The sequence below is a fragment of the Brassica napus genome, chromosome A5 (genome assembly GCF_020379485.1).
Source record: "Brassica napus cultivar Da-Ae chromosome A5, Da-Ae, whole genome shotgun sequence".
In the NCBI taxonomy this organism is placed as follows: domain Eukaryota; kingdom Viridiplantae; phylum Streptophyta; class Magnoliopsida; order Brassicales; family Brassicaceae; genus Brassica; species Brassica napus.
In genome coordinates this window covers 24,841,494-24,970,102 of record NC_063438.1, presented here as the reverse complement: position 1 = coordinate 24,970,102, position 128,609 = coordinate 24,841,494, and the positions used below count along the sequence as shown (strand labels likewise).

At 37.1% G+C, this 128,609-nt stretch overlaps 35 protein-coding genes, 1 long non-coding RNA gene and 1 other non-coding gene across 51 annotated transcripts in view; 15 read left to right on the top strand and 22 right to left on the bottom strand.

The window, feature by feature from the left end:
* Nucleotides 1–955, bottom strand: part of LOC106452394 (retinoblastoma-related protein 1) — a 5,532-nt gene extending 4,577 nt beyond the window's left edge. For all 3 annotated transcript variants that reach the window (XM_013894498.3, XM_013894496.3, XM_022712661.2), the window contains exons 1-3: nt 755–955; nt 224–323; nt 10–114 (exon numbers count right to left, since the gene is read on the bottom strand). In XM_013894498.3, the coding sequence (XP_013749952.1) occupies nt 10–114; nt 224–307 (189 nt within the window). In that variant the 5' untranslated portion in view covers nt 308–323; nt 755–955. The remainder of the gene's footprint in view (nt 1–9; nt 115–223; nt 324–754) is intronic.
* Nucleotides 956–1,522: 567 nt separating this feature from the next.
* On the top strand, nt 1,523–3,382 carry LOC106452393 (bifunctional protein FolD 2). The gene is made up of 5 exons (XM_013894495.3): nt 1,523–1,766; nt 2,226–2,409; nt 2,489–2,646; nt 2,734–2,946; nt 3,044–3,382. Exons 1-5 carry the CDS (start codon nt 1,656–1,658, stop codon nt 3,272–3,274), a joined length of 897 nt encoding a protein of 298 aa, XP_013749949.1. The 5' UTR covers nt 1,523–1,655; the 3' UTR covers nt 3,275–3,382.
* Nucleotides 3,383–4,511: 1,129 nt separating this feature from the next.
* On the top strand, nt 4,512–6,271 carry LOC106452392 (protein LNK3). 3 transcript variants are annotated; one of them, XM_013894492.3, is made up of 6 exons: nt 4,512–4,723; nt 4,817–5,123; nt 5,241–5,376; nt 5,514–5,633; nt 5,715–5,857; nt 5,966–6,271. In XM_013894492.3, exons 2-6 carry the CDS (start codon nt 4,828–4,830, stop codon nt 6,087–6,089), a joined length of 819 nt encoding a protein of 272 aa, XP_013749946.1. In that variant the 5' UTR covers nt 4,512–4,723; nt 4,817–4,827; the 3' UTR covers nt 6,090–6,271. The 3 variants fall into 3 exon arrangements, with proteins under 3 accessions (XP_013749946.1, XP_013749945.1, XP_013749947.1); XM_013894491.3 differs by having other exon boundaries at nt 4,513–4,723; nt 5,238–5,376; XM_013894493.3 differs by having other exon boundaries at nt 4,513–4,723; nt 5,238–5,376; nt 5,952–6,271.
* A 757-nt stretch (nt 6,272–7,028) lies between these two features.
* On the bottom strand, nt 7,029–8,070 carry LOC106452391. Its single transcript, XM_013894490.3, has one exon. It carries the CDS (start codon nt 7,728–7,730, stop codon nt 7,176–7,178), a length of 555 nt encoding a protein of 184 aa, XP_013749944.1. The 5' UTR covers nt 7,731–8,070; the 3' UTR covers nt 7,029–7,175.
* A 440-nt stretch (nt 8,071–8,510) lies between these two features.
* Nucleotides 8,511–11,782, top strand: LOC106452389 (ankyrin repeat-containing protein ITN1). The gene is made up of 4 exons (XM_013894489.3): nt 8,511–8,755; nt 9,146–9,637; nt 9,986–10,395; nt 10,779–11,782. The coding sequence occupies exons 1-4, from the start codon at nt 8,731–8,733 to the stop codon at nt 11,607–11,609; spliced, it is 1,758 nt and encodes a 585-aa protein (XP_013749943.1). The 5' UTR covers nt 8,511–8,730; the 3' UTR covers nt 11,610–11,782.
* Nucleotides 11,783–12,386: 604 nt separating this feature from the next.
* LOC106452388 (50S ribosomal protein L10, chloroplastic) lies at nt 12,387–13,160 on the bottom strand. The gene has a single exon (XM_013894488.2). It carries the CDS (start codon nt 13,118–13,120, stop codon nt 12,608–12,610), a length of 513 nt encoding a protein of 170 aa, XP_013749942.1. The 5' UTR covers nt 13,121–13,160; the 3' UTR covers nt 12,387–12,607.
* A 353-nt stretch (nt 13,161–13,513) lies between these two features.
* On the bottom strand, nt 13,514–16,995 carry LOC106452387 (actin-related protein 5). The gene is made up of 11 exons (XM_013894487.3): nt 16,792–16,995; nt 16,639–16,709; nt 16,347–16,471; nt 16,058–16,102; nt 15,862–15,964; nt 15,677–15,786; nt 15,483–15,592; nt 15,292–15,382; nt 14,785–15,222; nt 14,588–14,715; nt 13,514–14,506 (listed from the first exon to the last, which is right to left on the bottom strand). The coding sequence occupies exons 1-11, from the start codon at nt 16,890–16,892 to the stop codon at nt 13,654–13,656; spliced, it is 2,175 nt and encodes a 724-aa protein (XP_013749941.2). The 5' UTR covers nt 16,893–16,995; the 3' UTR covers nt 13,514–13,653.
* A 115-nt stretch (nt 16,996–17,110) lies between these two features.
* LOC106452386 (nascent polypeptide-associated complex subunit alpha-like protein 1) lies at nt 17,111–18,433 on the top strand. Its single transcript, XM_013894486.2, has 4 exons — nt 17,111–17,268; nt 17,436–17,517; nt 17,715–17,842; nt 17,928–18,433. The coding sequence occupies exons 1-4, from the start codon at nt 17,212–17,214 to the stop codon at nt 18,273–18,275; spliced, it is 615 nt and encodes a 204-aa protein (XP_013749940.1). The 5' UTR covers nt 17,111–17,211; the 3' UTR covers nt 18,276–18,433.
* Nucleotides 18,434–23,767: 5,334 nt separating this feature from the next.
* Nucleotides 23,768–24,988, bottom strand: LOC106452385 (cysteine proteinase inhibitor 6). Its single transcript, XM_013894485.3, has 4 exons — nt 24,727–24,988; nt 24,382–24,604; nt 24,151–24,296; nt 23,768–24,040 (listed from the first exon to the last, which is right to left on the bottom strand). The coding sequence occupies exons 1-4, from the start codon at nt 24,922–24,924 to the stop codon at nt 23,903–23,905; spliced, it is 705 nt and encodes a 234-aa protein (XP_013749939.1). The 5' UTR covers nt 24,925–24,988; the 3' UTR covers nt 23,768–23,902.
* Nucleotides 24,989–26,276: 1,288 nt separating this feature from the next.
* LOC125609081 lies at nt 26,277–30,137 on the bottom strand. Its single transcript, XR_007339582.1, has 3 exons — nt 30,081–30,137; nt 27,938–28,135; nt 26,277–26,682 (listed from the first exon to the last, which is right to left on the bottom strand). It is a non-coding gene; the product is annotated as an uncharacterized LOC125609081 (long non-coding RNA).
* Nucleotides 30,138–32,737: 2,600 nt separating this feature from the next.
* LOC106452384 (endochitinase CH25-like) lies at nt 32,738–35,090 on the bottom strand. The gene is made up of 2 exons (XM_013894484.3): nt 34,661–35,090; nt 32,738–33,371 (listed from the first exon to the last, which is right to left on the bottom strand). Exons 1-2 carry the CDS (start codon nt 35,073–35,075, stop codon nt 32,818–32,820), a joined length of 969 nt encoding a protein of 322 aa, XP_013749938.1. The 5' UTR covers nt 35,076–35,090; the 3' UTR covers nt 32,738–32,817.
* Nucleotides 35,091–37,550: 2,460 nt separating this feature from the next.
* On the top strand, nt 37,551–38,748 carry LOC106454120. The gene is made up of 2 exons (XM_013896296.3): nt 37,551–37,850; nt 37,933–38,748. The coding sequence occupies exons 1-2, from the start codon at nt 37,551–37,553 to the stop codon at nt 38,746–38,748; spliced, it is 1,116 nt and encodes a 371-aa protein (XP_013751750.2).
* Nucleotides 38,749–42,115: 3,367 nt separating this feature from the next.
* Nucleotides 42,116–45,462, top strand: LOC106452382 (factor of DNA methylation 3). Its single transcript, XM_013894478.3, has 9 exons — nt 42,116–42,294; nt 42,627–43,028; nt 43,103–43,651; nt 43,733–43,914; nt 44,006–44,095; nt 44,186–44,473; nt 44,552–44,761; nt 44,836–45,076; nt 45,172–45,462. Exons 2-8 carry the CDS (start codon nt 42,665–42,667, stop codon nt 45,064–45,066), a joined length of 1,914 nt encoding a protein of 637 aa, XP_013749932.1. The 5' UTR covers nt 42,116–42,294; nt 42,627–42,664; the 3' UTR covers nt 45,067–45,076; nt 45,172–45,462.
* Nucleotides 45,463–45,480: 18 nt separating this feature from the next.
* Nucleotides 45,481–49,029, bottom strand: LOC106452383 (telomere repeat-binding protein 3). 2 transcript variants are annotated; one of them, XM_013894483.3, is made up of 10 exons: nt 48,780–49,029; nt 48,110–48,209; nt 47,462–48,023; nt 47,321–47,389; nt 47,074–47,247; nt 46,911–46,990; nt 46,578–46,819; nt 46,165–46,476; nt 46,012–46,075; nt 45,481–45,935 (listed from the first exon to the last, which is right to left on the bottom strand). In XM_013894483.3, exons 2-10 carry the CDS (start codon nt 48,188–48,190, stop codon nt 45,732–45,734), a joined length of 1,788 nt encoding a protein of 595 aa, XP_013749937.1. In that variant the 5' UTR covers nt 48,191–48,209; nt 48,780–49,029; the 3' UTR covers nt 45,481–45,731. The 2 variants fall into 2 exon arrangements, with proteins under 2 accessions (XP_013749937.1, XP_048635893.1); XM_048779936.1 differs by having other exon boundaries at nt 47,321–48,023.
* A 3,633-nt stretch (nt 49,030–52,662) lies between these two features.
* LOC106345434 (dolichyl-diphosphooligosaccharide--protein glycosyltransferase subunit 4A-like) lies at nt 52,663–53,355 on the bottom strand. The gene has a single exon (XM_013784632.2). It carries the CDS (start codon nt 52,774–52,776, stop codon nt 52,663–52,665), a length of 114 nt encoding a protein of 37 aa, XP_013640086.2. The 5' UTR covers nt 52,777–53,355.
* Nucleotides 53,122–53,193, bottom strand: TRNAR-CCG. The gene has a single exon. It is a non-coding gene; the product is annotated as a tRNA-Arg (tRNA).
* Nucleotides 53,356–53,620: 265 nt separating the features above from the next.
* Nucleotides 53,621–55,051, top strand: LOC106452379 (nudix hydrolase 16, mitochondrial). Its single transcript, XM_013894476.3, has 4 exons — nt 53,621–53,984; nt 54,279–54,384; nt 54,473–54,556; nt 54,638–55,051. The coding sequence occupies exons 1-4, from the start codon at nt 53,914–53,916 to the stop codon at nt 54,896–54,898; spliced, it is 522 nt and encodes a 173-aa protein (XP_013749930.1). The 5' UTR covers nt 53,621–53,913; the 3' UTR covers nt 54,899–55,051.
* An 858-nt stretch (nt 55,052–55,909) lies between these two features.
* LOC106452378 (probable protein phosphatase 2C 38) lies at nt 55,910–58,145 on the bottom strand. Of its 2 annotated transcripts, none has more exons than XM_013894474.3 (5): nt 57,896–58,145; nt 57,430–57,815; nt 56,993–57,360; nt 56,428–56,664; nt 55,910–56,357 (listed from the first exon to the last, which is right to left on the bottom strand). In XM_013894474.3, the coding sequence occupies exons 2-5, from the start codon at nt 57,752–57,754 to the stop codon at nt 56,124–56,126; spliced, it is 1,164 nt and encodes a 387-aa protein (XP_013749928.1). In that variant the 5' UTR covers nt 57,755–57,815; nt 57,896–58,145; the 3' UTR covers nt 55,910–56,123. The 2 variants fall into 2 exon arrangements, with proteins under 2 accessions (XP_013749928.1, XP_013749929.1); XM_013894475.3 differs by having other exon boundaries at nt 57,430–57,810; nt 57,896–58,144.
* A 571-nt stretch (nt 58,146–58,716) lies between these two features.
* LOC106452377 (zinc finger A20 and AN1 domain-containing stress-associated protein 5-like) lies at nt 58,717–59,523 on the top strand. Its single transcript, XM_013894473.2, has one exon. The coding sequence runs from the start codon at nt 58,862–58,864 to the stop codon at nt 59,339–59,341; it is 480 nt and encodes a 159-aa protein (XP_013749927.2). The 5' UTR covers nt 58,717–58,861; the 3' UTR covers nt 59,342–59,523.
* Nucleotides 59,524–61,977: 2,454 nt separating this feature from the next.
* BNAA05G26540D lies at nt 61,978–63,126 on the bottom strand. The gene has a single exon (XM_013784630.3). The coding sequence runs from the start codon at nt 62,800–62,802 to the stop codon at nt 62,095–62,097; it is 708 nt and encodes a 235-aa protein (XP_013640084.2). The 5' UTR covers nt 62,803–63,126; the 3' UTR covers nt 61,978–62,094.
* Nucleotides 63,127–63,482: 356 nt separating this feature from the next.
* Nucleotides 63,483–64,624, top strand: LOC106345431 (fasciclin-like arabinogalactan protein 14). The gene has a single exon (XM_048779938.1). It carries the CDS (start codon nt 63,496–63,498, stop codon nt 64,306–64,308), a length of 813 nt encoding a protein of 270 aa, XP_048635895.1. The 5' UTR covers nt 63,483–63,495; the 3' UTR covers nt 64,309–64,624.
* Nucleotides 64,625–65,025: 401 nt separating this feature from the next.
* On the bottom strand, nt 65,026–69,495 carry LOC106452376 (CTP synthase). Of its 2 annotated transcripts, XM_048779937.1 has the most exons (23): nt 69,442–69,495; nt 69,241–69,334; nt 68,961–69,118; nt 68,684–68,763; nt 68,522–68,608; nt 68,391–68,441; nt 68,178–68,295; nt 68,055–68,111; nt 67,891–67,955; nt 67,722–67,805; nt 67,568–67,618; nt 67,407–67,469; nt 67,243–67,289; nt 66,936–67,005; nt 66,783–66,845; nt 66,580–66,669; nt 66,462–66,500; nt 66,158–66,385; nt 65,980–66,065; nt 65,847–65,895; nt 65,683–65,763; nt 65,495–65,588; nt 65,026–65,405 (listed from the first exon to the last, which is right to left on the bottom strand). In XM_048779937.1, exons 3-23 carry the CDS (start codon nt 69,076–69,078, stop codon nt 65,248–65,250), a joined length of 1,779 nt encoding a protein of 592 aa, XP_048635894.1. In that variant the 5' UTR covers nt 69,079–69,118; nt 69,241–69,334; nt 69,442–69,495; the 3' UTR covers nt 65,026–65,247. The 2 variants fall into 2 exon arrangements, with proteins under 2 accessions (XP_048635894.1, XP_022568310.1); XM_022712589.2 differs by lacking the exon at nt 69,442–69,495 and having other exon boundaries at nt 69,241–69,352.
* A 561-nt stretch (nt 69,496–70,056) lies between these two features.
* On the bottom strand, nt 70,057–73,901 carry LOC106452375 (zinc finger CCCH domain-containing protein 37-like). Of its 4 annotated transcripts, none has more exons than XM_013894468.3 (12): nt 73,370–73,901; nt 72,459–72,706; nt 71,996–72,052; nt 71,834–71,905; nt 71,658–71,714; nt 71,365–71,562; nt 71,170–71,207; nt 71,029–71,075; nt 70,768–70,907; nt 70,649–70,702; nt 70,426–70,566; nt 70,057–70,351 (listed from the first exon to the last, which is right to left on the bottom strand). In XM_013894468.3, the coding sequence occupies exons 1-12, from the start codon at nt 73,770–73,772 to the stop codon at nt 70,193–70,195; spliced, it is 1,614 nt and encodes a 537-aa protein (XP_013749922.2). In that variant the 5' UTR covers nt 73,773–73,901; the 3' UTR covers nt 70,057–70,192. The 4 variants fall into 4 exon arrangements, with proteins under 4 accessions (XP_013749922.2, XP_013749924.2, XP_022568316.2 ...); XM_013894470.3 differs by having other exon boundaries at nt 70,649–70,714; nt 70,789–70,907; nt 73,370–73,891; XM_022712595.2 differs by having other exon boundaries at nt 70,649–70,714; nt 73,370–73,887.
* Nucleotides 73,902–74,050: 149 nt separating this feature from the next.
* LOC106345430 (serine/threonine-protein kinase AGC1-5) lies at nt 74,051–79,224 on the bottom strand. The gene is made up of 4 exons (XM_013784628.3): nt 77,286–79,224; nt 77,126–77,172; nt 76,163–77,045; nt 74,051–75,637 (listed from the first exon to the last, which is right to left on the bottom strand). Exons 3-4 carry the CDS (start codon nt 76,996–76,998, stop codon nt 74,758–74,760), a joined length of 1,716 nt encoding a protein of 571 aa, XP_013640082.2. The 5' UTR covers nt 76,999–77,045; nt 77,126–77,172; nt 77,286–79,224; the 3' UTR covers nt 74,051–74,757.
* A 4,388-nt stretch (nt 79,225–83,612) lies between these two features.
* On the top strand, nt 83,613–85,714 carry LOC106454117 (aspartic proteinase NANA, chloroplast). The gene is made up of 2 exons (XM_013896295.3): nt 83,613–84,186; nt 84,792–85,714. The coding sequence occupies exons 1-2, from the start codon at nt 83,681–83,683 to the stop codon at nt 85,612–85,614; spliced, it is 1,329 nt and encodes a 442-aa protein (XP_013751749.2). The 5' UTR covers nt 83,613–83,680; the 3' UTR covers nt 85,615–85,714.
* Nucleotides 85,715–86,990: 1,276 nt separating this feature from the next.
* On the top strand, nt 86,991–90,316 carry LOC106345428 (aspartic proteinase NANA, chloroplast). Its single transcript, XM_013784625.3, has 2 exons — nt 86,991–87,610; nt 88,321–90,316. The coding sequence occupies exons 1-2, from the start codon at nt 87,087–87,089 to the stop codon at nt 89,144–89,146; spliced, it is 1,350 nt and encodes a 449-aa protein (XP_013640079.1). The 5' UTR covers nt 86,991–87,086; the 3' UTR covers nt 89,147–90,316.
* Nucleotides 90,155–91,836, bottom strand: LOC106452373 (DNA-3-methyladenine glycosylase 1-like). Its single transcript, XM_013894467.3, has 3 exons — nt 91,301–91,836; nt 91,185–91,242; nt 90,155–90,907 (listed from the first exon to the last, which is right to left on the bottom strand). The coding sequence occupies exons 1-3, from the start codon at nt 91,698–91,700 to the stop codon at nt 90,421–90,423; spliced, it is 945 nt and encodes a 314-aa protein (XP_013749921.2). The 5' UTR covers nt 91,701–91,836; the 3' UTR covers nt 90,155–90,420.
* Nucleotides 91,837–93,368: 1,532 nt separating this feature from the next.
* LOC106345427 (transcription repressor MYB6) lies at nt 93,369–96,178 on the bottom strand. Its single transcript, XM_013784624.3, has 2 exons — nt 94,372–96,178; nt 93,369–94,199 (listed from the first exon to the last, which is right to left on the bottom strand). The coding sequence occupies exons 1-2, from the start codon at nt 94,532–94,534 to the stop codon at nt 93,478–93,480; spliced, it is 885 nt and encodes a 294-aa protein (XP_013640078.1). The 5' UTR covers nt 94,535–96,178; the 3' UTR covers nt 93,369–93,477.
* Nucleotides 96,179–97,269: 1,091 nt separating this feature from the next.
* On the bottom strand, nt 97,270–98,968 carry LOC106345426 (myb family transcription factor PHL12-like). Of its 2 annotated transcripts, none has more exons than XM_048779934.1 (5): nt 98,578–98,968; nt 98,357–98,433; nt 98,133–98,208; nt 97,947–98,049; nt 97,270–97,826 (listed from the first exon to the last, which is right to left on the bottom strand). In XM_048779934.1, exons 1-5 carry the CDS (start codon nt 98,717–98,719, stop codon nt 97,505–97,507), a joined length of 720 nt encoding a protein of 239 aa, XP_048635891.1. In that variant the 5' UTR covers nt 98,720–98,968; the 3' UTR covers nt 97,270–97,504. The 2 variants fall into 2 exon arrangements, with proteins under 2 accessions (XP_048635891.1, XP_048635892.1); XM_048779935.1 differs by having other exon boundaries at nt 97,947–98,016; nt 98,578–98,958.
* A 991-nt stretch (nt 98,969–99,959) lies between these two features.
* On the top strand, nt 99,960–102,013 carry LOC106452372 (ALA-interacting subunit 1). The gene is made up of 8 exons (XM_013894466.3): nt 99,960–100,260; nt 100,386–100,444; nt 100,522–100,596; nt 100,682–100,795; nt 100,875–100,945; nt 101,030–101,327; nt 101,410–101,699; nt 101,788–102,013. Exons 1-8 carry the CDS (start codon nt 100,194–100,196, stop codon nt 101,843–101,845), a joined length of 1,032 nt encoding a protein of 343 aa, XP_013749920.1. The 5' UTR covers nt 99,960–100,193; the 3' UTR covers nt 101,846–102,013.
* Nucleotides 102,014–102,118: 105 nt separating this feature from the next.
* LOC106452371 (zinc transporter 1) lies at nt 102,119–103,426 on the bottom strand. The gene is made up of 2 exons (XM_013894465.3): nt 102,611–103,426; nt 102,119–102,539 (listed from the first exon to the last, which is right to left on the bottom strand). The coding sequence occupies exons 1-2, from the start codon at nt 103,358–103,360 to the stop codon at nt 102,228–102,230; spliced, it is 1,062 nt and encodes a 353-aa protein (XP_013749919.2). The 5' UTR covers nt 103,361–103,426; the 3' UTR covers nt 102,119–102,227.
* A 2,146-nt stretch (nt 103,427–105,572) lies between these two features.
* LOC106452370 (DCN1-like protein 2) lies at nt 105,573–107,970 on the top strand. The gene is made up of 11 exons (XM_013894464.3): nt 105,573–105,780; nt 105,969–106,030; nt 106,200–106,336; nt 106,439–106,497; nt 106,586–106,609; nt 106,858–106,940; nt 107,036–107,100; nt 107,209–107,258; nt 107,345–107,446; nt 107,530–107,589; nt 107,701–107,970. The coding sequence occupies exons 1-11, from the start codon at nt 105,778–105,780 to the stop codon at nt 107,803–107,805; spliced, it is 750 nt and encodes a 249-aa protein (XP_013749918.2). The 5' UTR covers nt 105,573–105,777; the 3' UTR covers nt 107,806–107,970.
* LOC106452369 (pentatricopeptide repeat-containing protein At3g12770) lies at nt 107,881–110,235 on the bottom strand. The gene is made up of 2 exons (XM_013894463.3): nt 110,107–110,235; nt 107,881–110,012 (listed from the first exon to the last, which is right to left on the bottom strand). Exons 1-2 carry the CDS (start codon nt 110,144–110,146, stop codon nt 107,968–107,970), a joined length of 2,085 nt encoding a protein of 694 aa, XP_013749917.2. The 5' UTR covers nt 110,147–110,235; the 3' UTR covers nt 107,881–107,967.
* An 81-nt stretch (nt 110,236–110,316) lies between these two features.
* On the top strand, nt 110,317–112,219 carry LOC106454114 (probable ubiquitin-conjugating enzyme E2 23). Its single transcript, XM_013896292.3, has one exon. It carries the CDS (start codon nt 110,867–110,869, stop codon nt 112,016–112,018), a length of 1,152 nt encoding a protein of 383 aa, XP_013751746.2. The 5' UTR covers nt 110,317–110,866; the 3' UTR covers nt 112,019–112,219.
* A 176-nt stretch (nt 112,220–112,395) lies between these two features.
* On the bottom strand, nt 112,396–115,158 carry LOC106452363 (phosphoglycerate kinase 1, chloroplastic). Its single transcript, XM_048779933.1, has 5 exons — nt 114,596–115,158; nt 113,806–113,883; nt 113,155–113,733; nt 112,852–113,010; nt 112,396–112,777 (listed from the first exon to the last, which is right to left on the bottom strand). Exons 1-5 carry the CDS (start codon nt 115,016–115,018, stop codon nt 112,583–112,585), a joined length of 1,434 nt encoding a protein of 477 aa, XP_048635890.1. The 5' UTR covers nt 115,019–115,158; the 3' UTR covers nt 112,396–112,582.
* A 761-nt stretch (nt 115,159–115,919) lies between these two features.
* LOC106452364 (peroxisomal 2,4-dienoyl-CoA reductase [(3E)-enoyl-CoA-producing]-like) lies at nt 115,920–117,451 on the bottom strand. Its single transcript, XM_013894458.2, has 5 exons — nt 117,134–117,451; nt 116,884–117,043; nt 116,626–116,798; nt 116,325–116,547; nt 115,920–116,234 (listed from the first exon to the last, which is right to left on the bottom strand). The coding sequence occupies exons 1-5, from the start codon at nt 117,317–117,319 to the stop codon at nt 116,092–116,094; spliced, it is 885 nt and encodes a 294-aa protein (XP_013749912.2). The 5' UTR covers nt 117,320–117,451; the 3' UTR covers nt 115,920–116,091.
* Nucleotides 117,452–118,513: 1,062 nt separating this feature from the next.
* Nucleotides 118,514–127,249, top strand: LOC106452362 (protein PHOTOPERIOD-INDEPENDENT EARLY FLOWERING 1). Of its 4 annotated transcripts, none has more exons than XM_048779930.1 (20): nt 118,514–118,977; nt 119,063–119,143; nt 119,211–119,318; nt 119,411–119,491; nt 119,589–119,677; nt 119,760–119,896; nt 119,984–120,045; nt 120,338–120,473; nt 120,590–120,664; nt 120,742–120,803; nt 120,890–121,012; nt 121,119–121,157; nt 121,299–121,367; nt 121,462–121,524; nt 121,604–124,640; nt 124,759–124,823; nt 124,896–124,966; nt 125,098–125,872; nt 126,069–126,577; nt 126,663–127,249. In XM_048779930.1, exons 1-20 carry the CDS (start codon nt 118,879–118,881, stop codon nt 127,039–127,041), a joined length of 6,060 nt encoding a protein of 2,019 aa, XP_048635887.1. In that variant the 5' UTR covers nt 118,514–118,878; the 3' UTR covers nt 127,042–127,249. The 4 variants fall into 4 exon arrangements, with proteins under 4 accessions (XP_048635887.1, XP_048635886.1, XP_048635888.1 ...); XM_048779929.1 differs by having other exon boundaries at nt 119,978–120,045; XM_048779931.1 differs by having other exon boundaries at nt 119,978–120,045; nt 120,742–120,810; nt 120,915–121,012.
* The last annotated feature ends 1,360 nt before the right edge of the window (nt 127,250–128,609 follow it).

The window sequence follows — 128,609 nt, the reverse complement described above, 5'->3', positions numbered from 1 at the left end:
AAATTTCACCGTTCCACTTCCAATGTTAGCCATGTTTGCCGACAAAATCGGTTTGGTTTCAGTAAACAACTTCAAAGCTTCATCGCAAATGCTCCCTTCAAGAGACAGAACTTTCTGCAAATAAGAAAATCAATTCTAGGGATTAGAGCTCATCTAATCTTCAAATCATCCTCAGTGGTATGTATCTACGTATAATGTATATAAACAAAGATAAGAGCAAAACCTCGCATAACTCCAAGAGAACTGCTTCACTTCTTTTACCATTGGGGTCAATGGGTGGGGTCACTGGTGGCTGAACTTCTTCCATGGTCGTCTCAACTCACCTGAAAAACATTTAAAAAAAATTAACCTAATAAAAGACAGTACTTTTCCAAGGCAATAGGATGCGTAAACTGAAAACCACATCAAACCCATTGAAACAAAGGCTCCGAATGGTAACTGCGGTTTGAACGATACGGAACAAACGATTTAACTGCGGTGCGGCTTTAACAGTTATAAAAACGTATAGATATATGATATATGTAGAGATTTTTGTTACTGTTAACTGCGAGGCGGGCCGGTTGGTAACATTCGAGCCAAAGACATAGAACAATGATTCTAACACTATGAGAGGAAATAAATTCCCCAATAAAATTTCGATTTTTTTTTCTCAGGAGAAAAAGTTTTGAAAGTTGCAATTGAAGAACGAAATTAACAAAATTCAGAGCCTAAATTCAAATCGAAGGATACACACGAAAGGGGGGAAAGATCTTACCTTTGTTTCTGTATCACAGATCCCAAAGACGAAACAAAGGATCCAACTTTTAAGAAACTCTTCTTCACTTGAAATCGACGAATTAAACAGTGAGGAAATGAGAGATCTCCGTCAATTTTCCCTCTCTTCTGACTCTCTCTCTAGACTGTGGGGTATGATTTGTGCGGCAAACCCTAGAAAATAATACATCTTGCGCGGGAAAAAAACAATACCAACAAGTCATACATACATACACATGCGTATACATTTTACATACGCGCACTCTCAGGCAATGATATCTCGACACGTACCCTCCTTTGACCCCGTTTTACCGCCAAAACTTTACTTTACTGTTGCGTGAAAGTCTGGGAGGGAAAAAAAAAAAAGATTCTCCGTATAGTACTAACGCCGTCTGGGGTTTCGTGACTGCGACAAAGCCTCGTGAATGTTACGACGGGACCAGGGCCGTCTCAAATTAATTTTAGGCCCTGTTCAAAAAAAATATTAATCGTTCATTTTATCACGTAAGTTTAAAATTTAATAATTTTGTCTGATTTTTCTAATTATAAGTTCTAAATTTAGCATTATATCTAAAATTTTTTTAAAAAAATTACCATAATTTATCTATATATTTTGAAAAATCTTTAAATTTTTTATTTTTATATTTCGGGACCCTGTTCGACCGCTCCACTTGCGCGTGCTGTTAGACGGCCCTGGACGGGACCCACCTTATACGACGCCGTTTTTATCGACTGTCGTTTAGTTGGAAAATTTTGCTTTGTTTGGTTGCAGGAGTACGAGTGTCTTCCTATTCGTGGATGGATTTAGATTCAATAAAGTCTGCTTCGTTATCATTTGACTGTGGATAGTGGATGATAACACTGTCACACCTAACCAGAGACTCAGATTTTATTTTTCCCTCATGGCTTCATCTGATCAAACTGCGAAGATAATCGATGGAAAGGCGATTGCTCATACCATCCGATTAGAGATCGCCGAGGAAGTTCGCGATCTATCTGAGAAACACGGCAAGGTAGACTCCCTTTATAGCACTTATAGTCACTTTCATTGGTTTTAGCACTGTTTGGGACCTAAAGAAACGATTTTTACTGCTCTAGAGAATCAGTGTCTGAATATTGAGATGTGTCTCAATATTAACCGAACCGTGATTGATCATAAGATTATTGAAATATCAAAACTTTACTTTTATGTTAGTTTTTTAGTGTTCTATGTAGCGTTTTAGGCAGCTATAATCACATCTCTCAAACGTTAGCTCCAGTTCAGTTGAATCATTTGAAACTGCGTCTGCGTTAGTCACTTCTAGATATTTTGCGTTTGGTTAATGAAAGCATTTATCTTTTGTGTCTACTTTAGCCCCAATACAGATGGTTTGTTTAGTTTATATGGTTTGTTATTGTAACAAATCAGCAAAAGGTTTGAATTTTTTTTGTTTCTCTGCTTCAACTGAGTCTGATAGTTTACCTTGGAGCAGGTCCCAGGACTAGCGGTGGTTATAGTTGGTGCACGGAAAGATTCGCAGACTTATGTGAATATGAAGAGGAAAGCGTGTGCTGAGGTTGGGATCAAATCAGTTGACGTGGACCTACCAGAGGATGTTTCTGAAGCTGATCTTATCAGCAAAGTTCATCAACTCAATTCAGATCCTGATGTCCACGGTTAGCTTTATTTTAAATAAATGCTTCATTTTTGTATATGATCATGTAATCTAAACTATGAAGGTGCTTGATTTTGCAGGTATATTAGTTCAACTCCCATTGCCGAAACATATCAATGAGGAGAATGTTTTAAGTGCAATCAGCATTGATAAAGATGTAGATGGCTTCCATCCTCTGAATATTGGTAAGCTGGCCATGAAAGGCAGAGAGCCCCTTTTCCTTCCCTGCACCCCAAAGGTACTGTCTCCTTTCTTCTTTGCATACAGACTCTTAACAAGTGCCAAGAAAATTTGCTAGTAGTGAGGTGATTTTTTTTATGTGTAGGGATGTTTGGAACTCTTAAAGAGAAGTGGCGTAAAGATAAAAGGGCAACGAGCAGTTGTAGTAGGTCGGAGTAACATCGTTGGATTACCTGTTTCGCTTCTATTGCTCAAGGCTGATGCTACTGTTACAACTGTACATTCTCACACCAAAGATCCTGAGGCTATCATACGGGAAGCTGACATCGTTATAGCTGCAGCCGGACAAGCCTGCATGGTGAGTTTTTTTTTTCAGACGTTTTCACTTGTTCTTTAGAAGATAATACAGTCTAGTTCTTGTAGATATACACTCACTCTTGGTCTTGCATTTTCAGATTAAGAGCGACTGGATTAAACCAGGGGCTGCGGTGATCGATGTTGGAACCAATGCAGTGAGTGACCCGAGCAGGAAGTCAGGATACCGGTTGGTTGGAGATGTGGATTACGCAGAAGCTTGTAAAGTTGCAGGTTGCATAACTCCTGTCCCTGGTGGTGTAGGTCCAATGACAGTGGCGATGCTGCTGAGGAACACCTTAGACGGTGCCAAGCGGGTCATTGGCCAGTAAAATAATATCCTACTGTATTTTTATAAATGAATCTGAAGTTTATCCATTTTATAACGGTTTGATGACATTGTTCCTCGCAAATAAAGTGAAGCCTGCATGTCCTTTGAATGTTTGTTTCCCGCAAATTTGTACACAACATGAGGTTTAGCATCATTATGGTCAAAACCGGGCTTTGATACCATTTACATTGGTAATTTAAACGATTGTAATGTTGTTATTTATGAACTTTGAAAACGAAATTGTAAAAATGTATAATTAAAAATGTAAAAACTTCAAAAACTTAAAATCTGAAAGCTTGGAAAGTTTTTTTAAAAAATATCAAAAGTTCTTTCTTCGTATACAAATAAACTTTGTATCTTATTTATGTATTACTTTTAAATTTCAACTAATTATCAAATAATTTACCAATTATAAATAATTTACAAGTAACAAGTAATAAAACAAGACAAGTAACTATCAAGTCCATCAAATTTTTCGCAAGTACTTAAAATTATAAGTACTCATTTTTAACGAACTAAATATAAATCCAAAATTTTAATACTCGTACAAGCCAAGTCGAGTACTAAGTATACCGAAAATACCAAGTACGGATTGTGCCCATCCCTAGTATTACTATGGTATATTACTGTTTGTATCTAGCCCTTCTACATATATTACATGTCCCGCTGATCTATTACAGACAGGTGAGAGTTACAGGATGGCTTGTACCATCCATAATATCTGGAAGTTTGCATGCACACGTACATGATGGGATGCTTGATCCAACCACTTCAAGCACATTGGATTGTATGTCATCATCCTTGTAAGGCTTATGTCATTATTCTTGTAAGGCTTGGGCCTTGACCCATTAAGAATTGTCCTATTCTTTGAGTTGAAAGACAGCTAGATAGTTGATACCATTTCTTTCCAGCATATGCCCTTCGCCTGGATAATACCGACGTGCCATTCTACCGCTTATCACATGCCACGTGCTCGTCTCTCCACAAACAATTCGCCACGTGTAAGCTCAACATAAGCCAATCAAAGACACGTTTCTTTATACGCAAATGACTAGTTTATCCTCTAACTACCGCATTATTCGTTCACCACTTGAGAGGGCTATTTTCGGAATGCTGAAAAAAGCATGAAAGATATGAACTACACGTGGACCAATGAGAAGCGAGCTTTAGATGGAGGAGAGATCTGAGCCACAAATCTCGTCTATGTATTCTCAGCCACGAAAACAAGATCTACCACACGCGCTCTCTACACCACGCGCTTGCTTGATTGCTGCTCTTACCTCCTCGGAAGTTGAAACAATACACAGAACACACTAGTCTCCTCTCTCTCTCTTTGGTCTTTTCTAACTTACAGGTGAAGACAACCGAATCTAAAACTTTCTCTCTTCTCTCTTAATCTCAGTTTCTGGTTTGTGTCTGATCAAAAAAACCTCTCATCGGTTCACTGAAAGTGAGTTCCTTTCTCTGTTTTTACTCGATAAGTTGAGGTTTATTCTCTAATGGGTTTCTGAAATTAGCTATCTTTGTGTTGTTATCATGACAGATCTATCGATCATGGATTGTTATTCCGGAATGAAGTTTGAAGAGCTTGCTGTGCCTAATTATCAAGAGTCATCGTCTTCAGAGACATACCGTTCTGATGGTATGTGGGGTGGGTGGAGCATGAACTCCCCTGAAGCTGCAGAGACATGTTTTAATTACGATGCTTTTAGTGGAGAAGGATCGTTGTATAGTCAGATGGGTATGAGGACGAGTGAAGAAGAGGAAGAGACAAAGAGATCAAAGGCTTTCTACGGTGCTTCTTCGCTTCATGATTTTGAAGGAATCGAACAGATGGATGATATATTCTTGTAAAGCCTCTTTCTTTCTTTGATCATCATCATCACTAAACAAATGTCTTTATCATTTTTAATTTGCATATGCTTATGTTCTGTGTCTCTGTGTGTTTCCGGTTTTTACTGAAGAAGTTCAATTTTGGAGGATGTTCCAGGGAATGATGGAGATGTACATCGTGCTTCCAGCAGCTATAACAGTGTCGGATCTTCCTCTTTGTATGGTGGAAATGAAGTTCACATGTTTCATTGTCATGAAATGCCTATGAAGGTAAGAGATTCGTCTCCAAAGTTGACTTTTCTTACATGTTATTAAACTGAAGCTGATGATCTATGCTGGTTTCTTGTTACCTTTAGAGATTCTGATGTTAAAGCCTAAAGATTGCTTCATTTTTTTCTGGTTAACAGGAGGAGGCTCCATTTACAATCTCAGATCTGTCTGAAGAGAACATGTTAGATTCACAGTATGGTGATGAACTGTCTTCTGAAGAACTTGTGTTGCAGGATCTGCAGAGAGCTTCAGGAAAGGTGAGTTCCTGTTTACAGTGGACGAAACTTGGACTTGGTCTTTAGAAAATTTAACTAAGTGTTTATTTTCTCTCTTTCTAGTTAACTGATGAGACAAGAAAGTGTTTCCGGGATACGTTTTACCGGCTTGCAAGAAACTCACAGGAGAAGTTTGATTCAGTCAGCACCAACACAGAAGAGTTCTATATGCCAGCATCCAGATATGCTTATGGTGATAGTACCAGGTATAGCATCATGTCTTCTTCTTCTTTTTCTAATCCACAGATGGAATGAGATAATATCTGTGTTCATAGGATAGAGAACTGATCAGAGTGGCAGTTATTTGATTGCAGGATGAGTAGAGAGGAAGAGATTGAATCAGGAACAAACTCAATCGATAGAGCCGTCGCAAACCTCACATACAACAAGATGGATTCCAACATAAGCAACTTTCCTCTATCAGAAAGAGTACAGTAGCTTCTGTTTGTTGGATCAAGATCAACCATTCTCGTCTCTACATCTTCTTATATGGAATCTTTTGTTACTGCATGTGTATATTTGTGTGTATATATAGCTGACTTATCTGTTTGCAAACTTCAGTTTTGATCTGTCTCTAAAGAATCTGGTTCTTTTAACTTCCTGCAGTGAGTTTTTTTTTACTTTAGTAGTGTGTGACAACAATGCTTTAATGGCTTAAAACTTGATATGAGAAAGAGTACATGTTTTAATAATTCAGAAGCATTTATTCAAACTATAACCAGCATGAACTCCAAAAAAAATACATAAACTTCTTGCAATGAATGTTTCCACGCTGAAACTTACGCCTCTACTAAAAGGTTTTAAAAAGCAATGCCATCGTCTGATTTTTACTGCTTCCACTCATTCTTGGGCACGGTTATTTTCAATCCTTGTTCTGTGTGTTATCATCATCATCACGTCAAGTGCAAGAAAAACAAAGACAACTCAGTAAAGGCCTCATATAGCCCAATTTCAAAAGAAAGAGGGAGCGCTTAACAGTTATCAAAATTTTAACATAAGAAGCAAATGAGTCATGAACTTGCGCTGACCATTCGTAGTTTGGGAGAGATGTTTTGTGGCGGTTTCAAAGCCGTCGATGTGTTAACATCAAAGTACTGAAGAAAGTCTTTAAAATTTTGTAATGTTCGCTTGGAAGAGTAGCCAACTAAAACACACCTAACGAAATGTTTAGGATTACTACATTTCGCAGTTGACCTTGACTCTTTTTAGCGGCACAACTAAACTTGAGGACTACCAACTTTGAATATGGATCACATCCATCTCCTCTCATCTCAAGTTCAATCGAATCCGAAGCAAGAGAACAAACAAACACCACTTCGATTCAACTCGTCTTTCAAAGTCCAACGTCCTTATGCTCACCATCATAATCCATAAAAAAATTTTAAAAAAACTTGCATTTGCATTTACTTAGAACAACAACAAACTCACTCCAGATTGAGATCCTTTAAATTGTTCAATTCTATAAGAGTATACATTACATACATTACAAAAGCACACAAAGCAACATTTTTCACATAGACCATTTTAATCCTTAGGCCAGACACTAACCTTCTCCTTCTCAATCTTAACAAACATAGCCGAAACAGCCGCCATGAAATAGATCTGAAGCCACACAACTGAAGGCGTGTGGTAACTCAACAAGCTCTTCCCCGTCGCCAGCTCCACCAGAAGCAAAGCCACGAGCCCCAACCCCGCCATCCTCCCGTTGAGCCGCTCCGTGTAAGGCGTAAACCCCAACTCCACCTTCAACCCGCCCGAAACCGGCTCCTTTAGACTCACCGGCGGCAAGTAAAGCCCCGAGCTTTTCGACGATTGCCCGCCGGCTGCTGATGACCCTTTCTTAGACTTTCTAACCTCTGCTTTCTTCCCAGTTCCGCTTCGGTATCTGAGACGGATGTTCGAGAGACGTGACTCGAAGTCTTCGGAGTTTTCGGTGTCTGAGTCGGGTTGAGGAGTCTCTTCCGTTGATTCGACGTCGGTGGCGCGGACCGTGAAGAGCTTTGAAGCGTGTGGCTTTGCGGCTGGGAGAAAGGGTTGAGATGGGAAAGGGGTCGTGATTCGTAGAGGTGTTATCGCCATTTTTGTGTGTTTTTTTTTCAGAGAGCTTCGTGTCTCCTTCCCTCTCTCTCTCTCTCTCTCTCTCACACTCACTCTCCTCCTTTGCCTTTTGGATAAGGAATTTTTTATTTTTATTTATATGTATTTACATTTTTAGTGAGTGGTACTCAATTTCCTGGAAAGTTTAATAGGTTACTACTTGGTGATTGGTGAATCACATCCACTTACATCAAAAGACAAAAGCTTAGGAAAGTATATTTATTTTTATTTTTATCCAGCGTTAAAAAAAAAAGGAAAGTATATTATATTTCAATCGTTACAGTCTGTAACTTACTAAAAAAATTTGTATGTCATCAAAAGATTCAAAAGCCAAGTTTAAACTAATCATCTATACTGTAAGAGCGACTTTATCAGTGGGCTACTAGCAAGAGCATTTTCAACTTCCAACCTTTATTTTTTAATTCTAAAGAAACCAATAGCATTTTTATTTTCAAAAACGTTATATTATTTATAATTATTAGAGTAAATATATTATTTAGTAAATAAATTATTTTCTAAATAAAAAGAGTAAATATATTATTTGGTATTATTGCCTATTGGCTATTGGATTCTTTTATTTTAGAAAAATATAGGAATACAATGGAGCTTATTGGAGTGATATGACAATTATTACAAGACACAAGTTGGAGTTGCACAAAAAAAAAAGAATGTACAAGTTGACAGAACAACTTTGTAAGTCCTACACTAAAGTACGTGGAAAGTTTGCGAACACTTAACTTAATAAAGGGCAAAATCATAAAACATAAAAAGCTTGAGATTAGTTTTTAATTAAATAAAAGGAGAAAAGAAGCAAATATTCTAATGGATTTGACCACATGGCTATGAGTCTTCCTTTTCCATAACTTCTCACTTTCCCATCTCCTTCATTCTCTCTCTTTCTATCTTTCCCCAATTACATCTCAAAAACAAACACACCAAACATCTTTCTTTCTTCTATCTTTCGTTGCTTCGAGCTTCACTCATGGCCGCCTCGTCCGTTCTAGATGGTAACACAAACACGCATCTCTCTAGAATTTTCAGCAGTCTTTTTTCACACGATCTTGAATCTTAATTTATTGTAAAATATCTCTACTTTATTTTGTTTTGAGCTGGAAAACTTAGTTTTAAGGCAGTCTCGAAATATTATTCTCTTCGAAGTTTGGCAGTTTGATTGATTATTTGCGTGATTGTCGGAAAAGAATAATTCAACCGTTTTCAGACATGCTGATCTTCATGGTCCCGAGTCTTGTCTGTTAATCACCGAACCACCCACATGCTTCTTCACTTATGAACTCTTGTCTTAAATTTATTTAAATCCAAAATGATTAATCATTTATGTTACATAGATGTGTATATATTCCAGATCTATTGAAGTTTTCTTTTATTGAATTGTTCAGGAGACATAGATATGGAGAAAGGTGGAATGATTTTACAGTCAAGTGAGAATCAAGATCCTTCACCAACACCTTCACCGTCCGCAACAGCAACTGCACCAGCTTTGGTTCTGTCTAACTCAGGCAAAAGAATGGATCAAGCTGGCAAAAAGAAGTATGTCAAGCAAGTCACGGGCCGTCACAACGACACTGAGCTTCACTTAGCTGCTCAGCGCGGCGATTTAGCAGCTGTGCAGCAGATTCTCAAGGATATTAACTCTCAGATGGAAGGGACTCTGAGTGGGGAAGAGTTTGACGCTGAAGTTGCTGAGATTAGGGCTTCGATTGTGAATGAAGTGAATGAGTTAGGTGAGACTGCGCTCTTCACTGCTGCTGATAAAGGTCATCTTGATGTTGTTAAAGAGCTGTTGAAGTATTCGAGTAGAGAGAGTATTGCTAAGAAGAATCGTTCTGGTTATGATCCTCTTCATATTGCTGCCATTCAAGGCCATCATGGTATTGCTGCCTTCCTTACCTCTTCGATCTGCTATTTGTTCTGAATATGTGAATAATAAAAATTAGGCCTAGGATTTTTAACCGAACTAACCAAATTCTGAACAAGTAACCGAAGTTAACCAAATTTATCCAAAATTTTAACAAAATTAAACCAAAATCTAACCAAAAATCAAAATTTGGTAGAATTTTCAAAAACCGAACTAACCAAATACTGAATCTAACTTTATTTCGGGTTAGTTCTATAAAATTTATGTTGAACCGAACTAACCGAAAACTGAACTACTAGAACCGAATAACCTGAACTAACCGACCCGGCAAGCCTAATAAAAATATGGTTGTTTCTTGCAGCTATTGTTGAGGTCTTGCTAGATCATGATGCGACGCTTAGCCATACATTTGGGCCATCGAATGCAACTCCGCTTGTGTCGGCAGCTATGAGAGGCCATACAGAAGTTGTGAACCAGCTCTTATCCAAAGCTGGGAATCTGCTAGATATTTCTCGGTCTAACCATAAAAATGCACTGCATTTAGCTGCAAGACAAGGACATGTGGAGGTCATCAAAGCTCTGCTCGCCAAGGATGCTCACCTAGCGAGACGTGTTGATAAGAAAGGACAAACTGCTCTTCACATGGCTGTAAAAGGACAGAGCTCTGAAGTGGTGAAACTCCTGCTTGATGCAGATCCTGCCATTGTTATGCTCCCTGACAAGTCTTGTAACACGGCGTTGCATGTTGCCACCAGGAAGAAACGAGCAGAGGTATGTATGAAATAATTTTAAAGTATTATTTATAAGCCTGAAATACCAAAATAAATGAATCAACTTAATACTTTTTATCCAAAATATTTAAAAAATATCCAAATTATCCATATTTTTATCTGAAAACTAAAAAGTTCTGATATTAATCCGGAAAGCCTGAATTTTAAATAACTGAACCGGAACCGATATCACCTCCGATATTAGTTGTTTCCTAACTTTGTTGTCCGCACCGAAAACAAAAATAACTGAACCGAAACCGAAACCGAATAACCAAAAGAACCGAACCGAGAACCAAATGCCTTAAGGCTAATGTATCCCCTCGAGGGTTTGATTCATCTCGATGTCTTTAATTTGGGTGTTCACATATTGGTATGTTCTTGCAGATTGTAGAACTGTTGTTGTCACTGCCTGACACCAACGCCAATGCTTTAACACGAGAACGCAAGACAGCGCTTGACATTGCAGAGGGGCTTCCACTCTCAGAAGAATCTTCATACATAAAAGAGTGTCTTGCTCGCCGTGGAGCTCTCAGAGCGAACGAGCTTAACCAGCCACGAGACGAGCTGAGAAGCACCGTCACCCAAATCAAGAACGATGTTCATATCCAGCTCGAACAGACCAAAAGAACGAACAAGAACGTGCACAACATTTCCAAAGAGCTAAGGAAACTCCACAGAGAAGGGATCAACAACGCAACCAACTCGGTAACAGTCGTGGCTGTGCTGTTCGCAACCGTAGCTTTTGCCGCTATATTCACAGTGCCTGGAGGAGACAACAACGATGGATCAGCGGTGGTGGTGGGGAGAGCATCGTTCAAGATCTTCTTCATCTTCAACGCAATAGCCTTGTTCACTTCTCTGGCCGTCGTGGTGGTCCAGATCACGTTGGTGAGAGGAGAGACGAAAGCTGAGAAGAGGGTGGTGGAAGTGATCAACAAACTGATGTGGTTGGCATCGATGTGTACGTCTGTGGCGTTTCTTGCATCGTCGTACATTGTGGTTGGGAGAAAGAACCAGTGGGCGGCCGAGCTTGTGACAGTTGTTGGCGGTGTGATAATGGCTGGTGTTCTTGGGACCATGACTTATTACGTGGTGAAGTCGAAGAGGACTAGGTCTATGAGGAAGAAGGTTAAGAGTGCGCGTAGGAGCGGTTCCAACTCGTGGCATCATTCGGATTACTCCAACTCCGAAGTTGATCCTATTTTTGCAATATAAGATGATGATGCATGAAGGTATAATAATCATGTAAATATATTTGGTGAAGAGAGCTTTAGACTAGACGGTTTTGTGTGTAAAAGCCTGAACATCAATAGGCAAACACAATTTGTCACACAACGTTGTAAACACAGCTCAGCTCATTATATTCCAAATTTCAGTTAACAACTGTATTCAGAAAGAGAATAGCCTCAGGGTGGATGTATATATAAGTAAGAGTTCGTTCTCTGGTTGGAAAATCATTTATATTCTTGATGATTCCAATCATAAATAATCTCTTGTGCCTGATGCTATATTTGAACCAAGGTTAGGAGCTGCGTACGTTCTCTACATAGCCACAACTATCTATCTAACTTAGATTGAAAGAGGAGCAGTCGCAGGGCAAGTCACCGAGAAAGAATGTATAACAGTGTACTGCTTCCTCGTATGATCCACAAAAACCAAAAGAAAATGAAGCAAGTCTTTGTTTAGAAGGGCAGTTCTCATTCGAACAAGTCACTACTGTTCCGAAGTAGTGGCAGAACAACCATCGAATAATAAGATTGTGTCTACATGAAGTATAAAACCTTAAGAACTTGCAGACAAAGACATGGAAGCGAAATCACTGTAAAAGTAGCTAGTAGCTTCAAGGTATCCAAAAACACTATTCAAAACAACACTAGTTTGCAAGGAAGTCAAGTTAGTGATGCAATGGTTCTAGATTGTTTACCTGAAACCTGTTGGTTTCTGCAGTATCATTTATTCAACCGGCCATAGAAGAGGATCTCTCAAGTCTACTACAGCAAATTAACTATTATTTAACCGTTGGATCAGCCAATTCACTTCAAACAAACAACAGTATAAGACAATAAATCTCAATCCAATTGCAACAAATCCAGAAACACTGGTCTGAAACTCAAGTTCAAATTTTTATTTTGACAATTATACCATCTTTAATCCAAAAGAACAAACACAAAAGATGATTCTTTTTCAGCTCACTGATAAATTTGTGAACTCATCTACGCAGCAGCACTCTCATTTTCAGACGCAGCCGGTGCCTCCAACGTATTGACGAGATCCAACCCGGGCCAATGCAAACCCCCAAACATCATCCCATACACATCTTCCCGAGACGGCATCGTTTCAATAACCTTATAATCCTGAGGAGCGTACAGCTTCTCCTCGAACACGGCCCCTCCCAAGTTATTATCGAAGAGCTTCTTCTCCTTCTGGAAACTGACGAACGTCTTCAGAGCCGCGGGGATATCTTCGGTCTGCACGAAGATCCACGCGTTCATGCCTTTCATACACGGCTTCAGTGACTCCCATTTGGTTCCTTCCAGGGCCTTGAAGACCAGAGTGTTCTTGGCCACGAGGAGCTTCGTGTTGCTGTTTTCGCGGAGGATCCCGCGGAGCTCTTGGAGCTGCTTCACGGTGAGGCCGTTGTAGTTGATCCCGGTGATGAAGTGGCAGTTCTGGAGGTTGAGCTTCGTTTTGCCGGCGACGAGGAGGGCTCTTCTGAGGCTGGACATCTCGCTGGAAGGTGCGAAATGAGAGGAGGGCTAGGGTTCGGATTCGGAGAGGTTTTACACTTGGTTTCGGTTCAGATTCATCGGTTCGATTCGATTCTTCTTTAAAAACCGGTTATCAATTCGGTTCAGTAGTCTAATCAAATTCTAAATCCAATTAACTGAATTAACAATTATTTAGAACTATGATAACCAAATAAGAAGGATGTCCATAAGCCAAAATCTAACAAAAACAAAAAAAAATTTAATTAAATTCGATAGGATTTTCATAAACCAAACTAACCGAATACTAAATCTAAATTTTTAGTTCAATTAATAACCAAACTAACCACAAACCAAAACTACCAGAACCGAGTCAAGCTAACAACCGAACCTAAACTACCGAAAAAAGAAAAAAACAACCGAACCTAAACCATACTCATATCGAACCTAAAAAGAAAATATTTGGTAAATTGTCCTTCACTGAGTTATGCAAATAACAATACATAGAACTAAAAAGCTAATCAATAGATAAGTCCACAATAGGAGAGGGTGAATCACAAAGTGTTGTATTGAATCTGGTAACTTCGAAGCCACTCTTCACCTTTCTCGTAGTAATCCTTCTTGGTAAACGCATTCCCCAAGAAGTTCAAATCAGCAGCAAACGCAGATGCTCCACGCCACGCGTCCAACACTGGATCCTTAGCTTGAACCACATTTATGGTTGAGCCACACGGTCTTATCATCCTTATCCCGCATTCCAACCGTTTTTTCATCCCCGGGACAAGGCTGCACCCACCGGTCATCAGTATCGAGCTTGTTAGCTTCTCCTCTAACTCTTTATCATCATCGTGTGGTAGCCTTCTGATAGATGCACCGACCATCTCGTCTAACCCCACTTGGTCAATCCCAACGAGGTTAGGATGGAACAAGATCTCAGGACACCTGAATCTTTCCACACCGATCACTATCTTGTAGTCTTCCTCAGTTAGTGGACGAACACGTGGCGCCTCCCCTGATGTCTGTCCCGGCTCTCCTTCTGCTTTCAGCTCAAACGTTGGGTCTATCTCCTGGAGCCTGGACGATAAACGAGCCAGCTCAGCTTCGTCTGAGTCAGGTCTTTCGTCGTCTTCCTCGTGATCCTTGCTCATAAGCTTGTAGAGCTGCCAATCTTCGTCTTTAGCACCAAACGTATCCTCTCCTTTGCCTCTATCGAAGGCTGCTGTCGTTAGCAGACGCATTCTTTCTCTCTTTGCAGCGCTTAGTCGTTCCCCTCGTCCAACGTTTCCAGATTTTTGATTCCCGTTTGTGTTTGATCCGTTTGTTTTCAGCCGTTTCTTTTGCTCGACTCTCTCCAACACTTCCTTGTACTGAGCTCGCATCTCCTCTAAATAGAACTCTGGATTCTCACTACAACAACAAGAAGAAGCTGACAACATGATAAAGTGATGTCTCATTTTTTAAACGATTGAGTTGGATTGGATACATTACCGACGTCTCTCCTCCTCTAATTGATTTCTTCTCTCTTTCTCCAGTTCCTCCTCATTCCGCTTTTGTCTAGCTCGTAGCCTTCCCTCTGTTGTTGTTTTAAGAAACAGCTGTTTCTTCTTGTCTTTAATCTGCAATCAACAAATGATTAAAACCAGATAATATCATATGCGTTAATTCACATTATTATGGAGACAAACCTGCTCAGGTGTAAGCATATTGTCCGGGACGTTTATAAGAGGATACTTTTCGTTAGAATCAGTGTTCTCTTCGAACTCATCAGTTTCATCCTTCGGCTCACCCCTTGCTTTTCGAAGCGCCTGCGTCACCTTCGAAACAGTAGACTCCAGCTCTTGCCTGGACGCATAACCCGTGTCTGACAAAAAAGATGGAATGTCATCCTCTTCAACCTGGTCAAGCTGCTTAACGAGGAAATGCAAGCTGTGCAGTTCGTTTTCCATTTCGTTTATCTTGGAAGATCTCTTGGCTTCGGCCATTTCTCGCAGCCTTTGTCCTTGTTTCTCTCTTATAGCTGCCTTCCTAGCAATCTCTTCTTCTGATGGAGGGACTTCGACGGGAGGAGGTATCCATGGAAGCTGCCAATACCTTGTTTTCTCCTCAGCTTCCTTTGTTCCTTCCTGATCAATGAAGATCATGTGGTTTTAGCTTACAAGTAGTGCCAGAAGCTACCTAATAATCAAAATTACCTGGAATTTCCGAGCTTCAGAAACGTAATCAGGAGCGATGAAACAGTGTTCCAGTTTCAACTCTTCTGCCTTCTCCCATGTAAATATAGACCTTTAGTGAAATTGAAGATGGAGACAACAAAAATATCAAAAATCTTGAAACGTGGGGAACTACATAGAGATTAGATAGAGATCCAGTGGAAGCAACTCACGAATGAAAAGGGTACTTGAGTGACAGAAGCTGCTTTAAATAATCAGTGACATGATATCCACCAATGTTAGTTCTGCAGGATCCTTTATAAACAGGTTCTCCGTCCACAAACTGTAACCATTGAAACCATGTAGCATATCAATATGTACTTATAAGCATTATCATACCAAAGGCTGAGTAGTCACAGATACATACTGGAATGGTGTGTGTTGTAGTGAAGCCAGGGCAGATAACAATTCCATCTTTTTTACATTTCCCATGTCGTTGATTGTACTTGTAGCTGAAAGCAGCATCCACTCCAAATGCTGCGTTAACAGGAGAGTTATATCAAACATTTGTTTCAATAAGACAATCAAATTCAGAGGAAAATGGGGTCATACCAACTGCAGGCACTCCATAAGTTTCAAATAGAAGTTCTGCCATTTTGCTACGAGAATAAACTGGGTTGCAAACGCATTCTGTAATTAGGATTGGATGATCGATCTGCCCTGCCATCAAATGGCGTTAAATCAAAAGCTAACAAGGAGTATAATGAAACGCTAAATCAAGATGACAGAAAAAAGATCTTGGACTTACCGCTGATCCACTAACCCCCAAACGATCAAAGGCGAAGTCAAGAATCTAAAAACATAGGAAAATGAAATAGATAAGTGCCACAGGTTCGTTAGTGATTGCATTAACTAACGAGCACAAATGCAGGAGAAAATATCTCAAGAGTCATAGTTTGAAAGATCAGAGAACTTGAAGAATAAGAGAGAACACTTTAACCAGCCAAACCAAATACAGAAGTGGTATAAAGAGCAGAAGCTCACTTAAAATAGAATTTGTTGCAAAACAAAACAAAAAAAGGGCTAAGAAACCATACATATTCCATGATCTCGAATTGATAAACAACATTGCTGTCAAAAGCCGAACGAGGTCCCGAGCGAGTGCAATCAAAGAACTTCATCATCGCAGGATCCTGGTCGCCAACAATCGTAACAGTTTCTCCTATACCACAAAATAAGACACAACCATTAACAAACATACAAGAATATGGAAACAATGCAGCAAGGACACAATCATATAATCTCTAAGTCGCATCAAGAGTTTCAATCAACTTAAGAGAGAGAGAGACCCAAACACTTGTAATCTAAGAAGCATAATATAATCTGGACCTGTAGCTTTGTGGCGTGGTCTTTGGACGATATTGCGGAAAACAACACGAGGCTCAGTTTCGCCTGCCCACCTGAGAAAGTTTCAAACTTTTAACAGAATCTGAAGTAAAACTGAGATGGAATGAAAGCTAGGGTTTATGGGGATAAGGTTACCCGATCCGGAAGTAGGATGCGCCATTATCGATAACAATGGGAACCGAAGGTGGAAAGAGGTTGTAATCAGTCTGCCTACGTGTCTTCGAGACGATCGGCATGCCTATCGCCGTCGCCGTCGTCTGCTTCCGTATAAGTAATTATACCGGCTGGTGCTCCGGTGAGGAAAGAAGAAGATACAATATGAACACAGACAAGTCGAAAGTATTAAATTAAGCCCAAAGCCCAGATATCGAACTACGTATTGGGCCTTTTAGTTGGGCCCGAAGCCCATATATCGAACTACGTGTTGGGCCTTTGTAATTTCCCTTGCAATAAAAATGAACGCTTTAGCTCTCAGTCAGCTTTCACTTCCACTGTATCTTTTCTAGGGTTTTTAAGGTTTCCGCACGAATCTTCAACACACGTATCAATATCATCATGACTACCGAAGAGAAAGAGATCCTCGCCGCCAAATTGGAAGAGCAGAAAATCGATGTAATTTTGATTATCTTTTAACTCTCTTTACTTGGAACATAACTAGACTGCAATTAGTTTATTGATTCCCGCTCAGATCTTAGTGTTTTGTAGCTATGCAACTTTAGATCTGATTTTTTTAGCTTAGCATATGTCTGAATTGATTTGGTTTTGTGGACTGATTGTAGCTTGATAAGCCTGAGGTTGAGGACGCTGATGACAACGATGAGGATGACTCCGATGATGATGATAAGGATGATGATGCAGAGGGTAAGTCCTTGTATTTTGTTAGTTTACATTGGTTTTATGCTTTTAGTATGTGTAAGATAGATAAAGGTGTTTGATAAATAAATAAAAATTCTTGAAATGAATTTATGTACTGTCTGAATCATATGTTTCTTGTCTGTGGAACTATATTTTATTCTAGTTTTGTGTCATTTTTGAATGAGCTCTGGTTTGTGAAACAGGACAAGATGGAGAGGGAGGCAAGTCAAAACAAAGCAGAAGTGAGAAGAAGAGTCGCAAAGCCATGTTGAAGCTTGGGATGAAGCCTATCACTGGTGTCAGCCGTGTCACCGTCAAAAAGAGCAAGAACGTTGGTGTTTTTCTTTCTTGTGCTCCTCTTTTTTTCATAGATTTACAGAGTCAGATATATTGACTTTATTTTGGGAACATTGCAGATCATGTTTGTCATCTCCAAACCTGATGTGTTCAAGAGCCCTGCATCAGACACTTATGTGATCTTCGGAGAGGCAAAGATTGAGGATTTGAGCTCTCAGATCCAGTCCCAGGCTGCAGAGCAGTTCAAGGCTCCGGATCTCAGCAACGTTGTCTCACAGGGTGAATCTTCGTCCAGCGCTTCTGCAGTGGTTCAAGACGATGATGAGGATATTGACGAGGAGGGTGTTGACGCAAAGGACGTTGAGTTGGTGATGACCCAAGCGGGAGTGACTAGGCCCAAGGCTGTGAAGGCTCTTAAGGCTGCTGATGGAGATATTGTCACTGCCATCATGGAACTTACCACCTAAATCCATAAATTAAAATCTTTTCAACTTTAAGTGTGGTGCCTGTCAAAAATGAGTTGGAATTTTGTTTTTTTTTCATGTTTCCTTTGAAGTGATTTTCAGTGTTGTACCAATATAAACCTCATAGATTATTGAATTTCAGTTTGATTTGATTTTGGATATTTGGAAGTGTTGGCGATTACAGTTCTGACTTTGTGAATAGATCCTTCTGTACCAGACCAAGAGGTCAAGCGTGAGGAGTTGCAAGGAAGTGACTAGTTTTGTACATGACAATGAAGGATTCAAAGGAGGAGCACACGTTGAAGATGTTTCTATTGTTGCACCTAGAGTGATGAAACCCAATGTTCAAGAATGTTGCAGTTGCTGATAACAAGACTTGACAAAGTTAATGCAGGAATTCAAGTGTTATGGCTTATTATGTCTGTGGTACGTTTCCTTCTGCATGATGAACTGAACTCAAGCACCAATTTTTCTCATGTTCCAATTTCCAATATCGACACATTGACATTCTCAAAATAAATGGCTCACTAGATAATGACATTCACCACAAAGACTCCCAAAATAAAAAAGAAATAGTCATAGATCACAGATTCACAAATGGAGATGATTCTCCCATCCAGGTCTGGCTCAACCTCATATTGGGCCCTTAGATAAATTTAATTTATATGCAATATAATTGATTATATATAATATTATAAGCCCTTATTACAAAAATAAAAATTTGAGTTTTTTTATCATTAAATTTATTTATTTTAAAAGTGGGCCATGGGCATTTGCCCCACTTGCCTACCCCTAGAGTCGCACTGCTCCCATCACACACTGAACAAAGAAGAAAAGGTGTGATATTGTGATCCATTTAAATGTGTATGTGCAGACAGCTGTGTAACTGTATGAATAGTCTATAGACATTTCAATTCAATCTGAAAGAGGAGGTCGTTTTAATTCTCCTTAAATTTGCTTCTCTAACTCTCTTCATCAAAATGTCAACCATCTTAGTGGTGGCTTCTTTCTTGTAAACCTCCGCCACGTCATCTGTATTTCGGGACCGCTCTGTATGAGAACGGAGGTGAGGAATTGCTGCATTTCGTACGACGGCGAAGGAACTATCAAGAACAGTACTCTTCTTTTTTTGAACAACGAACAGTACTCTTCTTAGTTTCTTAATCTATGGCTTGATCACGTACTGTATTTATAGTCATACTAGTATTACCTCCCGTGCATTAGCACGGGCACTATTATTAGTATGTAACAAATATATAATTTACAACGAAAATAGATGTTCTTCAGAGAGTTATTACTCGTATACTTCAAAAAAAATAATGTTTATATCTTATAAAGATCCAATATGGATCCAAAATGTATGTAACATATTGATCACTTAATCTCAATAAATATGAAAATTGAGGGAAAACATATATACAGAAGAAGTAAAATTTTAAATATTAACTTTTCTCTTTAGATAATTGACGTCTTTTCTCTCTTATATATTTATGTTTTTCATCTTGCTTTTTAGTTTCTGCTATGTTTATCTTAAGTTTTTATTTATGTAAGAGCTACAAAAATGTATGTTAATCCAAAAATAATATCATTAATACAAAAATAAGAAAGACCTACCTGAAGTTAGGTCTTGCTGTAAAAGTAGACATGAGTCCTTCTTGTTCTTCTACCACTCACCTCGGTCTTGTATGTGTGCATTAGGTGAACTTCTTACTTTATTTACTTGAATTACCACCACCACAAAAAAAAAAATCATGTTCAGCAAATTGAAAACCAAGTTAGTCCATTTTCGAAATATAATACCTTTTTTTAACACTCGAAACATAATACTTTTTGCTGCAGAAAAGTACATAACAGGTGCCTTGTGATGGTCTTTAGTGTTATTGTGATTGTGATAGGCATTGCAGGCATTGCGTAGTCTACCCTTTTCAAAACAACAAAGGAAGATAAATTGGTTTAAAGGAAACAAAGGAAAATAAAATATCTATAAAAGAAAAAAAATCAAAAATATCTTAAAACATTTGAGAATAGAAAAAGAGAACGAAGAAAACGTAGATACCTTGTATGGTTGTATCTCCTCATCATTGACCAAATAAACTTGCAATTTGGTCTTGACCTCTGATGCAATGAACCTTAATTCATAAGACACTGTAATTTTATGAGGACCATTGATTATAATTTTGAAAAGCATAGAAATACACACCTTTAATAGTTGACAACCGTTTATGTGGATGAACTTGAACGCATTTGAGGCCCTGAAAATATTTGGTAGAATTTTAAATGAGAGGAGAAGAGTTAGACATTTGAGTCATAAAGAGCGGAGTGTTTTGAGTCTTACTGACCAGAAATTTATTTTTCATTTGTCAACTTCGTAGGAAGCTTTGCTGCAGAAATTTCGTTTCTCTTTTTCTTCTTCAGTGAAAGAAAAGTCTCCCAGAGACTATTGTCATGCAACTGTTTACCAAGATATATAATTGTAGACTCGGGAGTGTTGATACGATCGTTAGAACTCAGAATTTATCAATCTATGTTAAAACTGAAATCTCATCAGATTTTCAGAAAGAGAGAATCAGTGGAACCATTTCAAATAATTTAGAAAAATGGAGTAGAGATGAATTTTATAGCGTCGTTGAGTCATCTGACTCATCTCTCTTGTATAAAAAATTAACTGTTTTAAGAACGTGAGGAGATCATGGTATCGTGTGAGAAATACCAAAAAGAAGAAAATAAAATTAGTGTTGCATTTAGGAGATGAAGAAAATATATCAGATATATAAACTAACGTAAATAATTCTAGTGTTGCATTAATTTAGGATCCGTTGAAAATTTTACGTTAAAATTAGGGATCTGCTGAAATCTCAACCAAAATTTTTTTACGTTAAATATGATTTAGGATCTGCTGAAGTTTCATCCTAAATTATTTTGAGAAAAATAAGGAAGTTTTGAGACATATTTTGACCGTAGAAGAAAAGGAGATGAAAGAAAAAATTCAATTTTTTTTTTTGCAAAATGATTGCCACGTGTTTGGTTTTGATTCGCCAGGCGACTTGGGCTTTATTATATAAGGGATCCCATTCCCATTTTTTTTTGTCTTTACCGCCATTAACAAAAAAAGGGAAACTAACTTTCAAAAAGAAAAAAGGAAACTAATTTTTTAGTTCAAAAAAAAATAAGGAAACTCACTTTGAGATGGGCCAGGAAGGATTGGGCCAACATTAACCTCTTGACATATAAGTCATCTAAGAATAGTACAACTACAAAAATAAAAATAGTGGATTCAACTACCTCAAAAAATAATCTTATGGTTACTACAAGTTTATAATATTCAAAACCCAACCCACTGATATTTAAAATAAAAACTCATAACACAAAAAAATAAATGCACGCAATATTATTATTCCTTACTCAATAACACAACGTTAGCAAGTAAGCGAATAAAAAGCAAATCATTCCTAAATCAAATTCCTATAATTATGCAATAATAAAACACTATGTCTTCGTTAGAATCAAATCATTCCTAAATCAAATCCCTATAATCAAACACGAGATCTTCGTTAGAACCATCCCAAAAAAATATATAAAACCTTACTCAGTGAAGCCAAAATACAAACTCATAATAACGCAAAGCCATGGCTTCCCCTCAAAATGACTTCATCGTGTCACTTGAAGAAACCAACAAAGCCCCTCAATCAATCCAACCTTTGGCTGTGGTCACCCAACATGACATTGCCGAAAACTCATCACTGTCCAACAATGCCGCTCCATGAGCAGAATCACCACATTTTTTCCAAAATCTTGACCTCGGCTACTTCTCAGACCATTCTCTCAGTACGGTCGAAAACAACACTGCCCTGATGGAGATCTGTTTGAAAAATAACAATACTCAAGCTGGTCCAATCCTTTGGAAGTGTTGTTAAAGTAGAAATACTCCTTCAATTTCTCAATCATCAGGCAGTGTGGTTTTCGACCGTACTGAGAGGATGGTCTGAGAAGTAGCCGAGGTCAAGGTTTTGGAAAGAAGGTGGTGATTCTGCTCCTGGAGCGGCATTGTTTGACAGGGATGAGTTTTCGGCAGTGTCATGTTGGGTGACCACAACCAAGAGTTGTTATTACTGCAGCAAAGTCTTTGGAATTGTTTGTTCTTCCAAGAACTTTGCGATCGTACGTATGAGATTACCCTCGAAAGAGGAGCCAAAACCGTGAGCTCATTGCACCTGTAAGCGTTAGATTTCGTTAGCCTTTTATCTTTTGACTTTCCTCAGCGTGTTACCATCGTCACTGCCTAAAGAGCAAGGAAAAGGGTTCACTTGAATGCATTTTTATATTCTCTAGGTTTCAGATGTTGTAAACTATTGATATTCTGGTTTTAAGAGGTAACGTGATGTTGTTAAGTGGAAGTGCTTCCTACTCATTGGCCCTTTTATCAAGTTGCGTCCAACACGGAAAGGATGTTGTTCCATGTTACAGAACTTTATACCACAAATTTGGTATCTAATTCATTTTTCTCGTTTATACTTCATACGGGTTTTGGTGATACTATTGCATCCACATTTATTAATGGTGTATTTTGTTGTTTACAGTAAACATTGTGTGGAAACATATGACGTGTTTGATTTTATGAGGGAAGTTGTGAGCAAGGTGCCTGACTATGGCCAAGCGCAAGGGCAGGGCCAGGGTAATGCTACCATGTATGATCGCAGCATCTCCAAGAAAAGATGCGAAATGGTTGATTAAATCAGGAAGCCGATCAGTGACGAAGTGAATGACAGCGACGAGGAATATAAGAAAAGCAAAACAGTGAGCTTATCATCTTCTTAGTTACTTCGTTATTTCATTTAGTGTCTGTATATTCATCCATTGAACTGTTTTTGGCATTGTGTTAACTATTGCAGCAAAAGGTGGGGAATGCTAAGCCCAGTGGCAGGGGTAGTAGAGGGAGATGACGAGAAAGAGGTCGTGGAGGACGAGTTGCTAGACCGCCATGGTGGAACAGCCACCTCCTCAAGACAGCATCCAGGTGGACGTGTCAGTGTCATCACCACAAGAGAACGAGAAGAAGGATGTCGACGGCTCCATTGCAGGACCAAACGAAGACACCAAGCAACAACTTCAGAGTCCAAAAGATGGCATTGCAGCGTCAAACGAAGACACCAAGCAACAACTTCAAAGTCCAAGAGAAGGATTCACATTGATCTCAATGCTGAATCTCACGACCTGAACGAGACCAAACTAGCACCAGCCACAGACACAGACACGGCCTCAGAGGAATATCCAGGGTGGCCTATAAATGGCCAAAATAGATCCAGCACACTTTGCAAGTTTAGGTAAAAGAATGGACGAGGACAAAGAAGATTATGACGAAGAAGGCTGATGTAAAGCAGCATCAGTAGGACATTAAATAGAGTAGCAGCAGTTACCCGTATGTCTAGAAAATGCTTCTTCTGTTACCAAAATCTTCGTCCTGTTTCTGTATATTGTATGAATCAACGATTGTACACTCTTCAGAAATACTTAATTTATTTCTCCTGATATGTTATTTAAGAGTTTATAGTCTGCACCAAAAGCTAAAATATCTTACACAGAGTAAGTAAACAACACTCAAAGATTACATATTACAGAGGAGAGGAGAGGGACTAGTCATGGTGTTGCTCCATGTGGTTGAGATGAAGAACACCTTCATGGTTCTTGTGAACCTCCACCTTGAACTTCTCCTCCTTGTCTCCTCTCTTCAACTTGAGAAGCATGTTGTACTTTGCAGCCTCACCAGTAACCTGAGAAACCATAGTTTTTTCCATTGATCACTAAATCTTGAAACCAATGATAGTTAAAGCTTTGCTAAGATGAGTCTTGCAAACACTGAGAGTGAAGTAAAACCATATACCTCAGCGTTAGCATGAACAACCTCCTGAAGTTCATAAGGGAACAAAGAGTTAGACCTCTGCTGAATAGTCTTAACAGCATGATCAGCAACATGCTGCACTTCTGGATCATCCCGTGGAACTTCCCTCCATCCAGATTCATGTTCACCTGTGACCTCACAAAAAAAATGTTAATAATAAAATATAATAAATCACCCTGAAGCTTTATTATGTCTATACTCTCAAACAGATACCTTTCTTACTCCCAAGATCGGAGGGAGTGATGGAAGGAGCACCATCAGAGGCAGGCTTGAACTCCTGCAACTCCTTGAAGTTCAACCACGGCTTCACCCACACTTTGGCTTCGTAAAGCTTCTTCTTCCCAGCCTCGACGATCTCCAGCGTCAGATGATGCATCGTCCCCGCCACGACTTGTTCCTTCGCCTTCACCACCCTCGCAAACTCTAGCAGTGCATTCTACAATCTTCACTCAATAATCAGATCACATACTAAGCGAGACTATGACAAATTACTCTAATCGCGATCTGGATTCACTAATCGAGAGAGAGAGAGAGAGAGAGAGAGAGAGAGAGATGAACCTCTTTCTTGTTATGTTCATCGACGGCGAAACGAGCGAGGCTCTCGACCTCGTCGCTGTTCTGATTAGCAGGTACATCGCGAACGCCGCCGAGTAAGGCCATGTCTTCGTCGTCGCAGAACCCTAAATCACTAGCGATCACAGAGGAGACGAAGATGGAGAGAGAGAAAACAACGATTGAGAAACGGCTTTTCATCATCTCACTTTATATTTGGTTCGGTGCTCTGATCTTTTTAGATATTTTCGGAATTAATCATCTACAGTTAGAGGTCGTTGGACTCTGTGTCCCGCAATAAATGTGTCCAGTACGGTTTTGGTTTACTTTCGGTTTAGTTTTAATTTCGGTTTACATCTCAATGTTGGTTTAATACAGTACTTTCTCTTTACTACTGTTCACACTTGGTTTAGTGTCAATTCATTGTTGTCTTGTAATGTTTAAGAAAGGGGTGGCTATTGAAGTTTTAGATTGGTTTAATTCGGTCTAAACCGGTTATTGTAGCCACAATTTTTATACTACTTGGAAATGATGCTTGGAGATAGCGACACGTTATGCAAAACATGTCGGCGCTTGAACTGTTTTGAAACTTGTAAATGTAATAGAACTAGGGATTAACCCGGGCTACGCCCGGGATTTTTATTTTTTTCTAATTTAAGTTGTTAAATTATTTATATTTAGGCTATGATTTATATTTATATAAATGTTAAAATGCATGTCATAATTAAAATTTATTTTTAAATTTTAACACGTTAAATTAACATATTTTTTACTATTTAAATATTTTTTTATAATTTTATTGGCTATTTAGTTATCATATTTAGCAAAACTATCTTTTGAGTGTTGGAATAAATGTTTTAGAGATTTTATTAAACTGCAGAGTATTTTTGGATCGACCACATGCTCAACATTCGATTGATCCGTAAAAAGATGGTCGATCTCCTTGGCCAGGTAAGTACAATTTTAGCAAAAATATCTTTTATTTTCAAATATTAAGTATATAACTATTCTTTTTAATATTTTTTTAATTGTATTTTTGATTAAATTATTGTATTATAATGGTTATGTAAATATTTTTTGTGATGTTTGAATTTTTGTTGTTCGTATACTTAACCTAGATGATATTGATGTTTAACAATTTATTGTTTTTGGGGAATAAAAAATAATGATATATCAAAACGTATCTAATACTTGTTAAATGATAGTATAATGTAAGTTACATCCATTATTTGAAAATAAACATTTGTTGTTTTTATTTTTATTTTAAATCAGAAATTATTTTTATTTAAAAACATTATTCATATATAATATAATAGTTTAAGTTTGGAAGATTAATCTATATATATAAATTATGTATATTTTTTAAAACATCATTTAAGATATTATATATTGAGTATCTGAATAAAAGCTGAATTTCTTATCTTGAAAATCAGATATTTATATTTTTGTCTTCATGTTATACTCACCAATCCATCATTGATATTTATAACTCAGTATGTTTTTTAAAAAACTTAGTTTTAAGTAATAAACGAATTTAATAAATTAAATTCATCACCTATAATGTTCTGTAAACTATATTTGAAAACTCTCTAAAATTATATTTAAAGCATAATATTATTATTATTTAATTTAAGTTATTTTAAACATAATATATGCTAAACCAACTTAAATTATATTTACAATAAGACCATCCTAAACCGGTTAGTAAACCAAAAACAATACTAAACCAACATGAACCAATACCTGATTCGGCGAGGAAGGAAGTGTTTCGAGATAAAAGCTTGAATGGTTATCAACTGAAATGGTTTGATCATGAAAGAGTTAGTATGAATATTAACAATAAAATTATAGATTAGATTAATTTAAATTTGTAAGAATACCTTTGAGTCTATGAAAAGCAATTCAATTCCCATGAATAAGTTTGGCTTTTGGAAGTTGCGGGTTTCCCAACAATGAATCCACCTAACAAAAAGTTTGTTGTTATAAAAAAATCTCATTCAATGTCATTAAAGGTTTCTGGGACGGCAAGAGTTGATAGTGAAACTATTTTTTTGCTCGAGTGCTTTGAAATTTTGCTTAATAGTGTGAGGTTGATGTGGATGGAATAATGAGTTTTATAGGGACTTTCTTGATGTAAAACTATACATTTTTTTTTGTTTAATGTGGTATTTCTATTTTTATATAATTTACTACCATTTAAAGATAGAAGTACATTTTAAGATAGATGCTTAAATCTTAATGTACTTTTTCCATTTTTTAAAATGTTTATTTCCATTTCTTATATTTTAATTTACGTAATATCTAAATTTTATATTTTTAAATAGATATTTAAATATTAATGAACTTTTTCCATTTTTTAAATTGTGTATTTACTTATATTATATATTTTACATTTTAAGATAGATGTTTAATGCTTGATGAACTTTTTCCATTTTTAAAAAAATAGTGTATTTACTTATTATTACATATATAATTCATATATTATATATTTACATTATTTACTTATTATTTATTTTCATGTATATGTATTTCCATTTCTTGTACTTTTAATTTACTTAATATCTATATTTTACATTTTTAGATAGATGTTTAAATCTTAATGTATGTTTTCCATTTTTTAAATTGTATATTTCTATTTGTTATACATTCTATTTACGTAATATCTATATTTTAAATTTTAATATATATTTTTAAATCTTAATGTAATTTCCCATTTTTTAAATTTGGTATTCACTTATATTATATATTACTTATTATTTATTTTTCTTTATATTGTGTATTTCTATTTCTTATACTTTCTATTTACTAATAATTTTATATTTTAAGATTGATTTACATTTTAAGATAGATGTTTAAATACTAATGTATTTTTTCCATTTTTTTAAATTGTGTATTTCCTTTTCTAATACTTTCTATTTACTTAATATCTATATTTTACATTTTAAGATAGATGTTTAATATTTAATATACTCTTTTCATTTTTTAATAATTGTGCATTTACTTATTATTGTACATATAATTCGTATATTTATATATTTATAATATTTACTTATTATTTATTTTTCTATATATTGAGTATTTCTCTTTCTTATACTTTATATTTAGTTAATGTATATATTTTATATTTTAAGATAGATGTTTAAATCTTTACGTATTTTTCTATTTTTAATGTAAAACGGCAATGTTTAATAAAAGAACTTGGACATCATCCATGTACCTGGAAGCTACCTGGAAGATATCAAGCTTTTACGAAGAAGTTTCCTCAACTCAGACATCATCCATGTACCCCGAACGGAGAACCAAAGGGCGGATAGCTTGGCACGTAGTGCTAGGAAACAACCGTCTTTCGTCGTTCATATGGATGCGGAGTTACCGATTTGGTTTACAGAGTCAACATGAGTCTGTGAATGTCTTGCTGTCAAAAAAAAAAAAAAAAAACTTGGACAAATAGTCAAATAGTTATATTTATGTTTTTTTTTCTTTTTTTAATAAAATTCTAATGTTACATTATGAAGATAACCCGTTTTTTTAGTGAACAATGATAATCTTACACATGTTTAATGTAGTTTTTCCATTTTTTTATGTTGTATGTTTACATATTATTGTTATTTTTAAATACTAATGGTAATTTTACATATGTTTAATGTAGTATTTCCATTTTTTATGTTGTATGTTTACATATTATTTATTATTTTCGAAATTATATATAATTTTTTTTTTACAAAATAGTAATGTTACATTATGGAGATAAGCCGTCTTTTTTTTAGTGAAAAATGGTAATCTTACATATGTTTAATGTAGTTTTTTCATTTTTTATGTTATATGTTTACATATTATTTTCTTAAAATAAAAATGTAAAATGGTAATCTTACATATGTTTAATGTAGTATTTCCATTTTTATGTTGTATGTTTTACATATATTTATTATTTTCAAAATTATATATAATGTTTTTTGTTTTTTTTTATAAAACGGTAATGTTACATTATGGAGATAAGCCGTCTTTTTTTAAGTGAAAAATAGTAATCTTACATATGTTTAATGTAGTTTTTACATTTTTTTAATGCTGTATGTTTACATATTTTTTACAATTTTTGAAAATAATTAATATTAAAATGTAAAACTATATTTTATGCCACGTGTCATTTTTCGGGATAATTTTTTTCCGCTGATGTGGACGCCCTATGGAGCCTCAAAAGCTCCCTTTTATTAGTAGAGACTAGGGATTAACCCGGGCTACGCCCGGGATTTTTATTATTTTTCTAATTTAAGTTGTTAAATTATTTATATTTAAGGTATGATATATATTTATATAAATGTTAAGATGCATGTCATAATTAAAATTTATTTTTAAATTTTAACACGTTAAATTAACATATTTTTTACTATTTAAATATCTTTTTTGTAATATTGTTGGCTATCTAGTTATCATATTTAGCAAAACTATCCGTTGAGTGTTGAAATAAATATTTTAGATATTTAATTAAACTGTAGAGTATTTTCGGATCGACCACATGCTCAACAATCGATCCATCCGTAAAAAGATGGTCGATCTCCTTGGCCAGGTAAGTACAATTTTAGCAAAAATATCTTTGATTTTCAAATATTAAGTATATAACTATTCTTTTGAATATTGTTTTTTTGAATTGTATTTTTTGATTAAATTATTGTATTATAATGTTTATGTAAATATTTTTTGATGTTTGAATTTGTGTTGTTCGTATACTTAACCTAGATGATATTGATGTTTAACAATTTATTGTTTTCTGGATATAGAAAATAATGATATATCAAAACATATCTAATACTTGTTAAATGATAGTATAATGTAAATTACTTCCATTGTTTGAAAATAACCATTTGTTGTTTTTATTTTTGTTTTTAATCAGAAATTATTTTTATTTAAAAACATCATTCATATATAATATAATAGTTTAAGTTTGGAAGATTAATCTATATATATATATATTTATGTATATTTAAAAAAAAAAATTAAGATATTATATATTGAGTAACTGAATAAAAGCTGAATTTCTTATCTTGAAAATCAAATATTTATAGTTTTGTCTTCATGTTATACTCACCAATCCATTATTGATATTTATAACTCAGTAAGTTTTTTAAAAAACTTAGTTTTAAGTAATAAATAAATTTAATAAATTAAATTCATCCCCTATAATGTGCTGTAAACTATATTTAAAAACTCTCTAAAATTATATTTTAAGCATAATATTACTATTATTTAATTTAATTTATTTTAAGCATAATATATGCTAAACCATCTTAAATTATATTTACAATAGGACCATCCTAAACCGGTTAATAAACCAAAAACAATACTAAACCAACATGAACCAATACCTGATTCGGCGAGGAAGGAAGTGTTTCGGGATAAACGCTTGAATGGTTATTAACTGTAATGGTTTGATCATGAAAGAGTTAGTATGAATATTAACAATAAAATTATGGATTAGATTAATTTAAATTTGTAAGAATATCTTTGAGTCTAAGAAAAGCAATTCAATTCCCATGAATAAGTTTGGCTTTTGGAAGTTGCGGGTTTTCCAACAATGAATCCACCTAACAAAAAGTTTGTTGTTATAAAAAATCTCCTTCAAGGTCATTAAAGGTTTTTGGGAAGGCAAGATTTGATGGTGGAACCATTTTTTTGCTCGAGTGCTATGAAGTTTTTTTGATAGTGTGAGGTTGATGTTGATAGAATAATGAGTTTTATAGAGACTTTCTTGATGTAAAACTATATTTTTTTTGTTTAATGTGGTATTTTCATTTTTACATAATTTACTACCATTTTAAGATAGATGTCCATTTTATTTAATGTACTCTTTCCATTTTTTTGAAAACTGTGCATTTACTTATTATTGTATATATAATTCATATATTTATATATTTATAATATTTACTTATTATTTATTTTTCTATATATTTTGTATTTCTCTTTCTTATATTTTATATTTTGTTAATATCTATATTTTATATTTTAAGATATATGTTTAAATTTTAATGTATTTTTCCATTTTAATGTAAAACGGCAATGTTTAATAGAAGAACTGGAAAAATTGTCAAATAGTTATATTTATGTTTTTTTCTTTTTTTATAAAATGGTAATGTTACATTATGGAGATAAACCGTTTTTTTTTGTGAAAAATGGTAATCTTACATATGTTTAATGTTGTTTTTCCATTTTTTATGTTGTATGTTTACATATTATTTTTAAAAATGTAAAATAGTAATCTTACATATGTTTAATGTAGTATTTCCATTTTTATGTTGTATGTTTACATATATTTATTATTTTCGAAATTATATATAATGTTTTTTGAATTTTTTTATAAAACGGTAATGTTACATTATGGAGATAAGCCGTCTTTTTTTCAAGTGAAAAATGGTAATCTTACATATGTTTAATGTAGTTTTTTTATTTTTTATGTTGTATGTTTAAATATTATTTATAATTTTCGAAATTAGTAATATTAAAATGTAAAACTATATTTTATACCACGTGTCATTTTTCGGAAGAAGTTTTTTTTGCTTATGTGGACGCTCTATGGAGTCTCAAGGTTATAGAGCAAATTACATGAGTTCATGGGTGTATCTACGCCAATTACTCTATATTTAATGTAGTATTTTCATTTTTTATGTTGTATGTTTACATATTATTTATTATTTTCGAAATTATATATAATGTTTTTTTTTACAAAATAGTAATGTTACATTATGGAGATAAACAGTCTTTTTTTAGTGAAAAATAGTAATCTTACATATGTTTAATGTTGTTTTTCCATTTTTTATGTTGTATGTTTACATATTATTTTTTAAAATAAAAATGTAAAATAGTAATCTTACATATGTTTAATGTAGTATTTCCATTTTTATGTTGTATGTTTACATATATTTATTATTTTCGAAATTATATATAATGTTTTTTGACTTTTTTTATAAAACGGTAATGTTACATTATGGAGATAAGCCGTCTTTTTTTCAAGTGAAAAATGGTAATCTTACATATGTTTAATGTAGTTTTTTCATTTTTTATACTGTATGTTTAAATATTATTTATAATTTTCGAAAATTAGTAATATTAAAATGTAAAACTATATTTTATGCCACGTGTCATCTTTCGGAAGAAGTTTTTTTTGCTTATGTGGACGCTCTATGGAGCCTCAAGGTTATATAGCAAATTACATGAGTTTATGGGTGTATCTACGCCAATTACTCTATATTTAATGTAGTATTTCTATTTTTTATGTTGTATGTTTACATATATTTATTATTTTCGAAATTATATATAATGTTTTTTGTTTTTTTTATAAAATGGTAGTATTACATTATGGAATTAAGCCGTCTTTTTTTTTTAAAGTGAAAAATGGTAATTTTACATATGTTCAATGTAGTTTTTCTATTTTTTATGTTGTATGTTTCATATTATTTATAATTTTTGAAAATTAGTAATATTAAAATGTAAAACTATATTTTATGCCACGTGTCATCTTTTTTTCGCTGATATGGACGCTCTATGGAGCCTCAAAAGGTCCATTTTATTGGTAATATTACATTATGGAATTAAACCGTTTTTTTTTTTAAGTGAAAAATGGTAATTTTACATATGTTCAATGTAGTTTTTCTATTTTTTATGTTGTATGTTTCATATTATTTATAACTTTTGAAAATTAGTAATATTAAAATGTAAAACTATATTTTATGCCACGTATCATCTTTCGGGAGAATTTTTTTCGCTGATGTGGACGCTCTATGGAGTTTCAAAAGGTCCCTTTTATTAGTAAGGATTATGTCTTGCTTTGTCAACCGAAGCCCGGTTAAAAGGTCCATTCCAACTCTCATAAACAAAATCCTAAAATGTAATTAGGAAGTTTAGTTTTGAGTTAGTTGAATGATCAAAACAAGATTTGTTAGTTTGGTTGTTTATCTCATTAGAGAAAGATTAGCTTTAGGTTATTTGGTACATGCTTCAAAAAATGAGGAGTGGGGAGCTATAAGAATAAGATACGATAAAGAGTTTTATTTAGATTGATATTAACCCCTTATTGTTTTTGAATACAAAGCTGCATAACACTCCTTATTAAATAGCAGCGTTAAGGAAGAAATTAACAGAAGCAAAGGACCTTTGGTTATAACAATCAAGGTTACCTCCAGGATTAACTCCAAGAATGTTACAGTACCTCTGGTAAAATCCAATTCTATCCGCGACTCTAGCGTCTTGGCCGCGTCCACACTCTAAACCACCGTTAATAATATTCGTAATCACACCGTAACCCGGTACTCTCCCGGCAGCCCTGTCAGCATCCGAAGGCTGCCATTGGCCGACGATCACGGCGTGGCACGACGGTTTTGGAGACTGAGGTGTCATCCAGAACCAAATCGCGGCTTTGAAAGCGATCACTGGATCGTTGGAGACAAGGTCAGGGTTGTTGAGTAAGTCAGATCCGATGGCTCTTCCACACTGTCCGTAGTTGTAGTTCCATGATAGCTGCATTGGTCCTCTTCCGTAGTAGCTTTTACCAGATGCGCATGGCCATTCGGCACTCGGTGAACAGTAGTTTGAAGAAGGGTTCTGCTCTTGTTTGAAACAGTATCCCCATGAATATGGTCCGTCTGGTGCTGTGGCCCACCCACCTTCAACATGCAATCGTCCATTTCATTAATTTATTTAGTCACAAGTCTAATAACGTAACAGATTAGACTTTTGTTAATTAAAAAAAGTCTAATCTATCACGTTATTTATTAAACTTCTTATTTTGTCTTCATTACGTGTTTAATTTTGAATTTGGGAAATGGTACGTTGAAAACTTATGTGGTACGTTTTGTATATACAGTTTTTGATAGATTTATATTTTAAGTCATGGTGGAAAATTCTTATATTTGTAACATTTTAGGCAAAAAAATGGTAATAACAAAGTAAAAATTACATTGTTTTATAATTATTTTGTTATATTTTAAAGGGTAATTGCACTGGATATACATAGATAAAACATTATTTAGGTGATCGGTTATGACTGTTCCAATTTTTAAATATTCCAAAAGTTACCCCTATAGCACCTCATCTCACTCTACGTTTACCAGCTCCCACCTTTTCCCTCTGCAAGAAGACCTTCCTCTCCGACACTTCTCCGATCAATCCCACCAACACCCTCAGCCTCACTTCTCCGAAACACCGTCGCTTCTCATCGCCAGCTTCGTCAACATCCCTCCCACCGCAGCCACGGCTGACTCCGATTTCGCGCCTCCGCATCGCGGCGGAGACAGCTCCGCCGCCGCTGCTACGAACCGACGGTGGCTCTCCTTCGACTCCACCGAAATCCAAAACACCGGGGAAGGCCGCCCTGAAGTCATCGACAGAGTCAACGCCGACGGAGGAGGCGAGGATTGGAAGAGCGCTAGCTGCAAGGCTGCGATTGTGAGGCATCCGATGTTCGAGCAGCTCCTGGCGGCTCACGTGGCTTGCCTTAGGGCCGCGACTCCCGTTGACCAGATTTCGAGGATCGATGCGCAGCTCAGCGAGTTGCACACCGTCGCCACGAAGTACTCCACTCTTGGTGTGGTTATGGATAACAAGGAGCTTGATCATTTTATGGTAATTTTGAAAATTCAATTTCTGAATTTTGCTGAACAAGGAACTCAAGTTTGATTCCATGGTTGTGTTTGTCTTTTTTCATGAGTAAAGTTTGCTTCTTTGGAAGTTTCAGATATTTTTAGAGTGTAGTCTTTTCCGGGTGAGTACGGTCATTTCGTTTCTGTTTCTCTCTCCACTTACGCAAATTATTTTTCAAATGCATGATATACTAATTAACTTCTGTTTCCTGTATTTCTAGCCAATTTGGCCTATTTTAAATTGTTATTTTGATTTTGTTTTTCATCTAAATAAAACAATAATTATGCTAAATACGAAAATAATCAATTATTACCGGTGGTCTCGTGGGAAGTCTGACCAAAGAAGGCAGCGATTTCTTTCTTCCTTGTGGCGGTGTCTCCGGTGGTGCCGAAGCCAGGGAAAGACTTAGCGGCATTGATAAAGGCATCATAAGTGTAGAAACCTCTAGCGGGACAAGCATTATCATTTCTATGTTTAAGCATGTCATCGAACTGAGATCTTGAAATGATGCCTGAAAGATCACCGGTGGGGCCAGGAGGAGTACCACCGCACTGGCTTTGGCAGCCAGGCTGCTTACAGTAAGGTTCGGTGTTACCGCACCATCCGAACTCACTGCAGCATAGACCGTTGGGGCAGAGAGCTCCTCCGGCTTGTCGACCACATTGCTCGGCTGAGGAAAATGATAGGAGAAGTGAGAAGATGAGAAAGAGAAGTAGACAAGTCTTCATTTTGCTTTATGGTATTTTTAGGCAAGTAGAGGTATTTATAGTCCATGCAGGAGACATGCAATCAATGAATGTTAAATTAAATTAAATTAAATCACATCAAATTTATATTTTCCCTAGTTAGATATATGACCGTGGAGTATGAATATGTGCAATAAACAGTACTGGTAGATTTGTGTGTTTATATTTTCCCCTTTCGTAAAAGTTGTTGCAAGAATAGTCAAGGATATATAGCGTACGTAAGTTTTTTAATTATGAATGTTTTAAAAAGTAATTATGGATATGAGGCCGCCGGTTCATGATCAACTTTTCTTTTTTAAAAATTGAAATTTCGAGAATGGATCATAAGGTAACGTATTGCTATTGCATTTCCCAATATAATGTTATAGTGACTCAAGACCAAACCATACAAATGTTTAATATTCATCCATAGCATTAGAAATATCCTCAACTACTCATCATGACTTTCTCTATTATAATGTTTTTCCAACGTACGTGTCGTGTTACAAATTATTGAAAACCAAAATGTCGACCAAACTTGCGTTGCACTGGTTATATATATGCAACTACTTTACATAATTAGTTTCAAAAAAAAAAACTACTTCACATATCTTTATATCTCTCTACATGTAATGTAATAGACAAAAAGCACTTTGACTAGGTCTCCTTTCCAATATTTATCTCTGTGGGCTGCTTGCAGTCTCTTTCAGGCAAGATAATAATAGCGTGTTTATTATAGACATTAATACTAGATCTTATTTGACTTTCTTGCCTAACTAGAGAAACACTCATGCATGATAAAACATAATCTAGGCTTTTACATCTGGTCACATGGGGCAATTGATTCTACAACATGAGACACCGTGTGTTTGGTTCAGTCTCTTCCAACATACGGTAACATTCCTCGCTCTTTGATTGATGCAGGCTCAATTTCAAAGCATTACGATAATCTACATCCTTTGCTTCTTGAATCAGTCTTGATAGAAATCAACTACCAGGTTCATCTAATTTGTCACATCTTCTAGTAATTTGATCCAATTTGTATTTCTCCTTTTGAAAAAGGCAGACTATTAAGGCATCAGTTTTTCTCATTAGAGAAAATTATCGTTTCGGGTAAACATATAACTAGTATTAAGAATGTATAAAACTTAGTCCTTCAGAAGACAGAACCATCATAAATGTCCCCTATGACTGATTCAAGTTCATCAGTAGTTCAATTTTGATATATACTTTTCATAATTAAATTATTACATCGCCCTAGGGTTGATAGGTTTTGAAAATAAATATGGTGCTGCTAAATATTGTTCTGACCTTGGTTTAGTCCACATTTGAAATGCAACATTATGGGAATTCATCTTCAATTCACAATAGGAGAATCAAGGCATATATTAAGACACAAAGATAGATGCTCTGGGTGTTCTTAGTTCTCAGAGAGCTCTATAAATATTGGCACAGAAGATACCTGACTTCTTCTCACTTAGGCAAGGACATATAAACTCCTTACTGTTACCTTAGAGGTCTCTGTAAAACACAGTTGAGGTTTGTGTTAGATTTCTTTTAAAACGAAAAGACAAGAAAATGCGTGGGCAATGTGAATGGCTTTACCCTTGGTTCATTATTGGCTTCACGAGGTTGTCTACTACTTCTACTGTCTCTGTATGCATTAGCCTCCGGCTTGTAATGCTTATAAAACGCTTTAAAGGCTCTTCTCACAAACGAGGCGGACTAGGTTTACTTCTATTGCCGATACATTAGGGATCTTGCATTTTTAATTTTTAATATGGCTGTTAGCATAATCACACTCTTGACTCTTGAGATGTTATGAAGGTAATGTCAAGAAGAAGCAAATACCTTTACTGCAGATGTACCTTGAAATGATCCCAAGTTAGTCTCAAGTTTGTGAAGCCGCACGTTTCTGATGTCCTCGACTAATATATTACCTATACAAAATCCAATACCATTCGAAGGATTCGATTCAAAGATATGGGTTTAAAATGGGTGACAAGATTTTGGTCCTAGTGGTTTCAAGATTGTATAATAGAAAGATTACAGTGATGATATTGAACGGGTCCATGAGATTACAGTAAAGCCTCACAAAAGAGGCAATATTTTTGAGTTATCAGTATAACTCATGACTCAAATAAAATATAACTCATGTCACCAATCAAAACTTTTATATTGAGTCAAACAAAATATAGTAAAGCCATGTTGTGCTTTCGTTTTTTATTTTAAATTAAAATCTTCCTTTTCTAAGCTGAATCAATCCTCTTTTTGTGTTAATGGCTTTCACGATCATGATGACTTTCTCCTAATCCTAAAAACAATACCAATGCATGAAACATCATATGACTTAATTGCTGGCACGACTGTTACTCATGATCTAATTAATATTCCCACATTGATCTCATTTATATAGCTTCACTAAACACATGGTTAGTTACTTACCATATTTTCTCAAGACTCCATAGAAACCACAAAATGAATCTTGAAGACTTACTTGAAGGTCAACAAAGTGTAGCGGATCTTCTTGATCATCATCGCCGTCTAAACCGCCTGGAATTGCAAAACCAAGTAAGTCAAAACTCATCAATAAAGAGCGAAGAAGAGAAGAGTGATGACTTGCTAAAGAAGAAACAAAAACTTCGTCTTCAAAGAGATGTGATGAAAATGCAAGGAGAGCTAGAGGAGGAGCAAGCACTCAACAAGGCCTTACGAGGTATACTTCGTGGACCAGTCATGTCTCAGCCTCGTCTCTCTTTACTGCTTCTTCCTCCTGAGGCAAGTCTACTTATAGATAAAACTCTGCGTTTTGAATGTTTGAACAAATAAATGAAACATGATTTTGAGGTTGTTTAATTAGGTTCAAGAGATAATAGAGGAGCTTGCTACGGTTGAGGCAGAGATAATCTGCCTCGAGAAACAAATCCAAGACCTGAAACATGATGTGTATAGTGAGAGGAAAGTGAATCAAGAACTTGAAGCCAATGAAAGAGAAGAGAGGACGATGATGATGACCACTCCTAAGAAACTACTACAAAGGCAGAATCAACTTCCTTGGGAACCTGACAGTGACATTCCAAAGATGAGATCTAAGGATCTAAAACAAAGATCCAAGTTACAGAGTTGTGAAGATCCTCATGGTTTCAAGGATATCCAAATGAGAAATCCCTTCTCACCAAGACACAGCAGTTCTTCGACTTTTTCAAGAATGCAAGATAGCAAGTACATTCAAATGAGCAATCCCTTCTCACCAAGACACCGTTCTTCGACTTTTTCAAGAATGCAAGATAGCAAGAAAGGGCAAGAGATGACGCCAAATGGAGTATCAGAAGATCTGTTGAAGTGCTTGATGGGAATCTATTTGGAACTCAACAAGTCATCGCGAGAGAGAGAAGGGTCAAGAACGGTTTCAAAGCTGAGCCTCTCACACCTGAAGAACGCTTCTTTCAAACGCAAATCAGTGTATGGGCAGAACGCATCAAATCTTGATCCTTATGGAGCTGTGATGGGGACTTGTATCAGAGACATTGGAGAGTACAAGAACTTCATCCACATCACTCGAACCTGCATTGATGTTAGCCGTCTATCTGATTGCTCAACTTCTCTTGTCAATCTAAGGTACTTCAGTGTCATCTTCCTTCTTAATTATCTGTTGAGACTATATTTCGATTGTTAATACGATATAGAAGGACCGCTACTACAAATAGTACTATACCATTGATCGTGAAATATCGATTGCTTGTTGAAGATTTCATTTAAAACACACACATGTGTAGGGTTTTGAAGGAGAAGTTGAGCAAAGTCGATTTGAGTTTCTTGAATCACAAGAAGAAGATGGCGTTCTGGATCAATACCTACAACGCATGCGTCATGAATGTAACTAGCTAGCTCCAAGAACTCATGACATACATCTTTAGTTGAAACCAAGTTCTGAAAACATGAATTTTTTTTTTTTGCAGGGATTTTTGGAACATGGACTACCTTCATCAAAGGAGAAACTACTGACAATTCTCAAAATGGTACTTAATAAAATACATAACAAGAAGAGTCATCTTGTTAAACTTCTCATAGTTAAATCACATTGACTTGTGTTGTAGGCAACTATTGACTTGGGAGGTACGCAACTCTCTGCCCTAGATATTGAAGGATCCATCTTGCATAGTCCATGCGAACACTTGGAAGCTCTAAGTACTGATGTACACAAACGGTACGGATTCAGATGCGATGAACCGAACCTAATGTTCGTGCTTTGTCGTGGAGATTGGTCTTCGCCTGCAGTAAGTTCACTCTCTTTTTTATGCACACGGTTTGATAAATATTGTTGCTTCAAAATTATTTAAGTAACAAATAATCTGTGTATGCATGATATAGTTGAGAGTCTATACAGCAGAAGATGTGGTGAACGAACTAATCAAAGCAAGAATGGAGTACTTGGAAGCCTCCATAGGTATCACCGGGAGGAAAAAGATTGTGATTCCGAGATTCTTGCACAAGCGTCTTCGAGATTTCGCAGATGATGAAGGGACATTAGTTGAGTGGATATGCAGGCAGCTACCACCAGGAGAACGTTGCTTGCAGCTCAAGGAAACAGCAATGGAGTGGCTGAAGAAGCAAAGTGAGTCGTCTTTGAACAAATTAATAGAAGTAAGGCCTCACGAATACGAGTTTCGCTATCTCTTACATTTGTAAATCTAATCCTTCACTTGGTACTTGGACCATATGTAACGAAAATTGTTATACATATGCTTGTGTGTCATAAAAAGTTATGGATTGATTATGAATAAAGTTGGTGTAGCTGGATGAAACATTCGTTTGGTCTCCAAATATTTTAATAAACTATTATACATAGCTTACATGAATCCCAAATTATCAAAGTCTTTTATTAAAATTAATCTAGAAATATGGTCCCACATATTTCATATCCGATGCTAAGTTGTGATGTTTCGAATACTGGCAAATAAAAAAAAATCATTTACAAACCAAAGGCCGATGATGGCGGAGTCCTCACATTTGGCAAAAGAAGAGTCCTCACATGCCAAAAAATAGATGAAGAAATCGTTTGTAGTCGGGAAAGGCTACAACTAGGGATGTCATGACATACGATATAACAAAAGAAACCTTGAATATATTAAAAACATGTTTAAATACAGATTATAACAACGACACTAGTACAACACAACTAGTCCACGAGCTCGGTCGAAACAATGTTGTTAATGTATTGTATATTAATCTCTTAGCACTTGGGAGTTGGAGCTTGACAATATTTGATAAGCCTCATAGCAGGTGCTTTAAGCGAAGGGTACTTAAATAACAAACACATACATTGTTGAGGGCCTGTCTTTCTCAGTCTGGGACAACAGTCTTTTTGCACGAGACTCCATTCATTTTTATTCATCGCGGTTATGCATTTATCGAGTTGAGTGTCGCAGCCAACGATACCTTGAGCTTTGATCGGATCCAGAAATGATATCAAGAGTATGAAGAAGACGATGGACATCAACGGCATGATCTTCATGTCTGATTAATTAGTAGTTGGTGAATTATGATCAGGAAAATCTAACACAATTCCTTTTATAGAGAAATTTTTTTCTTTTTTTTGTTATTTAAGATTTAGTGAATGAGTCAAACAAAATATGAGAATATAGACGGTGGGAATTGATTCCTATATCTAAGGGAGAATGCTGATTCTATTTTTAGTTTACAAACAATTTTTTAATATGAACAAAACAAGCAATTGACTTGTTCTAAAGAGCGATTCAATAGGAAGTGAGGAGGAAGTTATTGAATTGGTTTTTATTGTCCAATGCAAAATCCATGCGGTTTGATTTGTTACCAGAAACGTGATTGATAGCCATGCATTTATCTTATACTTATCTAGGCTCGTATCACTTAAATTTGTGCTGGCCAATTATAAACTAATAGAATTGAAGCATCGTATTTTGACGACTAGTTATTTTGTGATATTATATCATTTTCTATGTCTTGATTATGCTAATTGTACGATAACTTCGCAAATTATCATATATTTACGATAACTTAATCCATTTACTTGCTTTTTATCTAAAAAATTGTAACCTTAAAGTGTTGAACATAACAAAATAGTTTATGTCCAGTGTGAGCCTCATATCCGGATAGGCGTCTCTAAAACCGAATTTAACCGATTAGAAGAATGTTGTTATAACAAGGTTTCAACTAAAATATAGAAAAGGAAAAAACCTACGATTCCTCTTTAAACCTTTAGAAGAGTTGCATCTACCAACCGTCAGATTCTTTTCGCATTATAATCATGGAGAAACATTCTTGTGGTGATTACCAAAAAGAATAAATTCTTGTGGGTTGAGACAACATGAGTAAATACATTTTCACCGCTTTCAGAATTCACATGGTTTATCACATCTCACACCTCACAGCTCCCCGCCAGAAAATTGTTTACCCAAGCAGACATTCAAAGAAACGTCTGAATCATCCAAATGGAACCCTAAATCAAGAAAGCAAGTTTTAGACTTACAAAAATAAATAAATAGATTTTGCCACCACTCCAAATCAAACTAACCAATGAAAGTCTAACAAAAAAGGTCTTCAGTATCACGGGAACAATATTATACACTACAAATTTGAAAACTATCCTTAGAGAACTAAATTATCATTACTTTAGCTAGTTTGAGTCTAAGTTTCGACCCAAATTGTTTACATGGTGAACCATAACAGATGATTGGTCCACTTATGGCATTAGTCGGAAAGTATTACAAACTCAAATCAGACAATGTGATATGCTTTCGGGCTAGTCCACTCTGTAACACTAAATGCGTTTCTTCCGGAGCCGATCGGATCAGCCGAGTTTATAAAAAAAAGAACAAGTTACCACAATACCACTCGAAACAGATGTTTTAGCAACCTATTTTTTTTTTTTTTGAACGGCAAATTATTAGCAACCTAGTTAAAAAAAAAAGACTGTTTTAAAAAGATTCACTTTCCTGTCCCTGTAACAATATAGCACGCGCGACAACAGCGCGTGAAATAAAAACAGAGGTTTACTGCCTCAACCTCGAAATGAAACAAGAACTCATTTTGTCCAAAAAATAATTTGTCCAAAAAAAAAAAGAAAAAACAAGAACTCAGAAAAACCAAAAAAAAAGAAAGGTTGAAATGAATCAGAACAAAGTTCTTGTGATCTCCAGAATCTGCTGAAGTCTCTCGAGAGAGAGCAATCTCTCTTTATCAGGTAACGATCTTACGTCTTCATTGATTGATTTGACATTCATCTTTTCTTCCCCCAATTCTCTTCTGTGTTAATTGATTGATTGATTGATGCCGACGTTTTTCCTTTGACTTTTAGGGTTTCACAATTCGATGAACTCTAGATCCCAATGTTTCATCATTTCTCCAGAAAACCAAAACATGCATGCTGTTTTTCATAGAACTTAGAGAGACAATGAAACAATTAACTGTAGGACTGTGTTCTGTTGTAACGCTGTAACATTTTATCATGAAAAAGGTTTAAACTTGATCCAACTATGTAACTTTTTTTTTTAACAATGTGCTCCCTTTATGCAGTTCCTTTGATGCATAAACAATAATGCAACAACAACAAGATGGTGATGAAGAGCAACAATATGACAGATTATGAAAACAATCTGTACAAAAAGCTCAAGAGCGGAAAGCTCGAGGTCAGAGTCTCCTACCGCACTTTCCTCTGTCCTTACTGCCCCAAGCAGAAGGTTGGTCTCTACATCGACATCCTTCAGCACGCCTCTGGAGTCGGTAACAGCAGCTCCAAGAAACGAAGTCTCACGGAGAAGGCTTGCCACCGTGCTCTCGCCAAGTACCTTCGTAAAGATCTCGCGGATTACGCTACGGCTACAGTCTCTAGGCGCTCAAAGGCCTTGGCATCGTTAACTGGCGATATTCCTCTAGCTTATGATGATCAGTTCGAGAAACTTGTGTGGCCTTGGAAAGGTAAGGCCCTCATCTCTAAGGCATTCATGTTAGCATATTACTAATAGAAGTTGTATCTGTGTGTTGGGGTTAAGGTATTTTGGTTAATATACCAACAAAGATGGGACATGATGGTCTGTGTTGTACTGGGGAGAGTGGACCACAGCTTAAGGATGAACTGATCAGAAGAGGATTCAACCCTATTAGAGTACGTACCGTGTGGGACTGTTTCGGCCATTCAGGAACTGGGATAGTTGAGTTTAACAGAGACTGGAATGGACTTAACGATGCTTTGCTGTTCAAGAAGGCTTATCAAGAAGATGGCCATGGTAAAAAAGATTGGCTGAGTAGTGGTGGTGGTGCTGCTGACTCGAGTCTTTACGCATGGCTTGCCAATGCTGATGATTATTATAGGGCTAACTATGTAGGAGAGTACTTGCGGAAGATGGGTGACCTCAAAAGTATTTCTAGGTTTGCAGAAGAAGAGGCTAGGAAAGATCATAAGCTTGTGCAGCGTCTGAACTTAATCTCTGAGAACATACAGAGTCAGTTGAGGATGCTAGAGGAAAAATTCTCAAAGACTTCTATTGCACTTAAGTGTGAGACTGAAGAAAAAGATAAGATTCTCCATGGTTACAATCAAGGTGAGCTTTTACCATATAGCTTCAAGATCCACATCCTTATGTGTATTGCTTTTGTTTATGTCTTTTGTTTTGCATCTGAAGATCTCACGGGAAGACAACAAAGATCGACTGATCATTTCAATAGAATCTTTGCTGATCATGAAAAGCAAAAGGCGCAGCTGGAGTCTCAGATGAAGGAACTTCAAATTAGAGAATCTGTTTTGGCGAAACGTGACGCAGAGAATGAAACACAGAGGAAAAACGTGGCAAAAGAGCTTGAACAGGTATATAAATGCTAACTTCCTCATTTCTTAAACTAAGATCTGGTTTGAAATCTTTCTTCTGAAATTTTTTCCATTTGCCATATATAATCAGAGCGCAGCTAAGTATAGTTACGTTCAACTAGTAGCCGTGGAACAACAAAAGACCAGAGAGAAAGTTAAGAAAATGGCTGTTGATCACAAGGTCTGATCGAAAACACTTCCTTCAAAAAGAAAAAAAGTTTTCTCTTTAAACTTTATGTGACAGGGTCCTGCCTTGTTTTTTTAACCATAGATGCAAAAGGAAAAGCTTCGTGAGAGAATCACTGCACTGGAAAGAGAGCTTGGTCAGAAACAAGATCTTGAACTTGTGGTTGAACATCTGAAACGACAGTTGAGCGTGATGAGGCACATGGAGTTGGACGGTGGTACTGAAATTGTGAACAAGGTGGAGACCTACCTCAGAGACCTTAGTGAGAAGGAAGGAGAGCTTGCGCATGTAAACAAATTTAATCAAGATCTTGTCGTACGGGAGCGGAAGACCAATGATGAGCTTCAAGAAGCTAGAAGAGCACTCATCAGCGTATGTAGATCTATTTTATACCAACAACTTCATGATGTTTCCCCTAAATGTTTTTTCTTAATTTGATTGCATTTGTAGAATTTGAGAGACATGAGATCGCATATTGGTGTAAGGAGAATGGGGGAGCTTGACACGAAACCTTTCATGGAAGCAATGAGAAGAAAGTATTGTCAAGAAGATCTAGAGGATTGGGCAGTTGAAATTATCCAGCTCTGGGAAGAATATCTCAAGGATCCAGATTGGCATCCTTTCAAACGGATAAAGCTTGATGCTGCAGAAACTATAGTGGTACCTAAATAATATGCTTCATGTGCATGTTGGACTTGGTTTATGAATTGGTGCTTGATAATATTTTTTGTCAGGAAGTGATAGATGAGGAGGACGAGAAGTTGAGAACACTGAAGATTGAACTGGGGGATGATGCGTACCAAGCAGTGGCAAATGCATTGCAGGAGATAAACGAGTATAACCCGAGTGGAAGGTATGTTTCCTCAGAGCTGTGGAACTTTAGAGAAGAGAGGAAGGCTACGCTGGAGGAGGGTGTTACTTGTTTGCTGGAGCAATGGAATCAAGCAAAGCGTCATAAGCCTTAACACTGACCTGGTACACTAACTGCTCCATCAAAGTTCTGCCTCCTTGATTATAACTTGACTTCTTTCGAAATTTGCTAATCTGAGGCCGTTCTTTCGATGTTGCAGCAAACGGAGATTGAAAAAAAACTTGTGCGCATGGAGGATGTCAAGAACTGTGAGGCGTTCTTGCCAGAGATGACATGCTCAATAAATGTCTGTTTTTGATGCACTAAGGGTCTTAGAATAGGGATTAGTTGTTAGAATATAAGGAACTTGGTTGGCGAATCGTTAAAATATTGTAGAAAAATAAGTAACAGATTGTTAGAAGCTTCTAAGCCTTACAGAAGGTCATTCATTTGTGAAGAACTGCAAAATGTTTTCTTTGTAAGTATATCACTAATAAGTTAATAACCAACACTCACTGTGTTCTCTCACTTGTAGGAAAGGATAAACAATTATAAAAGAATGTCTAGAATTACATTCTGGACTGACCATATTACACAACATGATCAGTTCGAAGTAAAACAAGTACAGAAAAGCTAAACGTTGCTGAGTCATTTACAAAATGCCAAAGCAGAAAAAAAAATGTATTTAGGAGAAAGACGATTAGTCTATGCAGAAACTGAGTTTACAATTATTCTTGTTTTCATATGTACACCCACCACCCACCAATGCTTGCCTCCTTTTTACACTGAAACACCTGATTCAAGAGCTCTACCTCTGTTCATGTCTGGATCCTTAGGTGCTCCTCTCGCCTGATGTTTCCCTTGGTGCTGCGACCAATACCCGTATGCCTTCAACACTCTGTCTAGCAGTTCTTGTGGCACCGGCTCTCCTCTTCTTTGCTGCGGTGATATACTTGCTGTGTGAACCAGCGTCTTCCATTTGTCCTGTAAAGAAAATCACATTTTCTTGCAACGTTAAGCTACTTTGAGACTTGATATGTTTGTGATTAATGTTTTTTACCTTCAAGTCCACGTAGGTTCGGTGATCAGCATTCTCGAAAGCACGCAATTTCACATCACGCCATCTGTGTGTGATGAGATACATCGACCATTATTAGCTTTTTGAGTTTTGACATTAACTCACTAGTAAAACCACATGAAGCTAACTATATACCTTCCAGTCCCGAGTTCCTCAACTGCTTGTACGAGAGCTTCTACCTCTGTGACAGAGAAAGGCCTCCTGGCTCTGCGCTGGGCAAGCTCAGTACGCTTAGGTTTCTGGTTCAATGGAACTATGGCAAGCGCCTTAACTTCCTCCAAGGCTGGGAGTGGAACAAGCGCTCTTGAGTCTGATGAAGGTTCGTCAACAGATACCTCACTCTGATATGGAACTAACTCGAGGTTATTGTCCACAACATTCCCTGAGTTAAACACATCATCTGCATGGGGAACTCCAGAATCTAACGTCGGAGAAGCCGCCGCAGACCTGGGGAGATCATCAAGAAGTGCTTTTGCTTAGGAATCTTCTGCGGGATTAAAGAAAATCCCGCAGCAGAACAATGACAAGTTAGTGAGTTTCTTTAGTACCGTTCACACAAGCTTGCCAGCTCTGTTGTTGGCACCACAGGATCTTTGGAACATAAAGGTATCGGGACTTTGCTGGTACCACCAGGCTCCAAGGTGAACCCAAGGTTGTTTAGATTCTCTTCAGATGAGATCCCAGTCTGTGACAGAGTTCTCTTGTCATCTCTGACCTTCTTCCCATGTACCAATACCCCAACACGTATTCCACCGCTGAGTAACACACTGACTGCCTCCATCACTGTCCTCTGTAACCAAAACGGTCAAAGGTCACGACTCCGTTATATTAATACCTTAATGTCCACACACACGAAAACTAATCATACAGTTACCATGTACCTTAAGTGATCCTACTGTTGCAGTTTTTGGAACTTCAATAAAAAGCTCTGGAATCCTAAAGGACTTGATGCTTAGCTTTACTGCACCAGAGATTTAAAAAAATACATGAGAACCACAACAGCTAAATAAGATAACTGAAGAGTTGCAAACTTGCAATAACCACCTGAGTCTCGCTTTTGAGGTAACTTGGAAACACTTCCATTACAAAGTCCACCATCAGAAGTTACAACCGAGCTTCGGTCCGGTGATCTTCTCCTCTTATAAATGGTCTCATGTTTCCATGTGTTGTATCCATAACATGATTTTCTTTTGCGGTAAAGAGCCTTTATGCCAACATCTAGACACTCGTGAACCAAAAGTAAGTATAGGGCATAATAGAAAAAAATGAAGAAATGTATTTAGATACTTACCAGCTCTGTAGTGTCCAAAATCCTTGGAGACTTGTTTCCAGTATTTGGACTTTCTTATTCTTCTAATAGCTGGAGACTTATAAGACGTAAACTTATTGCTACATTTACGATAACTATATAATTTTTCATCATCATCTCTACCTAGGTTAGTACGATTCCCATGTCTAGCAAGGGAACCATTAGGGGTCATATTCACGAAGGATGGCGATTTCAGATCACCATCATCCACGCAGACTGGTTTAGGAAACTGCACATCTAATGCAGTTTTATCCTCTAAGTTGCAAGTGTTAGTGGTTAAGCCACCGGTTGCTTCTCCTTGTTCGAACCCAGGATTCACATGAACATCACCCGTCTCCCCATGAATCTTCTTGTGATCAGACATCGGAGTGCGCTCCAAAATGCCGTCGTTATCAGGAAATGAGAAGCTATTTACCGCACACTTGTCGCTAGTGTTTTCATATGTAGGCATTGAAACAGAGTTTCCTTGGTCAGACGACTCAGATTTAAGAGGCTTGTCATGATCTTCTCGTTCAGTTTTGATTTCTTTTCCGAAGTTCTCGTGAGTATTCCCTTCAAATGCATTGGAAGAGGCTGAGGAGCTCTGGCCTTCCTCTAGTATCTTTCCAGCCAGAGAAGCGAGCAAGTCCATTGCACACATCTTAGCGTCATCATCATCATCGGTTCTCTTGTTTTGAACCTTCCTCTGAAAAAAATCAACCGAGAGTCATTCATGACACAGAGAACTAACAAAGATGCAGAAGAGAATCAATGACATGAACGGTTTTTTACCCTGCAAGAACGAGGAGCCTTGGGAATATTGGGGTAATCAAAGGCAACAGATACGCAGTCTAACTTCCTCTTGAACACCATCTCTCACATATGCATAACACTAGCAACACACACAAAACAATGAGAATCAGCACAAAAACATTAAACCTTAAGAAGATCATCCCTAGCTAAAATGAAGTAAGCATAATGAGAGACCAAAGTAACTTGAGACTATAGATCCATTGTTATTCAGTTTATTGGTGTCTAATTATTTCAAAACCGAAAAGCGAAATTCAATTATTCCAAAACATCAAACTGGACACAAAGCAGGAAGATCAGACACGGAGAAACAAGAATCAGCCATAAGAATCAATCAGTAACCCAGTTTACAAATCAGATCAACACAACCAAACCCGAGCCCGTGATCTAAGAACACGAGAAATGGATCATGGGAATACAAAAGGATAAAACTGAACAAGAGCAAAATTTAAAGACACAAATGAGAGAATTTTCTTACAACTCCAATCAACAAAATCACATTCAAGCTGAAAAAACAAAACAAAGAGTAACCTGATCAGATCTCGATCAAATTGCCAATTTTTTGTCGACCCAATAAAAAAAATCGGAACTTGCAAGAAAAAATCACCAAAACCCACCTGAAAAACCTCAGAGTTAACAGATCGAAACTTACCTAATTAGACCTCACCAGCTCCTCGATCACGATCAGGGACCACTTCAATTACAGATCAGGCAAACAGATTTGATATTTTTGTATGTATATATAAATAATGTACAAAAGGAGAAACAAGAAGGGATCTATACAGAGAGAGTTGGAGATTCTGAGATTTAAGAAAAGGAAGGATTTTTCGAGTTTCGTTCGGTCTGTTTGTCCCTATAAAGGAAAAGAAGGAGGAAGACGAAAACAGAATAAAGAAAAAAAACCTTTTTTTATATATTCTCATTAATAAATAAATAAATAATAAAGAATTTTTATTTATTGACCACACAAATGACAATGGGTTTTGGGATCAGGCAGTTGGTGTAAACCGGTTAACCGGATATTGCAATTTGTAGTAAAACTCTAAACCCCGCTACCTACCGGTTAACCGGTTCTTGAGGGTGACCCCTCACTCTCGGACCATTTCTTAATGAAGATAGGTTTTGTCAGAGGAATCTTGATTTTAGGGATCGGATAAAAAAACAATAAAATAGTGTTTTGTGATTGGTGTGGGGTCTGTCTTTTTAATACAACAAAAGTAGTCTCTCTCTCTCTCTCACTCCACCATGTGGTTGAGAAAGTCCATTAGCTTTGGTAATAATGTCGTCACGAGGTTCAGTAATCTGAGTGAAATAACATGAACGAACTCCTCGGTGATTTGTTTATATGTTTAGATGTGTAGATGCATGTGCTGATGTGGCTGAAATTAACGTGCTCTGTGCTTTTTAAGGTTGCATAATTGAGTATTTGAGTGTGAATGAATGATCATGTTCTTGTCTTGGATGCCCGGCTATTTTAGAATTTTTTACCCTTTAAGACACATTTCCACTTTCTATTTACACAATCAGACACATGTTGATGGAGACACACTTTCTGTGTGTCGATTGTCTCTTATACCCTTAACTTTGTTTTTCCTCAATATCCTTTCTTTTGTATTTAACTTTTCCTAACGAAAACAACAATTTGTCTGATTGGACACACTTCTCAATTAAAAGTAAAATAAAATCCATCTTTTATCTCTCATATTTCGAGACAAAAATTGAAATCACTTTCATAATTTCTGACGATCCCCTTTCATCTTCTACCCCCAAACCTTGTTCAGCTTCAAAAAACCATAGCAAAATCAAAGTCGAAGAAGAAAGGGAAGCTCAATAGTCAACTTTATTCACCGCATATCGACATTGGAGGTTTGTATTTCAAATTCCTTAACTCTTTTTGACTTGTTGTAATTTCCCAATTGAATCAAATCTTTTAGATTTTGTGGATGGGAGAGAAGACGAACAGATCCGAGCTCCGGTGTGGAGAGGACGATGCGACGGCGAGCAGGTCCGAGATCCGTTGTGTAGAGGACGACGGGACGGCGAGCAGGTCCGAGCTCCGTTGTGGAGTGGACGCGACGACGAGCTCAATTTTGATATTTACATGTTCAAATATCAATTTCTTTCTTCGTATCAGAATGTCAATCGGGATGGTCCGTATATTTTGTTAAGGAAAGATATGAGAAGTTGGTAAAAGCTTCTGTTTTAAAATTAGTAATTGTTATGGTTTTGTTCACGAGGTTGTTGGAGAAACCTAATGATGAAACAGCACTCAATCTGATGAATTCATGTCCTGTTGCTGTTTTAGAAGAGTATCCTAATATCATCTTTGCATATGGATAGTCATTTTCACAGGTAATAGCTGTCCACAAAAAGAATTTTAGGAGATTATAACTTGTATATAAGAGTTTTTCAAGTTTTTCTCCATCCATCCATGTCCACATCTTTTCTATTAACATTAGTTAACAAGACTTTGGCATTTTTGATCTAGTATACTTGTTTGGCATTTTAATTGATTGTTTGTATGTCGTGTCAATACTCCTTTGTGTTTGGTTACTAGTGGCTCAATTCACAGTTTAGTTGTTTCAATGTCTTGCAGGAGCTCGATCATACGCAAGTGAAGGACCTAAAGACTACAATCTACTTGGTAACGTGAAACCACGTTTCTCAAATCAACATTAATCCTTGTGCACATTTTTTTATATACATTAATTGTGTCCATGTCTACACCTACTTCTCCTGAACTTGATGTGACGAAACCCCAAGACATGGTTCGTCTGGGAGTTTGAGTTTGTTAGCTGAAGCTTATGATCGATGCGTTCAAGTGTGTGCTGAATATGCTAAAACTTTTTTATCTTGGTTAGGATCTTCTTCTTGTTTTATTGCTGAGTTTTATGTTCACAACATATATGTCCACATTTTATTTGTCCTCATTTTTTGGTGTTAACAGAAATGCACACTGTTTCATTTCAGAGAAAGCACACTTACAAGATGAGGGCATCTTCCAGTACTCATATTTCTACACTCGGCAGCTTCTAGAGTTTATATACATTTGCTAAACCTCATTCACGTGTACACAACTTTCTCACCCGTGTTTTGTTCGACCGATAAAGCTTTTATCCATATGTTTTATGTCCACGTCCACGAAGACATATTCAATAACTTATACTTTGCAGTATTTAATAAAATATTAAAATATAAAGTATATGGATATCAAAATATATATATAAATCATTTTATACATATATTACATTTGAATTTACATATTAGAAAACAAATAATAAGGAACATAATATGATGGGATATAAAAGATGATCCAAATGTTAGCAAAATAAAATAAAGATAATCTCTAATATGAATTTATACACAACACTCTTATCAAACATTCCATAAGTCAACAAAATTCACATCCACATTTTTTATGTACATATGAAGCCATTAACTAGTAAAATAAAATTCGAAAATATAATAAAATATTAAAACTATATATATATGGATATCAAAATAAAAAGAAAAAAAATTAGACATTTATACAGTTATTGTATATTTATTTACATATTAGGAAATGAAATAATAATGAATTAAATATGATGGAGGTAAAAAATACTACAACAAATCTTGACGCTCAGATTAATTTGTATGCCCACCATCTAACGGTTGCAATTTGTCACTATTTCCTATATGTACTTTTTTTCTTCACTAGATTACAAACTGATTTTTCATCGCCTAACTAAACAAAAGAAAATCAATTACACTATTTTGTTTCATGTGTTTGGGCAAAGGGTATTTCTGTACAAAAGCTGTCTGGAAAACCGTGAAAGTGTGCCTCCAGCACAATGTGTCTTATAATGTCAAAAAAGATAAAAATGTGTCCTATAGAGAAATCAACTCGCTATTTTATGTAGACTAATTAATATATTTTTGCTGATGTGAGAGCGAAAATGTGTTGATTTCTAATGTATATATGGTTTAAGTGTTGCCGACAAAAAAATGGTTAAAGTGTTCTCTTGCATAGTTATGGCCAGGTGTTGAATCGAATATACTTTGTTTATACCTTCGTGAGTCGTGACCTACTAGATGTGTCTACTACGCCATGTGGATGGGTGGTCGACCCTTTTGTAACCTTGGTGATTATGGGCCGCAAGATAATAGGCTAATGGGCCAGATTGGACCATTCGTTAATCAAAACATTTTTAATCTCAACGGACTGTTACTATTTTCTTCTCAGTTTGTTTGAAAACAGTTTACAAAAAAGCCTTAGAACATCCACAATGGGAACTCTTAAGGGAATCCTTAGAAAAGGTAGAACCCACTTTCTTAGAGTTTGTGCAAAAAAGAATCCTTAAAATCCTTTGATAAGGATTGATCCTTACACTATTCACGGGTCTCATTGACTACGTGACGGCCCGTGAATGGTCATCTTTTTTTTTTTTTTTTAAATCCAAAATATCCAAGATTAGTCCGAAATGCCCTTGTGCTAAGGACTCCAATGAGTCTCACCATTGCGGATGGTCTTACATCATCTAAATTTTCATTACTCAAGTCGCCTCGTACTTGGGATCAGAAGCTACGTAATGATAAGCAATTACCAAGGCGAAGATGGAGACGCCGAGAAAATTGACTATAAACCCCAAGTCTTGATCGTCGATCATCTGCACACCGACACAAACAACATCTGAGCAAAACAATTATTGTTTCATCAATAAACAACAAAACAGAATAAACAACCCTTTTGTAACACTAAACTGAGTCAGTGTTCTTCTTTTATCTAAGGAACACCCAGATCGTTCCACTTACTTGACCATTTAACCAAACACAAACTTCACATAGAAAGAAAATGTATTAACTACACTAAATTGCATTGCAATTCATAACGGTAAACAACAACATACAGCTGAGCTCCATAAACACAACTAGAGCTAGACCTAAATTCAATTGATCATTGCTTAGAGAACAAGTTGATTGATAAAAAAGGCACAAAAAGCATGGAAAACAAATGATCCCAGTGGGATCGAACCCACGACCTTTAGATTCGGAGTCTAACGCGATATCCACTCCGCTATGGGATCACATTGCAGAGAAAAGTTGAGACTCAAATCATCTAAAACCCAAAACGTGACACAATCCGACAACAGCACTTGACATTCCTCTCGTCGATAGAAACGGGTTCAAAGGACCATCACACACAGATGTCGCCAAGAGAAACCATTCCATCGGGAGAAACACACAAACTCAGACTCATAATGACCAGATCAAAAACCAAACACACTTGTTGGAATCAGATCTCCTTAACAACACTTGCTGGAATCGGATCAAAAAACAAACACACTTGAGGGGGAGTTTCTTTACTTAACGTTTCACTAACCGGTTCAATTAAAAAAGATTAAACCGCTTCACATAATCCAAACACTCTGATAAAAGTGGGCCCATGGGCCCAATAAGCTGTCACATAACCCACGTAACTACCTGACGGTGCCGATCCGTTCTTCGCGCCCTCGGTTTGCTTCTTCCTTCCCCCACAGTGGCCCGATTAAATAAAATTATTCGACTTCTCTTCCAAACCCTAGATCTAACACCCCAGCCGTCAGATCAGATCAATGGGGAGATCTCTTCTCAACCGTTGGAGACAGCAATGGTGGAGGTAGAAGAAGCGCATTTGTTGGTATCCAAAAGATTATCGTCTCCTCGACTAGCCTCTGTGTTTTTTCTTTCTCCTCCTCATCTTGATGGCCAATAATTCGAATATCCTCTAGCTATATTTTTTTTTTGTTATTTCGGTGGTGGTGGTGATGTGTGATTTGGTCGCGCGTACGGGTCGGCTCCAGCAACGGTACAAGGATGGCTCACGTCTCATTGCCGGGTACTGTGTTCTTACACGTGCCTATGTATTGTCTCTTTCGAGTTCATGCTTTGGTTCTGTAATGTTATTCCAGATCGTGATTATACTGCGTCGTTATATTTAATTGTCTTTGTATCGGATTCATGCTTTTGGTTTTACGAGAGAGAGAGAGAGAGACAGATAAGAACAATATTATTAGTGAGTAAGATGTTGACATGCTTGGTTTTTATGACACGACATGCTGTCTTTAAATTTAGTTTTCGGTCGGAGATGGTGGAATCTTTCTAAACAAGTTCAATGGCACGCGTTTTGTAGGTGTATTCCGTTTAGGTATATAAAAGATGGTAATTCTGAATCTGGGAAAGTGGTTCAAGTGTTGATGATCAGCTCTTCTAGTGGACCTGGGCTTTTGTTTCCCAAGGTACATAGCAAATGCACTTTCTTCTCGCTTTTGATTCATTTTCCTTTGAGAACGAAGTGACGTATTTGATTCATGGATTCTTGTATAGGGAGGATGGGAGAATGATGAGACTGTCAAAGAAGCTGCGGTAAGAGAAGCTGTGGAAGAAGCAGGAGTCCGTGGCATTTTGATGGTAAGATCCTTTCACTCACTCACCAAATGTTAGCAGCCGCCTGGTGGTGCTGAATGTAAAAAAAAACATGTTTTTTTGCAGGATTTCTTGGGAGATTATGAGTTCAAGAGCAAGACACACCAAGATGAGTTTAGCCCTGAAGGCTTATGTAAAGCGGCAATGTACGCCTTGTATGTCAAGGAAGAGCTAGAGACTTGGCCGGAACAGAAGACGAGAACAAGGACATGGCTGACTATTGGAGAAGCTGTAGAGAGTTGCAGGCACGCTTGGATGAAGGATGCGTTGGTTGATGGGTTCTGTAAATGGCATAAGGAGAAGATGGGTAAAGGAGATGAAGATTGAAACTCTGAAGTTGGTTTCCTTTCGATTTTGTTTTTTTTTTAACTCTGAAGTTGGGTTTTATTTCCTTCTCGCTTTTAATTTTTTAACAATGTCAATGCTGTAACATTTTTTTAGAGTTCTGAACAAAAGATATATATATTTACCTTTATAACGTTTTTTTGACTATTAAAAAGAAGAAAAATCGGATATAACGAATTAGACCGGTTCAGTCAAACCGGGATCATATGCTTTTATTTTCTAAACATGTCTTCATCAAAGGCCCACCTTGCTGATAACTTCAAAACTTCACATCAATAAAGCATTATATGACTAATTGTGGTTGATAATGTACCGGTGATTAGAGACAACACTTAATAAAACAAATACTTCATAAATACTTTTACACGTGATTCATGCGGTCTTACGGAAGCATTTAAGCATCTCCCCTGTTGCAATTGATCTGATTAGCTCTTATGATAATAATAGAGAGAAATTCCATAGGGTAACATTTTAAATTTATTTTTACAAAAATAATATTTAAAAAGAAAAATGATTACAAAAAGTTTTATTTAAAAGTAAAACTATATTTTTATACCCTAAAAAAAAATTATGTTGGTTTTTAAAAACCGTTTTGTGACAAAAACTAAAATGGGTTATCTGAGAGAATTGTCCAAATATTTACGTGCAACTATTTGTTTATCAACTGCGTCACATATAACCAACTGCTTCACATATAACCTGGATGAGAGAATACTAAGCACTAAATTATCAGAGCTTTTCCAGCATTTATGACCTAAAACTCCTCATTCGCGTTGTCTTGGTTATGACATTATTCAACGGCCATCACATGCCAAGGTGACAAGATCCGTTTTCATGGAGTGTCTTTCTCTGTTTTTTTATATGTATGGTTTTACTCATTTTCAATAATATCCTTCATCAGTACTATAACAATTCGTAAACACACAGCATTTAACAATATATCAAAAAAAAATGGAAGATGATGCAGTCAGTAAATCAAATATTTCCAACAAATGATAAATCTCTTTATCGTAATAATTAATAAACTCAGTTTGCCAAGAGACCTATACATTTGTGTCTCAACTCATCATTTTGTTTGGAAATGAATTAAAATGAAATTTTGTTATATATAAAGAAAAAAGGAGCTTGAAGTGCTTCTCTGCAATGTGTTATATATATAAAGTGGATATGTAAATATAGAATATTTATAGGTTGTGGTGCGAGTGTGTCAAGTGGTAGAAGGTCCACCAGCCAAGTCACCACCGCCTGAGATAGAGATGAGTGGTCGTCGTGAGACACTTTTACTGACAAGATGTGAATCAAGAAACACGACGATGACTGTTATATCATCATGAAAATGTCTCCTCACTCCTCTATCAATCTTTTTTAGATCTGAATATCTCATCTCTCTCTTCTTTGCTGCTTCTCTTAGAGCTGTTTTTATCAGCTTCCTCGCAATTCCCTGCATCTATACGTTTCAGTCTACATTCATAGGAAAAGATAAGTGAGAGAAAGAGCGAGAAGTGTCTTACATTACGAGGGTTAGTGTTCACAATGTCAACAGCTTCCTGATTGCTTAAGTGCTCCCACAAGCCGTCTGATGCAAATATAAGAAACTGATCCTCTGGATGTATTTTGTGTACTGAAATCGCAGGCTCTGCTCTAAGGATCGGCGTTTGAAAAGCCTCAGGCACCCTAAACTTTGCTAATAGCGGCTCCCTGTTGAACTCTGATCTCTTTAAGTATGCATCACCAATTGATCGTGAGACCTTTGAGAAACAAAACAAATGTTTCAAAAGACTTAGAATTTGGCAAGAAAACTTCTATTCAACACTTCCTAAAGTGATAAAGACATTGTAAATCTCTTCTTATTCTCTAATTTTAGAAACATAGTATCAATGTTCTAAAAATCGGTCTAGGCGTCACCTAGTCGGGAAATCAGATCTAAACGAAACAATTTTTCTAGAACAATTTTTAAATAATCGGTATAGCCGCCTACCTAATCAATAATCTCATATAAAACACCTAACGATTTCTCGAACATTGCATAGAACTAACGATGCATAGAAATCGACAATCTGCATTATTTTTTTTTACCTGTATAATACCTTTGACACGCCACACTTTGTGCTTCAAGACAACAATCTGAGGATCATCAGGATGCAACAGCCGCAACTCCTCTCTCACAGATTCAAGACTAGCATTATGCTCTGACGACAGCTGAACAGCCTTGACAGCTTTAAACGCTTTCTCCAGTCTCCCTAACACAACCCGAGAATCCCCCGCGTTAGCAATGTACAACGACCCACTACATATGATCCCTACAAGACAACACGCTCCAACAGAAGCAATCTGAGGCTTCGTCTGCCACTGCCGCCGCACAAGAGAAAGAAACTCCTCTTCCGTAGCTAAAAACGCTTTCGTTATAACAGATGCAGACATTCCATGATTCTCCGACGTAAACTCTGCATCCAATAGATAGTATCAACACACAATCTTATCCATCACGCAAAGCAAGACAACAGCATACTTACTTCGGATGTTATCGAAGAGGTGTTTATTAACGAACCGAGCTGCTTCAGGACCTCCATGACCATCATAAACACCAACGAAAGTAGCTTGAGGACCCGAATCGAACATACTAACGGGTCCGGACTCGAGTTTGCTATGATCTTCGAGAAGATTGTTAGCTTGGATCACAGACATTGAGAAATCTCCAGCGACATGGTTACCAGAATCTTTATACCAAAGAAGACCGTCGCATCTTCCGTTAGCGTCTCCTCTCGTAGAATGTTCTCCTTTCACAGAAGGCCGTTTCCAACATGGTGCTATCATCCGTAATATAGTTTCCGATACCATAAAGAAAGATACTTTATTTAACAGCACCCAACAGATCAAAACTTGCTATTTTCCTCCTTCCCTAACAAAATAAGAAAACATATATTTATATGTAATAAAACAGATCGATTTGTAATCAGACAGAACATGAGTAATGAATACCTTTTGTGTTGAGGGAGAACTGGATCGAGATTGGAAGCAGATTGATTCTGAGGAGGAGTTACGATACAGGGGGGAGAGATCGTAACTCCGGTTGGATGGATTTACGAGGGAGATGACAAATCTACTGTCTGAATTCCATATTTGGGATGTTCGATTTTTCTCTGTGTTTTTTTCTCTCTTTTTTATTTTTTGAATTTTTATTCTTTTCGTTTGATGCTTTTTTGATTTTGGGTTTAGCTGTTTAGGCATTGACCTTTAGAAACAACCCGACGTTTTAGGCAGCCTTTTCTCCTAATTTTAGCAACTTTTTTTTTCTTTTTTAATAAATAAATTATTACTAATTAAGATGTTTTAAAAGGATTAAGCATAAGCTACATTGTTACCGATCCTCGTCAGCACCTCTAAATATATATGAGAGAATTGAGAACTACTGTATGTTGTTTTGTTTCATTGTATCTCAGTTTAAAAATAAGACAGAGAAACATGATCTGTAAACTGTAAGCAACTTGGCCCATATCCTTAAAAGATGAGAGAGAGAGAGAGAAACCTGATCTGTAAACTGTAAGCAACTTGGCCCATATCGCATCGATCTCCATATCTCAATGATAATAAAATAATTTAAGAGTATAGTCAAAGAAAATCAGAAATAAAAATAAAAACAAAAAATATGAAAGAGACCCACATATTGTCCGCTTTATGGTGTCATTAAGGCATTCTAGAATCATTGAAATGTACTGTAATATTTAAAATCATCTGTAATTCCGCGAAAGCGGAGAGGGTATTTAGGTAATTTTACAAGAGGAAGACGGAAAGTGAGCGTGGTGGAGAGAGATGATAAGAGAGAGGGAAACGCGTCTCCATGAGGCTCACATTCCATTCATTTCCTCTCTCTCTCTCTCTCTCTCTCTCTCTCATTCTCTCTATACGACCCGTGAGCTCGCCGGAGGAGAGTGAAATCAATATAAGATGGCGCAGAGAACAGAGAAGGAAGAGACGGAGTTCAAGGTCCTCGAGACCTTAACGACCCCCGCCACCGCCACGACCACGCTCTGCTCTAATAACTGCGGCGTTACAGCGAATCCAGCCACCAACAACATGTGTCAGAAATGTTTCAACGCTTCCATCGCCGCCGCCGGCGTAGACTCCGGCTCGACGTCGAAGAGAGCGTCGAGATCCGTTAATCTTAGGCCATCACCAGCCAAAGTCGTGATCCGTCCCAGGGAGATCGATCCGGTTAAGAGAGATCAGCAGACGGTAAACCGGTGTTCCGGCTGTCGGAAGAAGGTGGGGCTGACCGGGTTCAGATGCCGATGCGGTGACCTTTTCTGCTCCGAGCACCGTTACTCCGATCGCCATGAGTGCAGCTACGACTATAAAACCGCCGGTCGCGAGGCGATCGCTAGAGAGAATCCGGTGGTCAAGGCGGCGAAGATGGTCAAAGTTTAAAAGTTAAAATTCGAATTTGATTTAAAAAAAAAACAATCTTCAGTCGTGGTTCAAGCTCCGATCTATAAAGTTCGGACAGGGAGATGCTCTCGCAGACAATTGATTTGATGTTGTCTGTTTTGTAATGAAAGATCAGAGAGATTCTCTTCTCGATTTGAATTTGAAACTAAATTTATTGTTTAGTGAATGGTGATTATTATTGTTGTAGCTTTTAGGGACTTTTATGGATTCGTGAATTTTATTTGCGTAAGATGCGATATCCTCGATCATCAAAGACGAGTTATCGAGTGGTATGTGTGTGTAGATTCGATAAAAATGAAAGGGTGTTTTGGTAATTTAGGGAACGTGTCTCTTGTTTCGTGTGCGTCACAACTCACATCCTCTCGACAAGTTTGCTTGGCGTGTGAAAGAGCGGCCAATAACGTGTTTGAGTTGTATGGCTTATTTTAAGTTTGATTATCTTCTAAAGATTATATAAACAAGATTTTACGCATTCTTATAAAAAGAAACAAGTTGTAGCATAACTTTATTAGCTTAACTCTCTTTAATATGATGCAGCATCATGTGATTGCACTAGATTTATCTCGTGAAAGAAAAAAGTGTGATATCTCATGATGACTATTACACGCAGGTACACGTATAGAACCCAGCCCTACTAGAAAAGTCTATTTTACTTAGGCCTAGTCTTTGTCCAATAAATAATGCAACTACACGGATTAGTTTAAGTGTCAAACATCAGCTCGGAATGAGAGGAGAGTAGACTATTGGTGGAATGTTGTATAAGTTGAGGAATGAAACTTCAAGTTGGGATGAGAAAAAAAAGAAAAACTTCAAGTTGAAAACTGCGCATTTTCTTATACAGTATACAACTTGTCATATTAAAGTGTTACTATTTCGTTTCATAAAACATTTTTTACTGTTCGTATTACCTAGCAAATATATTGTCCAAAGCCGGAGGGCCTAATACATGTTGGCCCATCCCTATTATGAGAGGAGAGTAGACAATTGGTGGAATGTTGTGTAAGTGTTTGATCTGTGCACAAAAAAAAAAAAGGTATAAGTGATTGATCTGATGGAGCAGGTATTGTTGAATTTGACATTATATTGATCAACCAAACGCTTAACTGTTTTTCTTAAAAAAACTTGAAAGTCTGAGGTGGAAGTGAATAGGCTTGACAAGCTGAAAGCTAGCATAATGAAGGAAATTGCATTCAAGAAGCAAACCGAGCTCGGGGAGATATATGCTCGTGCTCCTATCGAGATTAAACCAGATGTGGTTCCTGAGAAGATCATGTCATTGATTGATTCCGGAAACACTGAACCGCTGAGATACTAGCTCAAATGGATAGTGAGATTGCAAAGGCTAAGGAAGTGAACCTCCCTGACTTAAAAAATACAAGGTTCCACATGGACATATATGGCTCCTAAATTATGCTTATTCTCCAGTGTTAATGCATGGTAGGATACGTACAGACTTGGCTTCTCTTTCCTTTTTTTACTTGTTCCAGTTATCAGAAGTGAACCCTATCACTCCCTTGATACCTTACAATATAAGATTGTTTTGATACCAATTAAGGTCTCTCTTCAATGCTAAGAGAGTTTGTTAAACATTTTTTTGACATCGTTTCATATAACGTTAACCGAACTTTAAATACAAAATACATAAACTAACCAATATGTGATGAATAAGGAAACATAAATTCCACTAAACAAAACAGAAATAAAAATAAATTATTGAAACCTTTTTTTTTCCATTTGTCCTATTCCTATTCCCCTCAATGAGTTGGTCTAAAGATAATATATTCTCAAAATGGAATCTATATCAGATATATATATATATATATATATATGCCATAGCTCTTTACTTCGACAAACTACAAATATCATTTGCAAGACATTATCTACTGCCCCCCATTTGGAAGATGCTAATTCTCGAACAATCTTTGTTGCCAATGTAATGATTGATACTCCATCCGTTCAATAATATAAAATGTTTTACATAGGAAATAAATATTGTTAATATTATAAATTTAAAATAAGTTGACCAATCATAAACAATGCAGTAAAATAATATTGATCAACCAGTATTCAATAAAATCAAAATACTTTGAAAATATCAAAGCATATTAAATCCTCGCTATATAGAGTTGGATGTAAGATGTGCTCGAAGGAAAATTGGATTGTCCAACTTGGAGTGGGAAGAGTTGGATTTGGAGTTTTATAAAATCAAATTTTTTTTAAAACATTTAATATTATGGAACGGAGGGTGTACTGTTTATTCCCACTCAAAAGTGGAATTGAGCACAATGTTTTCATTTGGTGGATTTGATTTGAATGTGGTTGGTCGTAAAACATGTTCACTTTGCTGCCACCAAGGATAGCCTTTCGAGGCATTTTAACAAGTTTGGTGAAGTGCTTAAAGCTGTCATAGTAACCGATCCAGCGACTAGGCAACCAAGTGGGTAAGTTGTCTGCCATAATATGTGGTCGTTATGCCACAGTTCAGTTACCAGAGACACATTAGTGACAGAAGTTGTTCGCCTAGTATGACTGATGTCCGAACAGAATCACAATCAGACTTTCTAATTTTGCTTGATAGATAAAAAGAGGAGCATAGGAAACATAATCACACAATCGGATTTTCAAATTTTATTTCTTTCTCTATAAATAATCATTCTCAAAACCTATTTGATAACGTGTTCTTTTGTAATGAAATTAAAACAACAATAAAAATGTATATATTTGCTCCATTTTCACGGAGACAACAAGAGGAACACGTTTCCACAAGACAACCCAACAACGCACAAGATAGACACAACACGAGCTCTAACGAACAACACATTAAGACTCTTCGCAACCTGTAACGTCAAAGTCAGAATCTGCAACCTCCCAGCTTCCTCCATCTCCTTGAAAAAACACATCGGCTTCAACGACCGTCTCAGCATCAACGCCACAGCAAACGGGAACCCGAACGCCACGCAGCTCTGAATCGTCATGCCATGCAGCATCGGATTCGATCGAGTCACGTAGAGAATAGTCCCTCCGACGATCAATTGGGTTAAACCGAGAAGACCCATGGCTCCGCTTAGACTGTACATGTTCTTCATCATCCCTTCGAAGACTTGTCTCGTCTCGTTCCCTAGCGCTGACACGTCGCGTTCCACCGTTGGGCCTTCGATCTCCTGATGCTTCATTTTGGCCGGATCCTCCTCCGGCTTCGGGTTGGCTTCTCCGCTCGGTGTTGAGAAGTACCTCGTTGACGACCATGTTTGAGAACGCAGCTTCTCTAAAGCAGAGAAGGATCTTAAGAGACTTAGTTTGTTAATTTTGGATTCGTGGATCAAATGGTTTCTTATAGGAGAAGAGTAGTGGAGATGATGATGAAGAGAGGCGTTGAGGGATGAAGAAGAAGAAGATAAGGGTTTAAGGAATTTGGAAGCTAATCGACGAGAGATCATCATCGTCGTCGTCACTGAGAGAAGCTCTTCATAATTAGGGTTTATTAATCATTTCAATTGGTTGACTTACGAGAAAAGACCCAAAATGTCTGGGCTCACTCTTTCCTTTTTTTTTGTGATTAGTGGGCCAGACAAGGTTTCACTAAAGGCCCATAACTTCGTTAAGCGTAACAATGTTACCTTTATGGATTACACATTTACACCATCTCTAGTGCATACAAATGGCTATGCAATTTAGCATCAGGGAATAGCACAAATACTTACTATCCCTATGTGCTAAATTGATGTTTAAAGATTTACACAGATATATTAATAAAGATTAAATGCATATACTTATCTATTGGTTTTTGTTTTTTTTTTTCAAAAAAAAATTATTTGATTCCTGAATAATATTATACTCTTCATATTTTTAGATTTTAATTTATTTTTAATTTTAAAGTAAATTGCGTTAATTAAAATTGAAAACATCAATTTTTCAAATGCAAAATGAAATCTAAAACATCAATTTTTTACATACAAAAGAAGTAAAATATTACCACTATAATCGGTCCTTGACACAGACACAAGTTTCCTCAAAGTTTGGAGTAACACACTCTCTTCCTCATGCCTAAATAAAGACACCAAATCAAACTTGGAGATCTCCACTATATAAAGCTCACACCATACAGCAAACATCAACCAACCTCATCAACAACAATGTCTTCTTCTTCACTTACACTCTTCTTCTTCTTCTTCTTTGCTTCCACATTCCTCTACACATCAACAAACTCATTCAACATCACAAACATCTTAAACCAGAACAATGAGTTCTCCACTTTCAACAACCTTCTCACCCAAACCAACCTCGCCTCCGCCATCAACTCCCGTCAAACCATAACCGTCCTCGCCCTTTCCAACGACGCAGTGTCCCACTTCTCCGACCAATCAGCCGAAGACAACAAGAAAGTCCTCAGCCTCCTCATCATTTTAGATTACTACGACATCAAGAAACTCAGAAGCCTGAACAAAAAATCAGTAATACTCACCACTCTCTTCCAAGCAAGCGGCCAAGCCAAAGGCGAACAAGGGTTCGTAAACGCAACCGTTATGGACAACGGTGACGTTATGTTTGGATCTGCGGTTCCTGGATCTATCCTTGACTCTAAGCTTATAGACTCTGTTGCCACACATCCATATAACATCTCGGTGCTTCATATTGATAGTTCCATACGTTTCATGAATCCTGATGGTTCTTTTGATGTTGGTTCATCATCTAAACCACTTCCTCCACAACCTCCTAATGATGATGATTATGAATTTGACGAGCCACCATCCCCACCTTCCTCTACTACTAAGCCCGTTGTTGCTGATGCTACTGCCGCTACTGCTAAGCCACCTTCTGCTGCTACCGCTAAGCCACCTTCTGCTGCAAAAGCCAACTCAACAAGTGGGGTTTCAGCGATTAGTACTCCTAACTTTGCGTCTGCGTTCGTGATCTCATCATTTTGGTTGTTCATGACGGTCTGGTGATGTGATGGTTAAGACTTGACGGCCATGAATAACAGAATGCAAGAATCAAAAATATCAGATCAGCTTTTTGAGAGCCAGAAAAAAAAGAGGAGATTGGAAGCAAAGCTTTTTCACCCAAAACACAAAGAACACTTCAAGCTTCAGAAGTTCTATGGAATAAGGCAACAATATCTCTAGAAGAAATAAAGTGATTGATGATTCAATAAGGAGAGAGGAAGTTGTAAAACTCAAAAGCTGTTTATTTATTTGGATGCTTGGATAAGTTGTAAGAGATTTTAATTGGAAGCCAATAAAGAAAACACAAACTTGCAAGGCTTTTCTTTTTACAAATGATTCATTGTTGTTTGGTTGCATTATCCGAAACAAATTTCTTAAAATTGGTTTAAATCATCATAAATTAATTTAAACCGTTTAATTCGATCTAAACTAGTTTTAATCTGTTAAATTAAATAATAATACTACTATAAATCTGCAAATTTGTCTATTTTGGTTTCATATATCTAATTTTGATAATTCATCAAAAATAATTTTATAACAAGATCCAAAACTTAAAATATCTTATATAATAATATAAATATTTAATACACAGAATAAATTAATAATTTGTTAACACCTAAGCGACATCATAATTAATATAGTTGCTAGTCTTTCTATCTGTCTACCAATCTTTTTAATATTGATTACATGTATAATCAAAGAAACAAAGGAATGCAACACTAGATTAAAGATGTTTATTACTTTAAGCTATGAAAAGGCAAAAGCACCACAAGAACATGAAGCACATTTGACATCCATGTCTATCCCCAAAACCAGACAACAAAGTCTTCAAAGACAAGGAAACAAAACTCAGGCGCTATACATGCATAGTGGCTTTGATTAAAGGGAAACCAAAAACGAAGAGAGAGCTTAAAATCCAGTGAAAATTTCTCCTTTCTTGAGTCAGTGATGTAACCCGTTTCCATTGCTATACACATTCCCGTTCTGGTAAACTTTCCCCGTTGCTGCTCCATTGGCCACTCTAGTTGTTGAAACTTTACTCACCTTGCCACTTGCTTGCAGAACTGCCTCTAGACACCCAGACGCTGCTGCTATAAGACCTGTTTGTATCAAAGTGTTTTCTTAGCAAGCCCACAAAAAACCATCAAATACAGGTTCTTGCCATTATGCTATATAACCGAGAAATTACCTAGAAACAAAGCAGAAGGTTTTCCGGGTCTGGACTTGAACTCAGGATGAAACTGAACACCCACAAAGTATGGATGATTTTGAAGCTCCACAATCTGCACACCACACACGCAGAACAATGAAGCACAACATCAACAGATGATATATTGTTCCAAGCTCACTGAAGTTAAACATTAAACAAGAATATACCTCCATACGACGCCCAGTCTCATCCTTCCCAACAAATGAGAGCCCAGCATTCTCAATTTCTTGTATCATATCTGGATTTACCTGCCATTATAAAAAACATATTCCAAGTTTAACGACTGAGGAGAGAGCTCAAGGAAAAGAATATGTAGAATATAAAACATTACCTCATATCTGTGCCTGTGTCGCTCATCAACGAACTTCGCATTACCGTACCTAAAAGTAGAGATAAGAAGTTATATAGGCTTTGGAAACGAGCCTTAAGAGTTATCATGTGCTATGAAGCTGTTATGTGCTTACAACTTAGCAGACTTGCAATCAGGAACCTGAAAGTAAGTCCTCCTTGATCCTAAGCGCATTGTGCCACCCATATGAGTTGTAGATCCCTTAAAAATAAGATTAAACCAAGGTTAAGAAGACACTTGAGAAAATGAAAGCATGTAATCAGTCAGATGAAAAGACTATATGGTCTAATTACCTCTGGCATAAAAATGACGCAAGGGCTTGGCGTTTCTGGTTCAAACTCTGTGCTGTTTGCATCCTCAAAGCCAAGAATGGAGCGGGCGAATTCAACAACAGCCAGCTGCATTCCCAGACATATGCCAAGGAAAGGGACTTGATTTGTACGGGCGTACTTTGTAGCAAGTATCTTCCCTTGCACTCCTCTGTCACCGAAACCTCCTGGTACTAGAATACCATCAGCACCCTGAAACAAGCAAAAGGCTGAGTCTCAACATATTTACTGAATTGGCGCGTACCAGTCTCTATTAGGATTAACCTACCTTCAAAAGATCCCATGCAGCTTTATGGACATCTGGCGTCTGCAATGGCAAGTCGTACAAACTCTCATGAGATTAAATACAGTTGTAGTAGACTGAGAGAAACGAAGAAAAGACTCACTTCCTGTGCTGTAATATCTTCAAGGTCACTGGCTGCAACCCAATCTACAATAAGCTTCTTGTGACATGCAACAGAAGCATGCAAAAGGGCCTGTAGACAATCAGAATATTCAGTACTACACCCAGTTAGGGCATAACTAAAGGTTGGGTTTAAAATGCATAACTATTTTTTGGTTTAATCAAAGACAAGAGAGATCAAGTTACCTTCAACACGGAAAGGTAAGAATCAGTAAGGCCAGTGTACTTTCCAACCATAGCAATCCTGACCTGAAAGAGAAGACCATTGAGAATGAACGATGGTTTCCATAATCTAGACACGCTGCCATCAAATAAATAATTAGAAAAAAGTTGACTAACAGGATCTTGCAGGGTATCATAGATTTTAGTTCTTGCAGTCCATTCCGTAACGTCAGCCTCTACAGCTTTGCTGCAAAGAAACAAATGTCAATTAGTAGAGAAAAAGTCATCACAGCTAAAGTGTGGAACCCAGAGCAGGATAAAGATTACACTTATTATTTTTATTTTTTGAAAGAATTTTAAATTTATTCAAATAAAAAAAAACATTCTGTACAGAGTTTTACTGCTTCCTTGTTACAATTTTTTTTTTAAACTGCAAACTTCTTCATAGACATGAAAAAAACGAAAAGATGGTCTAGAGACAAACCCAAGGAGGTTCAACTCTTTTAAGATTGCTTCATGCGCCTTTTGATCCTATTGAAAGAGAAGTTAACACCAAAAGAGTAAGACGAAGAAAAAATTTAACGCCACAACAAGTTCCTTTGATTTTGTAATTAGTATTAGAAACTATTCAAGGACAAATTTACTTACCCTTAGAAGCAAAGGAACGTGCCAGATATTTGGAACGTCGTAGAGTGTTACAATATTCTCTTCCTAGGAAACCAAAGAAAAGCAGACAGAATGTTTACTTAAGACTTAAATGAGAGATAACGTCTCTGCTCTAAGAGGTTAAGAAATTAAACAAAAAGTACCGGAACATGGCAAAACTGAGATAGTTTCGTCTTCACATTGTCTTCAAGTGCCTGTTTCAAAACAAGAACTGATAAGATGAAAAACCAAATTTATAGCTATTCATTAATACTGAATTAAATGACTACAGCAGAACAGTGTTGGAGAGGTCAGTACCTTCGTGCTGCGACATGCAAGGATATTTGGAGTCAAACCAAGGCTTCTGAGTCCTCGCACGCTATGCTGAGTTGGCTTTGTTTTCTGCAATAAAAATGTTGAAACATCAACTGTTACAAATTAATAAAATACAATCTCAATGGAAGATATGAAAACCACAGAAAATTACCTGCTCACCAACAACGCTGAGAACAGGCACAAGGCTCACATGAACCAGGCAGAAATTACCAGGCCCTAAGAACAAAAGACAGAAGGTTATGAAGCCGATAATCAATAGCCTAAGAACACTAGTGGATCTTCAAAAAGTTAATACAAATTTAGAGCACAGCTTACCAACTTTATAGGAGAATTGACCAAGGGCCTCAATGAAGGGCATAGATTCAATATCACCTGCACAGAACATAAGTAAATAAAAGCCACTCATCTGAGTAATATCAGTCAATAAAAAGTACCTACCTATAGTCCCTCCTAGTTCAATGACACAGACATCAGGAGGACCGTCCTTTCCATCCACTGGAACATTAGCAACACGCTCAATCCACTCTTGGATTGCATCAGTTATATGCGGAACCACCTTCAAAAAAAAAAAATTAAAACGCTTTGTTCAAACACACAGCCAAATTAGAACCAGCATAAAGTTCAGAGGCACAAGTAGATAATGTAATGAACCTGTACAGTTCTTCCAAGGTAGTCCCCTTTCCTTTCCTTGTCAATGACTGACTGCAAAAAGCAAGACAAAAACTTTCTAAACCAGGTTCTAACATGAGATGATAATTGAGGTAGTAGTCAACTAGGCATACCTGGTATATCTTTCCGGTTGTTAAATTGTTGTCACGGGTCAATGTACTGTCTAAAAAACGCTCATAGTTTCCAAGGTCCAAGTCCACCTAAATGCTCACCGGTTAGATACACAATGACATCAGTTTTATGAGTAGCAAGCAATACAGGACAATCTGACATACCTCTCCACCATCATCCAGAACAAATACTTCTCCATGCTCAAACGGAGACATTGTCCCAGCATCAGTGTTAAGATAAGGATCTGCGTAAACATTGTAAAATGATCATATAGCTAGGAACCAACAAAAACCAGTCAAGAAAGTTTTCATCCTTGGTAGCAAATTGACTCATATAGGCAAACACAATACAAGTGGTCACATGAACAAAAAGATGTCTCCTTTAGTTGTTACATGCAATCTCAAGAGCCAAAAACACAGGATGTATATAAAATAGTCTCACCAATCTTGATGGAAGTAACACGAAGGCCACAGGCTTGAAGGAGAAGTCCAATGCTACTTGCAGTGACTCCTTTCCCAAGTCCACTCACCACTCCTCCTGTCACCAAAACATACTTCATTTTTCCTGGTTTTGTCTCTCAGCTTCTTCTTACTCTTCACCTAAACCATCAAGAATAGACACAGTAAGCATAAGACGAACAATATCTTCCTAAGAAAAAAGATAACGGTTAGGTATGAATCAAACACACAATAAAGTGGGAAGAAGAAATGCAAATTTCTACCTTCGTCAAGAAACAATAGCCTTTCTGGATTTTTTTCAAGGCGGCGGCTTATAAGCTTATAACCTGCGAGACCCTTCCCTCTTTATTTAAACCTCTAAAAAAAAAGAATAAAAAAAGTTTGTTACTTTTATTTTAAATTTTATTTAATTTCGACATAGTTTGTGGCTTTGACCCATCTGAGCTGTAGATTTCATTCAATACCATGGAGACACCCGTGTTGAAGCTGTGGGAGAGGTTGCATAGTGTTTCGGTAAGATAGGCCCAGAAGAGGGTCTTGGTAACTGTGCGTCCAATTTTAAAACCAATCAAAAAGTTTTTAAAAGAGAGATGGGAAAGGTATCAAACTTTTTTGAGTCTTTTCTCTGCTACATCTTTGATCGTTTGTCCTTTTTGTCATTAATAGAGGCATTCACATGTTTTCAATCAAAACTAGAGACAAGAGTCTATATAACTCCATGTACTCTTCCTCTGCCTTTGTTTGACGTCTCTTCTCCTTCTGCTGATAAGAACCAAATGCTAACAAACAAATCTTTGGTTCCACTAGCAGTTGGCATCGACATGTTTCTTGCTGAAGAAGCATGTTTTCAAGAACTACTGGCTTCTCTCTGTTACATCTGTATGCAAATGAACGGTTGGCTGTATAATAATATTATTGTATAATTTGGTTGGAGTTTACTGATTATTGCTTTCATATTAAGTATCGAATCACTGAGATGAGAATAACGGTAATGGTGGAAAACTTAGACCCACTTTGTTGCCTTTATAAACACAGAAGCTCTAGTGCATGACCAATTGTAGAGAGGATACTCAGGAAAGTAGACTCACTCGATCTCTTCTTTTGGTTTTAGGATGTGATAAAAGGGATTTGAGAAAGGAGAAACAGATGCAGAACATAGCAAGTAAAACAAGATTACAACACGCTTATCATCTTATCTTACACAAAGATAGCTACTCACTGAGTCGTGTCAGTCGCTCCACCAGCAGCAGCATCAGCTTCAGCTTCTGAAGCGGTTTTAGCCATAACTTCACCTGGAGGAGGATGGTCAAACTTGCATGTTGCCCCGTACTTGCAAGTCCCTGTCTTCATGTAATACGGGCAATTTTGCGCACCCTGCAACAGATTCCTCTACTGGATTAGCACACAAACTCAATACAAGTAACGTAGTGTGAGTTTCTATTAGGCACCTCTCTTCTGGGATACCCTGCAAGACTCAGCTTCACATTCGGCTGCTGAGGAGCTTGTTTACTCGTTGCGTTTAACCTATCTGCTGGGTGATGGAACCTGCACCTCTCTCCAAACTTGCACTCCCCTGTCTTCATGTAGTACTATATGAAAGATAGTGAGGGGTTTTTAGTAAAAGTCCAACGGACATGTCAACAATCTAAGAAGTTGCACAAGAATACTCACGTCACATTCTGGTTGTCCAGGTCTTTGGGGATAAGTTGCTGTAAGGGCTCCTAGCTGCAACAAGTTCTACTTTAATTAAACCTCCAGCATCTTAGAAGGAGCATTTAAATATTTCTTACAGCATGATTGTAGACATCTACCGAGGGTTGAGCAAGAGTCTGATAGAGGGAGGCAGCTGAGTTAATCAACCCAAGGTTTACACTCGCACTGGTCGGGGACACTAGAGGATAATTTATCCCACCAGCCTGGGGAGTGAATGCTGTAACCAAAATCAAAACAGCAAGAGGCACACAGAAGATACCGTAAAGATTATGAGAAAAGTAAGTGGTACATTAAAGATTCTACGAACACAAATATTTAAATGAGACACGCTCACAAACCAGTCCTCTCAGGGTGATTGTAGCGACAGGTGGCGCCATACTTGCAGCTGATCGTGGAAATGGAAAACAAATTAAAACGTTAGTATCACTTTTTATTTTATTTTCAAGGTTGTAAACAACGACTTTGTATTTGATATTCACCTTCCGGTCTTGAGATAGAACGGGCAGTCTACTTCAGCCTGTAAAAGCTAACAATCTAATTAGTGAAACTTCATTCTAAGATGACAGAACAGGTCAGCATACAATCAGTTATAAGAATAGTAACTAGACACTAGATAGTTCACCAATTCTGACTATTAAGATAATATGTATGAAACTTGAAGCTGAAACCATTACCGGCCTAGCTGGAAGTCCCTTCGAGTTGTAATATGCTGCCGGAGCAAATGTCACATGCGGATTGTTGGTAACATCAGGTTCACTGGTTACAGCCTCAGTACTGCCATTATCTTGACTAGACGATGGTAGTTGGATATCCTTTGGGTGGTGGAACTTGCATGTTAAACCAAATTTACATTTTCCAGTCTTCATGTAGAACTGTTGCAGAGTAGAAAGATCAGTGAACTTAATAATTAGGATTAGATTCATCTTTGAAAACGGATAAGTTATGTTGCTATATGTGTATATCTTACAGTGCACGGGGGCTCAGAAGGCCTCTCAGGTAAGGCATCTGGAGTTTCAACAGTAACCTGATTTACAGAAGAGCATCAAGTAGCATATATTAGAAGCACAAGATCTTATTCGGAGTGCCTGCAGCCACATACAAAAAAACTGAGGAATATAATTGGGAGATGGAAAAGTCACTTACTGCAGCCGCTGTTTTGGGATGATTAAACTTGCACCTTAGACCATATTTGCAACGTTGTGTTTTTATATAATACTGCCCAGCAGTGAAGAGAAGACAATGATGGTCAGATCCTAAGGAAGAAACAGAGCTAAAATAGGAGAGAAGTTTTCAGAAACAGCTTACCGGACAATCTGGTTCACCTGGTCTCTCAGGGTACTCATCGTTTGGAACAACTGGTGCCTGAATGAAAAAAAAAAAAAAAAAATGATTTTATCATCTTATCCTTGAATGCCTAGACAATGTCACTTTCAAGTCAAGAAACGATCTGACAAAAGAGAAATGCAAGAATAACAAACATAGTTGCAGAAACAGAAACTGAAGCCTTGAGTCACTATCAAGATACCTAAACAGTATAGATATATTGTACTAAGTACTGACAAAAAAAAAAAAATATATATATATATATATATATATTGTACTAAGTTTATGAGCCCAGACACCAAGCAAAAAGAGTATAGGTATAGTTTAAAAAGTAATCAGACACAAACTCTCGTGGTATAAACATATAAGTACATAGCCTAAATCCAAAGAAGAGAAAAACGTAATTCATTATAATGTAAATACTTAGATAGTAGTAAACGATCACCTCTTTCCAATCTGGGATTCCACCTTCAGGAACCCAAACAGGATGATCAAACTTGCAGCCCTCTCCAAATTTACAAGTTCTTGTTTGCATATAGTGTGTACAATCCTTCTCCCCTGCCCGCTGCGGATAGACAGGCAAATGGCTCGTACTCTCCAACTTAAGTCGCTTGGTTAAATAGTCCGTAGTATACCAAGCTTCCGTCTGACCCATTGGATTATGGGCACCGTAGAGAGTCGGATAGTAGAGCGCTATATTACATAATAAACAGTAATATACAACAACATGAGAAGGTACTATATATATATATATGCTGCTGTATATTTATATCTTGAAAATAAACTTGAGGATAATGAAATATACGAAATAATACAGCAGAAAACATAACTTAGAGTTTACAGTAGGTATGTCTTCCTTTTGAAAAAGTTTATTGGAAAGAGTTGCAAGAAAAGATAACTTTTAAGGGAACAAAAAACTAACTGTCTTTTCTAAAATATTAAAGCAAACAAAGACTAATTAATAACATTACAGTAGTCAAATATACTTCAGAGATGTAATTAATAGCATTACAGTAGTCAAATATCCTTAGAGATGATTCTAACTTCTGTAAAGCTTAGTGGTATCCCAAACACAAAAGAACCCATTGACTAACCAATTTAAATATCGTTGGGGTAAGTAACACAAACAGTGTAAGTCAAGATCTATCCTAGAATAGCAAGCAGTGTGTTCTAATGCCTTAATCTCAGTTAAAGCAACGTTTTTTAATGCTGCAATTGAAGGAACCATCAAGATTGAATCACGATGAGAGCATAGGAAACGGAAAGGTGAAGACTTTAAGGCTCTCCAAAAGCAATAAAGGTGAAGACTTTAATGAATCAAACGATGCAGATCTGAGAATTGGTAAAAGGACAGACCTTCAGAGGTGCGTTTGACTCCAGGAGGAAGAGGCTCGACGGCGGCGGCGGCGGGAGGCTCGACGCCAGGCGGCCAAGCTTCCTGATGCATCAGCTGAGGAGGGTAAGCCAAATGCGCCGCCGCGTTGGGGAGATGGTGGTGGTACATGGCGGAAGAAGAGGAGGAAGAAGCAACCGTTGGTTGGTAGTTGTTGGTCAAAGATTCGGATCCGTCGCGGGATAAGAAGCGGAACGTGGCGTCGGGGTAGTAGCGGTCGGTGGCGGAGGAGGGGTAGAGAGAAGAAAGGGAGAGGTTTTGCTGCGGTTGTGGTTGCGGAGGAGGAGGAGCGGGGGAAGCGGTGGAGGCGGCGGCGAGAGAAGGTTGGAGGGCGTAGGTGAACAATTGGTGACGATGTGCTGCCATTCGGATTTTGATTGAAAACCCTAAAGAGAGAGAGGTTTGTTTCTCTCTTCTCTCTCTCTCTCTCTCTCTCTCTCTCTCTCTCTCTCAGATCCCACGAAACTGATTTGACATCTCTTCACTGATTCTCTTTAGTTTCTTTTTTTTAATTTAATTTAAATTACTCTTTATTTCTTATCATTATCAATTAATAGTTTGGAGCTTTTTTTGTTTTATTACATAATAGAACACCCAAGTTAACAAAAGAGACCGGACAGAGACTTCAACTTCACTATGTCCTTCCTATTGATTCTTTGTCTGATATTGCAAAAGCTTTAGCGTTTGTTGCGCTATAAACTCATCTCTTCAACTCTTTTGAGCATTAGTTTGTTGTTCAACACCTTCGCATGCTTACTAATTTCTATAGATAAACGAGAGAAAGAAAGTTCGAGTTTTGGCATAGAGGATCAAATTTACCTAAGCATCATACATGATAAGGGAACCATAAACCATAGTTAGGCCAAGAAGTAAATCCCTTGGAGCCTAAAACCATATTAAGTTGGAAACATTTTTGGGGTAACTCAGAAGAGAAAGGTTTCAAGCTAAGCACCTTTCAGAACCAATTAAAGATAACAAGCAAAAACTGACAGAGAAGTAGACGAACACAACTTAACAGTAAAAGATAAGAGAACCTTACAGATGAATGTGTTGAAGGATTTTGGATACTTTTTAAGTAACATAGACCATAATGAAACCATCAAATCTGATGTTATTCAAAAGCTACTGATTATTCGGTTAAGAAACATTTGATGAAAGGATTTTGGATACTTTATTAAAAACATAAGCTTTGTAAAATTTGAGCTAAACGAAAGGTTCAAATGTTATTCTCAAACTCTGTTTAAAGCTACACTTCTTTGTCTTCCACTTTACAAATCACAATCAGTATCCATCAAAAAGAATATGAACAAAAAAAAACACACATAGTAGAGTATATTACTTTGTATTAGTTCTAAAAGTACTCGAAGTCTACATAAGCAGTATCATCAGTAGGAGTGGCAGGACCAGCAGCACAAGCAACCTGAGCATCATGCTTAACCGAGTTATGATGATCACCACTTCCATAACCCTTAGCCTTCCCTCTCGCAGCCGTCAACGGCCCCAAGTCAACAGGGTCAGGAATATGAGGCGGAGATGCGCTACGCACCAGAGCCCAGTTCACACCTTCAAAGAAAGGATGCTGCTTTATCTCCGTAGCTCCCCGTGTATAAGCTATTCTCCTATGAGGATCTTTCGCTAAAAGGCCACGGATAAGATCACGAGCCGCAGAGCTAACATGAGGAGTGTCAGGAAACTTCAGTGGCTTGCCCACCACGTTTTGTAACGTAGCTCTGTTGCCCTGACCTTTGAACGGTGTTGTCCCGTGCAAGAGCTCGTATAGGAAGATCCCGAACGTCCACCAGTCAACAGCACTGCCGTGTCCTTCTCCACGTATGATCTCTGGAGCTAAGTACTCGTGTGTGCCCACAAAGGACATTGACCGCACGTCCGTTGGCTCAGCCATGAGCTCTGGCATGGAGAGGCCGCCTAGGCCGGAGTCTGATTTGGCTTTACGGGTTTTCTTGGAAGGGAGGAGGCGTGGGAGGAAGGCTGCGGGATGCATGCAGCCGTTGACGGCGAACTCTTCGTTGAGGATAGCGCTTCCTGTGCTGCAGACTGAGGAGGACTTGACGAGTGTGGGGTTGAATGAGCAACGGAGGGAGAGGTCAAAGTCTGAAAGCATTATGTGGCCTTCGTCTCGGACTAGGATGTTCTCTGGCTTCAAGTCTCTGTATACAACCCCCAACATGTGTAGATACTCTAGGGCTAGCAACACTTCAGAAGTGTAGAACCTGTCAAAGAAACTCATCAGAGAGACTCAAAATTAGTGTTGGGCATTCGGGTTAACGGTTCGGGTCGGATTGGGTTATTCGGATTCCGAGTTGTTCGAGTCGGGGTGTTTAGGATCTGTCTAGGAACAGGACATTTTCGGATCAGATCAGTTTTCGGGTCAGGTTTCTGTTTTTCTATAAAATTTAAAACAGAACCGAGTTAAAAATGGTTCGGATTTAGTTCGGGTTTAGAGTCGAGAAAACTGAAAAAAACATTCGAGCACTTCAGATTTTCTAATAAATTTTTTGATTATAAACTATGTTTTTTTAATATAGTTAGTTTGTCAAGGATATGGTAATTTTAACATTTAAAATAGTTAATATTTTATTATATTTCAGATATTTGGGTAACCTCTCGATTTTTCGGTCTTCGAGTTTAAAAAGTAGAAACCATTTTTTGTGAATTTTGGTCTATTTTGGTTCGGTTTCGGGGTTTCGGATAATATGTCTAGGACTACTCCAAATAGATTGAATGTTTTCTCTCACCTCGCAGCTTCTTCAGTGAAACGCCTGTTGGGCTGCTTCTGTCTGAGAGAATGGAGATTGCCTCCGCTGCAAAACTCCATGACCAAGCAGTAGAACTTCTCAGTCTCAAAGTAAGAATATAGCGTTGGCAAGAAAGGATGATCAAGCAAGGATAAGATCTCTCTTTCGGTCTGAGCCCTCAGCAACTTGTTTCTACTAGCCAACGAGGCCTTATCCATCACCTTCATGGCAAAAACCGCGTTGGTCCCTTGCAGGTCAGCGAGATAGACACTGCCTATGTCCCCATACCCTAGACGTTTCAGAAGCCTGAAGCTGTCTAGACCTATCTGAGGACCTCTTGAAGTGACTGAGTTAATAGCCTCCCACCTCACGTCTCCTCCCGTGTGGGGCTTGAACGGTGTAGCTGATGGGCCCATATCGCCATAACCATAATCTCCATTCTGTCTAGGGGCTCTCTTCTTGTCTGGAGACTTTGTCTTGTGTTGGTGATGATGAGCTCTGGCGCTTGGGGATTGTGTTTCAGGTGTGGTTAAAGGAACAATCTTCTTGGGATCGTAATAGAGATTTTTAAGAGCATTTTTCTTGGCTCCCAAGCTATCACTCTCGTTGGTTCCTCTAGCTGAGGAAGGAGGTTCAGGAGACTTTGAGGGTGGTTGATGTCTGACGAGAGGATCCATCTTCTTGAGATCAAAATGAGGATTCCTGGGAACATTGTCTCCTAGTTTAAGCGAAAATGGAGAGGCTTGTGTGTTGCTTGGTCTAGGCGACTTAGGTTTTACGGTTGGGTCTATATCATTAGAGTTAGCTGTTGTGTTCTTATTGGAAGCTAAGTCCATGTCTCCAGGCTTGTGATGATTCTTTTGGCTTATAAAGTAGCTCTCACCTGCGGAATCAATGACATTCACCTTAAGATGCTTATTTAAAAAACAGACTAAAAATGTGTTGGGATGATCACACGCTTACTTGATGATTTAAAAGACAAGTTGAGAGAAAATCAAACCATAATCAAACTGCCGCCAGAAAACAACGAACAACATGCATAGAAAGAGAGATTGTAATGTGTCATATAAACAGATATAATCACACAGAATAAATAATGTTTCAAGAAATCAAGAATGCAGACCATGTTTAAAATATCCGTGTCATGAGTGTAGTTCAGAGGATACGAATCACAAAATCATCTAAACAAAACCGTTGTTATAATAGTATGTTACAACATTCCAATCAAAAAGAAAACATGAAAGAAGGGGAGCTTTAATTGGCTTGTCTTTTGTAAAACATTGGTTTATCCTCTTAATAGTATCTCCACCTGGTAAAGCAGAGAGAGAGGAAGAGACATGAGGAGATGCAAAAGAGATGGAGCGAGTGAAATGTTCTTAGCCTCTCATCTCATTAATGCATGTCTTTTGCCGTCAATTTCTCTCTCTTGACTAAATTAGCCAGTTTTATTGGTCCATTGAGAGAGACATATCTTCTTCTTTTTAACAAAAATATGGTGCGACAGAGACATATCTTATCAAGAAATAGTTATAAAAAATGAATTCAAAAATTTCTAATGGTAAAGGTCACCTGGTCATTAAACATTCTCCTCATCTTCTGCTTCGTCTATACGTAATTATGTATGGTCTCTTGGTCTCTCTCTCTCTCTCACCAACAGAGCAAAATATAATTTTCCGACAGCAACCTGTCCCAATGGATATTCTTCTGGACGGCGTCCAAGACGCAGTTGCAACGGTCGTAGAAAAAAGAAGTTCCGTTTAAGAAGTTGCGGGAAAAGAAACTGACCGGAGAATTTAGAAACATGTTTGTCGTGTTTGGGTCTACCCTTTTTAGTTGATGAATTTGACATGTCTATCAATACTTTATGGGCTTATTTAGTAAAGCCCATCTTAGGTTTTAATCAACAGAAGCCCATAACGAATTTTAGGTCCGTTCTAACATTGTTGGCAAATTTTTAAGCTATGTGAATACTCTGTTTTTGTTTTTCAACTTATCAACTGAAATAGAGAGATAAAGATTATACCATTATGTAAGCAAAATTGCAGTAAGCCAGTAACATTTTAAAAAACACTTGAAAATCTAGTTGACATATGAAACTGATCAAGTGGACCGTTGTCCAAGTTATATGATGAGTAGAAGGAATAGAAATATGAATTGTGTGTTGTGATTTGTGAATATTGGTCAAAGAGATAAACACTCTCACAACCAACAAATATAAGATAGATGATCGTTGACGTTTAAGCTATTGGCTACAATACTTTCTCATTATGATATTCTTTTCTTGTCAAAATAAAACTCTTGTTAATATTATCACTGAATTGAAATAAATAGTCTTTTCTGATAGACACGTAATTGCACTAACATTTAAAAATAATCAAATACACTTGAAAATTTAATGAAACATGCAGTGGGACAAAGAAAACTGATCAAGTTTAGTGGACTAATTTCTAAAATAGATGATGATTTGAAGGAATAGAAATAAGTTGTGTCTGTGAATAGCAGCATACAAACAAAAAGATAAATACAAAAAAAAGTCCCTGATATATGATCCGGAAAATAAGCAAATGGCGGGGAATGGATGATGTCATGATACCACTACACACCTCCTCTTTCCTTGTACCATACGTTTATAAAAATATGTGGCATTCTAAGTTCTAATAATCAAGTACTTGTTATCTTTCTTTTTTCTTGTAGCTGGAGTACTTGTTATCTACTTATCTTTATGTCATACGAATGCTAGAACATGACGTTTCTTTCTTAGAGTTTTATAGAATTAAGCTGGTTTTGTAAACAAGCCACAAAAACAAAAAGAAAATTATAATATATGTTGACGCGGTGACAATTGACTGTTTCCACAATAACTCGCAACGTGGAATTAAGAGCTGGTCATAGGTGTGAGCAACGATGTTATGGGTAGACTGTTCCGCGATTTGCGGACCAAATCAGTATTGGATCTAAAAACACAAAAGCATGCATGCATGCATGCATGAATGAATGAGGGTCATAGTACTAGATTAGGTTTTAGTTCAATACAAATCGCATCAAAACCGTTTCGCTCATTGCACATCTTTAGGTGTGAGTCGTTCTAGATGGGATCGAAACTATAAGCTCGAGTGACAAACAAAGTGATCAGATATCCATTTGTACCTATGATCATTTTCACGTTTATCATATCAAAAACCTCCATAAATGGTAATTAATGACTACTGAACAAACAAGTATCGCCATGTGGCTACTTGCTTGTAATTATCAAGGTAATTCGTTTTTTTAAGGAAAAAAGTTTCTCAGCTACACCATGTTTAGTATAATATGGTGCAAACCATCCAGAGTTTAGAAATGTGTCGAAACCTATACGAAATATATGATAATACATGTCACATATACGACGTTAATAAAAATATGGTGCCAACATCATAACGAGGTTTAATTGATTTTAGCTTAAATAATTGGGGTCAGAGCGTAATTTCTTAAAGTTAAACTCCAATTAACAAAACCCGACCCGACCCGTTCGATAAACCCGACCCACACTTAACCATTTCCCCCAAATCGATTTCATTAGGGTTCTAAACAAGAAAAAAAATTGGGAATTTTGAAAAGAGAGTGAGAGATTCGTCAGAGACAAAGAGAGATTGCAGAGACAGAGAGAGAGATCGATTCAGTTTCCATGGGTCGTAAGACTTCTTCGTTGTCCAGACTTGGTTTGATTTTGATGGTCTTGTATATACATCTCGGCTAAGGCAGCAAACACTGCAGATCCAATGGGAAGAACATTTTCATCAAGGAAGAAATAAGGTGAATGAACCGAATGCACAGAACCGACTTGTTCGTTTCTGATACCGATTCCTAGATAGTAACCAGGTATTTTCTGTTGATAGAAGGCAAAATCTTCGCCCGCCATTATCTTCTCACCTGGTGAGACCTTCAATTACCACATCCGGATTCGTCGCCGAAACTGAATCGATCTCTCTCTATGTCTCTGCAATCTCTCTTTGTCTCTGACGAATCTCTCACTCTCTTTTCAAAATTTCGAATTTTTTCTTGTTTAGAACCCTAATGAAATCGATTTGGGGGAAATGGTTAAGTGTGGGTCGGGTTTATCGAACGGATCGGGTCGGGTTTTGTTAATTGGAGTTTAACTTTAAGAAATTACGCTCTGACCCCAATTATTTAAGCTAAAATCAATTAAACCTCGTTATGATGTTGGCACCATGATTTTATTAACGTCGTATATGTGGCATGTATTATCATATACATCGTGTAGGTTTCGACACATTTCTAAACTCTGGATGGTTTGCACCATATTATACTAAACATGGTGTAGCTGATAAACTTTTTTCCTTTTTTTAAATACTTGCGGCGGAGAATCAACACTGGCCTTCCCTGGCTTTATCATTAGCTTCTCAATGCATTTGGTCTCAAGTAATAGTATTAAAATCAGTTTGCTAGATTTTCTTTTGATATATATATAGACGTACCTTTGTGTTAAAAAAAGTCATATAGACGTCCCTTTCGTAAATATTTTTTCTTGCGGATACATCATTTATTTTAAACCTTATCGCTTTCTGTTCCTTGCACATTTAGTTTTATTTAAATCACCAAAAAGACCCGTAATTTAATCAAGCATCAAAACCCAATTCAAGCTTCAACCCAGTAATTTATCAACGCTGTCCAGTTATTATTATGACACAAATGACATAAAAGAAGAAGAATAGAGTTGAATGGTGCCGCTATACAGTACCCTAAAGGCACTAGGCTACATACAAAATATATCGAACATATTGCTATTTGAATTAAAGTGCAATTATATTCGTAATAAAATAGGGGCTATGTAAGCCATGCTAGCCTATAAGCCTATATCGTGAATTAAGATATCGAAAGCAGCGGTGTTTGTGTTCAAAACAGAAAAAAAGAGCTGCTACGACGTGTCTTATATTAAGCTAAGAGACCTGCAATAAACATGTTCTTGTTCTTTATTTTTTTGGTAAAAAATCTTCAAGGTTTTTATAAATTTTTTTTTTGTCGTCACATTAAGATTGTTGTAATTTTATAAATAATTACTTACTGGGTGCAAGCAAACTGCAGTTTGAATTAATCTCGCTTCCTCCACTTGTCTTCGTCATTCGTTACATATTTTCGGAAGCAGTTAGGATATTCTACTATCTATGTAGCTCTGTTACTTTCACAATCACAATCTCAATTTATAAGTTCGGTGATATCAATGATTAATGAATATCATAAGAAACAAGTTTCAGTGTTGGTTTAATAAACGCATGCATATACAACATATACGAGGTCACAAATATCAAATAGCATATAAACTGAGACAATAGATTGTACAACCGTGGCTTGGATTGGAGTTCAACGCATCACAGTGTACACGCATCTCTCTGGATTTGGATAATCCAAATTATTTTGTGTCTATCTTCTATCTTCTAATTTTGCAGTTTTTGTTAGTATAAAATTTGAACCTATGAATGTAATAAAATCTATATGAATTTTAGAGGAATCCAAGGATTCAACAGCCAACCTGTGACAATAAGACAGCTGCAAATCTTCCTCTCGCCCTTGTGACAAAGAGAAGAAATCCACAAGTCAAATTAGCCCAAATGATTTGTTCTCTTAAAATTATATATCTAATATTCTAACTTTAGTTATGAATAATCTCCACATAGCTAATTGGACAGTCTAGTTTCGTTTAAAGTCTTTGATTATTATCGAGATCCCAAAAGAAGAAAAACGATGCCACCACACTTATTTTTTTACTAGATGTTTTTATGCACCATATGCAGTAATAAAATGTTTTAATTTAAATTATATTTAAAAATAAAATTTTATTAATATCGCATAATTTATTATTTCTTATAAATATTTTAATATAAATTTGATTTAGTTAAGCATAAAATTAAGGTAAAGATAATTTTGTTTATTTTAAATTAAATTTAAAATATATATGTATATATTTAAAATTATTATCTTAGATAGATTTTGTATCTATTTCTTTTGGTTAAATATATTAAATCAACTTGAATAAAATTAATTAAAAAATTTGATATAAAAATTGTATAATTATCAAAAATTAAACCTAAACAGTATTTATAAAAATTGTATATATATATAAAAGAAACTAACGATATTATAATTAAAAATTTATAATTTTAAAAAAATTGTAGAAAATTTTAAAAATTTTAGTAATAAAAATGTATAATTATAAAAAATAAAACAATAATATTTCGAAATTTGCAATGCCATATTTGAATATATTTATTTTAGTGATGATATATGAGTTATTACCATATTTTGAAATGTTTACCAAAAATAAAAATCAACACTAAATGTAATATATGAATTATTACTATATTCTAAAAGATTTACAAAAAAATATAAATCAACATTAAATGTAATTATGAATGTCATATTTAGCTATATGTCATTATCAATTTTAGTAATTATGTCATATTTTTTTTGTAAAAGTGATTATAGAGAGAACATGTGGTAAATTGCTTTTTAAATAACATCTAAGGATTTTTTTTGCTTTCAGGCCTCAAATAACATATAGTAGCCCATATATGATAAGGACTTTCACAAAATCCAGTCACCAATCGAGTTAGCAAGTTATATATAGAGAGAGTATTTAAAAGTTGTGAGGTTAAGTATCTTTGAATGACACACTTAAATATAATTTGTTTGATTTTTTGTTAATAGAATGGTCAATGAATTGAATGTTTCCTACTATTTTAGTGTCATCTGAAGATATTCGACAAATTTAAGTATTCTAAAAAAGGAAATTAAGATTTACAATATCATAAATGAAAATTTGGTCTTATCGTTCAGTGCAATATTTAGTTGCATTCTTACCTTAATTTCCCAAAGAAATATTGACTTGCTAGTGAATTGATAAGATTGTCATTAAACCCTAAATCAAGGAGTCAAACATGAATATTTTTAAATTAATAGCTTTAAAATACAAAAGGAATTGTAGGACTGAAAAATCTAAAACACATAGAAAAGATGGTTTTGACTTTTGATCTGTAAGCCTCAAATGTTTAATTATTAGTTTATGGAAGATGTTTGCAGCCTTTAAAAAAGTTTATGAATTTTGGATAATAGCAAAAATATTTTTAAATATAATAATTATAAATACTATATTTACTCTCGATTAAAAAATAGGAGTACTGTTTTTTAATAAGAAACCCAAATAACATGGTCTTTTAAAAAAAAAAATTCGAAAAGCTAGCTATAAAAATTAGTCTCCCTAATTTTCAGGCAAATAACATCTACAAAATCTTGATAAATATGGTGATTTCCGAAACTAAATCTAATTAGAAGTGTATATTTCCTAAACTAAAACAATTCTAAAAACTACAAAATATTTTAAGGTTTTAGATAATGATTTTAAAAAGAAGAGAGAAAAAGACGTGTTGGTCAGTGTATATAAATACCCTGTTCTAGTCTTTTAGAAACGGACAACCCAAAAAGGAGCATAACAAACAAAAAAAAAAACAGAACAAGAGGACGAAAATGAAGCCAATGACAATGCTCTTCTGTCTCATCACGATGTTCCTAATAGCCTCCGCATATTCCAACACGGTGATGCGTCTCGACATGACGCACCGCGACACACTCTCCCCGATACATACACCTTACCATCGCATTGAAGACATTTTCGGCGAGGACAAGAGGCGTCACAGCCTCATTTCTCAGAAAATAAAAACAACCAAAAGTGGAGCGAGAATGTCTCTGGGATCAGGTTTCGACTTCGGAGCCGCGCAGTATTTCTCGGAGATTATGGTCGGAACGCCGGCGAAGAAGTTCCGGGTGGTGGTGGACACAGGGAGCGAGCTGACATGGGTGAATTGTAGGTTCCAAGGTAAAGGAAAGGAGAACCGTGAAGTCTTTCGAGCAGAGGGGTCGTCGAGTTTTAAAACAGTTGGATGCATGACAAAGACTTGCAAGGTTGATTTGATGAACCTCTTCTCCCTCTCCATTTGCCCTACCCCTCAATCTCCATGCTCTTATGATTACAGGTACATGTCACATAAATAATCTCTCTTTCATTGGTCGTGATTGCATTCTTGATCCATAGTCAAAATGTGATTAGGTAGAGTTTATTTAAGGATAAACAATCTGATTAGCTTGTTTGTTATGACTTATATACCAAAGAGGTATTGTGTGTGTGTTTCATTTCGTGGTGGTGATTACAATATAGATCCGTAGTCAAAATGTGATTAGGTAGAGTCTAATCAGGAGATGCTTAGTATAACAATGTTGCTTAAATATGTAGTGGTTATATGCCAAAGAGGAAATGATGGTGATGGTCATGAATGAGAGAAGAAGAGGGACCTCTCTCTATTATTACCGCATCCTTCTCGCTGTTTTCTCCAACTATCTAGAGAACTTGCTGGAGGCATAGATTTAGATGCAAGTGTATGTAAGGGATAAGATGTGAAATTAAATGTCTTGTTACTATTCATTACAGTACATAAATGTCACTTATTGTAACTTGTGAGTTAGGTTTGCCTTTTGAGTAATAGATAAAACTCTAGCCTCTCTTATTGTAATAGTTAAACCTAATGCAAATATTCCATGTTTATGCATTCTTACTAATACTAATTTGGATCGTGTGAAACAGATACGCAGATGGGTCAACAGCACAAGGTGTATTCGCTACGGATACATTCACACTTGGCCTCACCAACGGCAGCCCTACTAGTATCCCTGGCCTACTCATTGGCTGCAGCAGCTCCACAAAAGGTGACAGCCTCCGTGCATCGGACGGTGTTCTTGGTCTAGCCTTTAGCGATCAGTCCTTCACTGCAAAAGCCACTAACATCTTCGGAGCCAAATTCTCATACTGCCTCGTTGACCATACTTCCAACAAAAACATCTCCAACTATCTCACCTTCGGTTCTAACCCCACGTCTACCCTCAAACCCCCCGCAAGACGAACCGCTCGGCTTGAACTCAATCTTCTCCCTCCCTTCTACGCCGTCAGCATCGTCGGAATCTCCATCGGAAATACCATGCTCAACATCCCTCCCGTAGTGTGGGAGGTAAGAAAAGGTGGTGGGACCATCTTGGACTCAGGAAGCAGCCTCACGTTCTTGGCTGATGCGGCGTACAAGGCGGTTGTGTCGGGGCTGGAGCGTCACCTTGTCGGCTTGAAAAGAGTCAAACCAGAAGGACTACCAATGGAGTATTGTTTTGATACCAGCAAGTTCGACGATAGCAAGCTGCCGCAGCTGTCGTTTCACTTCAAGGGCGGTGCTCGTTTCGCGCCTTATCGTAAAAGCTACCTAATAGCTACTGCTTCTCCAGGAATCAGGTGTTTAGGGTTTGTGCCGGCCGGAGCTCCGGCTCCTAATGTCATCGGGAATATAATGCAGCAGAAACATTTGTGGGAGTTTGATCTTGCAGCCTCGACCTTGTCTTTCTCTCCTTCTACCTGCCTTTAGATATATTTATCTTGGCGTTTTATTACTTGACAATATTAAAAAATTGTTAGTGAAAGATCAAATAATGTTCACAAAACTGGTTAAGGCATTTTCACTTTAAGATCATTTTCGTTCTTTCTAAATGAATTGGAGTTTCACTCATTTATCCTTTTGAAAAAGAATATTGTAAATATATTTTATTATTAATACTTTTTATTAGCTCTAATAATGTGTTGCACAAAAAAAGTTCTAATAATGTTTGTTATTTTATAATTTTACAAATTTTATCCAAAATAATTATATTTTAACGAACTTTATTATATACATAAATTTAGTCTTTACAAAAATATTAAATTATTTTTAGAAATTTATAATTGTATTATGAAAATATTAATAATTTATTAAAGCATAAAACACAAATACTGAATTAGTTTTGATACAAACAAAACTATATAAAAATTGAAAGATCAATTTATAAATAAAAAGCTCTGCTTGGCTTGACCTTTCCACTCGACTCACTTAGGGTCAGCCTCTCTTGCTCTTGTTCACTCAAGACTGTTTTGTTCAGTCTCTGTTTTTGTTCTCACTCACTCTCTCTCTCTCTCTAAGTGGTGACGTAGAGAATTAAAGGGAATAGTCAATTCCTATTATTCTTTAAAAATTATACTATTTATGGAAAAAATTTCGCTGCATTTGATTCTGTCATTCCTTGAATTTAAAAAAACTATAGAAAAAAAATATTTTTTTATCAAGTGATATGGAACCAAAGGATTAAATATTTATTTTAATTGTTCTTATTCATTCTTTTCCTACTTATTCTTATTCTTATTCTTATTTTAATGGTCATCAGTTAGACTTAGAGCCATTTGTTTTGCATGTTTTGCATTCCTACCTTAATTTTCCAAAAAAATGTTAGACTTGCTAAGAATTGATCACAACTTAAGTAATCTAAACGAATACTGTATTTCTAAATTAATAGCTTTAAAATAAAAAAAGTAATTATAGGACTTAAAAAACTAAAATACATAGAAAACATGGTTTTGACTTTTGACATGCTAGCCTCAAATGTTTTCTTTTTAATTTGCGGAAGATGTTTGAAGCCTTTAAAATAGTTTTTGAATATTGGATAATAACAAAAATATGTTATAAAATAATAATCATAAATAACAAATAAACTCTCGTTGGAAAAAATAGGCTTTTTAATAAGAAACCCAAATAACATGGTGTGTTTTTGTTTTTATTGTAGCTACAAAAATGAGTCTCCCTTTTTTTCAGGAAAACCACATTTTCAAAATCTTGATATATATGGTAATTTCAGAAACTAAAACAAATCTAAAAACTATAACTCAATCAAGGTTTTTTAGATTTATGATTAAAAAAAGAATAGAGAGAGAAAGGCGTGTTGGTCAATGTATATAAATACTCTGTTTTAGAAACGGACAACCCTAAAAGGAGCAAAACAAAAAAAAAAACAGAACAAGAGGACGAAAAAAATGAAGACAACGACAACAATGCTCTTGTGTCTCATCACGATGCTCCTAATAGCCTCCGCACATTCCAAGGAAGAAACGGCTATGCGTCTCGACATGAAGCACCGTGACTCACTCTCACCGAATCCGTCACCTTACCATCGCATCGAAGACATTATGGGCATGGACCAGAAGCGTCACAACGTCATTTCTCAGAAAATAAAAACAACTAAAGGTGGAGTGAAAATGTCGCTGGGATCAGGTTTCGACTACGGAGCGGCCCAGTATTTCTCGGAGATCATGGTTGGAACGCCGGCGAAGAGGTTCAGGGTGGTGGTGGACACAGGGAGCGAGCTGACATGGGTGAATTGTAGGTTCCATGGGCAAGGGCCAGAGAAACTTGAGAATCGTCATGTCTTCAGAGCAGAGAATTCGTCCAGTTTCAGAAAAGTTGGATGCATGACGAAGACTTGTTCGGAAGATTTGGCTAAACTATTCTCCATCGCTATATGCCCTACCCCTAGAACTCCATGCGCATACGATTACAGGTACACGGATAAAGAAACTCTCTTTTAGTGGTTGTGTTTGTATTATCTACGAAAATCTGTTCGGATTTAGTTAGGTTATTTCGGTTTTTAGTTCAGTTCGGGTAATAATTATAAGAACAGGCTAATATCCAATAAATTTTTGGTTTCAATTCGGTTCCGTTTTGTCGATTAGTTTTAGATATTCGAGGGTACAAAAACAGATATTTTTCAGGTTTTTAGATTAAAAAATTGGATAATTCGGATAAATTTTAAATTTTTGGATAAAACTATTTGAGTAATTTGGTTTTAGGGTAATTCGGAAATTTTTAAATACTTTGGATAAAAAATATTTGGGTAATTCGGTTTATAAGTAATATTTTTAGAAAATTTGCTAATTTTAATACTATATATAATTGTTCTCGATTCAGTTCACTCCGGTTTCAGTTTTTGGGTTATAGAAATATAGGAACCGTTCAATCATTTTTGAATATTGTTCGGTTTTGGGTTCGATTTTTTCGGTTCTCGGTTTTTATGCCCATGCCTAAACATGAGGGAGACATAGAGTTAGATGCAAGTGTATGTAAGGAGAAGATGTGAAAATTAAATGTGTCTTGTGCTACTATTCATCACAGTATATAAATGTTACTTATTGTGACTTGGGAGTTAGGTTTGCCTCTTTAGTAATAATCCATCCATGTTTTTTGCATTCTTACTTAGATTTGGTGTAACAGATATGTTGATGGATCATCAGCACAAGGTGTATTCGCTAAGGAGACCTTCACTCTTGGTCTCACCAACGGCAGCGTTACTAGTATCCGTGGCCTCCTCATTGGCTGCAGCAGCAACTCCGAAGGTGGTGCCAGCTTCCGTGAAACAGACGGTATCCTTGGTCTAGCCTTGAGCGATTACTCCTTCACTGCAAAAGCCACTAACATCTTCGGAGGCAAATTCTCATACTGCCTCGTTGACCATACCTCACACAAAAACGTCTCCAACTATCTCATCTTCGGCTCTACCCCCTCGTCTACCACCACCAAAGCCCCCGCAAGACGAACCACTCGGCTTGATCTCAGTATCCTTCCTCCCTTCTACGCCGTCAACATCGTTGGAATCTCCATCGGAGAGGAAATGCTCAACATCCCTCCACAAGTATGGGGCGTAAAGAAAGGTGGTGGGACCATTTTGGACTCAGGAAGCAGCCTCACGTTCTTAGCTGAGGCCGCGTACAAGGCCGTGGTTACAGGGCTACAGCGTCACCTTGTTGGTGTGAAAAGAATCAAACCAGAAGGACTACCAATAGAGTTTTGTTATTATACCACCAAGTTCGACGACAGAAAGCTGCCACAACTAACGTTTCATTTCAAGGGCGGTACTCGTTTCGCTCCTTATCGTAGAAGCTACCTGATAAATGCTGCGCCAGGAATCAGGTGTTTAGGGTTTGTGGAGGCTAAAGGTGAGGCTACTAATGTCATTGGGAATATAATGCAGCAGAATCATTTGTGGGAGTTTGATATTGCGGCCTCAACTTTGTCTTTTTCTCCTTCTACCTGCCTTTAGATTGGTGTTTTATTACTTGACAAAATTAAAATTTTTAGTGAAAAAGTAAATAATGCTATCAAAACTTGTTAGATAGCATTCATTTCCTTAAAATCACTATTGGGCCTTGTAAATAATAGCCTCTTAGTGGGCCGTTGAGAGAGCAGGTTGGGCCCATCACTTCATTAGCTTGGTCTTTACTCGTTACTAAGTTTACCCGCTCTGACAAAGAAGGGCTGCTTCTGTGTTACGGTGTTGAGGAAAGTAGGAATCTGATGCATCGTTGTTTCAGTCTCATGTGCTCTCTTCTCAAAGCATATTTGATGTTTCTTTTTCATTTTTACATTCTCTCAACATTAACAAAACTTGTCGAGTACTCTGTTTTATACCAAAAGTCACATCCTTACTTAAAGACCACATCTTCTATAAAAACATACGATAATGGTAAATATTCAAATAATATCAAGAGTAAATTAGCTAAATATATTAATAAAGGTGGGATATCATTGAATGGAGGGAAAAAAATTGGAGGAATATAGGATATGGAGTGCAAATAGGGAAAAAGTGGTGTATAGAGAGTACAAATTCGCTAATATCAATGATTATATAAACAGAGAGAGTGAAGGAAGGAGGAGCCTTGTCTTTGGAACTTGAGTAAATAATTGAAAGGGTAGAACTGGGAAAGAAGTTATATTTAGGGATGGGGAGAATGACCCAATCCAATGGGCATTGACCAATCCCATCATGGCATCCACTAAAATGATGCAATCATTATTGGTGACAGAGAAGCATCACATGCTTCATCATCATTCTATTTGCTTCTACGAACACCAATCACCATTTTTTTGTTATTGTACTCTTCTTTCAAGTCTCAATACAAATTTTAAAACAATAAAATAAATATCTTGGATAAAAGATCGGATAGAGACGATATTTTGAAAACCCAAGAGGATATTGAATTTTCCCATGCACATTAGTCTTTTTTTGTGGCTAAGAATGCACATTAGTCTTAAGTTATTATAAGATAAGTTAAACTCAAATGAAAATCAATTACTAATTCAATTTGTCACACCACACATACATCAAAAACCCTTATACATGTGATTATAATAAAAACCTCACACAAAAGAAAAAAAAAACACAAACTACACCAGCTACCCCAGCTGGTTTATCTTACATGGCAAATTAAAATCACACAATCCATTTCCTCCTACACCTACATTTGTTGTACACAAATCACCCGAAAGTTGAAAAACACACTTTCAATTAAGTAAATAAATAAGAAATGAGTTCTTTTAGGGATTGGTACTGACGAGAGTGCAAGGAATGTGACGGTAACAAGTGAGCAAGTGGTCATTGGTTAGACCAGCGGCTTGCATGAAGGAGTGAACCACAGTGGGACCCACGTACCTGAAGCCTCGACGCACCATGTCTTTGCTTATGCTCTCCGACTTGGATGTCTTGACCGGAATCTTGTGGCCAAACTTGTAGTTCGTGGAGATGGGTTTGTGGTTCACAAAACCCCAAATGTACTTCTCTAGCGACTCGAAGTTTTTCTTGATCTCTAGGATCTTTGTTGCGTTCTCCACAATGCCTCTCACTTTGCTCATCTCTATCTTGTATTCGGTGCTTATTTCATTCATCTCTTTCTCGCTAATCTTTGCAACCGCTTCCGCTTCAAACTCCATAAACGCTTTCCTGAAGTCATGGCGTTTTCTCAAGGTTGAAGTCCAATCGGAGCCTACTTGTGCGCCACTTAGGGTTAGCAGTTCGAACAACGTCCTGAAATAGAGATAATTAGTTTATTATTTGGATAAAATGAAAATGTGTTGTTTATATATAGTAAGATATAAAAAACTAAGGAGCAAAAGAAAGCTAATCACTTTTAGTTCCAAATATATAAGGGGATATAGATTTAAGATTAGCAGGTTACCAAATCATTTAGGATTCTATCCTAATTTCCAAGATTTTAATACACTCAATAAACTAAATTTTGTTGCAATTATGAAAAATAAAAGTGATAGTATTAAAATTGTAAGAAAAAAATTATGTAACGCACTTGTCATCATGGACAGGGACTCCCCATTCTTCATCATGGTAGGCAACGTAAATAGGATCAGAATTTTGAAGAGAGACTAATACACCAAGTAAAAGAAAATGGAAAGGCTAATATACCAGAAGTAGGGGTGATGAAGCTGCACCTCTGAGGATGAGGATGAGGGCTAGGGTGAACAAGAGGGACAACTTTGGAGGAGGTGAAATTAGTTAGGGTTGATTTAGATCTACCGTAATGAGCAATCTTCAGCTTCCTTAGGGCTTGTTGTGCAGCCACTTGCTCCCTCCTCACGGCGGCTATACTCCCAGGAGCCTCCGTTATGAGCCAAGAAGAATAGCTTTCTCCTTCTTTAAAACTCTTTGATTTCTTGCGCTCCAAGGTTCCTTTCACTTTAGCTGAACCACCATTGCTCATCACACTGTCCCTCTTGAGAGACTCGGAACGGCCTATAAGGCGATTGCAACTACTTGACTGCAACGTTTCACTTTTGGCCAAACCCATTGTCTCCATTCTGCTCATATTTTCTATGTATCAACTCTTAAGACTTAAGTTATATAAAGAAAGTTATATATGATGTGGAAGAAATAAACTGTATGTTTAGTAAGACGAGAGAAGGGCTGAGTTGCTTATGATAAAATGGAGAAGAGAAGTGGTTGCGTACGTATATATATTACAATGGAGATAGAGAGTTGAAAAGTGTTGTAACTAATGATAATTACATTCTTACAGAGTGTAACATTATTCTAAAACTAAAACCGTGTGGGATATTAAATTATCAAATAACAACAAGCAACAACAAAAGAACAGGAATATGAAAAAAAAATTAGAGGCAGTGGCATGTGCAGAATTTGATGCAATGATGCCATCAAATCACATCCCATGTGACCTTTATTTATGTCTTCCTCAAACTATTTGTGTTTACTTTTCTTTTGGTACTTCAATATTCTTTCCTGTATTATTTTCGGCTTCTATCCTTTATTCATTTTTTGTATCACATTCACATGCACAAAACCATATCTATAGCGTTACTATTCACGCAACTTATTTTTTTGAAGAATAGAAATCACGCAACTTAAATTATCTATTATCAACTTCCCATCTTGAATTTTATTTATGTTTTTTATTTATATTAATTAGTTTACAGAGACAATACAACTCTTTAATGGAAAGTTTGTTTTTCAATTGTTTGTCACCGGATCAATTCTATATATTCATGTGCAATTTTGTATGCATATTGCAGCTTAAACATTTTGCAGAAAAGGAATGGAAATTAGGAAATTTTTTTTTTTGCCAAAAGGTTGAATTTCATATAAAATGATGCTGGTTTGTAAAATATTACAAATTAAAAAGATCATACTAGGAAATTAGGAATTTCAAAAGGACTGTTTAGGATGGATGAGATAAGATAAGAGAGTAAGAGACAGACCATGTGGTTTCACATATCCTATTTCTAAATATCTTATTTTTATCAGTTTTATAATATTAAACACTACCTAATACTCTAATACATATCTTTATTCTCCATCTTCTGTGCCTCGGTGTGGTCTTCCCGTTGCTCCCAAGTCCTTTTTAAATTCATGATATGTTTGCTTCCTCCGTTATGTCCATTCCAATCAAATATCTATTATGCAGAATAATTATACGTTGAATGCCATCTTGTGAATCATTCTTCAGAATAACACAATTGACTTTCTCAACGCTTATGCTAGTTCATGTACAACTAATCAACTATAAGCCTACAAACAAATTAGAAGAATGTGGTTACAGGTGAGAGAAAATGTGACGATGTTGCACGTTGCCTCTTTGCCTTCGCGCTTCGCACGAAGTTTCATCAGCACTTTGCATAATTATTTCCACACGATCAACATCATTGGGGAATACGTATAATTGAATCTTGAAGAACAGAAAAATAAACGTACGTATATATGAATCATAGGAATGTTTTGACCAAAAAAAATAAAAAATCAATCATATGAATGCAATATATAATTGAGTCTATTAGGTCACACTGTTTAGTGGTATGGATTTGGCACTTTTCTTCCCCATGTACAACCTTAGAGCCCTACTAATCCGGCCCATCATTATATGGGCCTTTATGTAAATAGATAAAATTGGAGTTAACAAGCCCAACTTTATGTAATAGAAAGCAATAACGTATACGAAAATAGTGAGAAAATGACAAACTGATTTTGGTAAAATCTCTTTCAGCTTTCAAAACTAGTGACAACAACAAGTGGAACTTATTCGTACAAATTATATACATTTTAGAAAATTAAAAAAAAATTGTAAAGTAAAACTAAAAGGTCCAGCCAAGATCATCCATGGGATTGAAATCCATAGACATTGCTGAAGAAAACATGGAGCCAAAATCAGGATCAAATGTAGAAGAAGAAGGCGTATTAAACAAAATGTCCATGTTGAGATCATCATCTTCAACACCCATCACTGCCTTTTCACTTGAAAACATGGGAGCTTCTTCGTGGATTGGTGCCATTCCATCAACATTTGACCAGTTAGGAATCATATTTTCATCATTTAAAAGACTTGACATGGTATGGTCGATAGGGATCACGGTTTGGGAGGGGATTGTAGTCTGGTTAGGAGATTTAACTTTGTTTGGTTTATTGGAAGAGTAAGGATTGACGTTTGTGATTGAGAAAGTTGTGGTTGATTGATCAAAAGTAGGGTTTGTCATGATGGACTTCGTCTTGCTTGGCTTAGGTGTATTATTACTAGAAGAAGAAGCAGATCTTTTGTGTGAAGGCATGAGGTTATGAGTGGAAGGATCTAAGCCTTGAGAAAGAAGCTTCTTCTTAATGCATGAGTTCCAAAAGTTCTTCACTTCATTATCAGTGCGTCCTGGTAAGTGCTTAGCAATTTGAGCCCATTTGTTACCAAGAATACGATGAACATCAATGATAGTCTGCTCTTCCTCCGCGGTAAAGGATCCTCTCTTCAGATCAGGCCTCAAGTAGTTTATCCACCTTAATCTACAACTCTTCCCACATCTCTGTAATCCTATATACACACACATATAATATATATAAATCATACGTCGAAAATGTAAATGGACCAACATTAATATATAAATAACATGTATCGATATGTTTAATTGTCAATTAGTTTTGGGTTGGAAACTCGCGTGATTCCTATATATATGTAGTCAAAGAGTTAGAGAGAGATGTAAAACCGGCAAGCTTGGGAACAGAACTCCAACTAGGATGACCATGAGTGGTGATATAACGAAGAAGCTTGGCGTCTTCCTCTGGAGACCAAAGCCCTCTCTTCACTTTGTGCTTCCCACAACATCGATGTCCCATTTCATCTCTTTTCATTTCCCACTTCTCACTCATCTTCCTAATTTATATATGCAACATACAAGCTAAGACTCTTGGTGTTAATAAACCACCAGGGTCACTATTTAATTAATTTTCCCTGGGCAGTTTTATTTTCTTTTTCGGATAATTAATCTAATATGATTAACCAAACTTGTGTTGTTTCTCTTTTTCTCTGCGTGTCTTCAAATGAAAGCCTGTTTTAGAGACATTAGCAGTTCACGTCACTTTCCTTGACAAGGAAAAAAAATCCATTCATGTATCTATTTAACTTGTTTTCTGATTAATGATTGTCATACATTGCATGCATGGTTCCTGTAATTATCAATGTAGTTTAATGGAATGGTTTAATACTATATGTTCTTTATAAGACGCTAACTTGCTAAATTATACAGAGTTTTAAGTTTTGATTAGTAACTAGACTTCAACATACATGGCCTGAGTCATTGACTCATTGGTAAGAAGAATAGTAGATATATTATCTTTGGATCATTACTTAATATAGAATGACCCATTGGATTTTAGATTAGTTGTGCACATGATCACGCACCTTTGTAAACTAAAATTCAATACGCATAAACGCAGTATGATATGGCAAATGAAGTAGACTAGTAAAACCAAATAGAAATAAAAAAATGCAGCAGAGTATCATTAACTCTACAAACAATCAACAAGAGTATTAAGATCATCAAATATGTACCTTTAATATATTATTAATTTATTTTCTTCTTTTTTCAAACGAATTTATTAAAAGGCTACTAGAACTCGATCTTCCACCGCCAATGGATCAAGCTTTCTTTGCGGTGATAAATCTTTAGAACCCGTGTTTAAATTTTGACCTAAACTGATATGAACAAAAAGATTATAGGCTTCCCACATGATCGTTATCAACTTATCATGTGAAAGGGTTTTTGCAAATGCGTTACTTTTGGTAGTTTGAATATTGGAATCCATGACTAGTATACGTACTATCTATCAGTAAATACGTTTCATTTACTAACATAATAGTTAAACTAAGAGGTAAAGTAAGGAGCACGATTGCAATATTTTCCGACCTAATCGCAACTACTAGAAAATTGGAGCATGAGAGGAATTAGAACAATCCTTGGAGCTTCCAAATAACACTTCCGCTCAAGTAAGCCACGTACGGTCAAGCTTAATATATGTCTTTAACGCAATCGTTTGTTTGAATCCGTCAAGTTAACTGTAATAATAAACTAATCAATATATGGGTGTCGAAAAGCGGTTAATTAACATAATATATAGTACTAATCCATCGCTGTTAATTACCATATCATGTAAAATCTTCGTATTGATGAAGCTACATATATTTAACTATACCACATTTGTTTTGGTTTTCCATTATACTATAAAGTAGTACTTATCTGGCAGCCTTTCTTTCTTTTAGTTAAATATTTTTTATTTATTGATAAACCCTAATCAAGAGTAAACTGATGGAATAGACCACTTGGTAATCTTTAAATTTTCTATTAAAAAAAACTAAAAAAAAAATAGAGGTAATTGTTGGGCAATTCTGGTATCAATTTGACAACATGAAGTTAGAATGATGTAATACAATTCATTTTGCTAATAAATAACTGGGTAATCATGATTCATGAGTCTGTTTTCTCCAAGACACGTACGTCATTTGATTGTAGGAGTAGTGACTAAGAAGATCTCTGTCTATACCGACTGGTCGTAGCGTTAAATTTGTCTTGGTTTAACATTTTTTCTTAATTAATCATTTCCAAATGTTTAGCTTGACGTACAAGCTTTTATTAACACGAAACATTGTCAACATAACAACACTGTCTTCTGGATCATTTGTTGTGTTAACTACTTTTGTGAATTATTTTGTGTTGAGTAGTTTTTTTTGTAAATTTTAATAAGAACCTGAAGGATAAAACGAGACCTAACTATACAATAACGTTAACTTTATTGATGGACTGAGAAACTTTCAACGCGTTAGGACTGAGAAACTTTCAACGCCTTAGGGCTGCCATGGACTGAGAAACGTTAACTATACAATAACCTAACTCTACAATAAGCTCGATTATCTCTCCCGTCTTCAACGCGTTAGGCCTGCAGCGGTCTCCTTTTTGTCGACGTGGTAATGTGGTATCTTCTTTTTTTTTTTAGTAGGTAGTGCTAGCTAGCTTCTAGCCATTTTTTGTAATGCGGTTCCTTGATGGACTGAAAAACTTTGTACTATAATCCTGCTTGGATGTATTAGTTATGAATGTAATGTTTAAGAAAAAAATAACGTTAACTTTATGTTTTGAAAAAGAAAAGAAACAACGAATAATAACAGAGAATTGAAAGCTGGTGAAGTGTGAGAGCAAACAAATAACACATTTACTCCATCGTTGAATCTTATCTCTAAGTTATGTAATAAGTCTCCCTCCTTGGAGAATTGGAGAAGATTAATAAAACATCCTTTTTTGACCGTTTCATATCCGCGAGACTTCCATTGACTCGTCAACCGACAGACTTTGAGTGTTAAGACTATAACTTTGCCTAGTTGCCTTGATCAGACTCTTGTTTGTCTCAAGATCCTCAAATATATTGACCCTTTTAATGTGGCCCATCTAAGGTTATCACTTCAAAATTCAATACATTGGGTTTTTGATCTTTTGGCCCACATTTCATCAGATTGTGAGGGGATAGATATATTATTGAGTGATGAAAAGTTAAAGTGGTGTTGGGTGGTGATTTTATGACTACAAGTTACAACAGTGACTAGAAAGACAAAATCTTTAAAATTTCAGTGTGCAAGTAACACACATATATATAATAAACACACAAGAATTGAGAAATACATGGGGCATCCCACTTCACCATCTATTGCACATCATCACATCTATTAGAGTGGATAACGAAGATCTACTTCATTGTTTGGCAGAATTATTACATGTGAGTTTGTGCATTTATGCACATTAGAATACTAGAGTAGGAAGAGTCAAATAACTAGACCAACATATGTATTCTCTAACCGAGACAAACCGTACGGTTCTTGGTGATAGAGCTCCGAGAATCTTGGAGAGAGAAGTTGAGACTGATATCAGAAAGATTCAATGTAGAATCCATGGAGGAAGACGAGGGAAAATGATCCTCGAACCATGGAATTGGGAGGGGTGATGTGTTGTTGAAAAAGAGAGTAGAGTAGTCTTTGGTGAGACTTGCTTCTTGTGTTTCACATGCTTTCTCCAACATGCTCTCCATGTATTTCCCTTGTGCTTCTATCCTTTGATTCACCTGTCTTTCTACTTCTACCTCTTCCTCTATTCTTCTTTTCACTTCCATTTGCATCCTTCATCACCAATTCATCATTTATAATTTACCATTTAATCATATACTATAATAAAAAATTTAATTAAGTTTTAAGTATATTTGAATCAATAGTTAGGAATGGGAAGTGGAAAGCACATACTCGTTCATATTGCGACCAATGATGTTAGGAGTACTGAATACAACATTCCTTTGAAGATCCAACATGGAAGCTGCATGTGTAATCGATCGATGTCGATTAACAACTAGATAAGGCATTCATTGTCACAAATTAACCAATATATGGAGTGATTTTGATTAATTAAGAAGGCTGATGAATTATGCGCACCTCTATTAGTATCCCTAATATTAGTGGAGTGACCATGACTATGTTCCTTGTGAGGCTGCTTTCCAAGTCTGAACTTCTGTAAACACATATACATATAAAGTTATAGTTACCGGTATGTTATACTTTTAATTCTAATTTCTAAGTATACATGCAAAACTAACTAATTAAGAAGGAACACAAGAACAGTAAAGTAGGAAGAATGATGTATGAAGCAAGACAGAGACCTGGAGATGGCTCTTGAGATGGTAAAGTGTAAGACCCTTCACAGCCATCACTCTCATAATCGTCTTTGGTGTAGCTTCTGTTGATATAATATCACAATTATAGTTAATGTTTACTATTAGTGTAAATAATCACCAACCACATACTATACTACATACATACATACATATGAGTACAAATGAATGAAGCAATAAAAGAAATGATAATGATGATGAAAACGTACTGTCAGGGCCTCCAAGGTGAGTGACGGCGTCAACGAAACGTTCATGAAGCTCAGCGGTCCAGCGGAGTCGAGGTTTAGGGTCGGTGGTGAGAACGAGACCTGATGGTGACTCGGCTCTCCTCTCCTCCCTCGACTGCATCATGATTAACAAATGCCGATAGGTGATGCAATATTCAACACAAGCGAATATTAAGTATTTATGAAAGATGAAAAAATAGAAACACACAACGTCTTGCAAACTATAAAGTTAAATTATGGACTGACATTGACACATGTAACCTTTAGATAAATATTTAAAGGTAGGGATGTATATCTATAGACTATATGTACAAATGCAATATGGTTTACGCTTTGAAGTTGTAAACCATGCAGGCGATTTTACATCTACACATGTCTATTGTCTAAGTACCGTTGAATCCAAATTATAGCATGTCCCAGTCCTTTTATTGTTGATTTTTAACGCATCTGCCTTATACATTCATACGATAAAAATTTGCTTAGTACCATCAAATCCAAATGTCTAAGTCGTCATATTTTGATGTATTGACGCATACAGCCTTACACCTTCATTCGATAATATATTGCTTTTAGATATATGCAATGCACATGCGTGTGGGAGTAAAGAGCGCATAAGCATCTTGTTTGTTTAAAAAAATTGTTTTAATCTCGATGAGAGGATTCGTGTGCGGTGTGCTTTGAATAAAGATGACAAGTGGAATAAAGCTGATGTTTAACTTTGATCTCAACAATTAAGTTATGTGTGCAAATACGAATCATTCAGGTTGGAAAAAAAAATAAAAAAATATTTATTTTGTTTGCTTAGTTTTCAAGCGGCCTCTTGTCTCCTTTATTTGATAGGAATCTTCTTGTATGTATAAGATGAATCTATTCCCTTTCATATCACACAAACCACTAATGACTCAAACACAACTCAACCAAAAATGTAGACTTCACTCTCGTTATTGAGCAATACAAACATTAGACCCAAGAAGAAACGTGATTAAGCCCATTTAAAAAATCTTCAAGCCCAATCCAATAAACGTAATGCCCAATTGAGTTAGGCCCCCTTTCGTTAATTTTTTTCTTGTGGTGTGCCTAACATGACAATTGCAATTCATAATTTTGTCATTTTTCCTACCCACTCTACTTTCTATTGCTTATTCTATTTCTACTCATCAATCACCAAAGAATCTTAGCAATAGATCAAAAAAAAAAAAAAGATCATATACTTTTTTTTTTTACTTTTTTTCTGATTTATGTTGTCTGAACAGTGAACACAATCAAATAATTGGCTATAACATGTGATAGATCAAACTTAGGAAGTTAATTCGTGAACCAAACAAAGTAAGAGGACTATTATATAAATCCAGTTAAATTTAAAAAAGGAACAAACAAACAAAAAAAAGGAGCGACTTTGACCAAATCAGCCATGGGAGAGGGAGGAGAGGAGGATCTACGAAACTTCGATTTGGGGGTTTTCTTTTCTTCTAGATCGTACCTTAATTCGTCTTAAAGCCGTCGCCTTTGACGACGACCAAGCTTCCTTCATCTTCCTACTCCCTTTCTCTATTTCCTCCTTCCTCCCACGCACAATCCCTCCCACTTTTCCCTCAGCCATGCCTTCCAATACGGCGTCGTCTAGCTCCGCCCCTGCCGGATCTTCAAAATCCAAGCGACCCAAGTGTAAATCTCTCTTCTTTTTGATCCTCGTTGACTCTAATTTTCAGCTTCTTGCGTAGAAAAAAGTTAGAGTCTTTAGCCATGTTTATGAATTGAATCAAGCTCTCGTTGATGTTTGGTTTTGGCAGATTCGAAATTTACACAACAGGAGCTTCCTGCTTGCAAACCAATTCTCACGCCTGGTTGGGTATATAGCTTCTTTCTATTCTTCGAGAAACATTTTAAAAAAGTTTCCTTTTTTTTTTAATTATTTAAATTTTGCAGGTGATTCTGACGTTTTTAGTCATTAGTGTTATCTTCATCCCCCTTGGAGTTGTCTCTCTTTTCGCTTCCCAGGATGTAAGTGAGGATGAAGATCCTACTAATCGTTTTTTTTTTTATCCACCTTAACCAAATGTTTCGTCTCTTTATGTGATAATAATAGGTTGTTGAGATCGTTGATCGGTATGATAATGACTGCGTCCCGACGCCTGCTAGGACTAACAAGGTTGCTTATATTCAAGGAGGTTCAGACAAATCTTGTAACCGGACACTAGTGGTGAGTTTTCCCTACGCAACAAGAGAACAACACTGTTAGCCACTGAATGTCTTTTGTTTACTTGGGTGGGTATCTTCAGGTTCCTAAGAAGATGAAGCAGCCTATCTACGTTTATTACCAGCTTGAGAACTTCTACCAGAATCACCGCAGGTATTCTATGGGGGTTACTATAGTGCTTGACATTGAGTATGTGACTTTGATTCCTTAAATCCTTTTGTTTCTTGCATATTACAGGTATGTGAAAAGCAGAAGTGATTCTCAGTTGAGGAGTGTGAAAGATGAGAATCAAATAGATGCGTGCAAGCCTGAGGATGATGTTAATGGGCGGCCTATTGTGCCATGTGGTTTAATTGCTTGGAGTCTCTTTAATGACACATACGCTTTATCAAAAAACAACCAGCCTTTAACTGTAAACAAGAGAGGGATTGCTTGGAAGAGTGACAGGGAACACAAGTTTGGCAAAAATGTATTCCCCAAGAACTTTCAGGAGGGCAATATCACCGGTGGTGGCAGGCTAGATGCAAATAAATCGGTAAGGCCTTTAATGCTTTGGTAGAGTCTCAAAACTTGACTTTGAATCTCTACCTCTCTCTGTGTCTCTTATGGTGTTTCAGCTGAGTGAGCAAGAGGATCTGATTGTGTGGATGAGAACTGCAGCTTTGCCAACGTTTAGAAAACTATACGGGAAGATAGAGAGTGACCTGGAGAAAGGTGATACCATACACGTGACTCTGTTAAACAACTACAACACGTACAGTTTCGATGGGAAGAAGAAGCTTGTTCTGTCAACAACTAGTTGGCTCGGTGGGAAGAATGACTTCCTCGGCATTGCTTACCTCACAGTTGGAGGAATCTGTTTCTTCTTGGCACTTGTGTTTACCATCATGTATCTTGTGAAACCAAGGTACATACATATGATTCTTTATCCTTGTTGGCTATTATAACAGCAAAGCGTAGATAGATTTTGATTTGGTGTTGGTGTTTTTTGGCAGGCGTCTTGGAGATCCTACTTACTTGTCATGGAACAGAGTTCCCGGTGGTGGTCGGTAAACAAAAGACTCTTTAAATGATCTGTGTATGTAAATCTCTTTATCCATGATTGTAATATTTAGCTAAAACTGCGAGTGATAGTTTGTATTTATAGATGTGTAAGTGCTATGATGATGTTACAGTTGAAAGATGCCCACCATGATTGATGCTTCCTATCATTTTCATTTACCTTTTCTCCTTTTTCTCTTCCTCCATCCATATAACGAATAAAGCACTTAGCTAGCCTCTCACTCTCTGCCTTTAACTAATGTTTGTCTATCGAAAAGCAAGCCATTGAGTTCAAAACAGAATAGTATTGATTCCAAGATTACAGATTTGAGAGAAAGAAAAAAGAGCAGCATTGTGTGCTTGTTTGCTTGCTAGTATCTGTGGACACAATGTATCACGCCCAAATGGCTAAGAGAGACATTGAAGCAGCCCCGAGGAGGAGGGAGAGGAAAGCAGCCAAGTGAAGCCAGAGATTAGATTGCAATCTTGGGTTAACAAAGTCAGGAGCAAGAAGATCAACGAGTGACATGTAAATGAGTATCCCAGCTGATGCAGCGTTCAGCATTCCTTCCACCATGATTGCCTCTTTGCTCTCTCTCCCGTAGCCTAAACCACTCGACATCCCCATACCTATCCCTATCCCCAGAGGCGCCGTCACTGAGAAAAATGCCGCCATTATCACTGTTGATTTGGACTGTAACTCCGCCTATACAATCATAACACTGTCAGAAGTTTTCGAATCAAAACCAATTGGAAGTAAGTGGATTTGATGCTTACGAGAGAGATGCAGCCACCGAGGCCAAGACCTTCGAAGAACTGATGGAAAGAAAGTGCAGCCATGAGCGGCTTTATAGTGTCAATACTCTGTGAAGCTCCAAGAGATATCCCTATTATAACCGAATGCACTACTATCCCAATCTCAAGAACCTGAGAAACAATCCGTCTCCTGATCAACTCCGTCGACCCATGCGAGTGTCCATGACTCGCATGAGTATGGACATGAACGTGACCCGCATGCTCTTCATCCTCAACCACGCTCACTTGCTTGTTCCCCATACTATGCTGCCTCTTGTAATACGCCGTCGCGAACGTATCGATCATAAGCGTCCCCATCGCTGACAGCATCGCGACAAAGCCAGCAAACGGGAACTTGCCAGCTGCAGTGGTCTCAAGACAAGGCGAGCTTAGTCTCTCGAACGCGTCTGGTAGTATATGGACGAACCCTGTACATAGGATCACTCCTGCGGCGAAGGCTTTCACCAAGAAGAAGATATCATTCTCCGGCTGTAACGCCGGGATCTTTTTTCCTATCAACGGTAGACTCACGCCGACTCCTCCTGCTACAAGAAGCAAAGCGATAGAACCGAGCTTCAGCGTTGTTGCTCTCTCTGCTTCCTCTTGTGACACAACGTCGTGTTCATCGTGACTTGTACAATCACTAGACGCGCAACAAACATGCATACATATCACTAGTATTACATAAACTCTTAACATGTTTGTGGAGAAACAGAAACTGTATTCAGACATGGGTTTAGTTTAGATATTTTCTGGTTCTTGTGTTGTGTAAGAAAGTAAAGTGTGGAGTGTTATGGAGAAGTAGGGGAAGCTTTTTATAATGAGAAAGCGAGAGAACCTTTAACTTTATTAGCGAGTGGTCTGTAAATGATAATAGCAGAATATAAACTTACGTAGAGTTGACCACTATACATTACATACTAACTTCGTTGTCACGCACAAAAAAAAACTCTTAGTACTCTGAATTATTGTATAACTTTAACTTATTAACAAAGACTAATCATATAAATGGAACGAACAAAAGAAAGTATTGCTCTTTTGGTATTTTAAGCTTTTGTTATTTATGGGACAAGACGACTGAAGAATTTTTCATTGGTTAGTACAAGAAGTTCCTTAAGCATCTTAGGTTGTAGTTTATGGATGGTTGATATTAGACGCCCTTTCGATATCTTCTAATCATTATCTGTTTATATGTTCTTGATATACAATAATAAAACTACAGTGACAATTCAAAGATATATATACTAAGAAAGAGGCATGGTTATTGAGTTTGGAGTTTGATTGACCTAACATAACTAGCATACTGTTTTCTTCTACGTTTGGTCTTAAAGGAGATACGTTGTGAATTATTTCTAACCCTTGTAATTGCTAGTCAAGTGTCATGATCATGGTGACTACATCTCTTTTCACTACTTTATCAAAAGCAAAAAGAAAAATGTATACAAATTGTACTTTTTAACCAGAAAGTAAAATGTGAAGACAGAATGTCGTCATGGTAGTATGTGAGCCGTGAGAAGAGTGATTTTTATTTGATTTTTCCATTTACTTTTGGCTTCAAAATGTTACGATGGTATCATCGTCCTCACAAGGTGGTATTGGTGGGTAGTGTTGGGCCAATGAAGCCACGTGTTTCGGATTTTGATTTCACTGTCACCATTACGTTGAGTGCGATGGTTACCTGAACCTAATGTTGGCTACATTTTTCTTGTCAGCAGCTGCAATTTCAATAATTGAAGAGTCTTCCATCTTGGGATGTAGTCATGAGAAAAAATAATATGACTATAATTAGCTTCCAAGCTAACAAATGTACATTCGTAGAATAGAGTTTATAATACAAAAGGAACTCCATCTCCATGCATGCATTCTTGGCAAATCATCATGAACTTCTCAAACTGTAGTGACAGATAAGACCATTCTTGTACATTTCATTGTTCAAATCAAAGTTTGAAGCTCCTAATGAAGCAATGTCATTACCTGTGAGTATAAGGCCTAAAATATCCATATTTTCAGATGATTATCAACTGAATGACGATCCATCCATAACAACATGTGGTATTTTATGATTCATCAAACCTGCATGACAAATCACTCACATGCATCTACATGTGCATTGTCCATTATTTATATCACGGATATATTGTTCATATTGTTTTACATAAGATACGAAATGTGTACTTTAATTTGAAATTATTACTAGCTTTAAGCTGCATTTTACGGATGAAATTTATATAAAATATTCACCGTCTTTGGGTCAGAAATCTACACTTTTATATATGAATTCTTCTACTAAATCAGAATTTCATAGACTGTTTTTTTTTTGTCAACTCATACACTGTATTTATTATTGAGAAATAATGTTTTTATTTATTATTTATTAGGTATTCTGGTTTTATTTATATTTTTAGACTTTTTTATTTTCTATCTACTGGATATTATTTTTTAAAAAATATAATTACATTTTATATAGTTATGACATGTTTATCATAACTATGTAAAATGTAATTAAGCTGTATACTATTAAGTTGGATCAAATAACATCCATTCATATTCAATAAAATCTTTAATTTTTAGACTAATATAAAAAATGAATAATCTAATAGTATAACAAAATTATTAAATTTATTACTCTTTTAAATAAATAGTGTTGAATGTTTTTTAGCTTTACGATGTAAAATATGACAAACATTCTTCATATTTTATGATAATAATCTGTTTATAGATATTAAAATTTAGTTAAAATTATGTATTTATATGAAATAGATTTAGATGATAAAAGAAAATTTTACTAGCAAAAAGCCAAAAACATTGAAAATGTACCGGTTACAAAAATACCGAAATACAAGTCTTCCGGTTTAATACCGAGATACAATTCTTCCGGTCCAGTACCAAGATATTTTACTATATACCGATTTTCGAGATATTTTACTATGTACCGGTTTGATCAAACCGAGTCTTTGCAAATGGAAAAAAAAAATCTCCAGAGTATATAAAAAAAAGCATTGAAGAAGAGAGAGAGAGGCGGACAAGAAGAGGAAAGTGAGAAAGCTTAAAGCAATCGTCGTGAGAGACTCTCGAGTCTTCCCTGAGTCACTTCCCTCTCTTCGTTCGATTAGGGTTTTTGTGTCACCTTGCAGATTCTTCATCACACAATGGTACGGCGCTTTCTCCTTTCTTCCTTCAGCTCTTGATTCTTCGGATCCACTTAATCTTTGTATCTGACGCTGTAAAGCTTTTGTCTTTTGATAATTCAATTCCAAAGTAGAATCGAAAGTCCCTTTCTTTTGGTTTATCGATCATCTTTTGTGTGTAATTTTGATTAAATCATATGATCTTGTGCCAGCATAAGTTGAGTAGAAGCAACCGGGATAAACTTCAGCAGTTCGTGGCTATCACTGGAGCTAGGTAACTGGATCTATCTTTACCTTATCGCTAGTTTACTGTAGATTCGATGTTTTGTAATCAAGGGCTAGAAACAGTGTTTAGTACTGTAGCGGCATCATTCTTGGGTTTTTTTTTTTACCATAAATCTTGAAACGTTTGGTTTGGTGACTTTGTTTAATGATGTGGGCAGTGATAAGAATGCTCTTCAGGCTCTCAAAGCCAGCGATTGGCAGCTGGAAGCAGCTTTTGATATGTTTTACAGCCAGCCCCAGCCAAGAAGCAATGGTGATATGAGACGCTTGGAGGAGCTCTACAATAGATATAAAGGCGAGCGGCCTTCTTTCTCTTGAGTTGATTAAAAAGCCTATGTTTTGATATCTATCATTTGTGTACTTTTATGGTTTAAAAGTTTCATGTTACATTCTGCAGACCCATATTCTGATATGATTCTGGCCGAAGGTATCTCGGTTCTGTGTAGTGATCTTCAGGTATTTTTTATCTCCTTGAATAGTCCTAAGAATGATGTGGTTTATTATGCTTAGCATTAATAACAACTGACGTGGTTTTTCTCTCCAGGTGGAACCCCAAGACATTGTCACGGTATGTCTATCCTTTTCATACGACTTGCTTGTGTTCCTATGTTTCTTGCGTTGGTCTCTGACTACCAAAAAACTACCTAGTATTAGTTAATAAGTACTGACTTGAAAAGCTATGATTGACAAAAATTGAGATCCCTGGAGGGACAGATTAAAATAGGTTTTTAAGCTCATTGGTTTCTTTCACTGGTTCTGCCTTTTCTTGTTCATCTTCTGACCATTTAGTTAAATGTGTACTTACTTCTGTTTCAGTTGGTTCTTTCGTGGCATATGAATGCTGCCACAGCGTGTGAATTTTCCAAGGAAGAATTTTTTGGTGGATTACAGGCATTAGGGTGAGTGAACTCTAGTCCTAATGATGTTAACGTTGTGGCCTGTTCTAGTATCTTTTGGTTCGGAGTTTAACTTTGACCCAATTTTGTGATGGCAGCGTAGATTCCATTGGGAAGTTGCAAGAAAAGCTGTCATTTATGCGTTCTGAGCTTAAAGATGAACGTAAGAAGCAAACTGAAATATCCATTCGTTATCCTGTTTTATGATTTGTGTTTATCGAATGTTCCATGTTGGCTGAAATGTTCATCTTGTGCGTTTATGTTTGTTCAGAAAAGTTCCATGAAATATACAACTTTGCTTTTGGGTGGGCGAAAGAGAAGGTAAACAAAGCTTGTTCTGAAGTAGTAGCCATCGCGAGGTGTTCTCTCTTTGTTAGTGACAATCTTCATTTGTAAAACTGTTTCAGGGACAGAAGTCTCTTGCTTTAGATACAGCTATTGGTATGTGGCAGCTGCTTTTTGCAGAAAGAGAGTGGCCATTAGTAAACCACTGGTGTGATTTCTTGCAGGTAAACAAACACTCGTGAGTTTAGTATTTCATCAAAAGGCATGTTCTTATTGCTTCTGATACAATTTTGCTTCCCTAAATCAGGATCGTCACAACAAGGCCATATCTAAAGACACATGGGCACAGCTCCTGGAGTTTGCAAGGGTAATAGAAAAACACTAGATATAATTGTGTCATTGAGCTTACATATTGATTGCAAGTTGCAACTAGGGCTTAGCGTTGATATATGGATTGAGACAGTAGTTTGTTTTGCAGACGGTGGACCCGGCGCTTTCGAACTACGATGCAGAAGGAGCATGGCCTTACCTCATCGATGAGTTCGTTGAGTACCTGTATGACAAGAGCGTTGTTGAGAAGTAACATGCCAATTGGGAGAAGTACTCAGCTCTATTTTTACAGTGGTCCTTGCTCATTATTTATGAATAGACTTGTGTGTTCTTGTCCGAATCTTCATCTTCTTATTTTGATGATCAAATAACTAAGATGTTCCAACTTTCAGACTAATCCAGTTTCTATCTTCTATTACCAATAATCACCGCACGAACAAATTCCATCCTTGAAATGGTGGAACCGATTAGTGTCTCTCACAACAATCTCTCTACCCACAAGCTTCGAGATGACTTTTGTAGCAGCGTGACAGTTCACACAAGCTCTAAGATTCTTTGTGATCCGCAGTGTTGTCCCTTGGGGCGTACTTACAAGTCCATATGCAATGGCTATCCTCTCGCTGTGGCTGCACAGAGTCTCCTCAGCTTCTTCATCGTTGAGATCGTGTAACGAAGCGTCCTTGTACGCCACAAATCCACTTTCCTTCAGTTTATTCTCAATCCACTCCACTTGTCTCTCAATCTCTTCATATCTTGGATGCGACTTATCACCAACTCGAAAAGCCTCCAACCTTCCCCTTACTTCAACCCAGCTGCATCCAACGTCTTTGCTCAATCCCTTCTCCTTCATTCTCAGTCGCACCTCTGCAACGCGGTCCCACAAACGAGCTGCAGCATACAGATTAGATAGCTGCACGTAATGGCCAGTGTTGGTTGGGTCTATTGAGAAAAGTTGCTGAGCTGCGTACTCTCCCAAACTCACGTGGCGATGCTTCTTGCACGCGCTTAGGAGCGCTCCCCAAACCGTTACACCGGGCTGGATAGGCATGCATCTGATCACCTCGTAAGCTTGATCAAGATGACCAGCACGCCCGAGAAGATCAATAACGCATGCGTAGTGTTGCTGCTGCGGGTTTATCTTGTGGTCTGTCATCCTGTTGAAGAACCACCAGCCTTCTCTTACTAAGCCTGAATGGTTACAAGCCATGAGAAGCCCCAGGAAAGTGACGTCATTGGGTTGCACTCCACCACGCTCCATCGCACGGTATAGACTGATTGCTTCTCTTGCACGCCCGTGGAGTCCATACCCAACGATCATAGCACTCCACACCACAACGTCTCTATCAAGTGTTCTGTCGAAAACTGATCTTGCGCACTCTACACTTCCACATTTAGCAAACATATCGATTAAAGCGCTGCTAATGAAAACGTCGTCTCTGTAGTCGCTCCTGCCTACATATTCGTCCATCCAGCGAGCCTGCTCAAGAGAACCTACTTGAGCACAAGCCGAAACAGCAGATGTTATGGAGATGGTGTCAGGTCTTACACCTTTAATGATCATCTCATGAAACGCATCAATAGCGTCTTTGGCGTAACCGTTTTTCGCATAGCCAGAGATCATGGCGTTCCACAAAATCAAGTTCGGTGACTTCATCTTACCAAACAGAATCTTGGCGGTTTCGACTTGGCCACACTTTGCGTACATGGTGTTGAGAGAGATGAGCAAGTCAGGCTCTGTTTCAAGACCCATCTTCACAACAGAACCATGAACAGCTCTCCCTTGCTCCAAATCCTGCAGGCACGTGAAAGCATTGAGAACGCTGACGAGAGCTACACAATCAAGCTCCACATCCATCTTCCTCATCTGACTGAAAATCTCTAACGCCTCCAGAGGCTCACCGTTCTGAGCATAAGCCGAAACAATAGCCGTCCACGAGACTACTGTTCTCTTAGACACTGGCAGTCCTTCAAACACGGTTCTCGCACTCCCCATACGCCTGCACTTCGCGTACAGTGCAATGAGACCGTTCTGAACAAACCCATCAGCTTCGAAACCGAGCCTGAGCACCTGAGCATGCACGAGCCGACCCATCTGAAGGTTAGGCAAACCGCTGCAAGCTTTGAGAAGATGAGGGAAAGTGAAAGAATCAGGAGAGACGCCAGCGAGTTGCATCTTGGAATACATGAGAAGCGCATCTTGGAAGAGATTGTTTTTTGAGTAACCTGTTATGATAGCATTCCAAGGGAATATCTGAGGGCGAGGCAAACCGTCGAACACCTTGCGTGCGAAACAAATGTCACCAAAGGAAGAACTTGCGCGGATGAGTTTGGTGATCAAGAAACTACTGAGCTGCAAACCCAATACAAATAAACGTGCGTGGATTTGCCTAAGCTGAGGTTTGTGAGTGGAGCTGCCGATAAGCGAGGCGTAGAAAGAATCTGAATGGATCCCACTGTTTGCTACATCAAACATGAACATGTTTTTTCACTTGAAAAGATCAAAGCTTTACATATAGCAAAGCTGTAGAACTGAGGAGTAGCAAAGAGTTCTTACAGTGGAGAAAAGGAGAAGCAAGAAGAGATGCTTCCGACATTTGTTATTACTCTGTCCTCCTGGCAATATCTTTGTCTAAGTATTCGCCATATTCATCTACAAAAGAAAAACTGTATGTTTTCAACAGTGTTTCAAAAAAAAAAAAGTGTTTCAAAAAAAAAAAAAAGTATGTTTTCAACAAAAAAAAATATCTCGTATTAAAAATTGTATTTTTTTACATAATACTCTCACCATTCCATAAAAATAAATATTTTTAAAATTTTATTTGTTTTTCACATATTTTGTTTTCAAATTTTTTTTTGTTTATTTACCTGTTTTAGTCATATTAAATAGATAACTACTACATATATTATTTATTCTTTTCAAATTATAGTATTGTAAAAAGTATTTTAGATATCATGTATTTTTAAAGTACAAAAATCTAAGAAAAATCGAAACTGATAGAATATATAACAGATTCCACTATTGTCCTTAAATTATTAGGGTCAAAAAAAATTTATTAGTTTAATTTACTTATAATTTTTTTTTATAATTTGGAAAATAATCTATAACAGATTACACTGTTTTAAAATTACTAGGTTGACATGTTACCTATGTCAAAGAAATAGAAGTTATCCTTTAACTGTTAGGATTCGAAATATTTACAAATCCTATATCTTAGCGGTTTTTAATTTTGCTATATTATAGGGTTTAGAGTTGTTATTTAATTAGCTTACGAGTTACGACGAAGAACATCACTCGCAAGATAAAGAACAAAATCATGAGCAGTAGTAGCAGTCCTGGTACTCGAAGTTTATTCAAAACCATGAGCAGTAGTAGTAACAGCGACACTGATGATGATGATCTAACAAGAGTGTTACCTGTACAACGCTCTAGGGCAAATTCTGGTAACCGATATAGGTCAAGTTCTGCTGATCTAAACAGGAGACGTGCTGAGAAAGTTAGAACAGTTTCTACTAGAGAAAAGAAAGAAGAGTCCAAACCGGAACCAGAAGAAGAGAAAGTTGGCGACATCGTTCGTCTCGGACGGAACAGCTACTTTGTGGTTGACATCTTCGAGAAGGAGATCATGGAGTTGGGAGATAAGGTGGATTTAAACTTCAAGAGGTTCAACAAGTTCGAAGCTGTTGATGGATGTTGTCCATGGGATCATCACTTCGGCAAGTACAGGTGTTGTTACTCGTCTTGCTGCTGCGTATGTTCAATCAGTACCGTTGAGAGGGAGTGGGGGAAGCTGCAGAGAGAGTTAGAGAAGAGAGATGGTTCTTCCAGTGGAGTCAGCTTCTTTGTTAGAACTTACAACGAAAGAAAAGAGCTGATGAGAGTTGCTGTAACCGATCCGAGTCACAGCTTGTTCTTCTTCGACGTTAAGTTCCCTGTAGACTATCCACACCAAGCGCCGAGTCTCTTCTACCATTCCTATGGCCTTCCTTTGAGTAACTTTGAGACACAAAAGTTACTAAAAGCCAAACTTGATTACAACATATTAGATGTGTTTCTCCACATTGAAGAGATTGTGATGAACAACACCAACAAGTCATGTCATCAGATGCTGGATACGCTCAAGCGTCCTCTCAATGGGTTTGAGGATTTCGTTAAAGGTCATTTTAGGAAGAAGGGTGCTTTTATTCTGAAGAACATGATTGAAGAGATGGATTTGGCAAAGGAGAGGGATAGAAACATGTTCTTCAAGACTTATGTTGCCTTTGAAGACAATAAAACTTACGGTGAGCATCTTCTCAACAGTGATCTTAAAGAAGAGCTGGAGAGGTACAAAGAGAAAGAGTGTTCTCTAAGTGATCACTACTACTCTTCTTCATCTTCCTACTTCCAACCCATTACTAGCAGGTTTGATGATATTCAGAAGACACCCAGATACAAAAACTTCTTGAACAAGATCTTTCTCTTGTAGTTTATCTAGTAGTTGTTTTATAGGTTTTCTTTGAATTCTTAATAATTTATGAGTTTCTTTTATGAGTGACTCTCTTAGGAGACTGTATTCATTTGAGAGTTGTGATTTGGAAACATTTGATTTTAGGGTGTTTATTTTACTGAAACACTAGTTTTAGTGTGTTCTTAGAAGATTTTAAGTGAATTGAATAGTTTAATATGACTTTTGTTAAACAACTCTAAATTTTCATATAAAATGATGGGATTTGGATTTGATATTTATAGCTAAGAAACTTTATCCAAACACCCAAAATAATCTTTTTTTTTTAAAACGTCTTACTCAACCTTTTCCCAATAATATTGGATTACAGAGTATTTGTCATATGAAAAGTTCAATAATAACACTAAATTTTAAAATCATATTATAATAATAGTGAATTTGATATTTTAATACAAAAAACCAAACTCTCACTTCAATACACTTCCCTTCTTGAAAGTCAAAGGTATTGAATACATAGATTTGCAGCAAAAGAAACTCAATGTTGTTATACATAGTTTGCCTCAATCAAAATGTTCTGAGTTTCTATTAAGCTTCATCAAGAGCGATCACACCGGGAAGTACTTTGCCTTCCAAGAGCTCCAAGCTGGCTCCACCACCAGTGGAGATGTGACTCATGACTCCTGCAACTCCTACTTTCTCCACTGCAGCCACTGAGTCTCCTCCTCCTATTATCGTCGTCACTCCTTTTTCACTTAGCTCTGCTAGTTTATTCGCAATGGCCTGCAACAAACCATACTCTTACCAACATATTCATCTACCATGTGTTTTTACTCTATGAGGAATCTTTTTATTACCTCTGTTCCAGCAGCAAACTTCTCCATCTCGAAAACTCCCATAGGTCCATTCCAAATGACTGTCTGTGTTGTGTCTAGAGCTTCGTTGAATGTTTTTATCGAGTCTGGACCGATGTCTAATCCCATCCATCCGTCCTCAATGCCTGATGCAGACACAACCTACAAACATCCACTTCACTTAGAAACATAACTCTACCAATTTTTTAACAACTCTGATTATCTCATCTCTAGTTTAGGATCATCTGTGCAAATGCTTAAGCAAGAGCACTACTTATAACATCCAGTTTTGAGAGAGAGAGAGACCTTGCTGTTGGCATCAGGAGCGAACTTGTCAGCAACCACAACATCCGTTGGCAACAAAAGAGAGACGCCTTTGGCCTTAGCTTTGGCGAGGAGAGATGTAGCCAGCTCGAGTTTGTCTTCTTCAACAAGTGACGAACCAACAGAAAGACCTTGCGCCTTGTAGAATGTAAAGATCATCCCACCACCAAGAAGAAGGATATCACACTTCTCAAGAAGCGACTCAATAACTCCAATCTTGGACGAGACCTTTGAACCACCCACTATGGCTGCAAATGGTCTCTTTGGGCTCGAAACAGCTCCCACAAGGTAATCAAGCTCCTTTTGCAGAAGGAAACCAGCAACAGAAGGCTTCAAGAACTTAGTGACTCCCTCAGTGGAAGCATGAGCTCTGTGAGCAGTTCCAAAAGCATCATTGACATAAAGATCAGCTAGCGAAGCAAGCTTCTTAGCGAACTCCGGATCGTTCTTCTCTTCCTCCTTGTAAAACCTGACGTTCTCAAGAAGCAAAACTCCACCTTCAGGAAGAGAACCCACCAAGCTCTCAACTTCAGGACCAATACAGTCGTCAGCTTTCTTGACCTGCAAACAAACTCAACCCTCAAAAAGAGCTTTTTCAAGAGATTGACTTTCCCACAAAGATAATGACTTTACCTCAATACCAAGAAGCTCAGAGAGTCTAGGGACAAGAGGAGCTAAACTGAACTTTGGTGTGACTCCCTTTGGTCTTCCCTGTAAAAAAGATTGGATAAAAAAGTTCAAAATGCATGAAAGTGTCTAGCTTTACATTCTACAAGGCCCAAAGTGTCTTCGATCTGACGAAACTAATATTACATGTTGTGGTTTCGGGCCCAAGGAATTATGGACCGGACCGTACTCGTGTTAAAAAAAAAAAAATTGCACATTGTAACTAGGTTCAATCCGAATATCAAACCGGATCCGACCCGGAACCGACCCGGAACCGATCCAACCATAAGTCGACCAAGTACTCATTGAATACGTTTTCTAAATAACCGATTTATCTGGAACCGAACGAATACCCGAAATCCCAGCCCTAATTGTAACCAAAAATAAAACGTCCTCGTGTTATAAAAAATATAGAAATTGCACATTGTAACTAATTTCAATCCGAATACCAAACCGAATCTGAACCATAAGTCGACAAAGTACTCACTGGATACGTTTTCTAAATAACCAATTTACCCGGAACCAAGCCGTTCTTACCGGAACCGACCCGAATACCCGAAATCCCAGCCCTAATTGTAACCAAAAATATAACTCAAATTTGCTAACTAACCAAAACCCTCTACTCTCTCTCTCTCTCTTTTCTCTTCCTATCTCTCTCTACAAATCTATTTTTTTGTTTTTTTTGGTTATTTCACCAATTCACCCTATTAAAAAGTGTCTAGCTTTAGTTCAGGCCATGGAGAAGTTTCAAATGTACCAGATGAGTGGAGAGGATGACTTTAGCTCCATTGTCAATCAAGTACTTGATCGTGGGAATGGCGGCACGGATTCTCGTATCGTCAGTGATTGTCTGATTGTCATCGAGAGGTACATTGAGATCAGCTCTCACGAAAACCTTCTTCCCTTTCAAATCAGCAGAGGTCAAGTCTCCGACGCTCTTCTTGGCCATCGAGACGACTCCTCTGGTGCCTTTGCCGCGGAAAGACTGAACCTTTGAGGCGACATGGACGGTGAAACGGGAGTCGAGCACGGCGGAGAAGCCGAGAGGACGCGTGGAGATGGATTTGGATTTGGAGGTGATGGGTAGAAGGGTGGCGCGTGCTCGAGTTGCGGCGGATGAAGCAACGCCGCCGGTTGACTTGAGGAGTGAAAGGGATGGACTTGCGGCGGCGGATGACATGTTGAGTTTAGAGGAGAGAAGAGGATCACGAGATATGGGACAATGAGAGAGAGTGTGACTCACAATCTTCTGTAGGAGATTAGAATAATATATATTTGTTTTCTTATCGTTGATGAGAGGTTCAGACAAGGCTTCTGAGTTTTAAATAATCCATCACAACCATTCTAGATGTTTCTTACTAGGCATGCCGGTTCGGTAGTCTGGTTCGGTTTCTAGCGGAATTGAATCGAAAAAAGTTTGGTTTGTTATTTGGTTCTGTTTAAGTTTTTTACCAAAACTAACAAAGTTTTTTATTTAGATTATATTTTGATTAAAAATTTTGTTAGATTCGATTAAATTCGGATAATTTTGATTAATTTGATTAATTTAATTCAAAATTTTCGGTAAGAAATTCTTTTGAAAAATCAAACTAACCATTTTTTTCTTTACAATTATGAGAAAGATTACATAGACGATCCGACAACCGATAATACTATCTACCTTATAAGGATCTACGCCTAACTGCATCACATGAGCCGTCCTACGAAGATCACGCCAAACCGAATTTACTTGCACCATGTTGAAGATCATTTGTAAGTTTTTCTTCTGTAACCTGCATAATTGTTTAATAAATCGTTTTCTCCGGAAATTGAACCCTTAGTCTAACCATTGGACTAAAGAGGCTTCCACAACTAACCGGTTAATAAACCAAAAACAAAAAGTTTTTAATAAACCTGTCGAATTGAACTCGGCTCGTTCGATTACGAGCAAAACTAGCAGAAAGTTTCAGTTTGGTTTGGCGAGTTCAGTTCAAAACCACAAACCTATTTCTTATTACCAAAGAAGATGTTTCAACCACAGGAACTTATTCACCATGTTGTTTTTCTCCAATGTAATACAATCAATAAACAAAACAAGGGAGTGATAAAAAATGTGCTTTTATTTGAGACGGGAAACACAAATGCTTTTCAAGCTTACTGGTCTCATATCATTACAGTACTGTGTCTTCAACCAACAGAATCTTAATACCATTTCTCGCCTGTCCCCAACATAATACATTAACACAACAACACACTAATTTGGGAACTGGAACTTTAAAGTTTACTGGTCGGCTTGGCCCTGGACCTCTTCTCCACAACACGGGAGAGTTCCTTGACAGCTTCTTTGGGAAGATGACGAGGTCTGCTAAGCCACTGTCCATTATCTACCACCATTGTCAGTCCATTCACATACTTCCCTGTTAACCAAAATCAGCCAAATCTTTCATCATCTAACCAATTTATATACTGTTTCAAAAGTAAAAGACTATGATTTAAACTCAACATACCGGAATCACAGCTGAGGTAGAGTGCAGCCATGGCGATATCCCACTTCTCACCAAGTTTGTAGAGAGGTATATAATCTCCTGCTTTGTTCTCAATCTCGTCTGGTCCAAGTTTACTCATTCCAGGTGTACCTCCAATAGGGCCTGGTGCAATCCCGTTCACTCTAATCTCGTAGTCAGTTCCCCACTCCAATGCCAAGTTCCTTGTCGCAGCATCAACTGCAGCCTATTTCAAAAAAAAAAAACATTTGTTACATTTTGATTGTTTCTTCCCAAACTTAGTTCCTGAAGACTAATGAATTACCTTGGCTGCAGAGACATGGATTTGGTACCAAGAAGCAGTGTAGTGCAGAGTAGCACTAATGTTGAGAATCGAACCACCACCGCTTGATGCGTCTCTACCAGGTCCTCCTTTCTTAAGATACTTGAGTGCTTCACGGCACATGTTGAATGTTCCTACAGCATCAATATCCAAAACTACAAAACAGCAACACACCAAAAAGATGTTTCCTTTAGCCATAGACAAGACTCAAAGTGAACAGAAGGGTGGATGAGAGTTCACCTGTTCGGAACCCATTGGTGGACAAATCCTCAGCTGCGGCAAGGAAGTTTCCAGCGGCGGCGTTGACGAGAATATCAACCTTACCGAAATGGTTAAAAGTTGATTCAACGACTCTTCTCGCATCCTCTGGCTTACGAACATCACCTTCAAACCCAACAGCCTAAGAGACACATGCAAACAGAGAGAGAGAGAGAGAGAGTGAATTAACTAAACAAGCAATCGAAAAAGAAACAAACTTTCGAGGAGTTACCGGAATCCCGAGAGATCGGAGATCAGAGACGGCGGCGTCGAGGACTTGTTTGCGGCGACCCATGATGGCGATGGAACCTCCATGTTTGCCGAACTGAGAGGAGATCTCGAAACCGATGCCGGATCCGCCGCCGGTGATTAGAGCAACCTTGCCTTTGAGTACATCGGGCTTGAACGGAGAGTCCATGATCACGGTTCAAGAGACACGACACGTAAAAGCTAAGAAGAAGAAGAAGAAGAAGAAGAAGAAAAGAAGAATACAAAATGATAAGGCAAAAGACCACTCGTGTTTCGTTTCGCTTCTAGTCACATCCATCACCTGTCACAGTCATGGGCATATTTATTGGAATTGAATAACTGAACCGTACCCAACCGAATAGCCGAAACCAAACCAAGTTGCATGAATCTTATATTTCTAAAACCGAAAAATTAAAATCAAACTTGAACTGATATCCGAATTTTTAAAATACAGATAATATACCTAAAAGTATCAATTATATTTGGTATCTAAATCTTAATATCCTAAAAATATTATTTATAAACCAAATTACCCAAAATTTTAAACTATCAAAATAGTTTTTTATCTTAAATATTTAAAAGTATCCGAATTATCTGATATGTAACTTGAAAACCTAATTATCTAACGTTTTTATTGTTGTTATCCAAAATTATCTAAGAACTTAGAAGCAAGCTGGTTCTTAATTTTTTAGATATTAGCTGGTTCTTAACTTTACTACTTAACCCAAGCTAAAAATTAAAATAACTAAATCAAAACTAAACCAAATTTTATAATTAACTGAATGATTCCTAAATTTTTAATATTTTTGTAGTATACATTAATAAATCTCTTTTCTCTAAGACTTAAAACTTGTATTTTTTATAATTTGTAAAAAATTACATAGTCTAGGTTCGAACCTCAATAGGCTACAGTGCTTCCACACATATGTTTGATTTATTAACTCCTCATTTTTAGTAAAAAATAAAATAGTATAATCTTTCTATTAACAACGATTTTCTACTATAATAACAACAATTTTACAGCCAGATAGTACTAATGTATATCATATACAATCAACTAAATCCACTAAGTATTATTATCACATCCACATCATATGGCAAAAAATCCTAAATATTTTACAAAGGAATTAATCAAAAATAATTTATAATCAACTAAATCCGCCAAGTATTATTATCACATCCACATCTTATAGTAAAAAATCCTAAATATTTTTCAAATGAATTAACTAAACATAATTTATAATCAACTAAATCCGCTAAGTGTTATTATCACATCCACATCATACCGTAAAAAATCCTAAATATTTTACAAGAAACTAATTAAAAAATAATAACTTTAAGGAAAAGAGGGCTACGAGACCCAACAACCCTTCCTTCATCTATCTATCTGCGCCGCGCGCTATCTCTTCTCCTCTCTCCATTTTCTTTTTCGTTGTCGATCTCAAATCACATCACGTATAGATTTTGATAGAGAAAAAAGGAAAAAAAAAAAACAAATCGTTCCTCCCGTTATCTCCGAGAAACCTTCTTTTTAACCTAGATTAGTCGGTAATATCAGCTGTAAATTCCAAGATGCGGAACCGTTTTTTACTGTGATGTTCCTAGTGACGAGCCTTTTAGTTACCGCTGATGTAGAAACCCTAATTTGTAATCCGCTCTGCAGTCACTAGTCATCTTCTCCCTCCTTGGTGGTTTTCTTGGTACGATTCGGTTAAAGAGGCGCTAGTAATGGCGTCTAGAGGTGGAAAGTCGATACCTGATTCAGCAATGTCGTCCAAAGGCTCCAAATCGAGACCTGATAGCGACTCCAAACCTAAGCGACACAAGGTTAGCTAGATTCTTACTCTGAGCTTATCTCGATCTCCAAGAAACGCATTTATATTGATTGTGGCTTTTTGTTTGTTTGTTTCAGACGCTGGAAGCTCCTAAAGAGCCGCGACGACCTAAAACTCACTGGGACCATGTTATCGAGGAGATGATTTGGCTCTCGAAGGTAACGGAAGGGTAGCGTTTGTATGCATGCATGTTGTTTCTTTGCTAAATGAGAGATCTTTTGTTAGGACTTTGAGTCTGAGAGGAAGTGGAAGCTGGCTCAGGCAAAGAAAGTTGCTTTGAGGGCCAGCAAAGGCATGGTAGATCAAGCTTCTAGGGAAGAAAGGAAGCTTAAGGTTCTCTGCCCTCTTCCTCTCTGTTTACTCTACTTACACACACACTCCAGCATTAGTTTTTTTTTTTAAAGTGAGAGTATTGTTTCTTACAGGAAGAAGAACAGAGACTGAGGAAAGTAGCCCTTAATATCTCTAAAGACGTTAAAAAGTTTTGGATCAAAGTTGAGAAACTGGTAATTCTTTCTTCTCTCCCTGCTCTTGAAACTTAAGGTTTTGCGTAACTTTTGAGTATCTGAACTTGTTCTTCTGTGTGGACTGCCAATTTTACAGGTGCTGTACAAGCATCAGCTAGTACGCAATGAGAAAAAGAAGAAGGCTATGGACAAGCAACTTGAGTTTCTGTTAGGCCAGACTGAGAGGTTACTATGAAACTTTTCTTACACATTTTTTCTTTTTGTAATTGTGAATAAAGACTGAGTTTAGTCTGTTGGTTTATGTTAGGTACTCAACTATGTTGGCAGAAAATTTAGTGGAGCCTTATAAACATGGCCACAACGAATCTCCAAAACCTATTCTGGCTATCGAATCAAAAAGTGATGAGGAAAGGGCAGAAGAGACACCTTCGGAGTTGAATGCTTGTGAGCACCACATTACTCAACTCTGCATCTTTTTACTGTAAGCAAGTGAGCTGTATTCTAACAAATCTCATGACATTGTAGCTGCAGGTCTTGAATCAGAAACTCTTGATGTCGATGAGGATTATGATATCAATCCCGAGGATGCGTCAGTGAGTTTCAGTTTATAAATTTTAAATAACTATATATTACCACTTATTGGCAGTTAGTGTGTGTCATAGTTTGAATCGACCTGCACCTTATAGAAAAGATGGATAAAAATTTGTTTTTGCTCTATTTATTAATTATAAGAGATTTAGCAAACGTTAACAAATGGAATCGTTTTGTTTTGTCATGACACCACCCTGTTGAGAATTATATGATTTTATTTATTAGTTATGTATGTCTGATCATTTAAAGAGTAATATGTTCAATATCTAATTTCAAACCCATAATTACACTTAGGAAGATGATGAAGATACTATTGAGGAGGATGAAAAGCACTTCACCAAACAGGAAAGGCAAGAAGAGTTGGAAGCTTTGCAAAATGAAGTGGATTTACCAGTTGAGGAGCTACTCAGACGTTATACTTCTGGTAGAGGTTGGTATAACTGAACACTCTTTATTAATTTGTTTTCCCCGCATTTTGTCATATTTTACTATGATTGCACAAGCTCTATCCTCAATGAGTCTCAACTCTTTGAATTGTATCCTCAGTTAGCGGAGAAACCAGCCCAGAAAGAGATGAAAATGAAGCTAATCTGGCATCAGTAGGTGAAGATGATATAGAGGGTGAGCGGTATTAAGTTCTTATAATGTATTTGAAGCAATGAAACTGCTCTTTGACTTCCTTACCATTTGACGTGCAGGTGACAAAAACAATCTTACAGCTTCTGAAGAAACTGAAGGGAGCCCAAGTGTTCGTCGTTCTGTAAGTTGTATGTCTTTTTAAAATCCTAGTATCTGCTTTGCAATCAAAATTGTGGCTCAAATGTAATATATATCGTTTATTTGTAGAATGATAGCTTTGATCATTTAGCAGTATCCGAGACCCATACACCTGATCACAAGCCAGGCCCAAAAACTGCCTCTGTGAAGTCCGGAAAGGAAGATCAGACCTATGATTTCAACGATGAACAGGTAACTCGAATCTGATTTCCTTTGTGTATCCTTTCTCATGAGTCTCTGATTCTGACTGCAAAAATGCTGAATTTTCTGTTTCTCTGTTATTTGCCATCATGTGCAGGAGGATGTTGATTTTGTTGCTGCCACTGGTGAGGAAAAGGTCAGTCTTTATCAGATGCCTGAGACTGTTATTTCGGGACTTTACTCTTGTAACTTTATTTTCTTAGCCTTGTCGAAGGTTTTTTTTTTGAACGACCATATGGTTTCGAAACTTCAAATTGTATTTTCTCTTGTGGTGCAGGATGATGAGACGACACTGTCCGTTGAAGAGGAACTGGCAAAAGCAGATAGTGTGGACCCTGAGGACGAGGTAACAAGCATATATTGATTATTCTGTTTTCTTGTAATATGAAAACGTTGTTAGCTGGGGAGTTTACAAACAGAAACTTGTCTTTGTACTACAGATTGCTCTGCTACAGAAGGAGAGTGAAATGTCTATTGAAGAATTGCTTGCAAGGTATAAGGAGGTATGCTATTACGTCTCCTGTGTGCTTCAGTTCAGCGGCTTTTGTTCGTTTTTTCTGTAACTCAATTTCCCTGTTATAGGATTTCGGTGGCAAGGATTTATCTGAAGATGATTCGTCAGATATCAGGCAGCAAGCTGATTCAGATGACGAAAATGTTGAATCAGCCGAATGTAAGCCAGCTTTACAGCCTTGCTCAGAAAAAGATGAAGGCACATCCAATGAAATAAAAGAAGATGATGCTAAAGATAGTAGTGACAAAATTGCTGATGCAGCAGCAGCAGCAAGATCTGCACAGCCAACTGGATTTACATACTCTACAACAAAAGTTAGAACGAAATTGCCGTTTCTTCTCAAGCATTCTTTACGTGAGTACCAACACATTGGCTTAGACTGGCTTGTCACGATGTATGAGAAAAGGTTGAATGGGATTTTAGCTGATGAAATGGGTCTTGGAAAGACGATCATGACCATCGCTCTTCTCGCACATCTTGCTTGTGATAAGGGGATATGGGGTCCCCATCTGATCGTGGTTCCAACAAGTGTGATGCTTAATTGGGAAACTGAGTTTCTTAAATGGTGTCCTGCATTCAAAATCCTCACCTACTTTGGGAGTGCAAAGGAGCGAAAACTCAAGAGACAAGGATGGATGAAGCTGAACTCCTTTCATGTATGCATAACAACCTATAGGCTAGTTATCCAGGACAGTAAAATGTTCAAGCGCAAGAAGTGGAAGTACTTGATTCTTGACGAAGCCCATTTAATTAAGAACTGGAAGTCTCAGAGATGGCAAACTCTGTTAAACTTCAATTCTAAACGCAGAATTTTGTTGACTGGTACACCGCTACAGAATGATCTTATGGAATTGTGGTCACTGATGCATTTTCTGATGCCACATGTCTTTCAGTCTCACCAGGAGTTCAAAGATTGGTTCTGTAACCCGATAGCAGGGATGGTGGAGGGCCAAGATAAAATCAACAGAGAAGTTATTGATCGCTTGCATAATGTCCTCCGTCCTTTCCTTCTACGACGCCTTAAAAGAGATGTAGAAAAACAACTTCCTCAGAAGCATGAGCATGTTATTTTCTGCAGATTGTCTAAGAGGCAGCGCAACTTGTATGAGGACTTCATAGCAAGCACAGAAACACAGGCTACGCTTAACAGCGGAAGCTTTTTTGGGATGATAAGTATCATAATGCAACTGCGGAAAGTTTGTAATCATCCTGATCTCTTTGAGGGGCGGCCTATTGTAAGCTCTTTTGATATGCCTGGCATTGATGTGCAGTTGAGTTCGAGAATCTGCTCTCTGCTTTTGAAAAGTCCATTTTCCAGAGTCGATCTTGAAGATCTGGGATTCGTATTCACCCATCATGATTTTTCTATGACTGCTTGGGAAGGGGATGAGATCAAGGCTATTTCAACGCCCTCCGATTTGATCAAGCAGCGGGTGGACTTGAAGGATAATCCAGAAGAAGTTCCTCTGAGTTTAGTAAACCGCAAAAATCTGCAAGGGACAAGTATTTTTGAAGAAATTCGTAAGGCCGTCTTTGAGGAAAGGGTTAAAGAATCGAAGGATCGGGCAGCAGCCATTGCATGGTGGAATTCTTTGAGATGCCGGAGAAAGCCTACTTACTCTACATCTTTAAGAACTCTTCTAACCATTAAGGGTCCTCTTGATGATATACGCCATCTCAAAGCTAATCGTCCATCTTACATGTACTCCTCAATGCTCGCTGACATAGTTCTTTCACCGATCGAGCGTTTTCAGAAGGTAATTGAGCTAGTCGAAGCTTTCACGTTTGCGATTCCTGCTGCAAGAGTGCCTTCACCTGCTTGCTGGTGCAGCAAAAGTGACTCTCCTATTTTTCTTAGTCCATCGTACAAGGAGAAAGTTACAGATCTATTGTCACCTCTTCTGTCTCCGATTAGACCTGCGATTGTTAGGAGACAAGTATATTTTCCAGATAGGCGGCTGATACAGTTTGACTGTGGTAAACTGCAGGAGCTTGCTATGCTACTGAGAAAATTAAAATTTGGGGGTCACAGAGCGTTGATATTCACGCAAATGACCAAGATGCTTGACATCTTGGAGGCTTTCATTAGTTTATACGGTTATACCTACATGCGTCTTGACGGTTCTACTCCACCAGAAGAGAGGCAGACATTAATGCAGCGGTTTAACACAAATCCCAAGATTTTTCTCTTCATCTTGTCAACCCGAAGTGGGGGTGTAGGCATAAACCTTGTTGGTGCAGACACAGTAATCTTCTATGACAGTGACTGGAATCCCGCAATGGATCAACAAGCTCAAGATCGCTGCCACAGGATTGGTCAGACACGGGAAGTGCATATTTATCGGTTAATAAGTGAGAGCACCATTGAAGAGAATATCTTGAAGAAGGCAAACCAGAAGCGTGCGCTTGATAACCTAGTTATTCAGAATGGTGAATATAACACCGAGTTTTTCAAGAAGCTCGACCCAATGGAATTGTTCTCTGGGCATAAAACTCTGACTAGGAAGGATGAAGAAGAAAAGAGCAAGAATTGTGAGGCGGAGCTCTCTCTGTCAAACGCAGATGTCGAGGCTGCTTTAAAACATGCAGAAGATGAAGCAGATTATATGGCTCTCAAAAGAGTAGAAGAAGAAGAAGCTGTGGAGAATCAAGAGTTTACAGAAGAACCTATAGAGAGACCAGAAGACGATGAGCTAGTAAATGAGGATGACATTAAGTCTGATGAGCCTGCTGATCAAGGTGTAGCTGCAGCTGGTTCGGCTAAAGAAGAAGTTTCATTGGTACCTATTGATAACAGGGATGAGAGAGATGACATCATTACTTTAAGCCAAGAAGAAGATAATGATGTACCAGATGATGTCAAGCAAATGGCTGCAGCAGCCGCTGCTGCTGGACAAGCTATCTCATCTTTTGAGAACCAGCTGCGTCCTATTGATAGATATGCGATTAGATTTTTAGAGGTTTGGGACCCCATCATTGTTGAGGCTGCTATTGAAAATGAAGCGGGATTTGAAGAGAAAGAATGGGAACTTGACCACATTGAGAAGTACAAGGAGGAAATGGAAGCTGAAATTGATGATGGTGAAGAGCCTCTTGTTTATGAGAGTAAGTATATTTTTTTCTTATTCCATGCAATTATTTAACTCCTATTCCTAGTGTATCTGTATAATGTTAATACATAGGCTGATTCTTATCTCACATGTGATGTTAATGCTATTTTCAGAATGGGACGCTGATTTTGCAACAGAGGCATACAGGCAGCAAGTTGAAGTTTTAACTCAGCACCAGGTAAAGATTAACTAATGCATCGTAGTGGCGTTCTGCATTTCAGCTTGCTCACGTTGTTACGTATTATTGTAGTTGATGGAAGATCTAGAAAATGAAGCTAGAGAGAGGGAGGCTGCAGAAGAGGCTGAAAGGCGTTTGGCACTGTAAGACACTTTTGAACCAACACAGTTTATTGTCAATATGATTATCTAGGAAATATTATTGGAAATTATATGTCAGCAATAATAGACAAGAACTTAATTCGAGTTATTGGTTCAAACCATTTTTTCCTCAGGAACGAAAGTGCCCATGTACTTAAACCTAAGAAGAAGAAAAAGGTGAAGAAAGCCAAATATAAATCCCTGAAAAAAGGATCACTCGGGTCCGAGTCAAAACAAGCAAAGACAGTGGTGAAAGTTGAAGCTTCGAGTGATGAAGACAATGAAGAATGCGGATATGTGAGTAGCAGTGACTCAGACATGGTCTCACCACGTTTGCAGAAACGTATGAAAGGCAAGAAAAGAGAATTAGTCTTCGACAGTGATGAAGAGAAGAACTCGAAGAAGAAAGCAAAGAAGCATAAGAAGTCTCTTTCACATTCAGATATCAAATGCAAGACTCCGCATGATGAGCTGGTTCCATCAAAGCCGTCTGACAGTATGGCTGTTGATAATGAACTGAAACCCGCAAACAGGGGTAAAACCCTAGGGAAAAAATTCATCATTTCTATGCCAATAAAGCGTGTTCTTATGATCAAGCCAGAGAAATTGAAGAAAGGAAATCTCTGGTCTAGAGACTGTGTTCCCTCGCCTGATTCTTGGTTGCCTCAGGAAGATGCTGTATTGTGTGCTATGGTTCATGAATATGGGTCTAACTGGAGTTTAGTTAGCGAGACTCTTTACGGAATGACTGCTGGTGGAGCTTACAGAGGAAGGCATCGCCATCCTGCATATTGTTGTGAGAGATATAGGGAGCTTATGCAGCGACATGTTTTGTCTGCTTCCGACAGTGTAGTGAACGAAAAGAACCTCAACGCTGGTTCTGGGAAGGCTCTCCTTAAAGTAACTGAGGTAAGGTTGACTATGCCATAGCGTTAGAAATTGATATAAGACAGACAGATTAGCTAACTCACCAGTGTGCATCAAAGTATTATGAATTAGGGATATTCTGAAATTCGTATTGTAAACGAGGTCTTGTTAATCTGCTCAGGAAGATTGTTGTAGTGGAAAGGAGGTGATTTTCACTAATATTCTAATTTTGGTGCAGGAAAATATGCGGGCACTTCTAAATATTGCAGCTGAGCAGCCAGATACGGAGATGCTCCTTCAAAAACACTTTACTTGCTTGCTGTCTTCAATTTGGAGGACGTCAACACGCTCTACAAACAATCAAAAGCTCTCCTTAAATAGTCCCATATTCAATAGACAGGTTATGGGTTCTGCGAATCACGCTCAAGAATTAGCGAGAAAACCTTTTCAGGGGATGAAGATCACCAGCTTAAGTAGCAAGTTGGTAGAATCCGCTCTCCAGGACTCGAGCACGAGTCAGCCAGTCGATACTGCTTCTCGTTCTAGATTACAGGAGGATCAACCTATCAATAAAGTGGGATTAGACCTAACCTTGGAGTTCCCACGTGGCAATGATGATTCCTCGACTCATTTCCCACCCATCATAAAGCTAACTATTGATGGATCAGATTCATTCAATTATGTGAATGACCCTCCAGGGGAAGATAAGCTCAAAGTATCTCGGATTGCTGCAGAGGACCGTTACAGGTTTGTAACTCTATCCATGCCAAAAACTCTCTATAAGTCTTAAGAGTAGTAGTGGTCACTAAAGTATCGGTGGTCTTGTTTGTAGGAATGCTGCAAATGCGTGTATTGAAGATTCATTTGGATGGGCTTCAAACACGTTCCCCGCATATGATCCAAAGTCGAGAAGTGGAGTGAAAGCACCGTCTCTGGGGAAGCACAAGCTATCCGCCTCAGACACACCCAAGTCCTCAAAGAGCAAACAGCGAAAACTCTCAGCAGCAGAACAATCGGAAGTGGCATGGGTGAGGCGAAATGATCCTAACCTCAAGTTCGATTTTACACCTGCGGATAGGGAAGAGGAGGAAGAGGATAAGGAGGTTTCAGAAGAGATAGAGATGATAGGTTGTCCACATTGGTATGATCCCTTGTTAACCTCAGGCCTTGATGATTGCTCATTAGCGTCTGAACCCTCAGGAATAGAGTAGTAAAGGCTTTTGTAAAAGTAAAAACTGCATGCAGACAAAAAAAATGCTGATGATTGTGGATGACCCAGCTTTGTAGGTTTTTTTTTTCGTTTCCAGAGATCATCAAAATATTGAATCTCAAATAGGATTTTATTCTACCTCTGCTTCTGACTTGTATACATTCTAGTTTCCCAAACGTGAGCGTTTTGTATACACTATGATTTGAACATGGTATCTGTCTATTCAAAAACAAAAATATGACATGGTAGATGACTACATTGTGTTAAACGCATCTTAGAGACAGAAGCCCATCTCACAGTTCATAATATCATTCTTTTATGTAATCTTCAACATAATCGCTTCTAATCAATCATGAGGCCAGTCGCTTCTGAAGTACATAATCCCATGCATACTTGAAATGAGCCTGCCCACGCGTCTTCCTGAACAAATAGGAGGCGTGGGTCAACGAATGACATTTTTATTATAAGCTCTGTCATTTCAGTACGTAGTTGCGCTTACCGTTGAAAGATGCTTGATGAATAGTCATGAAGAAAAAAATCGGTTTCACACCTGGACATCATAATGAATATGTTCATGAGAAGAATTTAAGAAAAAAATATAAACTTTCAAATAGTTATTTTTTCTCTTTTGATAACTCAAAAGTAGATCCCAAACTAATCTCTTTAAGGACTTTTATATAGTGTTTTTTAATTAAAACGGGATTTTTAAGAGAAATATTTATTCTGCTTAATCTGCATGATTTGCAATTATTCAGCTTGATTTGTATTTATGTTTGATCTGCATTTTTTTATCTTCGTCATTTATTTTAAGCTAAAAACAGAAAAAACATTTCTATTGTTCGATATGACCACAATGATCTTCCAAAACTAATGATTAATGTTTCCATCAAACAACTAAATGATTTTTTTTTAACTATATGAAACTAAAGATATGTATATGGAAGTGGAGCGGCATACGTGAGTCGATGATTTTGACTATATTAATTAAACATCTACGTACGTGTTAAATCTAACATCACTATGTACGTTGATGTAAATGTTTATACACCGACCGACCGACTTTTAAAAAAAATTCTGGTTACCTTGACTAGTTGGATCAGTCGAGCCGAGTTTTGTGTATATATATAAAACGTATTAATTGGCAATAAATAGAACAAAACAAAAGAAACATACAATTAATGATTGACTGCGGGTGGCTGCTTTATGTAACGTGCATGTGATGCAACATGGGAAATCATATAAATGGACGAAATTTCAAACTCTATTATTACCCTTCCTCAGATTGGTCACGCAACCAATAATTAGTAGTTTTAATTAAACTATGAAAGACTATATTGATACATATTATCATTGAGAATCCATAGATGCGGGACAGTTAAACTTCCACATGTAGTTCACTCGGGTCGTATAAAAGCATATATACACATGTGCTGGGTCTTTTATATTGATGTATGGTTGATTAACATACAACGAAGGTTACCTGAAAAGGTCATAAGAATGATGTGTGTGTATACACGCGAATGATATGCTTCAAATGCAAACAAAGTTAGATGATATATTTACATTTAT

Coding starts and splice junctions, on each gene's coding strand:
- LOC106452383 (XM_048779936.1), bottom strand. CDS start 48,190: ATGGTGTTCAAGAGGAAGTTAGACTGCGTATCTGTTGCCTTTGATTAC. Junction 48,024..48,109: donor AGGCTCCTCGTTCTTGCAGG/GTAAAAAACCGT, acceptor GATTTTTTTCAG/AGGAAGGTTCAAAACAAGAG. Junction 46,076..46,164: donor GAGGAACTCGGGACTGGAAG/GTATATAGTTAG, acceptor CATCACACACAG/ATGGCGTGATGTGAAATTGC.
- LOC106452389 (XM_013894489.3), top strand. CDS start 8,731: ATGGCCGCCTCGTCCGTTCTAGATG. Junction 8,756..9,145: donor CGCCTCGTCCGTTCTAGATG/GTAACACAAACA, acceptor TGAATTGTTCAG/GAGACATAGATATGGAGAAA. Junction 10,396..10,778: donor CCAGGAAGAAACGAGCAGAG/GTATGTATGAAA, acceptor ATGTTCTTGCAG/ATTGTAGAACTGTTGTTGTC.
- LOC106452372 (XM_013894466.3), top strand. CDS start 100,194: ATGCCTTCCAATACGGCGTCGTCTAGCTCCGCCCCTGCCGGATCTTCA. Junction 100,445..100,521: donor CAATTCTCACGCCTGGTTGG/GTATATAGCTTC, acceptor TAAATTTTGCAG/GTGATTCTGACGTTTTTAGT. Junction 100,597..100,681: donor CTCTTTTCGCTTCCCAGGAT/GTAAGTGAGGAT, acceptor TGATAATAATAG/GTTGTTGAGATCGTTGATCG.
- LOC106452393 (XM_013894495.3), top strand. CDS start 1,656: ATGGCTTCATCTGATCAAACTGCGAAGATAATCGATGGAAAGGCGATT. Junction 2,647..2,733: donor TCCTTCCCTGCACCCCAAAG/GTACTGTCTCCT, acceptor TTTTATGTGTAG/GGATGTTTGGAACTCTTAAA. Junction 2,947..3,043: donor CAGCCGGACAAGCCTGCATG/GTGAGTTTTTTT, acceptor TTGCATTTTCAG/ATTAAGAGCGACTGGATTAA.
- LOC106452362 (XM_048779929.1), top strand. CDS start 118,879: ATGGCGTCTAGAGGTGGAAAGTCGATACCTGATTCAGCAATGTCGTCC. Junction 118,978..119,062: donor CCAAACCTAAGCGACACAAG/GTTAGCTAGATT, acceptor TGTTTGTTTCAG/ACGCTGGAAGCTCCTAAAGA. Junction 124,641..124,758: donor AGAGCCTCTTGTTTATGAGA/GTAAGTATATTT, acceptor TGCTATTTTCAG/AATGGGACGCTGATTTTGCA.
- LOC106452373 (XM_013894467.3), bottom strand. CDS start 91,700: ATGAGCAGAATGGAGACAATGGGTTTGGCCAAAAGTGAAACGTTGCAG. Junction 91,243..91,300: donor CTTCATCACCCCTACTTCTG/GTATATTAGCCT, acceptor TTCAAAATTCTG/ATCCTATTTACGTTGCCTAC. Junction 90,908..91,184: donor GTCCCTGTCCATGATGACAA/GTGCGTTACATA, acceptor TCTCTATTTCAG/GACGTTGTTCGAACTGCTAA.
- LOC106452384 (XM_013894484.3), bottom strand. CDS start 35,075: ATGAAGACTTGTCTACTTCTCTTTCTCATCTTCTCACTTCTCCTATCA. Junction 33,372..34,660: donor GACTTCCCACGAGACCACCG/GTAATAATTGAT, acceptor TGCATGTTGAAG/GTGGGTGGGCCACAGCACCA.
- LOC106452382 (XM_013894478.3), top strand. CDS start 42,665: ATGGTGATGAAGAGCAACAATATGACAGATTATGAAAACAATCTGTAC. Junction 43,652..43,732: donor TCTCCATGGTTACAATCAAG/GTGAGCTTTTAC, acceptor TTGCATCTGAAG/ATCTCACGGGAAGACAACAA. Junction 44,474..44,551: donor CTAGAAGAGCACTCATCAGC/GTATGTAGATCT, acceptor TTGCATTTGTAG/AATTTGAGAGACATGAGATC.
- LOC106452378 (XM_013894474.3), bottom strand. CDS start 57,754: ATGGTATCGGAAACTATATTACGGATGATAGCACCATGTTGGAAACGG. Junction 57,361..57,429: donor CCTCTTCGATAACATCCGAA/GTAAGTATGCTG, acceptor TATTGGATGCAG/AGTTTACGTCGGAGAATCAT. Junction 56,665..56,992: donor GTGTCAAAGGTATTATACAG/GTAAAAAAAAAT, acceptor TGTTTCTCAAAG/GTCTCACGATCAATTGGTGA.
- LOC106454117 (XM_013896295.3), top strand. CDS start 83,681: ATGAAGCCAATGACAATGCTCTTCTGTCTCATCACGATGTTCCTAATA. Junction 84,187..84,791: donor CCATGCTCTTATGATTACAG/GTACATGTCACA, acceptor CGTGTGAAACAG/ATACGCAGATGGGTCAACAG.
- LOC106452363 (XM_048779933.1), bottom strand. CDS start 115,018: ATGTCATCCGCCGCCGCAAGTCCATCCCTTTCACTCCTCAAGTCAACC. Junction 113,011..113,154: donor CTCCTGATGCCAACAGCAAG/GTCTCTCTCTCT, acceptor GGATGTTTGTAG/GTTGTGTCTGCATCAGGCAT. Junction 112,778..112,851: donor AGTTTGCTGCTGGAACAGAG/GTAATAAAAAGA, acceptor GGTTTGTTGCAG/GCCATTGCGAATAAACTAGC.
- LOC106452371 (XM_013894465.3), bottom strand. CDS start 103,360: ATGTCTGAATACAGTTTCTGTTTCTCCACAAACATGTTAAGAGTTTAT. Junction 102,540..102,610: donor TCGGTGGCTGCATCTCTCTC/GTAAGCATCAAA, acceptor ATGATTGTATAG/GCGGAGTTACAGTCCAAATC.
- LOC106452388 (XM_013894488.2), bottom strand. CDS start 13,120: ATGTCCAGCCTCAGAAGAGCCCTCCTCGTCGCCGGCAAAACGAAGCTC.
- LOC106452364 (XM_013894458.2), bottom strand. CDS start 117,319: ATGGACTCTCCGTTCAAGCCCGATGTACTCAAAGGCAAGGTTGCTCTA. Junction 116,799..116,883: donor CACCAATGGGTTCCGAACAG/GTGAACTCTCAT, acceptor GCTGTTTTGTAG/TTTTGGATATTGATGCTGTA. Junction 116,548..116,625: donor TCCATGTCTCTGCAGCCAAG/GTAATTCATTAG, acceptor TTTTTGAAATAG/GCTGCAGTTGATGCTGCGAC.
- LOC106452385 (XM_013894485.3), bottom strand. CDS start 24,924: ATGATGAAAAGCCGTTTCTCAATCGTTGTTTTCTCTCTCTCCATCTTC. Junction 24,605..24,726: donor ATGAACATAACAAGAAAGAG/GTTCATCTCTCT, acceptor TGAAGATTGTAG/AATGCACTGCTAGAGTTTGC. Junction 24,041..24,150: donor TTGTTCATGCTAACGCTGAG/GTATATGGTTTT, acceptor ATGGTTTCTCAG/GTTACTGGTGAGGCTGCAAA.
- LOC106345431 (XM_048779938.1), top strand. CDS start 63,496: ATGTCTTCTTCTTCACTTACACTCTTCTTCTTCTTCTTCTTTGCTTCC.
- LOC106452377 (XM_013894473.2), top strand. CDS start 58,862: ATGGCGCAGAGAACAGAGAAGGAAGAGACGGAGTTCAAGGTCCTCGAG.
- LOC106345430 (XM_013784628.3), bottom strand. CDS start 76,998: ATGGACTTAGCTTCCAATAAGAACACAACAGCTAACTCTAATGATATA. Junction 75,638..76,162: donor TTCACTGAAGAAGCTGCGAG/GTGAGAGAAAAC, acceptor TTTCTTTGACAG/GTTCTACACTTCTGAAGTGT.
- LOC106345434 (XM_013784632.2), bottom strand. CDS start 52,776: ATGATCGACGATCAAGACTTGGGGTTTATAGTCAATTTTCTCGGCGTC.
- LOC106454114 (XM_013896292.3), top strand. CDS start 110,867: ATGAGCAGTAGTAGCAGTCCTGGTACTCGAAGTTTATTCAAAACCATG.
- LOC106452376 (XM_048779937.1), bottom strand. CDS start 69,078: ATGAAGTATGTTTTGGTGACAGGAGGAGTGGTGAGTGGACTTGGGAAA. Junction 66,386..66,461: donor CTGCATGGGATCTTTTGAAG/GTAGGTTAATCC, acceptor TGCTTGTTTCAG/GGTGCTGATGGTATTCTAGT. Junction 66,066..66,157: donor GCGTCATTTTTATGCCAGAG/GTAATTAGACCA, acceptor CTTATTTTTAAG/GGATCTACAACTCATATGGG.
- LOC106452379 (XM_013894476.3), top strand. CDS start 53,914: ATGTGTGATTTGGTCGCGCGTACGGGTCGGCTCCAGCAACGGTACAAG. Junction 54,385..54,472: donor CTGGGCTTTTGTTTCCCAAG/GTACATAGCAAA, acceptor ATTCTTGTATAG/GGAGGATGGGAGAATGATGA. Junction 54,557..54,637: donor GAGTCCGTGGCATTTTGATG/GTAAGATCCTTT, acceptor GTTTTTTTGCAG/GATTTCTTGGGAGATTATGA.
- LOC106452370 (XM_013894464.3), top strand. Junction 106,337..106,438: donor GCTCTACAATAGATATAAAG/GCGAGCGGCCTT, acceptor TACATTCTGCAG/ACCCATATTCTGATATGATT. Junction 107,101..107,208: donor TTCTGAGCTTAAAGATGAAC/GTAAGAAGCAAA, acceptor ATGTTTGTTCAG/AAAAGTTCCATGAAATATAC.
- LOC106452369 (XM_013894463.3), bottom strand. CDS start 110,146: ATGTCGGAAGCATCTCTTCTTGCTTCTCCTTTTCTCCACT. Junction 110,013..110,106: donor TGCTTCTCCTTTTCTCCACT/GTAAGAACTCTT, acceptor TGTTTGATGTAG/CAAACAGTGGGATCCATTCA.
- LOC106452392 (XM_013894491.3), top strand. CDS start 4,828: ATGGATTGTTATTCCGGAATGAAGTTTGAAGAGCTTGCTGTGCCTAAT. Junction 5,124..5,237: donor CAGATGGATGATATATTCTT/GTAAAGCCTCTT, acceptor TTTTTACTGAAG/AAGTTCAATTTTGGAGGATG. Junction 5,634..5,714: donor TGCAGAGAGCTTCAGGAAAG/GTGAGTTCCTGT, acceptor CTCTCTTTCTAG/TTAACTGATGAGACAAGAAA.
- BNAA05G26540D (XM_013784630.3), bottom strand. CDS start 62,802: ATGATGATCTCTCGTCGATTAGCTTCCAAATTCCTTAAACCCTTATCT.
- LOC106452386 (XM_013894486.2), top strand. CDS start 17,212: ATGACTACCGAAGAGAAAGAGATCCTCGCCGCCAAATTGGAAGAGCAG. Junction 17,518..17,714: donor TAAGGATGATGATGCAGAGG/GTAAGTCCTTGT, acceptor TTTGTGAAACAG/GACAAGATGGAGAGGGAGGC. Junction 17,843..17,927: donor CCGTCAAAAAGAGCAAGAAC/GTTGGTGTTTTT, acceptor GGAACATTGCAG/ATCATGTTTGTCATCTCCAA.
- LOC106345426 (XM_048779934.1), bottom strand. CDS start 98,719: ATGATGCAGTCGAGGGAGGAGAGGAGAGCCGAGTCACCATCAGGTCTC. Junction 98,434..98,577: donor TCACCTTGGAGGCCCTGACA/GTACGTTTTCAT, acceptor TTATATCAACAG/AAGCTACACCAAAGACGATT. Junction 97,827..97,946: donor ATTGGTCGCAATATGAACGA/GTATGTGCTTTC, acceptor TTGGTGATGAAG/GATGCAAATGGAAGTGAAAA.
- LOC106345428 (XM_013784625.3), top strand. CDS start 87,087: ATGAAGACAACGACAACAATGCTCTTGTGTCTCATCACGATGCTCCTA. Junction 87,611..88,320: donor CCATGCGCATACGATTACAG/GTACACGGATAA, acceptor TTGGTGTAACAG/ATATGTTGATGGATCATCAG.
- LOC106452375 (XM_022712595.2), bottom strand. CDS start 73,772: ATGGCAGCACATCGTCACCAATTGTTCACCTACGCCCTCCAACCTTCT. Junction 70,715..70,767: donor TAGATGTCTACAATCATGCT/GTAAGAAATATT, acceptor TAATTAAAGTAG/AACTTGTTGCAGCTAGGAGC. Junction 70,567..70,648: donor CTGGACAACCAGAATGTGAC/GTGAGTATTCTT, acceptor TCTTTCATATAG/TACTACATGAAGACAGGGGA.
- LOC106345427 (XM_013784624.3), bottom strand. CDS start 94,534: ATGAGTGAGAAGTGGGAAATGAAAAGAGATGAAATGGGACATCGATGT. Junction 94,200..94,371: donor TTCTGTTCCCAAGCTTGCCG/GTTTTACATCTC, acceptor GTGTGTATATAG/GATTACAGAGATGTGGGAAG.
- LOC106454120 (XM_013896296.3), top strand. CDS start 37,551: ATGAATCTTGAAGACTTACTTGAAGGTCAACAAAGTGTAGCGGATCTT. Junction 37,851..37,932: donor TACTGCTTCTTCCTCCTGAG/GCAAGTCTACTT, acceptor TTGTTTAATTAG/GTTCAAGAGATAATAGAGGA.
- LOC106452391 (XM_013894490.3), bottom strand. CDS start 7,730: ATGGCGATAACACCTCTACGAATCACGACCCCTTTCCCATCTCAACCC.
- LOC106452387 (XM_013894487.3), bottom strand. CDS start 16,892: ATGCCGATCGTCTCGAAGACACGTAGGCAGACTGATTACAACCTCTTT. Junction 16,710..16,791: donor GCATCCTACTTCCGGATCGG/GTAACCTTATCC, acceptor AAACTTTCTCAG/GTGGGCAGGCGAAACTGAGC. Junction 15,787..15,861: donor TTATGGAGTGCCTGCAGTTG/GTATGACCCCAT, acceptor CTGTTAACGCAG/CATTTGGAGTGGATGCTGCT.